We start from the raw sequence: 132440 nt of genomic DNA on the forward strand, positions 1-132440 counted from the left end.
GAGGAGGAAGACACAAGTTGGAGAGGAAGATATGAAAGCCATGGCATGGCTCGCGACGGGGCCCGGGGGCGCACGGCGGGGCCGGCTCCGCCGGGGCGGCGGCCGCGGAGATGCTCCGGAAGGGCCCCGGGATGGCCCGGTGGTCTCCGGCTCGGAGATGCTCTGCAGCGGTCCTGTCCCGGAATGTTCTGCACCGGTCCGAGGATGCTCCGGAATGCTCTGTAGCACCTCGAGGATGCTCGGTACCGGTCTGAGGATGCTCTGTAGCACCTCGAGGATGATCGGTACCGGTCTGAAGATGCTCCGGGATGCTCTGTACCGTCTCGGGGATGCTCCACACCAACACGGGGATGTTCGGCGCCGGCTCGAGGATGTTCCGGGATGCTCTGTAGCGGCTCGGGGATGCTGCACGCCGTGAGGGCTCCGCCCCGGGGTTGCTCCGCTCCCCGCCGCCCCGGTGATGCCTCCCCGCTTAAGTCGGCAGACGCTTCGGTCGGGAACAGTGTAGGGTGGATGCGGCGGGTCCAGGTGCGGGTCGGGGGTGCGCGGGGGCGGTGCGGGCAGCCCGGGAGCCGCACGCCCCCCGGTGCCGCTCTTATAGACACGGCCGCCCCGCCCCCGCCGCCCCCGGTAAACACCGCCGCGCCGGGTCTGTCAATGGAGGGCCCCGCCCCCCGCCGCCCATTGGCCGCGGGGCGGGGGGGCAGATCCCGCTCAGCCAATGGGCGCCCGCCGAGAGGGGTTGCTGGAGAGAATGGCAGCGCGGCACGCCCCGGTACCCCCGGTACCGCCCGGCTACCCGGCACGCCCCGGTACCCCGGTACTCCCCCGCTAGACACGGCACGCCCTGCTACCCCCTGGTAACCCGGCACACCGGTCCCCCGATACCGCCCCCACGGCAACCCGGCAGCTCCCCGTACCCCGACCCGAGCAGCACGGAATCCCCGGTGACACCCGGTACCTTCAGACAAGCATCCCGTTACGCCGGTACCTCTCTGTGCCCTCAGGCACCCACCCGAGGATGCTCCAGCTCCTGCCAGTAACCCGCTGCTCCCCTGCTCTAGGTACCCCGATGTCCCCGGTGACCCTGACATCCGCACCCTCGGGAGCACCCACACCCCTCGCGGTTCGCCGGGAGCCTGTGCGCGGGTGTGGCCGGCCGGAACACCGAGTATCACCCCGGAATGCTGTGCTTGAACCCTGCTATGCTGGCCCACCGGGCTCCCGGGACACCCACTGCTCCCGGTCGTCCGGGCAGAACCTCGGCCCGGAACAGTCCCCGGGCCGCTCACTAGGGCTTGCACCGCTCGGCGCCACGCGTTGTGGGAACACCAACGCCTTCGTGAACACGTCCCCGCCGCCCATTCCAGCGGTGTCTCCCCGTGGGTCGGCCCCCGGCGGTGACGGGAGCGCCGGGCGGGGAACGCGCAGCGCACGAGGCGGACACGCGGCTCCCCGGTGCCGCGGGTGGGGCCACGCCCCTCCCGGTCAGGTCCCGCCCACTCCACTGGGCGGCACCAATGGGGCAGCGGCGGCGGCGCTGTTGCCCCGGAGACCGCGGGCTGCCCGCCGGGGGTCGCGCCCATTGGCTGTCGCTGCCGCGCGCGGGCCCGCCGGGGGCCGCGCCCATTGGCTGCGCCGCCGCCGCCAGTTGCTGTGGTGACCGGGGAGCGCGCGGGGCCGCGCCCGACCCGCCCGGGCACCGCCACTGACCGGGCACTGCCACTCACCGGGCACTGCCACTCACCGGGCACCGCCCCTCACCGGGCACTGCCACTGACAGGGCACCGCCACTCACCGGGCACCGCCACTCACCGAGCACCGCCCCTCACCGGGCACCGCCACTAACAGGGCACCGCCACTCACCGGGCACTGCCACTGACAGGGCACGGCCGCTCACCGGGCACTGCCGCTCACCGAGCACCGCGAGCTATCCCCGTCCTGAGGTCTGAGCGGGAACTGTGGCCTGTCCCGACCCTGCCGGCTGCCCCGACATTGCGGCCAGCCGGGACACCGGGGCCTGCCCTCCCGCCGGCCCGTCCCGCAGCCCCGGGCGCTGCCCACGCCGTCCCGGAGCCGCGCTGCGCGGGGAGCACCGCACAGTTCTCCACCGCGGCTTTGCGGACGGCGGACGGCGCCTCCGCGAGCCGTTCCCGCTCGCTATAGCCGGAGGTCCTGCCCGGCACGGGTCATCCGCACGGCCCTGGCCCGGGGCACCTGCTCGGCCGCTCCCACACACCTCCGGTCCTCCTGCCACCGCGCCGGCAGGACCGGCTGGGTGCGCATTAGCACGGAATGCCCGTGCCGTCGAGCACGTCGTGCCGTCTGCGGGGCCGGAGGCGGCTGCCCATCCCCGTTGGTCCCGTGCACCGGGCCCGCCTCTACCCGGGCTCCCCGCGACAGCCGTTCCTCTGCTCCCTCCCGGCCCCGGCCGCCCCTCAGGCAATCTGGGGCCAGTCCCATCGGGCTGCTCGGGCTGCCGCAGCTGCTTCCAGTCCCGGACACGCCGACCCCGCCCGATGGATCCCGTGCCGGTGATCCTGTCCCGGTGCGGTGCCGGGGCGGAGCCGGCAGGGGGCGTCCCTTCCGCCCGTTCCCGTGAGCCCGGCCCCGCCCGGCCCCGGCCCAGCCGCTGTGGCTCCGGTGACGGGGATACGGGGCATCCCCAGAGGCCTCAGCGAAGCGGCGTTCCCGGAGGGCGATGGGGCCCGGGTGTCCCCGGAGGGCAGAGGGTGGTGAGGATCACTGGGATGTAGGGGTGTCCCAGCAGGCACAGCAGCTGCCAAATGGACAAAAGAGCGAGCCCGGTCAGGTTCCCCGTAGACCAGCAGCGTTATCACCCCTGCAACAGCCTACTAAATCCATTCCTCCATACTGTCCCTGGCTCCAGCTGGCTGCTGGAGCACCACTCTGCTTCGCAGAGCCATTCCTGTGTGGAGTGGCACCAGGCACGGTGACAGATTCCTCCGTGCTGCCAGTGCAAGCAGCAGTGCCTGAGGGTGAGGTCAGGCTTGGTGCAAGGGGACATTTCCCAGCTCTGAGGAATCAGCAGTGACTGTATTTCTCCCTGTGCAGAGGATGAAGGCAGTGGTGCAGACCTGCTGTCAGAACCAGCTGGACACAGTGAGGGCAGAAGTCCAGGAAATAGAAAAAACAATGGAAAATAATCTGGGAAGCTAGTTGCTCACATCACTGTGAAATGAGTCTATACAGTCATGTTACCTTTGCTTTCCATCCTCGGCTAAAGACACTGTGTTGATCTTATAAATGTCAAACAATTCCATTCCTGAAAATGAATCCCATTTGCTCTGTGGGGATGATCTTCCCACCAGCCTGCCAGGAGGGAGAGAGCCCTGTGACACACGGCAACCTGTGCTCAGGGGGGGTCTGCTCATGGGATCATTCCTTCCTGGTGTATCCCAGCTCCTGCTCCCCGGTGCACACAGGGTTTATTTTTCATGAAAATCTCACCCTGTTGGGTAAACATTTACCCCGCAGAGCAGCAGTGGTGTGGGTGCCAAGGGGAGCTGGATCTCCTGCACCAGGGTCTGGGTTTTAGCTGGAAGACAGGTATGGCTGTAGCTATGGAGGCTGAAGCTGAAGGAGGAGAAAAGCCTGGAACATGTCAGGAGAGAGGAGGCGAGTGGCTGCGTGATAGATTAGTGGAACTTCATTTTTTTTTCTGTTTAAAAAAAAAAAAGAAAATGATAAAAAGGGGAATTAATTAGCCTCAGCAGCTGGTGGGGCTGGGGTTACTGAGGGTGGATGGGAGAAAAGTTAAAAATAGCAGGAAGGCCCAAGTGGAAAGTTTCTGTAACATCACAAGTCAGGCATTTGGTGCTTACCCGCCCTGACAGGCGGGAGCCTGTGCCAGAGCCCTCTCCACCATCCTCAGCCCTTTCCCACTGACCTCCCTGCAACTTTTCACACGACATCACCAGCCCTTCGTTTTGCTAATTAACCCTTTGCTTCCAGACACTGGACTTGCATCTTGAAAGAGCAAATTCAGCCACAAGTTGCTCATCCTGGGAATGTGAGGGTGCAGAGGAGCACAGTGCTTGTGCTGGCCCTCCTTGGGTCCCTGCATGTCGCTGGCAGCGTGTGGAGCTCAGAAGAGCTGTAACCCCCTTGTATCCATTCCCATCTGCATTTCAGCTTCCCCTCCTTAAAAATCCTCCTGTTTCCAGAGGCCCTGGGTGGATTTTGCCAGTAGGTCTGAGCCCTATGCTGGGACACTCTGGATGCACAGTTTGTCCTCAGCTGAGACGGAGATGGATGAGGCAGCTCTGAGCAAGCCCAGCTTGCTGCACTTGTCCCTGCTGCGAGAAAGCAGATGTACCTGGCTGCTCCAACAGGCTTTCTCTGCTTCTGTTTGTCTTTCAGGATTGACAATAAGAGCAGCTGAATTCATTCCTTCTCCCTCTCAGAGGTCCAGGAGCTGTATCTGGCTCTGCTGCTTTGGGAAGGCTGGCAAGAGCTGAGCCTGCCATACAGAGAGTGGTCTGAGGGTGGTGGAGCAGGGCTTGGGCTGGAACTGATTTTGGTGGTTGGTCAGTGACTGTGGCAGACCATGAGGTGTGAGAAAATACTGTGGGATTGACTGGGGGTCAGGTTTGGCTCTGGTTTACACTGAACAGGAGTTGGGCACTGCCCTCACCTGGTTTAAAAGTGTTCCCCTCTTCCCCTAGGTGCTTGCATGGTCCTGGGTTCCAGAACAAGCATCTGGGCTGACCCCACTGAAAGCCAGTGCAGGACCTGGGGACATAGAGAGGGTGGCACAGCTGACACAAGGCAAGCTTACACAAGGCCACATTGTGGCCCCTGATGACAGGACTGCCATGCAGGGAATGGGAACCTCTGAGCACAGTCCATCACCCTGCTCCTGCTTCTGCTCCTCCTCATACCCAAACAGCCAAAGCAGTGGCTTATTCCCCTCTGTGCTTTGCCACTCCTAACTCTCCTCTCGCTCAGGTTCGTGCTGGGTACCGAGGTGGTCCTCAGCACTCCCACCAAGGAGGGACATTCGTCTGATGCCAGCCCAGTGCCTGGAGCAGCCAGGCTTGGATGAGGTGCCAAGCTGACTCCATTGCCTTCAGCCCTTCTTCCTCCCAGTCCTGCTCAGGACCTTGGGCATTTGCAGATGTGGTCTGATGGCACAATAAAGGTGTTACTGTCATTCCTGCCCTCCCCACCGCTGTGCTCTGGTCATGAGGGATGTCCTGGGACCAGCCCTGGTGCCATGAGGCTCTGCCAGCATATCCCAGTGTGGGTGGACTGGTGACCTAGTGTAGGGTCAGAACAGTGCCTGCACTGGGACACTTTGGGACAGTGCTGCCAGTGTCTGGGATCTACAGACAGGTTCAAATAAAAACAGCTCTTGCTACTGCCCGTGCCAGGAGACCCCCAGCCATCATTGCATCTTGGAGACAGAGCTGCAGAGCTGGGGGCTTCTAAGTCCTGAAAAATCTTCCCCTGGGCAGGGCAGGACCGGACCGGACTCGGCTCGCTCCTTCCTTGGCGGAACTGAGCCTGGGGTGGCGAGACCAGGGCCGGGAACCGGGTTGCCGCAGCTCCGCACAGGACCGGAGCGTGGTGGAGCCCTCCCCGCGGAGGCGCATCCCGCAGCATCCCGCTGTAACCCTTGCTCGCCATGACCGAGGCACGGGTGCCGGGGGAATTCGCCGTTCCCCGGCACCGCAAGCCCCGAGGGGACCTCGGGGACCGGGACAGGGCGGCTGGGCCGGACCGAGGCCAGCGCGGGCGGGGGTGTGTCCGGCGGGGGAGGGATCGGAGCGGCGAGGGGCTCCACCTCCCGGGGTTTAAAGCCCGGGGCGGACTGCGGTGCGGGTGTCCCGGGAAAGTTGTGTCCGTGTTGCCATCGGCTGGGAGCGGGAGCGGCTCCAGGAGCGGCAGCGGCGCGGTCGGGGGCTGCCGGGTGCGGGTGCCCCTGGGGGCGACACCCACTCCCCCGCCCACCCCACGGCCCCCCTGCCCTCGGCGCTGGTGATGACCCTGAACACGCAGCCCGGCGGCAGGAGCCCGCTGCGGCGGAGGGCCAGCACGCCGCTCCCGCGGCCGGGTGGCTCTGGGGCCACTTCGCGGAGTGAGCCCTATCACCCCCAGCTCGGCCACACCGCCTCCGAGCCGGGCGGCAGAGCCCCCCGCGGCAGCTGGTGCCCCGACTCCTCGGGCTCCCCAAGGCTCAGGGAGCCCCGGTACCGAGTGGTGCTGCTGGGTGACCCCGGCGTGGGGAAGACCAGCCTGGTCAACCTCTTCGCCGGCGTCCCGGAGAGGGATCTGCTGGACCAGCACGGAGGTGGGTGTCTGGTGGGGGGATCTGCTGCAGGGTCACCTGCGGGGCATCCCGTGTCGCCATGATGGGACAAACCCATGTGCGAGGCGGAGAGGAGCCCGGCACCCTGCTGGGAAGTGCGGCACTGACCGAGCTCTCCCGGTGTCCCGCAGGGGCCGCGTACGAGCGCAGGCTGACCGTGGATGGCGAGGAGACCACGCTGCTGGTGCTGGACACCTGGGAGTCAGAGCAGCGGGTACGGCGGGCTGGGTGCTGGAGACAGCTGGGTGAGCCGGGATGTGCCCGGGGGACACTGTGTGGGCACAAGTGCTGTCTTGGGGCCTCTGAGCGCTTTGAAGGGCAGCCTGGGATCCCCCTGTCCATGCCTGGGACTCACCACCTTGGAGCACAGGATACACACTAGGCAAGACAGGCTGGGGTCACATCCCTGCACAGCTCTGTGCCCCCTCTCCTGGGGCATGGGGGGCTGCCCCCCGTGTTCTCACTGGTGTGGATTCTTATATGATAACCCATTTCAAAATGCTTGGAAATGTTTTGGGAACGGGGCTGAAGGATCCAACTGGGTAAATCCATGAGTTGGTATTGCCAGCCAGAACACTTTAACGGACAGAACGGTGCTCCCAAGAGCCTGGCATAGGGCATTCCTCATGCCCAGAACATGAGGTATCTCCTGGGCAGAAATACCAGTGCTGCTGTCACTGCCTCCCTCCAAACGCCTCCCTCCTTCCCTTCCTGCCAGGGCCCTGCATTCCTGTAGGTGCCACCAGGCAGTGAGTCCCGGGAGCAGGGACAGAGTCAGTGCCCAAGCTGTGCACAGGGGTGCAGCACCCACACGGACTGAGCTGTTTGGCACTTAACTGCAGTTCCCAGAGGTGCCCCAGCACTGTGACATCCCGACAGTGGCCCATTTTTTTTCCACTATGGCTTGTTCCCACACTGCCCAGCAGTGCCAGGATCATGCAGGGTGCAGCACCCACCACACTGTCCCAGGGCATTCCCAGGGGATTCAGCCTCACCTCCCCCTACCAAGCTGAGCCCACGGCCTCAGTTTGTTGTTGATAGAGAGAAAACTCCCAAACACTCCCGGCAAAACCAAGAGCTTTTAATCTGCATTTAATTAACAGGGTAACACCTGTTCACCACAGTGTGGGGGCTGGTGGGGTGCGCTGACAGGTCCCATCAGTGCCAGGGTGCTCTGCTGTCCCCTGGAAGTGGTCATGGCCACAGATTGGTGACATCTTGTTCTCCACGTGGTGACAGGGTGAGGAGAGCCAGTGCCGTAGCCACTGCCTGCAGATAGGGAATGCCTACATCATCGTTTACTCTGTCACTGACCGGGACAGCTTCGAGAGCGCCTCAGAGCTGCGCATCCAGCTGCGCCGCGCGCGCCAGGCCGAGGACATCCCCATCATCCTGGTGGGGAACAAAACCGACCTGGTGCGGTGCCGTGAGGTGTCCGAGGAAGGTGAGTATGGGGTGAAGGTTCTGGCTGGTGGAGAACCCTGAGGGGGCTCCATGCCCAGCTGCTTCCCCCACATCTGTCCCCTTGTCCCTGGACGTGCAGCTGCTGTTGTGCATGTGGCAGTGCCCGTCCCACAGCACCTGAGGTGCCAGCAGGGCCATGCCCTCTCCCTGCCCTTCCCTTGCAGAGGGCCAGGCGTGCGCTGCTGTCTTCGACTGCAAGTTCATTGAGACGTCGGCGGCTCTGCAGCACAACGTGGCCGAGCTCTTTGAGGGGGTGGTGCGGCAGATCCGCCTGCGCCAAGGGGGCAAAAAGCCCCACCTGCACCCCCCGCCTGGCCAGAAGCACAAGGAGAGCCTCGCCAGCAGAGCACGGCACTTCCTCGACAGGCTGGTGGCCAGGAACAGCAGCAAAGTGGCCCTCAAAGTCCGCTCCAAGTCCTGCCATGACCTGTCTGTGCTCTGAGAGCCACGGTCCTGTCCCTCCGCACACGCCAGCTGGGACTCTGCTCTCCTCCAGCAGTGTGGCCAGTGGCTCTGTGAAGAGCTCAGACGGGGCTGGAGTGATGCTGAGGATGTGGAGCTGTTTTCACTGGTGCTGAGGGATGCGAAGGTGCTCTGGATCCGGCCACTCCCCGCCAGGAGAGGGGATAAGTGGGATCAGGTCCATGGAGTGGAGGACGGGATGGGTACCTGCACTTGGAGTGGTGAGATTTTGGATCACAGCTGCTCCTGCAGAGCTGGAGGTGAGGGGTGGCTGTGCCCCAGAGCAGGGCTGGAGGCTATCAGCAGTGTGGCAGGTCCCACTCGCAGTGCTGTCCTTCGCATGGCAGCAGGGACTGGCCAGGGCACCGTGGCATTGTCCTCCTTGGACAGCCTGGAGCCTGGCTGGGAAGAGGGGGCAGGGGAGCACCAGCAGCACCACCTGGCACCCTGACCCTGCTGTGCCAGGGCTTTGTGCCATGTCTCACTGGCACCAGTGTTTCTGTGCTCTCTCTGTACTGGTGTGTTGGGGAAACCCTTGATCTGCAGAATAAACCACATCAGGGAGGTGCTGTTCTCTGCTGGGTCCCTGCCCTGGGGAGCCACATCCCAGAGCCACGGGGTCAGATTGAAGCTCTGTCCTTTGCCTGTGCCAGGGCTGAGGATCTGCTCCCTGCTCTGGGCAGGCCTTGGCTGGCTCCTCCGTTAGCTGGAGCATCTTGGGACAGGGAGAGCCTCTGTCCAGGGTTTCCTTTGGCCACTCTTGGTGGAGGTCCCAGTTCTTCACCCAGTGATCCAGCATCATCCCCTGTGAAGCCCCCTGCATCTCCCAGCTCTGGAAAAGTCTGTGGGAAGGGCTGAGCTCTGCTGAGCTGCAGGTTTAAAGCCCCTGAGCACCGTGGGAGCTGCAGCCTGGGCAGGGAGCTGGGTGCTTGGTGGCTCCTGGTGCCCCAGGAAGGGTCAGGAAGCTGGAGCCGAGCAGAATGGCACAGCCAGGAAGGGACGTGCTTGGCTGCAGCAAGCAGGGAATGACCCTGGGCACGCAGGGAGACCATGCCAGAGCTGTGTGGGCTTTGCCTGTTGTTTTTAGGCTGTGCTGCCATCCAGCAGCTGGGATACCATGGGGGAACCTGCTCAGCATCCCGGGCCCGATGCCAGGGAGGATCAGCAGTGCCCTCCTCCTCCTCGGGTCGGGAGTTTCCACTCGCTCTGTGGCCAGACTGTGGGGAACCACTGGCTGTGGCTGGCAAAATGGGACACTGGGATGGGCCAGCACCCTGTCCCTGTGGGAAACTAGTCTCTCCAGAGGTGCAAATCCCAAGTTTTGCCCTCAGAAATGGGGAGGTGGGTGCTTATATTTTTTCCCCGTGCTGCTTAGCCCATGGCATTGCTGCTGCTCTGCTCTGGAGCTCCCAGCTCGGCGGTTCCCGGTCCTGCTGGAGGCGATGCTGTGGTTCACACAGCGTCAGCCACACCGGGGTTGGGGGCTGCACCCGAGGGACAGGGGCTCCTGGCTGCTGCCGGCCCCTCCCGCAGCTGCAGCTGGTGTTTCCCTGTGGCAGCAGGCGGGGGAGGGGGCCACGGGATGGAAAGTTGGCAGCCAGCAGAGAGGGGAGTGGAAAGAATGAGCTCAAACCCAGAAAAATGCGGCCGTGCTGGAGGATGGGAGGAGTGGGAGGAGAGGCCAAGGGGGGCCACGGTGAGGCGCTGGGAAACGGAGAGAGGGTGGAAGGAGGGAGGATGGAAGGAGGAGGTGCTGGCAGGGGCCCAGGGACTGCCTGTGGCCCCCATCTGGGCCCGTCCTGGGGAAGGTGGTGCCAGGTCTCGGTGGTACCAGCTGCTCCAGCGAGTGCTCTCGGGGCTATCCCAGTGCCATCAGCCTCTGGGTGGCCCCTGTCTCCAGCGCTATCCCTGGGTGGCCATTGCTCCCAATGCCATCCATCCCTGGGTGGCCACCAGCCCCAGTACAGTCTCCCCCATCCCATGGCCATCAGGGCCACCGTGGGACAGCAGCCCCCGACTCCCCCATCCCGCTCTGCACAGCGACGCTGCCCTTTGAGAGGATTCCCAGGCCAGGCTGGGATTCAGAAAGGGGCAGTGCCGTGCCAGGCCGTGCCAGGGTGGGATGCAGGGGTGTGGGCACTGCCCTGTGCTGCCCATCCCGCTCCGCTCTGGGAACAGCGGTGGCAGGGAGAGGGCAGCACCCCGGGCAGGAGGCCAAGCCCGCAGAGAGGGGCTCCCAGGAGGCCTTCCCATCTGCCCTCCGCCTGAAACGCGGAGCTATGAATCACCCCGTGCCTGAAATAGACTGCTTTTATTTAAAATATAAAATTTAAAAGACATTTAAAAAAAAAAATTAAAGGCTTGTGTTTTAATCCCTGCTGTGCTCCCGTCTCCTGCCCGTGGCTCAGATCTAAACTGGGGGCAGCACCATTTCACTGCGCTCAAATCTTCACCAATTTCTGCTCCTCAGCAGACTGTCATCCTGGTGAGGAGGAGGAGAAGGCTTGGTGGCACAGCCGAGCTGCCAGCGGCTTGGAGCATTTGTGAGGAAAACACACATTTCGGCCAATTTTCCAGCAGAGCCTGGCCCCGGCCCAGCGCGTGGGGAGAATTTGCTGCCATTTATAGGGCGTTTCACAGAAGGGCTGTTTGCTCAGGGGCGGGCTGGGAGCGCTCAGGGGCATCCCCAAGAACAGGGGTGCAGATCCTTGGAAAACGCGAAGGGCAGGAAAACACAGGGCAGCGCAGGAGCCCCGGACCCACCTCGCTCGGGACACCCGAGCTGCCAGCTCGTGCTCCCGGGGGGCTGCAGGAAACCGGGAGCCTTTCCCTCCTCGGGCGTTGCCCTGCCCGTCCCACAGAGAGGGCCGGGCCCAGAGCGGGCCGGGGCGGCGGCGCGGGGCTCTGCCCTTCTCCTGGCACCGGGGCCGCCGGGGCGGGGCCGGCTTCAGCGCCGCTACGCGTGACGCACTTCCGGCCGGTAAGGGGACGTGTCGGTGCGGACCGCGGTGGGAGCAGCCGCCATGGAGGAGCCCGCGGCGCACAACGGCAGCGCCGCCGGCGCCGCGCCCGGGGCCGGGACCCCCGCCCGCCCGCCCGCCACCCCCGAGGGCATGGCGCTGGCCTACGGCAGCCTCGTCCTCATGGCGCTGCTGCCCATCTTCTTCGGGGCGCTGCGCTCCGTCAGCTGCGCCAAGAGCAAGGTACCCCCGCGGCTCGGGGCAGCCCGGCCTTCAGGCCTCGCTCCTCCCCAAGGGTCCCCTCCGGGCGCCCCGTTCACGGGAGGACCGGCAGCTGCATGGCCCCGGCCCCGGTCCTGGGCCTGGAGGCGCAGGGAGCCCCGGGGAGAGAGTTGGCTTCCCCCGGGGCTTCTGCAGCCACTCCCCACCGCCCCGATAAATTCAAGTGCTGCAAAACACAAGCGTCCCTTGTCCCTCCTCAAGAGGAGCTGTGCTGGGGGGACTGTGTGTGGCTGTGCCCCGCGGCACTGGGGCTGCTCCGGGCGTGCTCTCCTGCCTGCACACCCTGTTCTGTCCCGGTACTCCTCTCGCCGTTCTCTGCATTTCATAGCAGGGACTTAAATCCCAACAGCTGGGCTGCTGCAGTTCGGGAGGAAGGACTGGTTTACACAGTCTGATCTATTACTATTTTTAAAATCTCCTTGTGTGCCCTTAAACCTCATATCAGGGGCTTCAGGTGATCTTGGGGGGCTTCTGGCAGCCCAGGCAGTGGGGGGCTGTGAGCAAAGCCCAGCCGTGGGTCAGGGTGGGGGTTCTCATCCCTCACTCTGCAGGGAGCAGCAGGAATTTGGGCACCTTTGCACTGCTGGGCACAGCATGACAACTGCCATGCCTGGGATAAGCTGCACGAGGGCTTTTGAGGTGCCCTCGATCCGTGCTGGCCGCAGGTGTTTGCCTGAGTGAGATTAGATCTCTGAGCAGCAGCCAGCTGGGCAGGGAACAGGCAGAAAACAGGCAGAAAACAGCCCTCTGCCTCCTCTGAAAGCTGAAGGTCTCCTGTGGGAAATGGCTTGAAAGAGGCTGGTTGAGGTGGTGCAAAGATGTCTTGGAAGGGGTTTATAAATCTGGGGCTTCTGAGCACGAGAAGCGTCCCAAGAGCAAGGTGAGGGATGAGAAGGTGGCTGGAGAGACGCCTCGTGCGCGGGGTGATCACAGATGGTGGCACAGATGGGGCTGGCTGGGCGTGAGCGGTGAGGGAGCCCAGCTCCCCTCTGGGCAGGGGAGGACGGAACAGTGCCAGCACAGGATTTTTTCCTTCTCCAGGAGGAGAAAAGCAGTAAAATTTGGCTGCCCTGGGAAGGACAAGTGCAAGGTTTGTGTTTTCCAGCACAGGCTCTGCCTCTGACACAGCCTCACCTCTGGATATAGCAGGGGTCAGTTTTGTCCCTCCCAGAATTGCTCTGGAGTGCTGTGTGTTGTGTCTGTTCAGCCCCTGCTCAGGGGTGAAGCCAGGGCAGGGGCTGATCCATTCCTGTTGTGTCCTTCTGTCCCCAGAACTCCTCGGAGATGCCAGAGACCATTACCAGCCGAGACGCTGCTCGCTTTCCCATTGTTGCCAGTTGCACCCTCCTGGGGCTCTACCTCTTCTTTAAAGTAAGTGAGTGGCACTGGAGCTGGGGCAGGACATCCTCCTGCCTGGCAGGAGCTCCCATAACGGGGTGACTCTGTTTTGGCCCTTGGTGTTGGGACAGAAGGTGTGTAAGGCTGCACGCTTTGGTGTCACCGTGCAGGAGGACGTCAGTTCTTGCCTGAATTGTCACAGCTTGGGGGAAATCAGAGCCTGTTTGTGCACAGGTTGTGTCTGGAGAGCTGCCGAGGAGCAAATAGCCCTGAGCTCTTCCTGCCTCCGTGGGCCAACCTGACAGGGCACAGGCTGGAGCCAGAGGGTGCCAGGGTCTCTGAGGGGCAAATGCTGCTGGCTCTGTGTTGTGTTCCATGCTGTGCTCCTGGAGCCATTTCAGCTGCGGGCCTGGGAGAGCCCCTGTGTGATCAGGTGAAGATTTTTAGACATTCAGAGCCCACAGGTAGAGTCAGATGACCTGAGAGATGGATGGGAGCTCTCAGCAGCTCGTGTTTTTGGTGATGTGGAGAAGATGTCTTGGCCTCAAGCACCTTGAGGTGCCCATGCAGGTCTGGCACATGGCTGAGCACTCAGAGGGGTCTGGGGAGCTGCAGCACAGAGTGGTCCTGTGGGCATGGCAGCTTCCAAGCTGTGCTGTTTTGGGATCCCTGCAAGGTGCCAAGGTGCTCCTGGCTGACCAGGAGGTGAGGGTTAAGGTGCAGAAGGTTAATGGTACAGTTCAGTCCCTTCTGTGTCAGTGGCTGTGTGCCATGTGCTCACCTAGTCCAGCATCCCCCTTCCAGGAGGGCACAGAGGGCCCCAGGATCCTTCCACACTGGTTTGCAGGGGTGTGATTCAGTAGGGGAGCCTGTGACTTGGAGGGCAGGAGTTTTAATAATGCCCTGTTTAATTAGGGCATGGGATGCTGCTGCTCCCCTGGGCTTGGGCAGCCCCTGGGAGCGGTGCCTCTCTCCCTGCTCTGCAGGGGAAGCTCTGGCCTCCTTTCTGCAGCACTGGAGCTATTTTTTGACCTGAGCAGCTCACAGATGTGCTACAGCTCACGGGCCCATTGTGCTTGTTCTTTGAGCACATGGCTATTTCCAACATATTCTCCCTCAGCATGCAGGAATTTGGGTTATTCTAACTATTCTTCTTATTTCCCTGGAGCACTGACACAGCAGCTGCCAACAGGAGCATGAGGATGGGGAGGATGCTGTGGTTTCTAACCCCTCTGCGGTTTTGTCTTGCAGATATTCTCTCAAGAGTACATCAATCTTCTGCTTTCCATGTATTTCTTTGTGCTGGGGATCCTGGCCCTGTCCCACACTATCAGGTACAGCACAAGGATGGGTGTGACTGGGGCAGGGCCTAAAGCTTCAGTTCATTTTATTGGAAGATTTTTAGAGCACCACTGCCCTGCAGCAGAGCCAGGTCTTTAGGGTATTTGCCCAACCTTTTAGGGAGTTGTCCCTTGGTGGTGGGAACCAAAGCCCAGGGGGTCCTGGGAAGCCATACACCAGTACTGGGACAAGGCCAGCTCACCCTAAGGAGCTTCTCTGGCTCAGAATCACAGAATCAGAATATCTTGAGTTGCAAGGGAACCACAAGAATTGAGTCCAAACTCTGACCTTCCACAGGACAACTCCAAAAATCCCACTGTGTTCCTGAGAGTGTTTTCCAAACAGTTCTTGAAATCTGGCAGGCTCAGGGCCATGACCACTTCCCTGGGGAGTCTGTAACAGTGCCCAGCCACCCTCTGGGTGAAGAGCCTTTTCTTTATATCCAGTTTATACCCCTCTTGGCACAGTTCTTCCTGCCCTTCAGAGGGAAGAGCTCAGCAGCACCCTTACTGGGATGGGTGACACAGGCAGCTGGAGCTCATGGTAATGTCCCTCCTCTCGTGCCCATGCGTGGCACGAGGTGTTGAAAGCTCAGACTGTTTCAGTAACTGAAAAAGTTGAACTGGTTTCCTGTTTCGTGAGCTCTGCGGCGTTGGGGACCAGATGCTTTCCCTTGACTGCTGCTGGGCACGGGTTTGCTCTGCTCCTGGCTCTGCAGCACAGCCAGTCAGTGGTGGCCCAGCCACTGCTGGGTACCCACAGGGTTGCTGGGGGGCATAGGGCATTTGCTGGGGTCTGGGTTGGGTCCTCTTCTCTTGTGGATGATGCTCTGTTTTCTTGCCCTGGAGTATCTGGGGGACTGTCACGTACAGCCAGATCAGATTTCTGTGCAGGATGAGTTGCTGTGGCTCCTGCCAGTCCCTGATGGAGCAGATGGCATTTCCCGCTCTTGGGAGGGGGTGTGGGGCCCCCTCAAACGCAGAGGTGCTGGGCAGCACATCCTGTGGGGTTTCTGTCCAACTGCCCTTCTCTACACCTCTCGTTTCAGCCCCATGATGAACGGATTCTTCCCTGCAAATTTCCCCAACAAACAGTACCAGCTCCTCTTCACCCAGGGCTCCGGGGAGAGCAAGGAGGGTACGTTGGCTTTCCTGTCTTTCAGGGGAGCCTGAATGTTTTCTGCCTTTAGTGTTCGTTTTTTTCCCTTTTTTTGGTGTTATTACTCTCCCATTGAAACAACCTTCTCAAAGACTTGCCTCTTGCTCCCTGCTGAGCTTCCATAGCCACTGTGAGCCCCATGTGTCCCTGCAGAGCTGGGCTGGCACTCTGCCTTTGTGCTGCCTCTGGCAGGGAGACCCCAGAAACACCTCCCAGAGTGCTGTGGGGATGGAGCTATGGCTGTTGTTAAATGCACAGCCTTTATTTAAGCCCCTTGGAAAGCATAGGCCTGGCTGGTTTGTGCTGCCTTATCGGGGCCAGATCTTTGCACTGCAGAAAGATGCTTTGATAAGTATCCTGCCCTGTAGTAGCTTTCCTGGTAAGGGAGTATCTCTGGTGATACCACCAGGAGTTAACTGGCACAGGAAGAGGGAGAAGATTTGTCTCTCCCTGCCTTAGGCAGTGCCTGAATCCAATTTCCTTATTGACAGCGGGACCGTGGATGCTGTCCATGTGCAGAGTCTGGCTGAAGGAGAAGGTCTGAGCTTTGCAGAGCCCACTGCTCATTCCCAGGTGGTTTGCACGTGTGTACCACGGGTACAGTCCCCTCATTTGGGACATGGGCACTGAGCTCTGGGGCTCCCCAGCTGTGGAATCACTCATATCAGCCCTGTGTGGGAAGGGGAGCTGCCCGGCCTGCCCCAAGTCTGACTTCTCTATTTTCTTGCAGAAATAGTGAATTATGAGTTTGACACCAAGGATCTTGTGTGCCTGGCCTTGAGCAGTGTTGTGGGGGTCTGGTACCTGCTGAGGAAGGTAAGTGAGGCACAGCTGGGGACTGGGCTGGATCAGACACGGACTCATTTCCATGCAGGGTGGGGGTTCCATGTACAGCAGGACCCAGATCTCCTTTTCCTGTCCTTCTCAGCACTGGATTGCCAACAATCTCTTCGGGCTGGCATTCTCCCTCAACGGTGTGGAGCTGCTGCACCTGAACAACGTCAGCACTGGCTGCATCTTGCTTGGGGGCCTCTTCATCTATGATGTGTTCTGGGTAAGCAGGAGCATTCTGCAGGCCATTGGTGGAAGCGTGTGCCTGGCATTCTGCCTTTCTGGAGGCACCACACTGGCTGGACACACACTTGAAGTCAGAATTTTCGGTTTCTCAGCCCAGAGGGGTGTGGCAGGGTTGATGACAGAATCCACAGTGGCAGAATGTGGCTCATCAAGTGTGTTTTCTTTTATTCTCTCACTCAGAGAGCCCAGGGCTGGCAGGGACCTCATCAGAGCTATTGTGGGGTACTCAGTGTGTGTCATATCTGGTCCTGTATTCCCCACTATGGTCTTCCCAAGGCCTGACAGCTGTTGGGTGGGCTGGAGGCTGCTCTGGGGCACACTGAGCCTGCTTGTATGAGCTGTGCCTTGGCTCTGTCATCTGCTGGTTTCGTTAGTGTCCTTCTGTTCTCTTGCACAGAGCACCAGACCCTGGAATGCCTCCAGTCCCTTTTCCTCAGCCGGTGCTGCACCCTAACTTATTCATTTTGAGGTTTTTCTTGTTTCTTTCAATATTTGAGCTGCTTTTGTAGAGGAAAGGGGGGCGGGGAAGGCAGGAATGCAGTCGTGTGCTCTGCTCCATGCATGGAAGAATATTTCTCCTTGTAATGTCTGTATTCTCCAGTCCTTCCTGCTGCCTCCACCTTCTGAATCACCATGTTTCCAAATGTCTGAGAGCCTTGTATACATTGAGGTCTGTCCAGCAGCTCTGCAGCTGCCTGTGTAATCCCTCCATATTTACGCCTGGCTACTGTGGGTTGTTTTGTACTTGGCCGGTGGTGCCCCTGTTTCCCAGGCTCGTTAACAGTCTGGGCTCTGTGGTTTTTTAGCCTGTGGGCCACTTCCTCTGCAGCTCTCCTCTGGAGGGGACTCAGCCTTCTGCCTTAGCACACCTGGTGCCCCAGGCCCTGCTTAGTGTGCGAGTGTCTTCCAGTGCTTTGGGGACACTGAGTGCACCCCTCTGCTCTGCACTTGCTGTCTGTCTCCCACCTTGGCTTCCCCATGGATCAGAGTATTGCTGGAGACTTAGGGAAGGGCTGCCTTGAAGTGGAGGCCCTGGTACTGTGCCCCTCTGCAGGAACTGGTCACTTGGATCTTGGTGTGGATTCAGTCACAGTGAGATCCCAGGAGGGTTTCAAGGAGGAAGGAGATCTCAGGGGGTTGATACTGTTGCCCCTACATAGTTTTGGAAGGGCATGTGATACTTTTCCCTGTCCCAATGTCGAGTCCTGTCGCTCCATAGCAATGCTCAGAACTTGCTGCATCTTCCAGGAGTTAATCTGATGCTTTAAGATTCCCCTTTAATCCAAAGCTCCAGGATCTTGCTCACCAGTGCTAACCAGCACCTGTTTTTTGTGCCTGCTGGACTGGAAGCTTAGAGATGGCAAGGTGCAGAGATCAGAGTGGCTGCCCTCAGTGTTTACAGTCCACCCCCCAAATGCTGCCAGCATTTACAGCTGATAGGGCCGTGCAAGTAAATGACCTCAGAGCAAACTGCAGCTGATCTGACACTTGCCCCTGTCCCCGCTGGAAGCTCCTGCCCTCCAATTGGATGTAACATGGAGCTGACTGATTAAAGCTGAACTGAGGAGGTGCAGTGCTGGGTGGTGGGCAGCAGCTCTGCCATGTGAGCTGTCCCCATGCTGCTCTGAGAGCAGGACAGCCGTGAAGCAGCCACCTGCCCCAGTGCCACCCTGTGCCTCCTCCCCCGGGCAGTGGGCTTGCTTGCAGGGCTCCTGTGCCCACATTTTGGCAGGCCAATGGCTGTTTTCTGCCACTGAGGCCACTCCTGGCCCTTGGGTGAGGCTGTAGCTGAGCATTGTGTGTGTTCCAGTGCAGCTGTGGTCACCTTGGGCTCCTTCTGTTCTAGGTCTTTGGCACCAACGTGATGGTGACAGTTGCCAAATCGTTTGAGGCCCCAATAAAACGTGAGTAGATCTTCCCTGTGTGCTGGGGTCCCTTTTGCTGCAAGCCCTGCTCCGTGCATCCTCCACCTCTGGAGATGGTTCAGGCTGGGATGTGTGCAGGAACATTTCCCTCCTCCCTGTCACTGGCCAGCCTCAAGCCAAGGCAGGTCTCTGGAAAGGGATGGTTTGCAGTGCCCTGGTCTCTCTGGGTCATTCTGCACCTTTGGAGTGTGCAATTTCACCTGCTTATAAAAACAGTCCATATCAAATAAACACCACCAAAAAAAAAACCCAAAAAAACCCAAAAACTACAGAGCCCCAAAACAACAGGAGGGCTGAACTGGTGCTGCTGTGGAGCATGCAGTAGTTTGGTCCCTGGTTTCTTGTTCTGGAATTGTCCCAGAAAGAACAGGGAAAGCTACAGGGAAGGAGGAGGCTGAGAGCAGGGACAGGTCTCTTGCCCTGCTCTGGTCCCTGTTTGCCAGGCTCTGTGGGGCTGGGGTCTGCTCAGTGGGACACTCCCCCTCACTGTGCCTCGCTCTGCTCCTCGCAGTGGTTTTCCCTCAGGACCTGCTGGAGAAGGGGCTGGACGCCGACAACTTCGCCATGCTGGGACTGGGAGACATTGTCATTCCGGGTGAGGACAGAGGAGGGAGGACGGGACTGGGGCCTCCTTTGAGGGGGCTGCGGGGAGCTGAGCAGGTGCCTGGCTCTGCCCTTGGCCGGGCGCAGCCCCGCGCGGGTCTCCCGGTGGGTTGGGAGCCTCCCCGCCGGTCCCGGTGCTGTCCCGGTGCCGCGTGCCACGAGAGGGCACTGTCACCCCGAGCACGGCGCCGGAGCACCGCGGGTCCTGCCCTGCCTCTTTGAGCCTGCCCTGCCCCTCCAGCCCCTCGCTGTCCCTTCCCTGCTCCTCTGGCCCCTCGCTGTCCCTCCTCTGCCACTTCCAGCCCCTCATTGTTTCCTTCTCCCTGCAGGGATCTTCATTGCCTTGCTGCTGCGGTTTGATATCAGGTGAGCAGGCGGCAGGGAAGGGTCTCTGGCAGGTTGGATCTTGCAGCATATTTGAGCTGCTTTTGTAGAGGAAAAAAGGGAAGGGGGAGCCAGGAGTGCAGTGGTGTGCTCCCTTCTGGAGCTGGCTGTAGAGACACACTAGGGGGTGTAAGGAAAAGCTCTTGGAAGAGGGGGCTGGCTCTGTGGGTACTTCCTGAGCACTGGGGGCGAGTGCTTGAGATCAAGCATAGGTAGGGCAGGCAGCACATAACAGCCACACAGAGCTTCACCAGCTCCCTGGAGCCAGGGAGTGGAGGGCAGTCCAAGGAGAGGAAGCAGTGACAGCGTGGGAAAGAGCCAGGGGTGCTGGCACCTGGGAAGTGCTCGCGTGGATGCAAATGGGTGCCTGGCAGTGCTGGCTGCCTCCAGGTTGCCACTGATGTTGGAGGAAGCAGCTCCTTCCCACGCAGGGAAGCTGCACCTACAGCTGGGCTGCAGCAGTTGCCCCACACTGAAAGGCTCTGGGGAACAGGGTGCTCTGTGACTGTGGTGGTGTGGCCCTGCTCCCACTGCTCTTGCACAGACCCTGTGGTCTGTGCCAGCTCTTCCAGGTGTTACCACCCACATCCTGCCTGCACCTGCTGGGAATCCCAGTTCCTGGCCTGTGATAAAATAGTAACTGCTGAGAGCCAGGGACAGGCTCCACCAAGACAATGGGACCTTCTCCCTGGGTCCTAGCCCTAATTCCTGCCTTCCCAGTTGCCATCCAGCAGCAGCAGCATCACTTGCCTTCTTCCCTTCTTCAGCCCCTCACCTGGGTAATACTGCCTTCAGTCCCACACTGCTCCCACAACACCAGGGGCTGCACAGGCAGAGCATCGCTCTGCACACTCCATTGTGGTGGGAGATGCCCAGGAAAACCAGGCCAATTCCATTTTGGCCACTGGCATTCCAGACCAGAGGTCATTGAGCTCTTCCCTTTCCCTACAGCCTGAAGAAGAACACGCACACGTATTTCTACACCAGCTTTGTGGCCTACATCTTTGGGCTGGGCCTCACCATATTCATCATGCACATCTTCAAGCATGCCCAGGTGAGCTCCACCCTGCTGCCTCCTGTGGATGCACATCCAAGTGGGTCAGGCCAGCTTGGCCATGAAGTTCCTGCATCCTGCCAGGAAAAAGTAGATTTATTTCTTCTCCTGGCTTTGATTTTCCAGTGCTTGTCTGTACCTTTCCCTTCCCAAAGCTCCTGTGCCCAGCTGGAGCAGAGGCCAGCTTGGGGCAAGGCTCCGTGTTTCCACCAGCAGCCCCTCAGCCAGGGGCCCTGTGTTTTTTGGCTCTTTAACCAAGCTGCCCTGAGCACCCACTGGCTGTGCTGCAGGGGGCTCTGGGAGCCCATACACTGTGGCCTGCACAGGGGCTCTCAGTGTGTTCATGGCCTACTGGGGCCTCACAGCGAGGATTTTCACAGAATCCCAGAACGGTTTGGGAAGGGACCTCAGAGACCATCTTGTTTCAACTCCCCTGCCATGGGCAGAGACCCCAACCACTAGACCAGTCTGCTCCACGCCCTGTTCCAACCTGGCCTTGAACACTTCCAGGGATTGAACATCCACAGCTTCTCTGGGCAGCTTGTGCCAGGATCTCACCACCCTCACAGGAAGGAATTTCCTCCTAATACCCAATCTAGCTTCATGCTGGTGCAGCTCTAACTTAGCTTGAAGCTGCTCTTTGGGGTATTTACTCCTGTGTAGCCATGTGACAGATACCATGGGTGCAGAGGGGACAAGGCCATGAGCTCACCTTGCACTCTTCCCTCGGGGTGATTTGTGGTTTGGTTTAACAGTTGTTTTCCTTCCCCACAGCCTGCGCTGCTGTACCTGGTCCCTGCCTGCATTGGATTCCCGCTTCTGGTGGCCTTGGCAAAGGGAGAAGTAACCGAAATGTTCAGGTGAGCCTCAGCTGGCCGTGGAGCTGTTTTGCCGGCGGCGCTGGAGCACACGAAGCGTGCAGATGTTCCCACGCCTGGGCACAGCTGGAGGGACGGGTTCATGTGGGCATGCTCTGGGTGTGCGCCGGCACGTGCGTGGGTGGAGGGAGCGGGGCTGTGTCTGTACATGCCGGGCCTGGCTCCCTCCGCCTCCCGGGAGCTGGGTGGGAGCCGTGCTGTGGTACCAGCAGGCAGCACCTGGTATTGCTTTACGCCCCAGTGACAGACTCTTCCCATGCTCTGGCAGGCAGGGGAGGGTGGGACTGCACACCTGGTGTGGAGGTACTTGGTCATTGTGTCCCAGGGCCTGTGGGTGGGGAGAAATGGAGCCAGAGCCGGCTGTGAGAGCAGCCAAGGCTGGCTCGAGCACATCCCAACCTCCCCACTTGGGCAGAGTCTCCTGGTTTGTAGTAGTCTCCCTGCCCCAGAGATTCTGTGTACAGAGGAAGGGGGACTGGGCTGTTGTGCTCAGCTGTTCTCTGAGCCTGTCCAGGCTGTCAGTGGGCAGCTCTGGCCTCCTGCTTGAGAGCTGTTTCTCTGTCATGCTCGAGACCTGCTGGTGGCTCAGCGCAGTAATGAGGTTTGACGCAGAGGAGGGAAGGGAAGGGAACATCTTAAAGCAGGGCAGTGTACCCTCCAGCCTCCCCAGTGCCCCAGCCCGGAGAGTGTTCCTGAGCTCCCAGCCTCCTCAGAGGGAAACCGGGCGCAACGGGAAGCCAGCTGTCCTCCCTCCTCCCTCCCCTCCCCTGGGAGATGCAGGTATGCATGTTCCCAGCGGCTCTCAGCTGGGCCATCCCCAGCCCTGCCGCACCTGCCCCTCCTTTGATGTTTGCTTCTGACAATCGCTGCTGCAGGCACTGAGTGTCCTGGGATCGTCCTTCCTGTGCACCTGGGATCCTGCAGCCGCTTTCCCCAGTGCTGTGACTCACCAGCTGACAGCAGCAGCAGCTCCTGCCAGGAAACTGGGGAGAGATGAGCTGTGAGGCTGGGCCCACTGGGCAGCAAGGAGCACAGGCAGCCTGGCAGCCAGGGGCTGGTGTCCTCCCAGGGCAGTAGCACAAGCAGCAAAATGTTGCCAGGGCAAGAGCAGGATGCTGGAGGGTTGCAAACTTGATGGCCCCAGGGGGCCAGACCTCCCTTGAAGTTGCAGGCAGAGGAAGTGGGATTCGGAGGGACCAATGCCTGGAGGGCAGTGGCTCCCACCGCAGGAATCCCACCAGGTGTAGGTCGCTCTGCTGTGGTGCTTTGGTGTACCCTGATCCTCCCTGGAGCTGTCAGTTCCTGTGGTCTCTGCCTGCACATGGTGTCTCACAGCAGTGAGGGTCTGCAGGCAGGGTGGGAGTGAGCAGATCTGTGCTGCAGGCCCAGGGAAGGGGTGCTGGTGGAGCAGAGGTCGGTGACATTGGAATCAGCCCCGTGGCACTCAGCCTTGCCAGACCTCCCTAGGCTAGGCAGAAAGCTCCCTCAGCAATGGGAACCCATCCTGCTCCCCACATCTGCTGTGGGCACGCTGTCCTCAAGTGGCAGGCCAGGGTCTGCTGTGTCCCTCTGTCACCTGCCCAGCCCCTGGGCTGCTCCACTGCCACCCCCCCACTGCCCAGGCTTGCTCTCCCTGGGTTCTGGCTGCCTGGCTCTGCTAATGCCAGTGGGAGCTGCCTCATCCCTGAGTTTCAGTGCTCACTTTTCCATGCTGCAGCCCTGTCCTGGAGTCTGCAGGCAAGGAGAGGCCAGCGGGTGCAAGCAGGTGAAGGGGGATGCTAGGCTTCCTGCACAGGGCGCTGCGTTCTCGGTGCTCTCACTCCAAAACTCTTCTGCTTTTTCTCTTTCTCCCCCCCTCCTTTCTGTCCTTTTCTTTCCCTTCCTGCTTCCTCTCTCTCCTGCAGCTATGAATCCTCTGCTGAAATCTTGCCTCACACACCAAGACTTACCCACTTCCCCACGGTGTCTGGCTCGCCGGCCAGCCTGGCTGATTCCATGCAGCAGAAACTGTCCTGTCCCCGCCGACGCCGGCAGCAGAGCCCTAGTGCCATGTAGCCACTGCCACCGGGGGCCCTTGTCTGTCGCTCTGGCCAGGTAGGGGCAGGTCCTGGCTCTCCCTGGCCCAAGCTCTTCCTGTTCCCAGCTCTCCTCACTCTGTGGGCAGAGGCTGCAGCTGTTGCTGTGCTCCTGTGGGCCGGCTTCTCTCCCATTCTGAGAGAGAAGACTGGGAAGGGCAAGAAGATTTGACAACCTTGTCCTTTCTGCTTGGAGCAGCATTCCCATTTCCTTAGCCAGAGCCCTGGGGCCACTGCTGGAGGGGGTTTGCAGCCAGAGGAGTGAGACCCTGGGAGGGAACACTGCTGTTGGTCTTGCTGCAGTTCCCCTGTTAACCGGCCCCACTGGCACCAGTGCTCAGCCAAGGAAAGCATGTGCTATCCAGGATATCCAATAGTGCTCTTGGGAACGAGGACAGATCCCCAGGCACAGAGCTGACCCCTGGCTGGGTCCACCCTACCCTTGGAGATATCTGGGCATCCCTCATCTCCCTGCCTGGGCTCTGCCCCATGGGGCTTGCTGTGCTGGAGCCCACCTTGTCCTCAGCAGCAGCAGGGCAGAAGGCAAGGCCACAGGCTGGGCTGTCCCCACGTGGCACAGGGCTCTGTCCCCAGGGAGAAGCTGGCCCCACTCATGTCCTTCTTGTCCCCAGCTACGAGGAGAGCTCAACCCCCAAGGAGGCAGCAGGGGCTTCCAAAGAAGAGCCAACAGAAGCCTCCAAGAAGGAGAAGTGACCTTGCCCGTGGGCTGTGCCCGGCGCTGCTGGGCTGGGGCCCTTCAAGACCCTTTGCAAGTGACAGATGACGAAACAATTGTGCAAGAGCATCATGTTGTGTGTGTCGGAGCAGCCACCCAGGTGGGGTATCGATGTATGCCGGTTTTTAAATTTTGTATTGTGCATTTGCTTTCTCTCATATTAAACCATATTGAAGGAAGGAGTGCTGGTGTGGCCATGCCCCTGCTCAGCCGCCCAGCCAGAACTGGGATTGGCATCAGCTCACCCGCCTTCTCCCACTGGAGCTGGTGGCTATTGTCTGGCTGTTTCCAAGTGACCAAGTGACCGTCCCCTTCCCCCTCCCACTTCTCTGGCACTGAGCCTTCCCCCAGCCTGGCCCCTGCTCTGTAGTACCCAGATTTAGGGCTGGAGTCACTGAGCCCTGTGTGGGTTTGAGCAGGGATCTTGCCCTAGAGAAGGGTGACTGATCAGGGATTGGGATGCAGGAACCCCACAGGATGGGAATGTGCTCTGCCTCAGCTGCTGGGGTGCTCAGTGAGCTACCCTGTGTGGGTTTGAGCTGGGATCTTGCCCTAGAGAAGGGTGGCTGATCAGGGATTGGGATGCAGGACAGGAACCCCACAGGATGGGAATATGCTCTGCCTCAGCTGCTGGGGTGCTCAGTGAGCTGAGGCTAACGCCCCATGGCCTAGGGAAGCAGGAGTGGGAGGGCTAGGAGTGGGTAACCTCAAACCCAGCCCTGAAGCAGGGTGAGGACAGTATGGATTGTCCCCCTTCCTTGCAGGGAGCCGGGCACAATCCTGCACCCTTTAGGGCTGGGATGGGCAGAGAATGCTGGTGCAGGCATGGGGACTGGAGGGGCTGCAGGCAGGGGCAGCTCCAGCTTCCACAGCTCCAGCTTCCACAGCCACCGCAGCTTCCACTGGGACCAGCTGCCCTGTGTCCTGCAGCACTGGCAGTGTCCTCCCTACCCCTCCTGGAGGCCCACATGTGGAGGATCCTGCATCCCTTCGGCCATGCCCACTGCCAGAATAAATAGAAAGTGTTTGCTGGCTTGGCAGCTCCTCCACAAAAGCCGTATTGAACCATTATTCCCTGCGCCGGCTGCGAGCACTAAAAGTGGCGCCTCGTGTTCTGCCATCTAATGACCCTTCGCAGGCTCCTACAGATGTTTTCTATGACTTACAGCTCCTTTTCCAACAGCCCTGTCCGCAAAAACAAGAGGGGCCACTTTAATTCCAATTAAATACCTCCAGCTAAGCAAACAGTGTGCAGCAGGGTCTGGGTACAGCGCGGCCGCCAGGCCCAGCCCACCGAGTCACTGAGTCTAGACTCCAGATGTGATTTCACCAGCCTCCAGTGTTCCGTGGAGAAGGACTTCAGCTCTGCCGTGGGGTGCAGGACCCTACCCTGAGTCAGGACCCCACTCCCCAGCCTGGTGTATCCCTTGCTGCGGGGCTGGCACCGCATCCTGGGAAGCTCTGTATCCTCCCTAGCTTCGGGTGGTAGGAGCTGCATCCCCATACAGCCTCCAGAGGCCCAGGAGTGCAGGAGCAAGCTGGGGGCTGCACAGGGGGTACCCCCATGCCAGCATCACCCTCCTGCCTCCCTGCTGCCCTGCAGGGCTCCGAGCAGCTCCTGCCGGCTGTAGGTGTGGTGGAAGCGTGGCCGGGAGCTTTCCCAGGGCCGCAGGGAGCGGAAGGCCTGGGAAGGGGAGAGCAGGGTCACCCCTCACCCTGCCTGGCCGATAAGCCGGGGCCGGCCAGGAGGAAGGAAGTGTGCTGGGTCCTGCGAGGAGCCGCCAGTGGAGCCGGCGCTGCAGCGCTCCTCGGCTCGCTCGCCTGCTGCACCTGGGCCTGTGGCACCTCCGGTCCCGGCGGGGCTGAGGCCACACGGCTCCGCTGTGTCTGGGCCGCTGCTGGGCCACTTTCCCCTCTCCGCAGGGTCCCTCCGGCTCGGTGGGGGCTGCGGAAACATGGATGTGCCGACTCCGGCAGGAAACCTCTGTCCACTTAACTGCGCCCAGCGAGGGCAGGGGCCAAAGCTGCCTGTTCTGCTGCCAGCAGATGTGGGGTTTGGGATGATCCTCACCCACCCACTCACCCATGGCATCTCATGGCAGTGGTGTAGATGTCTGTTGACCAGGGGAGCTCAAGGGCACACGCCCTTTGTGCCAAGCTCCCACCGGGAATTGCGGTGGTGTGGGATGGGCTGAGCTGGTGGCGCACAGGGTGCAAACACCAGGCAAGAGGAGGGTGGTTTCATGTTTGAGGAGTGCTGGTGTGAGGGGGGGAAACACCAGGGCTGCTCATCTTTAGGACCCTGTGGAGCCTCTTCAGCACAGCAGGGTTGCAGCTGGGTGATGATGGGTGATGGGTGCTGCAGCCGTACCTCATGCTCTACCACACAGGGTGGGGGGTGCTTTGCTGTGATGGTGGGTGCTGGTGATGAGCACTGGGGTCCCATGGAGTGCTGGGTGCTGGTGGTGGGAGCTGGGGTCCCGTGTGATGATGGGTACTGACAGTGGCGCCCGGCCGGCGGCTGCGAGCAGGGAGAGGAAGCAGCCCAAGGCAGCCCCAGCCCCGGTCGGCCGGCGAGGAGGGGCAGGAAGCTGGAATAAATCCCAGGAAGGGCTGCCTGGCTCCAGCTGGTCTGGGCTGCAGCGGATGGAAGCTGGGAACGGGAAGGGAGAAGGCGGGAGGGGAATGCGCAGGGGCTTTCTCAGGCCTCGGCCCCGCTCCAGCTGTGCCGGCGGCCCCGGCACATCTGCAAGCCTGGCTCAGCAGTGTCGTGCGGACACAGGGGGGTGGAAGCTCTGTATGGCCTCAGGGGTGACCTGCGGATGGCACCGGGAGAGGGGATCTGGATGGAGCCCAACCCCAGCCAGTTTGGGGGTCCTGCTCACTGGTGGGGGCCCAGCCTGACCTGTGGTGTCCGTGCTGCCTTCCAGCCCTGCATGCCAGAGTGCAGAGCTGGGTGCTGCCGCTCCTGGGGTGCCGGCTGTACCCCATTCCCCCATCACAGGCAGCCCCTCTGCCTCTCGACGGCCTGGTGCGGCCGTGCCCTGTGTGGTCCCGGCGGGGCGGGGGCTTTGATGTGCTCGGCTGCCGGGCAACCCCTGCTCCGCGCAAAGCAGCCGCCCCCCGGCTGCCCCCCCGGCCGGGCTGAGCCCCGCCAGCACCATATGGCCGAGGCTGCTGTTACCGCGCCGTGAGCCCCGTTCCCAGAATTGAGATGGAAATGAAGCTCTGTGTTCTGCCGGACAACACCGCTGCGCCGCCGGCTCGCCGTGCCAGGCCAGGACCCCGCGGCCAGCTGTGGCCAAGGCGGTGTCCCCGTGCCACGCTGGCAGCCCTGACCCCAGCACCCCATCCCCGGCACCCCAGCATGCAGAGGGATGGGGTGAGGGTGTCCTGCTCTCGGGGGCATCCGGTGGGCTGGGGCAGCTGGAGCGGCTGTGCCAGGGCGGCCGTGCCGTGTGTGCCATGGCACGCACCACGGACACGACATCCATCCACGACATCCGTCCACGTCCCCACGCGCTCGGGGTGGCCGGTGGCAGGGCTGGCAGGGCGCGGGGTCCGGCTTGTCCTGGCATTGTTGGCGGCGCAGCTGGCGGTGGCGGCGGCCGGCCGGCGGCCCTGAAAGACATTCCTGTGCACAATGTCCCCGGCCTCCCGCCGCGGCCCGGCCACTGCCGCCAGATGGGGGCTAATTAGCAGCTTTGAGAGCCGCGGTGGGAACCGGGCAGCACCGGGCCCTCCGCCGAGCCCTGAATGGAGGGGGCGACCCCAGCGCCGTGCCCACCCTGGGAACCGCCACCGCACCAGGCTGGGGGACACAGGGAGGAGGGACAGAGGGAGGGACAGGGGGATCCAGCTCCCCCCAGCCAGGCTGGCAAGGTTGGAGTTCATGCATGCTCTGCAGGATTGCTGCCCTCCCCAGAAGAGGAAGAAGAGGGGAGGCCTTCAGCTCCCTAAATGCCTGGGGATGTGCGGCAGGGTCTGTCCCCCCAGCCCAACCCCATAAAAGGCTGGGAGAGCTGTGCTGGCACTTGTGCACACGTGTTGGTGTGCAAGGCAGGGTGTGTGTGCATGAGCATGTACACGTGTGTGTGTGTACCTGTATGTGCTCCATCCGTGTGTGCCTCTGTTGTGTGTGTGTCCTTGTGGTTGTGTTTGGTCTCCACAGGTTTGTGTGTGCGTGTGAATGCTCCTGTGCACATTTTTGGGTATGTCCCACACACACTGTATGTGCAAGCACGTCTGTGTCCACGCCTGTGTGTTTGCACACGCACCCCGCCCTGCGTGTCTGTGTCTGTACACACACCCGGGAGTGTCCGGGGCTGCAGCTTTCCCTGCCTCCCTCCCTTCTCACAGCATTTCGTGCTGCTCGGGGTGTGCCGGGGTCTCGCTCGGGGGCCCTCCCCGGGCGCTGCCTGCCCTCCCCGCAGGTGCGGAGTAATTAGCAGCAACGCTAATTACAGCCCGGACCAGAAACCCTTCGGGGCAAGGACCGGCTGCCTCGCACAGTGGCGGGACCTCCACGGGTTTCCCCCCGCGGCAGGACCGTGCTCGCAGCCCCCTCCCCGCGCCGCCCCACGCACCCAGCGCTCGACCCCTCTGCCCGTCCCTCGGGGGGACCCGAACCTGGCGCCCCCCGCCCCGGCCGCCGCCACCGAGCAGCTCTGCGGGAGTTTGGGCCCCGGGAGAGGTGGGGGGAACGGAGAACTCTGAACTTGGGGCGGGGGGCGCGGAGCTGTCCCCTGTGGGGATGCCCCTGGTCCTGTGCCACCGTGGGACCCCGGCGCCCCGTGTGAGTGCAGATGTTTCCCGGGGGTTCCTGTGATTCCTGGTTCCCGGTGGCCCCGTATCCACGAGAGGATGCCAGTGTCTCCGTGGGGTGTCCCGGTGGGGGTCGCGCTGTCTCCGTGGGGGTCCCGGTGCCCCCCGTAGGGGCTGCAGGTGTGTGTCCCCGCCCCGCCCCCGTCGCCATGGGCACCGCCCGCCCGGCGCCGCGCTGACAGCGCGCGGGGTTTTATGAATGGGTGACGTCACGACCCTGGCGTCTCACGGTCTGAGCCGCCGCGGAGACGGGGGGGCGCGGGGAGTGCGGGGGGGCCCGAGCGCCCGGAGGGGCACCGGGGGCCTGGAGGGGACAAGGGGCGAGCGGGGCTGAGGGGAGCCCGACACCGGGAACCCGCGGGGCAAGCACCCGCGTTAACTGCGGGCAGGGCGGGCGCTCCGCACCGCTGTAGCCTCCGCACCGCCGGCGTCCCTGCCCCGCAGCCCCAGCCCGTCACGGCGCTCTCTCCGCCATTGCCCCTTTAAGACGCTGCCCTTTGGGGCGCATGAATGGAGTGGGCGGGGTTGCTCCATCTTTTTCTGCACTGCCATTGGTCAAGGATCCCCCGTGGCCCCGCCCACCCATCGGCGGTGCTCTATAAGTGGCGCGGCGGGGCGCGGGCTCCTTGTCCGCCCGCCGCGCCCCGTCCCGCCCGCCGCGCTCGTAGCCTCTCGCCATGAAGGTCGCCGCTGTCGCTTCTTCGCCGCTGCCCGCGGGTGCCGGCGGCCCGCTGAAAGCCGTGCGGCCCGGGGAGGCTGCCCGCTGTGGTCCAGGCCCGGGGGTGTCCCCGGTGGCGGCGGAGCAGGCGGCCGCCGCGCTGCTGTACGATATGAAGGGCTGCTACTCGCGGCTCCGGGCGCTGGTGCCGACGCTGCCGCGGCACCGGCGGGTCTCCAAGGTGGAGCTGCTGCAGCACGTTATCGACTACATCTGGGACCTGCAGCTGGAGCTGCAGTGCGGGCCCCCCCGCCCCGCCGCCGCTGGGGACTCCCCCGAGGTGAGTGCGGACCCACGGCACCGGCTCGGACCCGCGCTCCTGGCGGGCAGCACCGGTGTTCGAACCTTGCAATCTCCTTCCCCCGATCCGCGCCCTCTCCTTCCCGGGGGTGTCCCTTCCTCCTGCCCCCTTTCCGTCTCCGGCACCCTCTGGCAAGTACTGACCGGCCGCTTCGTGTCCCTTTCCCGCAGGCTCCGTGCATTCCCGCTGCCGATCGGATCCTCTGCCGCTGAGACCGCTCTGGACCTTCCACGGACATCATCCCCGGGATCCCGGTCCCACCACGGACATCGTCCCCGGGACCCCGTCCCCGAGCACCGCGGCTCACCTGCATCCCTGGCTCCCCGGCGGGGCTGCCCTGGGGGTGCCCCCGCAGCCTGGGCAGGGGTGCTGTGGGCCGGATCCTTCCTTCTCAGATTGCTGAGAGCATTCCCCGTATTGTATATTACAATGATGCTGGAGAATATTGTTCTACAATAGCTGGAGTTTTGTTATTAAACAAGCCCTGATGACCACACGTGCGTTTTCTTCCCGCTCCTCACACCCCCTCCCCTGGGTTTTGGGTGTATTTTGCTCTGGGATTTGTGCCCCATTTAATGGGGAGCAACTTGTGCAGACCGCTGTGGGCTGGGTGGATGTGTTGGGGATACAGGGTCTGGCACCCTGTGGTGGTGCTGAGGAAGGGATTTCTCACGGGCTGGTCCCAGTTCCCTGTGTCCCAGCATTGCCCCCACAAGCCTCTCCCAGTGGTTTCCAAGGGTTTTCACTCCCTGGGCTCAGACGTGGGGTGTTGAGGGTCAGACCCAGGAGGAAAGATTGTTCACACTGTGTCTTCCGTGGTGGGATAATGCAGCAGCACTGGGATGCATCTTCCCGTGATTAGGCACCTTGGTGGGATGGTGACACAGAGGGGACAGTGCTGTGAGCCAGCTGTGGGCTTCTGTGCCCGGATGGGAGTGTGGTTTCCCCATGCCCCTGGACAGTGGTGTGTGTTCACAGCCTGGAATTCCCTTCACTCCCCTGCCCAGCTGCACCACCTGCACCCAGCAGCCTTTCCGAGGCTCCCACGGTTGTTGCTGTGTCAGGGCTGGGGGATTGCAGGGGTGATGATGCAGGGATTCATCCCTGTGCAGGGGAGAGCAGATACAAATCCTGGCTGCTTCTCTCCGTGGCCCTGCCCCTGTGGTTCCTGCTCTTCCTGCTGCAACCCCTGCCTGTGGGGACAGACAACCGCTCGGGACAAGGAAATTGCATCAGGGCTTGTGCAACCCTGAGGGCTGGGGGTGCCCCGGGCAGCTGCCCTTACCTGAGCTTCCCTGTGACTCACAAACACCCCAAAGATCTCTCAGCCTCCTGTTCCAGATCTGTTCAGACCTCCCTGTGGCCTGGCAGGGGACAATTGGGGTGCCTGGAGGGGCTCTTGCTGCTCTGGTGGGACCCTTTAGGCGCTCCCCCCTCCCCAGGGCCCTGCAGCCAGGGGATTTGGGGCTGGAAGGCCTTGAGCAGCAGTGTGTGCACGTATGAGGCTCTGCACACCTTCTGTGTGTGTTTGTGTGCTCACAGCCGTGTGTCCATGCGCCCACTCGTGCTTCCCAGCCCAGCAGATCCCCCGGCAGGGCCTGGGCAGGGGACAGGTGACTTGGGCTGTCAGGACACTGCCTCGCCTGTCCCCCCCTGTCCTGGTTGTGACACAGCAGCAGGGGACACGGAGCGGGGCCGGGGCCTCTGGGTCTCTGTGGATGACCTTGTCCACCCTCGGATGTGTCCCCTCCATCACCCCCCAGGTCCCTTCATGGTCCCCACCGGTGTCTCCTCCACCGCCCGCCTCCCTCCCAGCCCCGAGCGCGGCGCGGACGGGGCGGTGGGTCCCTCTCCCGGTGCCCGCTCGCACTGCACGGCTCGGGCCGCCCTCCTGGAGTAGCCTGGAAGATCCCGGGACAGGGAGAACCGGGACTGGGGGCTCTGCTCGGGCCGGGGCCAGCGCGGGAGGCGCTGGGGCTCTTCCCGTGCCGCGTTCCCCGGTGCCGTCCTTACCTGTTCACTCCCCTGGAGCAGGGGGACAGGGCTCCGTGTGTGTCAGTGTGTGTCCCCACGTCCCTGCCTGACCCCTGTCCAAGCCCTGTGTGCCCCACGACCGAGCCCTCGCGATGCAGCCCTGGCCTCACCCCCTCCCCAGGGGACGCGGGGTGGCACCACCGGGTACCTGGCACAGGAGGGCTGGCAAGGGGCTGCGGGGCCAGCCCGGGCTTGCAGCGGGGCTGGCGGGGCTCGGCCGCCCGCACGTGTCGGGATGCCGGATGCGGCAGCTCCAGGATACACCGGAGAGCCCGAGGCAGCGCCCAGCCCGCGGGCACCTGCGCCCCAACCGGTCCCTCGATGTTTTCCTGGGACCTGATTCATCCCGGAAGGGATTAGGGACGGGGGAAATGGGTGACGCTGTGGTATGACCAGGACCCGGGATGGACACTGGCGTCAGAGCTGGTCCCTGCTGTTCACTGCCACGTACAGTCCCCGGGACAGGGACACGGAGGAGCTGGGACCATGGCAGGACCTGCGGCCCCCGCGGTGTGGGGCACTGCACCCACCCGGCACGGTGAGTGCTGGTGCAGGGCAGGGGCACCCTGGGACAGAGGGGTTGTGCTGGGCATTGGGCTGGGGGTCAGGGTCAGCTCTGGCCTCTGGGGCACTGCTGGGGACACTGGCCACCCCTGCAGCCATGGCTGGTGGCACTGGGCATCCCAGGCCAGTGGGCAGCTGCTTTCAAGGCCTCCATAAGGTGCATTATGTGGGCTGTGTCCCTGTGGTGAGGCTGCCCGTGGGCTCTGTGTGCCCCTGTGGTGCTGAGATGAGGCCCTGGCCCTCCTAGAGGTACCTCTGGGTCTGCCAGGCTGGATCCAGGAGGGCAGCTGGACCCCTGTCATCCATAGCCCACGGCACTGGAGGGGCTCACCCTGGCTGGGGGACGATCCTGCTGATGGTGGCTCCTTCCCCTCAGCTGGGTTTTTCAGAAGGGATTGCACAGTTCTGCTCTTGCTCTGACTGTCCCAGCTTTTCCATCACTTCCTTGGGGGTTGCTTCCCCAGCCCGAACGCCCTGATCCTCACTGAAATGTACACAGGGTTCCCAGGGCCCTTCCCAAAGTGGGAACAGCCGCTGCCCCCCGGTGCAAATGGGTTGAGCCCTGTTTGCCCTGGTGCAGGCCCCCGCCCCAGGACCTGCTCGCTGTGTCCCTGTCCCCACTCCTCATCGCCCCCAGGCAGAGCACAGCTGAAGCTCTCTGTGGCCTTGGCCAGCCGGGTCTCTGTGTGTCCCCCCATGTCCTGTGTCCCTGTGGGGAGCCCCAGCTGGTGTCCCTGGCTGTGTGCACCCCCAGGGTGGGGGCTGGCAGGGCTGGTGTGGGACCCTGCATTGCCCTGCTCCCACGATGGGGTTTCCCCTTTGAGTCACGCGTTGGGCAAGGCTGGGCTTTCGGTGGCCGGAGCACTGTGGTGTCCCCATGTGTGCTGATGTCACCCGGGGCTCTGTGTCCCGATATAAGTCCTGGCTGTGCTGGTGCACAGGGAGGGGGTCTCTACACCTGCTGTCTGTCCCTAGACATGTCCTCTGCTCCAGCCCCCAGGTCCCAGCACCAGCCCCGAGGCACTGTATGGCTCTGCCTCTTGCTCCTGCTGCCCATCTGTGTCTCTGCCACCACCACCAATCCTGGCATCAAGGTCTGGCTGACCCAGAGGACACTGGAGTTTGGTGAGTCTGTGCTCCTGAGCAGGCAGGGGTGGGGGGGACCCGTGGGGGATGATGCCCAGACTGCTAAGGAGGGCGAATGAGGGGAACCAGGGGGTTCCCCCAGGAACGATGGCAAGTCTGCCGGGAATGGAGGATGGAAGCACCATCCTGGTCCTGGCTGCTCACTCTGCTGACACCCCAGGTACCCCAGCCCCTTCCTTGGTGTCACCCCAAATTCCCACTTTGCCCCAGGCCGGCGCTTTGGGCTGGAGCTGCTCCAGTCGATGCTGCAGAAGGAGCACGAGCTGAACCTGACGGGTTCCTACAACACCCCGCTCCTGGGAACTCTCACCTACGCTGTGCCACGGTAGGAGCCACCTGTGGGGTCCCTGTCCATGTCCCTGTCCCCATCCCTGTCTGCACCACAGCCATAAGCACACTTGATTGTGTTGTGCAGGATCCACATCCACGAACTGCAGATGAATGAATCCACGCTGGACTTTGCTGAGGACGTGGGGGTGAGGCTGACGGTGCAGCGCGCCCGAGTCCAGCTCAGCGCCGACTGGGCGGCCCAGCTGGGCGCCGTGTGAGTCCTCGTGGGGACAGGGACAGGACTCAGGGTGGCCCTATGTCCCCGCTGTCCCTGTGCTCACCCGCTGTGTCCCCAGCCAGGACAGCGGCTCCGTGGAGCTCCGCATGCAGGACGTGGCCGTGGCCGCGGTGCTGGGGGTGAGCGAGGATGGCAGCGGCCACCCCACGGTTTGGAGCGCCGGCTGTGACACCCACGGCACCCACCTGCACATGGAGTTTCACCGTGGATACAGGTGATTCCAAGCCCCCTGCTCTGTCCTGTCCCTGGCATGCAAGGACTACTGGTGCCCCAGCCAGGGAGGTGGGCTGGGGAGGCTGGGTGGGTGCCATGAGGTGGTCTGAGCACCCCACTCTGCCCTGCAGCTGGCTCTACAACCTGCTGGCCCCTCTGCTCCAGAGAACCCTGCGGCAGCAGCTGAACAAGCAGGTGGGTGCTCGGCCCCTGTGCCCTGAGGTGTCGGTGTCCCCGTTCCCCCCCAACTCAGTGAGAGGCTTGGAGACCCTCATCCCTGGGCTCGCTGACACCCTGCTCTGCTTCCAGCTCTGCCTCGTGCTCCGCAGGGGCATTGACAGGCTGGACGCTGCCCTGAAGCACATGAAAGGTGGGTGAGGGGACCCCAGGACTGGGGACGGGCAGGGTGGTCCGGGGGGGCTGTGGACAGGACTGGTGCCCAGCAGGGTCTGCAGGACCCCACTGTGGGGCTGGGTCCTGCCAGAGCCAGGCTGTGGGAGGGGGCTGGTGGTCTGACTCCTCCCGTCCACCTCCATGTCCCTGCAGTGTCCACCCAGCTGGACACCATTGCTGCCATCGACCACTCCCTGCTGGGACCGCCAGCCTTCACAGAGGAGTATGGGGACGTTGCCCTCAAGGTAATGTCATCCTGGGAATCCCTGGGCCAGATGTGGGAACAGGGAAGCCTGGCTGATCCTCACATCCATCTGTGTGTCTGTGCAGGGAGAGATCTTCAGGGTGGGCACGTACCAGCAGAGACCCTCAGCACTGCCTGTGGTGCTGCCTGTGGCACTACCCATGGCACTGCCTGTGGCTTTGCCCATGCCCCTGCCCACGACACCGCCCATGGCACACGAGCCCGTGCTGCTCTTGGCTGTCACCGAGTTCGTCGCCAGCTCGGCCGCCTTCACCTACTTCACGGCCGGGGCCCTGCGCAGGAACATCTCCAGTGACATGGTAGGGGTGCCTGGAGAGCAGAGCTGTCCCCACTGGGGTGTCCCCAGGCCCAGCCCTGCTCAGCCCCAGCGCCCTGATCCCTCCCTGCCTTCCAGCTCCCCCGGCGGTTCCCGCTCCAGCTGAGGACCAAGAGCATGGAGGTGTTCTCCCCTCAGGTGAGTGGGATGGGACACAGGGAGAAAGGGACACAGGTGGGACATGGAGTAGGACAGGATGCAGGTGGGATGGGGCATGGGACACAAGATGGGATTGCAGGAGGAACAGAAGATGTAATGGGATGCAGGAGGGATGGGAAAGGGATGGGACATGTGAGGGATGGAATGCAGGAGGAAAAGGTTGCAGGTGGGATGGAACATGGGATGACACAGAGGTCAAATGGGATGCACGAGGGACAGAACAGGGAATGGGGTGCAGTGGAAATGGGAGGGGTTGCAGGCAGTATGGGATGCAGAGAGAAGGGAGCACCCCAGGACAAGGACGTGGGCAGGGCAGTGGTGGGCACACGGGACCTGGGCAGTGGTGGGGGCATGGCCAGCATGGCTCTGTGCCACCCCTGCCCTGTCCCTCCCAGCTTCAGGAGCGCTATCCAGACCAGCCCATGGAGCTGCACCTCTGGGCCCGCCAGCAGCCCCTGCTCTCCTGCCATCCTGATGCCCTGCACGGGACCCTCTTCAGCTCTGCCGAGGCCTTCGTGGTGCTGCCCAATGCCACCCGTGTCCCTGCCTTCCTGCTGAACATCGTGAGTGGCTGCTGCTGCCATGGCTCAGGGAGCCAGGGGACCCCAAAGGAGCTGGCTGGGCCTGGTGTGCCTGTGCTCCTGGTTGGGGCCATGCTGGGTGGCACTGGGGGATACTGGGGCCATGCTGGGTGGCACTGGGGGATACTGGGGCCAGCTGGATGGTGCTGGGTTGCAGGCACTGCCCTGGTCTCTCCAGTGTCTCTTCCTGCTGCAGGATGCCAACGTGACGGGGAAGCCGACAATCAGCAGGAACAGACTCGGGGGCACAGTGAGACTGACAGGGTTAGTGGCCGACCCTGAGCTGGGTCTGAGCTCCCCCAGGACATACCTGGAGGGCTTCTCCAGTCCCCACCTCTGTCCATTTGCCTCCCTGAGTCCCGAATTGCCTGCTCAGACCCCATCCTGCCCCAGTTCATACCTGTGCCAGCTGCCCTGGCAGGAGCTCAGCTGGACCCTCTCTGCTGGGGTCCTGGTCCCACCACGGAGCTCAGCCTGTCCCTACCCTGGGATGGGACAGTTCCCATCCCTGTACCTGGCTCTGACCCTGATCTTGTCCTACAGGCTCCATATAACTCAAGTGGCATCAAACGTGGGCCCAGTGGAGGTGAGTGGCTGTGCCAGGGAATCCAAGGGGAGCCTCGGATTCCACATCACCTTGGGGGGAATCTGGGGTGCTGTGGACCTCATGCATGGCAAGCCTGGCTGAGCCCTGCCTGCAGCATGGACCCTTCTGCCTGTGCTGAGCCGGGCTCAGAGCCTGCCTGTCCCACAGGTGAAGCGTCTGGAGACCCTGCTGAAGTTCGGGCTGTGGCTTTTCGGGGTTCCCCGGGCAAACAGTAAGTGCTGTCCCCGTCCTGTTCCCATCCCACAGCTGCACCAGGGCCATCCCCTGCTATGACTTTGTCTCCCCACAGAGTGGCTCCAGGCTGGCATCCCCCTGCCCCTCCCGCATGGCCTCAGCCTGCTCAGACCCCGGCTCTCACTGCAGCAGGTCGGTGCCACCACTGTCCCCTTACCCCAGGGTCCCCCATGTCCCCCATATCCCTCTCTCACTCTGACTCCCTCCAGGGCTTCGTGCTCATCGCCACGGACCTGCAGTACGAGCCATGAGAGCACCTGCCTCGTGGGAACCCGCCAGCCCTGTCCCCATCACCATCCCGTTGCCACCGTGCCCCCGTGGCTGCCAAAGCGCCCAACCGCGGGAGCCACCGAGCCCATCCTCGGCAGGGATTAAAGGGGAGCGTAGCTCAGCCCGGTGTGCTCTGGGGTGTCTCGGGGAGCCCCCTCACCCTATCTCCAGGCAGGGTTCCATTCCCGACTCCACGACGGGGCATGGCTGTATCCTCTGCTGCGAGGGGCTCCGGCCGTGCCGTGGTGGGGTCCGTCCCCTCTGGGGGGCTCCGGGCGGCTGGGGACGGGGCTGGTGGCCCTCGGGGACTCTGGGGTTCCCTGCAATCCTCACGGCTCTCGTGGTCATGGTGGTCCCTGTGCAGCTCCTCCCGCTGCCCACGGGATGGTGCTCGTGTCCGTGTCCGGGCTCCCACCGCGTCCCGCCGGCCCACGGAGCCCGCCCGGGCCCCGCCGCTGCCCCGCTCCGGGGGTCCCCCGGAAAGGACAGGGGAGGGGGGCTGGGGAAGGCTGAGCTGGGCGCGTCCTGCCGTGAGAGGGATGTGGGGTGGGTGGCTCGGCGTCCCCCATGCTTGTGACATCCCAGAAAAGGCGGAGTGTTTGTGTGGTCCAAACCGCGCCGGAATGAGCCCCGCACAAAGGGAAGGTGCTCCTTTGAAGGGTAGGCCTGGGAATGCGGGGGGCTGTGGGTCCCAGCGAGGTTGAGTCCCCTGCCCTCCTCCTCCCAACGTGACAACGGGTGCTGAGCCCATGTCCCCAAAACCAGCACTCTCAGCCCAGCTGAGCCTGCCCTGGGCTCTCCTGTCCCCATCACCCCTTAGAGCCACCCCACCCCACCACCATCCCTCTGGACCACAGCAAACTGCCCTTGGATCACCCCAACCCTTCCCTGGGCAAGGAGAGGACCTCATTCCCATCCATCCATCCATCCATCCATCCATCCATCCATCCCTCCCTCCCACTGAAGCCAACTCCTTTGGGCCCAAAGTCTCCCAAATTCCCAACGATTGCAAAGACCACAGCACCAGCAGCAGCTCGAATGACAAATTTATTTGTGGATTCACCTCCACCTGCAAACCGAAGCGTTCAATGGGCTAATGCTAATCCTCGTGCTCCCCATGCGGGACCTGAGTGGCTCCGACATGAGGAGCGCGAGTCCGTGCTCAGTGGCCAAGTGAGCTCCCCTGGAACCTCCGGTTCTCCCCTCACCTCCATCCCAGCTTGGCCTCTGCAGGGAGCACGGTCCCACACATAAATACGGACAGACAAGATAACAAAAATAGCATTAATAGTATTCACAAATGAATTAAAAACTACTCGTATATGTACAGCAGAGCGCGGGCAGTATGTACACGGACAAGCTGAGCCAGCTGTGTCTGCCCGCGGTGGGCTCCGAAGGATGAGGGCGTCTATTCTGGAAGCTAATTTCAGCTCGAAGGCCAGAGGTTCCCTGCTCCAGCAGCAGAAGGAGCAGCGTGGGAATGAGGGGGAGGGAAGCCAGACACCTCAGTCACTGCATGCAGCCATCACAGCCACGCTTGGGCACAGGGATCTGCCTGCACTACGGGACTGGGAACATGGGGAACAGCAGTGGAGAGGCCAACAGCTCCTATTGTCCCCAAAGAGGCTCCCCAGAGGTGGAGATGGCTTTCAGCCAGTGTCAGCCCTCACTTCCATCTCCCCTGGGCTTGCTTCCCTGCTAATCTCATGAATCAGCTGCTCCCTGGGCTTTGCCACCCCTGTGAAGGTGCTTCCCCTGACCCTTCCAATCCCCAGCTCTGGATTCCTGGACACCACAGCCCCAGCTCTCTGCAAAGCCCTTTGTGCCAGGGACAAGCAATTTCCCCCTCTCCTGTCTCCTTCCTTTACCAGCCCAGAGGAACAGGCTGGGAAGGGATGAGCACTGTCCCACAGCCATCTACATTTGGAGTGAGGAGGAGGAAGAGGACAAAGAACCCCTCAAACCATGCACAGCCCTGGGCCTGGCACACCGTCCTCATCTGGGACAGGCCACAGCTCCCAGCAACTGAGTATGTGGGGAGAAAGGAATTCTGACCAAGGGCAGAGCCCCCCACCTCCGGCCTCTGCCTCCTCCTCTTGCTCCCCCTGCCACAGGGATGAGCTCTGACTGGAGAAGCAAGGACAGGATAGGGATGCTGCAGGGAAGCTCCATCCTGCTGGGTAGCCTGCCTCTTCCTGGTGCTTGAGCGTGCCAGAGATGGGGGCACGGAGCCTGACCCTTGCTCTGGCTGGGGAACTTTATATTAGTGACACATCTACACACACGCACGCACTCACACATGCAAAAATAAGTCTGTTTATTCTCTTCCAAATTATTTGGAGAACCCTGCAGGGCTGGGACACCTTCTAGCCTGTGCCCCCCCCCAGCTGCCTGGATCTCCCCAGCGCTGGGAGCTGGTGGCTGAAGTGCTGCATTGGCCTCAGCGCCTTTAAAACACAACGGAACAGTAAATAAGACAGGCTACAATAAAAGGAGCTGGCGGCACGAGGGAGAAAACTCCCTGGAGCAGGTGCTCGGCCGGGATGGAGGGGCTGGCCCGGTGCCGGTGCTCGGGAGCGGAGTGTAGTGGATGTGGCGGTGAAGGCGCAGCCGTCCTGGCCACGGGGGCTCGGCGGCGGCTCACTTGCGGCTCAGCAGGGATCCCAGCAGAAGCACTCCGGCCACCGTCGCCCCGGTCAGGAGCCATTTGTTGAAGGTCTCCTGTCCTTTTCTCACCTCGGCAGCAGCATCGTTCCCATAGAGGTCCACAAAGCGCTCCTGTGGAAAGAGGAGAGCGGTGAGCACAGGGGTGTGAGGGGAGCAGAGGGAAGGGCTGGCAGGAAAGCGGTGGTGGGGACCGAGCAGATGACAGATGCCTTGTGCTTCCTCACTCTGAATCATGCACACAGGGCAAGGGGAGAAGCACAGTCATGAGAGAAGAGGATGCCAGAAAGGATTTGTGAGGAGAACACCACGCGGGCAGGGCAGGGGATGCATCACGTGCTCTTGGCTCTCTAAAATTAGCATCCAAGTGTGATAGAAATCATTGCAGTGGGAACCCGCTGGGCTCCATTCCCTGGCCGAGGCCCGTGGAAGCAGCAGCAGCGCTGGTGCCCACGGCTGCGGGAGCCCACACCGTGCATCCCCCCAGTGATTTTGTGTCCACAGTGGAGCCTCCCACCTCCCACTCCCACATCCTGGCCCTTGCAGGTTACTCCACAACACGAGCTGGATTTCACGAATCCCTACAGCGAAGGCAGACATTGGGTCGCCAAGCTACTGCCTTCCCACGGCTTCAGGAGAGCAGGCCAAGCACGAGGCTTGGCCAGGAATGCAGTCACTCCGGCCTGGCTCGTCCGAGCTGGCTGCCTCCAGCAGCAGCAGGAGCTGGGGAGACCTCAGCCCATGGTAAGGAGAGCTGTTGGGGTCTCTGTGCCACACACAGCAGGGCAGGAGGGGTCCCTGGGCAGGCAGCAGGGAAACACGTGGCCCAGGATCTCTCAGGTTTATCAGGGCTGAGCAGGAGGCTCAGAGCTGGACGGAGAGGAAGCTGTGAGCTCCAGGCTCAGGGATCACCAGAAGCTCAGCGTCAGCAGGGGCTCGATGCTGTCGCACCTTGAGCCCATCTTCCCAGCAAGATCCCCTGTTTCCTGGTAAGTGAGTGCAGTTCCAGTAACCAGCTGCTCTGGGAAAGCAGAGATAAGCCCGGCTGACGCTGTCACGCCTCGCCGGCCTCTGCGCAGGCAGGGGGAGCATTCCTGCCTGCCGGCTCTGCCAGCACTCTGCCTCCCACGCTGCCCACAGCAGCACTGCGGGGGTTTGGTGCCCAGCTCATGGCTGCCATCCAGGTGCCTCTCTTCCATGGAACATGGTGCCAAGTCTCCCAGCTCACACCAAACAGCCCCAGGATGGTCACAGCTTGTGGGGTATCTCCTCAGACCAAGCTCAGACACAGTTTTTCAAAGGAGGGTGTGCAGCAGACCTGCCTGCTTACTCCCAGGGAGCTGGGCTGTGTCCCTCTCCATGGCCACAGGGCTCCCCACCACAGGGGATGAGGTCCTTGATAAGCTGTGCACCTCAGTACCTGCCTCTGCCAACAAAGCTCTTCTCCATCTCCCACCAAACACCTCTCCCAGCTGCCTTCCACACCCCATGACCATGAGGAGGTACTCACAAACCCAAATGCAGAGCATTGGGACACAGGGACTTTGCTAACTCACCCTGGAGTATGTCACTGCTGCCACCTCACTCAGGAGTCCTCTTCAGGGATATGACAGTCATCCCCATGACTCCCACCACCTACACAGAGTGGCAGAATGCAGCTCACTTCCCACCATGCCTGCCAGCTGTCATGGGATCTGTGGAGGCGTTGTACTGTGTCCTGGCCCTGCAGGAATGGGCAGCATGGAGCTCACAGGCAGATGTTGTCCCGGGAAAAAGGTGAGGGCTGCTGGCTGCTGCCAGTCCACTCATCTAGGGAACAGCGAGTGATGTGCTGAAGGAGAGGCACAGGAGCAGAGCCCAAACCAAGAAGGAGATATTTTAAATTCTGGCACAGGAAATCCCTCTGCTGATAGGTGGTGATGAGTATGGAGCTGTGACAGGGCATGGCAGTGGCAGCAAACTGAGAGCAGGCTGGCAGGGATGGAGGGCACAGGGAACTGAGGTAGAAGGCACCTGTCCAAAAAACACCACCCCTACAACATTTGTGTCTGGGGAGATTTAGGTTGGATGTTAGAAAAAGGTTCTTCACCAGGAGGCTGTTGGGCCCAGCTCCCCAGGGCAGTGGTCATGGCACTAAGCCTGAACCAGAGTTCAAGGAGTGTTTGGACCACACTCTCAGGAACATGGTGGGCTTGCTGGGCTGTCCTGTGCAGGGCCAGGAGTTGGACTTGATGATTCTTGTGGGTCCCTTCCAACTCAGCATATGTTTTGATCTCTCAGTGCCAGGGCCCTCGCTCCAGGGATGGTTCTTTCCTCGGACACACATCCCAGCCACTTGCTCACAGCACCCGAGGCTGCAGCATGCTCAGCTGCAGGAAGGCAGCTGCATCCTTGTGATGTATTCCCCAGAAGATCTGCTTTCCTCAGGGACTCAGCAGGACCTGCCCCACTGAGAGTCCCACACATCTCCACAGGCTCCTCCTGACCCACGGCAGGGATGTCCCCACTGTGCTTCAGTGCTGGACAGGGCCACACATCCACCCAGCCTCTCCGTGGGGCAGGCACCAGGAGAGGCCCCCCCAGCAGGGCAGGGAGCCAAGGAGGGCTGGCAGCCGGTTCTCCATGCTGCTTTTTCCATGGCATGTGCTGCCTTTGGGGAAAGGCAGTTCCAAGAAGCCCTTGCTTCCAAGAAAAGGAAGTGTTTGCTGAAGGAGAGATAAATAGCGCACAGTGAACGCAGAGCTATCGGGTGCTACAGGCAGAGAGGAGCACAGCCAGAGCCTGGCACAGGCAGGGAGAGGACTTGAGCCCCTCTCCTTCCCTTGGGAAGGGAGCAGCAGCTGCTGGAGCCACAGCTGGGGTCCGTAGGGGACCCGAGGAGAGTTCCTTGCCCTTCCCTGGGGAAACCACCCTAGGAGATGTGATAGCTTAGCCTCTGCACAACTTTGATCCCAGATGTGTCCCCTGGGAACCAGATCCCAGACCAGAGGGAGTGGGAAAACAGGCAGGAACGTCCTCCCTGCCCATGCTGGGGGCGGGTTGAAGGTTAGGGAAAGGCAGCTTGCTCTGTTCCCACACCATCCCGGGTCTCGGCTGCTCTGCACCTGAAGCCCAGCACTCCCAGGACTGATCCTGACCTCTCTGGCCTGGTGTTTGGATCTCAGGCTTGCCCAGACACGTCCAGATATTTCTGGTCTCCCCCAGTCACCTTTATCTGAGAGGAAATATTTGGAATTCCTGAGCTGATCACAAGGACTGTGGTAGCAACAGCACGTCAGTGTTTCAATGTCTCAATCCGTGGGCCTCTTCCAGAGAGGACACACTGTTCCATCAGAACTCCCGTCACATCCCCTTCCCCACCCCACATCCGAAAGGAGGATGCTCCAGAGCAGGCAATGAGGAAGCAGAGATCTTATTCCTCTGCAAGAGGCAATCCCCTGCCTTTGCCTCTCCTCCCCAGAGCTGGAGAAGGAATCCACATTTTCTTGTTGGAGCCTAAAACATCACTTGCTGGAGGAGTCGGGGCAGGGCATGCTTCCCTCCTGCTGCACATGCTGCTTGCAGGAGGTAGAGACCCTGGAGTCAGGCCCCACCACCCCCCAGAGCTGGGGCAGGGAGGTTCTGCAGTGCCAAAAGTTCTCTTGACACTCACAGAGCCCCAAACTGCAACCCAGCACTGTGGGGGATGCAGCAACCATTTAAACACTGCCCAGTGCACACACACAACCCTGTGGCAAAAAGGCAAGAGAGCAGGTCTGACCTGAAGTGCTCTGTCTCAGGGGGAGAGCAGACTAAAGAAGCACGACTTCTGGCTGAGACACTACTCACATCCTAGCCTGGAAAGGGGAACACCTCAAGTTTGAGGCTCTCATTTGTTCGGTTGGTTTCATTCACCAGTGCTGCTCGCGCGGGAGGGAGAACAGTTGCTGGATCCCATTCAGGGTGAGCAGAGCAGAGCAGGTTCCTCTTTCAAGATAAGCCCCAGCACTTGGGGAAAGAGGATTCGGTGACACTGAGCCATGAGGGCAGGTGAAGGAAGCAGATGTGGGCAATAAACTCCCATCTGGCCTCTGGTGAGGCAGGAGAGCAGAGGTCTCTAGCAGTTTGGGGCTCAAAGCTTGCCCTGCACAAGGGGGTGAGGGGCATGGAGGTCACTGAGATACCAGGACAAAGCTCTGAAAACCAGCAGAGAAGAGCCAGGCCCTACTGGGAGTATCCAGGTGAACTTGGTCAAACTTTGACATGGAGACTTGGACTCCAGCAGGAGCTTTGCAGCTTCCCCACGGCTCCGACACCCAGCCAGCCCAGGGAGACAGAGACCCCCCAGCACCCACCTCAGCATGCACAACAGCCTTTCCAACCCCCAGGACCCTGATGTGATTTACCAAAAATGATCTGGTTCCCCAGAAGCTCCTGTGGGATAAGCCAGCATTGTTCCCAGATGGATCAGCAGAGCTATGGGGAGGTTAAGTGCCTTTCCCAGAGCTGTGAGCGAGCCAGCAGCATGAGCCACAGCATCTGACTCCCAACCCAGGCATTCTCATCACGAGGCAATGTTTCCCTTGAAAACAAGGCTGTTTCTGTTTTACCTTCACCGTAAGTACAGCTGTGTTCCTGCTCAGAGGTCTAACAGCAACCACCGGCCGGGAGCAGAGTCATCTGGATGACCAGACATTTGTTAATGAGATGCTGGGAACAGTTTTGTGCTGAGCAGCAAGACAAGGAGGGAAAAAGAAAGGCAGCAGCTCAGCACAGACCACAACAAAGCCCTGCATCGACAGCAACCTGCTCCCAGAGCCCCTTTGGGCTGCCAGCTCACCACATGGGGCTGGCATATGCGAACCTGGAGGTGAAACACAGGGGAGAAAAGGCAGCTGAGGGCTTTAAGAATATAAGAAAACATAAGTATTCCCAAAGGCTGCCACGGGGATCCTGTAAACACGGCTCTGTGGGTCCCTTTGTGATATGAATGGAAGAGACATCCCAGAGGTTCTCCCTCTGCCCTGCTTCCCCTGATGCTGTATCCACATGTGACCCCCACCACTCCCAGCCCTGAAAGGAGGGCAGAAGGGACAGAGTGTGACTGCAGAGGTCGCAGGACTGCCTGCAGTGCTGGGCAGTGGAGGTCAAGGTGAGCATCTGACCCAGGAGCATGGCAAGGACACCTGCCATCCAAGGCAGGTCTGACCTTCCCCAAAGAAACACACATCCTAGAATGGTTAGAAGGGACCTTAAAGATCATCTAATTGCAATCCCCGTTCCATGGGTACAGAAGATCTGCAGCTTCACCCCACTGGTCCCCACCAGCAACCCCAGGCAGGCTCAGAATGGGGTGAGGAAGGGGATCTGGGACACAGAGAGAGGAAGGGGCTCTGGGGACAGCAGCTGCAGGTGCAAATACTCCAGAGACTCAGCTCTAACTGTTATGCAAATGGTGACCTCCAGCGAAGCAGCTGCTGATCTCCATGACAATGGCAGGGAATGCCACCCACCCACTGCCCCTCCTGCCTTTCCTGCCCTTGAAGCTGGTGCTGGGGTGTTGTGGACCCTGGGGTGCTGGCCCTCCCCAAATCCCGGGGCATTCATTGAAACCTGCGACTGGGAAGGAGGCAGCCATAAATTTAAAAGAGTCAATTAAATAAGAACACCCCCTCTTCTTTCTCTTCTCACTCGGGCTTTGCTGTGGGACTGTAGCTTGGGGGTCCAGCAGGGAAGCTGTCCCTTGGGCCAAAGCCCAACAGACCTGCAGGGCTCCAGCCTAGCCCAGGCCAGAGCCAGCTCTTTTCTAACCAGAAACAAACCCTCACTAGCACATTCCAGCCCTAATCCTTGCCGCTGCAGCCTTCTGTCAAACTGGTTTCATCACCGGCTCCAGGGAACCTGCAATAACCCCACACCATTCAGCACAATTTCAGCGTTTTCCAAATACATGAAAGAGGCTACGGTGACAGCTGTAACCCCCGTCCCTGCCCCGGGAGACTGCTGTGCACAGCACGAGATGGAGAGCAGGGAATTGCGCTCTCCGTTCCAGAAATCTGCTGAAACATTCATGTGTATTAAAGCCGGAGACGATGTGAATGACTAATCCATTTGCATCCATCTTTCATCAGTGTTCCTCCCAGAGCTAACCAGGCTGAGGGCTCCCGAAGGTGCCACAGCCCTGGCCAGCACCGGGCTGCTCGGCAGGGCCAGCGAGGATGGCAGGAGACACGGCTCTGGTACAAAGGCACAGCGAAGAACACATTGGCTGAGCCGGATCCACTCAAGAGATTAGCACCTGCTGGGAATGGGATTGTTTTCCAAAGGGCATTAAGTGGAATAGTCCGAGGAAAGACGGTCTCTCTGATGCTTCTCCCCACCGGACAGATGGTGTCTGAGCCCCGCAGCAGAGCAGCCTTTGTGCGAGGGGCACGCTCGGGGGGCAGGGAAGGCTCCTGCTCTCATGTCCCGGTTATCTGGGGCCGGGGAGCAGAGGGCTGTGGCCAGCTCGCTGTGCCGGACAGCACCTCAGCAGGGTCACTGGCACCCAGGGAACAGAGCTCAATTTTCACCTTGTCATTGCTCTTCCTGGACGTCAGAGCTCCTGTGCAATCGTGCCCTTGTGTAACCGTGGGGAAACCTGTGCCGGGGAGATGTGCCATGCTCACGTGTGCCCGGCTGCCGAGCCACGTTCCCTCCTACCAGGGGAGGAGTGGGCAATGCTGACGGCTCTTTCTGGTCCTCACCCGCACCGTGAGCCTCACCAAGCCCACTCCACAGGGAATGTTGGCGTTACCAGGGCTCAAGGGAGCCAGGCTGAGTGCAGGGATGGTTCCCAGAACAGAGAGATCCTGGGGAAGAGCTGCCAGGTTCTCCTGCCTCAGCCACTCACCCACCAGCATCCTGGAGGAGAGACAGCCAAGCTTTACCACTTCCCACTTCAGCCCCGGCACCTCACGAGGCTGCTGTAATTCTTACATGCCACTTGAATGAAAAAGGGGAAAGGGTGGAGGTGCAGGAAGAGGAGGAAGATGTGCTCATTCTGTTTTCACTTCCTGTTAGTTCCATGAAATCTCAAATTATTCAAGCCACAAAGTCCCTTTTAGCAAAATCCTTGCTGACTTGAGGGCAGGAAGCACAGTAGGCAGCTGATGCAGCAAACGCGAGAGAGAGCAGTGCAGCATGAGAAGGAGACTTTGTGCTCTGCCCTGGGCTCCTCCATGCATGTTGTTGCATGAAATAATCACTGGCTGGTGCACTGGAAGCTTCTAAATGAGGTCAGTTGCTCTATTAAAAGACATTAGCTCTCCAGCAAGTTTAATACACTGGTGAGCCATACAAGTATAGAATGAAGGCACTTGCAACACTCCATGATGGCTGATTTACAGGTAGCAACACCTCATTTTCTCCATATATAAGTCATATGTCACCCAGGCACTACCACACACACACCCAGCACCCACATCCCAGCCCAAATCCTGAGCCAGCTCACCACAAGTCACACACACACAGAGTAATGCCACGTACTGCCACCAGACGTGCTCCCTGAACAACACAGGCACTGTCTCCAGTCTTCCACAGCTTCCATGGTGGCACAAACCAGAGAGATGGGCAAATGGGACTGGAACTGTTCAGAGAAGCAATGCAGCCAGCTGTCCTGCTCCACCTGATCATGGCACCAGCTGCATTCAAACCAAACCAGCTCCATTCCAGAGAGATGGGCAAATGGAGAAGCAGAGAAGCAATGCAGCCAGCTGTCCTGCTCCACCTGATCATGGCACCAGCTGCATTCAAACCAAACCAGCTCCATGCTAGCCTAAACCTCTTCTCTGAGCTTCACAAAGAGCCCTTCATCCTCCAGCAGAGATGAAAACCCTTCCATGCCCCTTCAGGAGGCAGCCAGTTCCAGCATCTCCCTTTCAAATCCTCCCCCAGGAGCCAGGTCACTGCATGGCTCTGCCCATAGGCCCCTTGCACAGTCCCAGGGTGAACAGCTCCAGCTCCTGCTCCAAGCCCTGCCTGCTGCCAGCTTGTCACGTTTTGGAGTATTTGATTTCACTCTTCAGAGCACCTGTCTGGCAGTGGTACAGGCAGGGAGAACCTGCCTGCTCTTTGTTCTTGGCCAGGCAGAGCACAGAGCAGGACACCTGCCTCGGTTTCCCTGTGAGCTCAGGTGCAGGGCTGCGAGCTGGGGGACTCTGGGTCCATCCTGGATCAGGAACAGGGGGCTGAAAGGCTGAGCCCAGCCCTACTCCCACCGGAGGATCCTCATCTCCAGGGCTCATCTCCCCAAGCAGGATACTGATGCCAGCAGCCAGCTACTAATTGGATCTACTTAAATCAGCAGCTACGTCTGCAGACGCAGCTGAAACACAAGCTTGAGCAGGAAGGAGGATAATGCAATAAATTCAAACAGCTCTCCCCAAGGGAATCACACAACCCCCTGAAACTTCCCTCTTTGCAGATAGAGCCCATTACCCTTCCCTGGGCCTGCTGTGCCAGTGCAGAGGCAAGCAGCAGTCGAAAAAGTAACCAGCCCAAAGCCCCCTGAAACACCAAGCTCCCCCAGCTTCCTGCTCCCAGCAGCAGAGGGAAGGCAGACCAGTTACAGCACAACATTCAAACAGTCCCTGTGGCCACGGGAGCCTCTCTGGTTAACGCTCCGAATCCCGCTCCTCCCTCCCTCCCTCGCTACCCTGGAGGCAGGCAGCAGCGCTGAGTGCACTGGGTTTCCCATTAAAGAGATCCTGGGAGACAGCACTGGGCTGGTACACGTGAGCACGTGTCCGAGAGAAGACACGGGCGGCTGGAGAGATGCTGGCTGCACGGAGCTGCAGCGGGCGTTCCCGCCTGCAGGCAGTCCTTCCCAGCACTGCTCAACCCTCCGATTCTTTTTTTTGCTAACTAAATTAAAGATGAGGATAAAATAAGCAAAATACCTAAAAATAAAAAATAAACCGAGCATTTCTACAGCACAACTAGGTCACAGCTCCCCAGCATGCGAGTTGTGGCAGCCACGGCTCAGCCCCTTGAGCCTCCTGGGTTCAAAACTGACATCTCTCTTAAAAGGCTGCTCCCGAAACCCACACCTGCTCCCCGGTGAGCCCAGCTGGAGCCATCTGCTAACGGCTCTGCCTCCCAGCAGCCCTCGGCACCCTCGTTCCGCTGGGCTGTTCTGCTGTGGCAGAGAGTAACCCTTCTCCCCGCCTGACCACGATGGGTACCAGCCCGTGCCCTGAGCCTGCCCCACTGCCCCCCTCCATGGGTGCACTGTGGGAGAAGCTCTCCCACGCCTCTGGAATGCATGTTCCCTAACTTGAGCTCTTGGCATCTCAAGAATGATTAGGAGTAGGACTTCAGAGAGATCTTGCACCAAGAACCCCTCCTGCACATCCTTTCAGGTGAGGAGCAGGGAGGAGGATGTCTCCCTGTCCAAGGTCAGGGCAATAAAGCAAGGAATGCCCTGGCACTGAGGGACTCTGCTTCCCTTTCATGTCTCCACTCTATGCGTTAATCTTTAGTGGCTCAGAACAATAGTGTTTAAGGGCAACATCCCTCCCTTGCGGGAGGGTGGAGCAGGAGAGCAGAGGGTGGAGGACAGTGGCTGCTCTCCTGCCACCGCAAGGCAGAGCCACCCTCAGTGAATACCTTCGCTCTGAATCAGCAGGTAGGTCAACATCCCGGCTGCTCTGGGGTCCCCAGAGGGGACACAGCAGCTGCCCCCAGCCCCCTTTTGCTCCCACAGCCACCATTAATCCCTCGCCTCTCAGTTCAGCAGGTCTGCAACACTTCTACAACTGATATCCATCCCTTCCCTTCCCCCAGCTCCTCCTGGGAATACTCTGGCTTTACAGCTAGTGGGGAAAGAGCTGCTAGAGAAATACTCCTTGTAATGTCAAGATGGGACTGTGCTTACATCCATCAGCTTCTTGGTAAAAACCAGAGGAAACCAAACCTTCTCAGCTTCAGCAAAGGTCTCAGAGCACCACACCACCATTCAGCTGCACCCAGTGTGTGCTGCAGGCATGTTGCTGCTCCTGGGGGGAAACCATGTACACAACCATACCAGAGCTCCACGGAAATCAGGCACAGCAGCCCAGACACACACAGAAAGCTGCAGCTTCCACTGGGGAAAAGAGAGCTCCCACCCACCCTTTCTGCTGTGCTGGGACACCCCACTGCTGCTGAAGCAGAGAGAGACCCCGGGCAGCGCTCCAGGGACACGGCTCCAGCGTCAGAGAGGAGCAGGATGAGCAGGCGGAATGACATTACTGAGAGCAGCTGTGAACACAGAGCAGCAAGAAACAGTTTGTTAATTATTTCACAGGTCTTTTTTTAAATGACACTCAGCTCTTCGGATTAAAGAGCCTCGGAGTGCTTTACGAATCAGAGTTGCCAGTGGCTCCCCTGGGAGTGAAGGAAATGCTATCCCTTTCGCTCAAAGACCCCGGGGTTAAGTGGGCTGCTCTGAGCCACAGCCAGCCACGGGCAGGAGTTTGGCTTTCCAGGCGCCTGCTGTAATCACAGATCTAAGGAACGTAATCAAACTGCACCACACACCGAGAGGCAGCAAGGAAAACAGGCAGGGCCCCAAAGAAGGAGAACCAGTAAAGGGGGTAAAGAGCAAAGCTCTGAAATCAGCCTCTGCATTGCTCTTGGTCTAGCGGCAGGAATGCTGCTGTGGGCCGGGCAGGAAGCTGCAGTGGAAGTCATTCCAATGGCATTTCCTGGAGAGCACTGCAGAAAAGCCTCCCAGGTCGAAGGCTGGCTGAGGAGCTGCCAGCAGGGATCTGCACACTGAGCCCAGATCTCCAGCTGTCAGTGGGGATACAGCTACCTGGGCTGGTTGGTCCAGGCAGGACAGCCTGAGTCAGGACACTGCTGGCACCTCCCACAGCCAGGGAGGAATACCCAGGACTGTGAAGGGACCTGGGGAACCCCACTGGCAGGAGGACAGTAATTTTTTCACCCCACGCAGGTGATGACAATGGGGCCATCGTCTCAGCTGCAAGGGATCAAGGCTGTAAAATAATTACCGAGGACAAAGTGCAAAGCAACAGTACAGCTGAGCACCACAGACCAGGTTGCTCAAAGCCCCATCCAACCTTACTGTGAACACTTCCAGAGATGGGGCAGCCACAGCTTCTCTGGGCAACCTGTGCCAGTGTCTCATAAACCTCACAGGGCAGAGAACCTTCCTAATAGCCAATCTAACTCTGCCTTCCCTCAGGGGGGAGGAATTCCCCCTTGTCCTATCACTCCATGCCCTTGTCCAAAGTCCCCCTCCACCTCTGCTGGAGCCTCTTTAAGCACTAGCAGGGAGCCCTCTCTTCTCCTGGCTGAACAACCCCAATTCTCTCAGACTCAGATGAAGCCACAGGATTCATCTTCAAGACAGCAAAGCACAGCCTTGGCTATGCTCAGTCATTTCCAGTGAGTCAGTTCTGCTGCACGTTGACCACCACGTGGAACGAATGGCTGTGATCTCAAACAGGATTAGAAGTGCCAGGGTATCCCCAAAACCCAACCTGTAACACTCAGAAGGGCAGAACTCTGGCGAACCGCACACTCCCAGGAAATGTGGTAGTGGCAGGGACAGCTTGTGCAGCATACCTGGGACACAAGGCCAAAAAGCATTTTCCAAGAGCCGAGAATCAAAGTCTAACTCTCGACCTGAAACCACTGAGGAGCCTGGAGCCAGAGCACAGGACGAAATCCCAGCTGTGCACTGTCATATGACACAGGCTGAGTCATTTCCTATCATTCAGAAAAAAAATTTAAAAGATAAAAATGAGCTTGCTATATTGACATGTTCAAAGGGTTTTCCCCAAAGAGAATCACAAGCTTTTAGTCCTCTGCAGGGTGACACAACACATGTCCTAGCACACCAAGTCCTGTGTAGCAGGGTCAAGTGAGAACCCAGGAAGCACTGAGCCATCGCAGGACGTAGCTCATTCTCCATCAGCCTAGTACAGTTTGTTGGGATTCACATATCACTGGCTGGTGCTAAAGATGCTACTTGTTTCAGTTCTAGCCTGATGCAGCCCCTTTATGTGGGTCCTGACCATATGCCCCACAAACCTCCTGACTCTATATCCACAGATCTAACTCCAAGCTCATCCAGAAAACCCTCCTTAAATCCCATTCTGAATGTGGATTTAGCCTTGAAGGAAAAGCTGTCATGCACTGGAGGGTCACAGCCAGGCAGGAACTACTGCTCACTTTCCTTTCTCAAACAGATTAGGCACGGTCAGTACATCTCTGCCTGCCAGGCTCTCTCCCGTTCACCCTGCACTTCCCCCTCCTTCCTTCCCACTCACCAGATTTCTCCCTCCACAACTCCCAATCCCCGCTGGCACCACCATTTCAACTTCACAGCTAGTGGGACCTGGTCCTGGTCAAAGCAACTGGCCCAGGAAAGCCTCCTTTTTGGATGGGATGGCTTGCCAAGGCAGCAGCTCTCTTCTAGCTGGTTATTAAATGTTCCCCTTGGGTTGCTCTTGTTTGCTTGTTTTCCCAGTACCAGATTGCACAGCAGAGGGCAAACCAAGGCAGAGCCAGTAAATGTGACAAAACACTTCTATGTTAACGTTATGGAGCAAGATTTACTATTTCCCCTTGCCTCAAAACTTGATTTCTCAAGAGAACTGCTACAGCCCAGCACACAGCAGCCTCCAATGGCACCTGCACCCCGTGGCCCTCCTCTGCTGCCTTTGTTCCACTGGTGGGGAATGGAACAGAGCTTCCTACACAAATGGGCTGTGCAGCTCTTATTATGGAGCCATGCTCCTTCCCTCTTTTAGAGGGGCTTTCCAGGAAGAGAAGTGCTGCAGTCCTCCAAAACACAAACCACCTGGGCCCTGCCAAGCAGGCCTGCCAGAACTTGCATCTCTCTCACCAGGACCTGCCTGCTGCACCTCTCGGGAGTGCTTTGTTTGAATGGGACATGCTGTAACAGCTCCAATGCAACAAACAGACTCCCTGTGCAAACAGGGCGGCAGGAGAGGGATGGCTCCATCACAGCCAGGGCAGGGTGGCACTCCTCTTGCAGGGAGAGCTGGCAGAAGGCCAGAGGCTTTCTCCCCGCAGCTGGAATCGCGAGAGCGAAGGAAAGCAAAGCATCCCCATGCATACCCTACACATGAGGCACTCAGGAGCTCTTATGGCCTCTGTCCCTTGGTGTGGAGTGGCATGGCTTCCTACAGGAAGGAACATGATGAAAGCTGAGAGTGGAAGAAAGCTACAGCCAAGATGTCAAATGAGCACTCAGGGTTTGCAACAGGCTGGCAGCAGCAACACTGCCCAGCGCTGGTTTTTTCGTGGCTGGTGGTGTGGACTCCCCACACTCTGGCCTTCACCACCCTGCCTGGCTTCCATTCAGTTCCCAGCACAGCCCAGGCAGCGGCACAGCCTGGGCAGGGAAGTTAAAAGCCTGGTTCAAGGTTAGAACAAGAGAGCAAGGCGGTCCCCTGAGTGGGAAACGGCGTTTTTCAAAGAGAGAGCTGGTGGGCGGGTCAGATAGAGAGGAGTCCTGACCCTTCCGCAATCTGTTGAACAAATATTTGTTCCAAACAATTAATTTAGAGACAGACACAAAAAAATTGAAGAGGCTGAATCGTGATGGTTGGGGGTGGGGAACAGAGGGAGGAGGTGTTTGATTCCCCACAAGCAGGGACCAGTGATTTTCCACCAGTGATTTAATCTAAATCCCCCAGAGAGTTCATTTACAAAAAATCAGATTGCATTATCGCCTAGGTCTCCAGGATACAGCCCAATCCGTCACTAACAGCAACAGCCACACTAGCTTGGAAACCTCAGTTTGATCACTTAATTCCAAAACTAATCTGTGGCTCTAAAAGCCAAAAGCATAGGGAGGGGGAAGGAAGTCTGTATTTGGCCAAGGTTATCTGCAGGATGAGAGAGCTAATGGGCCACATAGAGCCAGATGAAATGGCCAGCAGATCCCAGGCCATTAATCGAAACCAAGCTCCTCTCCTTGCCTGAGCAGCCCCACCCAGGCAGTGCCCCAGGGCGGTCACATTCCTGGAATTCTTTCACCCTTCCTGAACCAGCTCCCTCCCCTTGGGTGCAGCAGCTCCCCTTCTTCTCCAGGGTCCCCAGCATTGCTGGGCAGGCACGGGGAGCTGGGGAGAACCTCTTCTCTGCAAGGAGGGTGCAGAGCACAACGTTGGGCTCAAAGGCTCCTCTCCCCTTCCCAAAATGCTGGGCTCTGCCAATGTACCGCGAGCTGAAGGGGGCTGAGAGGCCTCAGCTCCCAGCAAGGAGGCAACTCCCCGCTGTTTAGATGCCAATGCCTGACAGCATGAACTCTTTCCAGTGGGAACCGGTAAAGGTTACACCAGCAGGGAATCACTAAGATGCAGAAGCCAAATGAAAACTCAGACATCTGTAGGTCATATACCTCCCGCCGGCAGTCCCAGGCTGCACCGCACAGCCGGACCCGGCATTTCAAGAATGCTTCCTGAAGAAATGCTTATTCATGTTAATACCTCACCACTGAGAGCTCCCAGGGTTTGCTGCTGGGGCAGCTGGGAGCACTGCTCCCTGCCAAGGGAAAAGCAGCTGCGGGCTTAGCAGCTCCCCAGCACAGAGACTGCCTCCACCTCAGCTCTGGCTCCCACCACACCAGCTCAGACAGTCCCAGAAGCCCACCCACCCACCAGGATCTGCTGTGGGATTCACTTCACCACGAGCAAGGCAAAAGCTGTTTCCAGAATGAAGAAGTAGCTGCTACCTCGGCAAACCACCAGCCAGCCCACCACAACACTGCCTTGGAGAGGAGGAAGCTCCACTCCCTGCTATTAATGACACCGGGAACATGCCCCAGAGCCAGGGCTCTGCTGGAAGAACAAGATTGGATGACATTAGATTTCCAAAGGCTCTTAGAAAAACAGGTCTTTTACATAACATCCAGGGAGGAGAAAAAGCAGGGATGGAGAAAGACATATCTGAGCACAAACTGTGTCAACACGGTGGGCTGCCCTCTTGGGACATTGTTAAGAGCACAGAAGGCAAGACCACACAGCCCTTTATCCTCCCTGCAAGGGGTAGGACAAGCTCTAGCACAAACATTGCAGGGAGCTGTGCTCTGGTTTGACCAGCCCCACTGCCAGCCTGGAGCGAGGGAGGGCACGGGCAGCCACCCCCAGCACAGAGACGTGTTCTTACCCATCCGCCATTCTCCTGGATCCAGGGATCTAAGTGGTCGGTCAAGTACGTGGTCATCCAAGACACGATGCGTTTCACCAATACCCGCATCTCCTTAACAACGCTCTCCACGCACAGGGCTCCTCCGAAGGAGAAGAAAGCCACGATGCGGCCCCAGTTCACTCCATCGCGGAACAGTTCGTTCACTACCTGCTCAAAGCTCTGATACGCTGTGCTGGGAGTGATGTGGAGCTGGGAAGTGAGGTCGCTGAACGCCCGCCGGTACCTCAGCTCAAACTCATCCCCCGCCTCTCTCAGCGCCTGCCTCACGTCGGCTGCTCGACGGATCTCGTGGACTTCGAGGCTGCTCTGGTGCACGGTGGCTCCGTTCACTATGTGGCTGGTGGCCGCGTGCCAGGAGGGGCTCCCGTTGAGGACCCCGTCCATCTCGTCCTCCTCCCCTGCAAAGTCAGTCCTGTTCTCATCCTCCTCCTCCAGCTGACTCCAGCTGTAGCCTTTCTGTGAGAGCTTGTAGGAAACAAAGTCAATCACTAACTCCCGGTTACTGCTGTACATTTTCACACCTGGGACGCCCTCAATGAGTCCATGGTCCGGAGCACAAGCAGATCAGCACTTAGCAGGTTCCGACTCTGCTCCTCTTCCTCGCCACCGATGGAAGCATCTGACCTTAGCACAGAGGAGGAGAAAGGCACCGAAACGGTTATTGCCACAGCTCTTAGATGCACCCGCGCCATTACCACCGATAGCTTATCGTTATACTGAGATCACCCCGCAGCTCTACGCCGAGGCTCAGGGCCACCAGATTGAAGCTGCACGGAAAACCGACCACAACACCCCCTCCCCCGGAAAGCAGCCTCGAGCCGCGGGGACCCCCAGGCTCGCTCCGAGCAGACCCCAGATCTCACCGGGTGCGGGTTGCGCCTGGCAGGCCGGCTGCGGGCCGGGGCGGAGGCGGTTCTTGTTCTGCTGGAGCTTCGGGTCGGCCCGGAACGCGACAGCACCGCCCCCGCCTCGCCCCGCCCGTTAAAGGACCCGGCGCCCCCGCCCCCTCCGCCGGCGTTACCCAACGGCTGCAGCGGGCGGGCAGCGCTACCCCAGGATCACGGCAGCCCCGGGGGGGCCCGCTTTGACGGTAACCGCAGCCCCCGCCTCACCGAAGCCCCTCGCTCCCCGCGGGCGGAGAGGATAAACCGCTGAAACCGGCGAGCGCTCGTCACCGCGGGAGCCGCCGCACGGCCCTGCGTCCTTACGGGAGCGATTCCAGTCACGGTTAGCGGCGCGCTGCCGCTGGGGCCGGGACGGTGACACGCCGGGCAGCGGCAGGCGGGAGGGCCGCAGGGGGTAGCCGGTCCTCCCGGCCACCGGACTGCCCCCGCACCACCGGACCGCTTCCCCCAGACCCCCGAGCCACCCCCCCGTCACCGGATCGCCCCCCCCAGGTCCCCGGACGGCCCCACCGGTCGCCGTACCTGGGGGGCGGGGCCGCGCACGAGGGCCGACACGGCGCCCGCGCAGCCGGACTGCCAGCCAATCAGCGGCCAGGAGGGGCGGGGCCCGGCTTCGGCCTCTCCCTTTGGCTGAGTCGCGCGTCACTCAAGGTTTACCCTACCCCGCCCCTCACCTCAGCGCCCGACTGAGGGTCCGCGTCCTTCCCGGCTCTGCCGCGCGGGCCCGGCTGGCAGCGACGCCGGAGGTCGCCGGGAGCCCCGCCGGGCCTCGGCCCGCTCAGCAGTCCCGGGATTCCTTCCACATCGCCCGCCGAGCGGCCGGGGGGGTGCGGTAGAGTGGGAGGGGGCAGCAAGGGGGCGGTGCGCATGCGCACGGCGCCTCGAGGCTGGGCGAGGAGCGTCGGTTGGACTGCGCGGGGGCACGGTGCGCACGCGCCGTGTCGGCTGGGTCGGTGCGCAGGCGCGAAGGTGCCGGGCGGAGCGCGGGGCTCTGGCGCCCCCTGCCGGCCGCGGCGGGGTCAGCTCGGGCCTCCGCTCTCACCGCGCCCTGCCGGCATACCTCTGCCGCTGACACGCCCGCAAACCCCTCACAGCCGTCCGGGACTAACGTGGGGTGTTTTGTGTCTCCACAATGCTCAGGGAGCCGTGGCGGTTCTGTGAGGGGAGATTTATGCGGGTAGTGCCGCAACAGTGAAAGCGACTGTGGCAGCCGGGGCCTGCCCCGCCGTTAACAACTGGCTACCCATCTCTCTGCAAGGCTGCGGGGAAGATTATGCAGCACTTGGGGTCGATAACGCCGCTAAGCAAAGGGCACTTTCTCCTCACAGCATCGAGAAACCTAGCCGGTCTTACCAGGCGGTGGAAGCCGCCTTCCCCGAGCCAAGCAGTCAGAAGGGCTGAATTGCTGAATTGAGGAGCAGCCGGTGGAAGCCGGCCAGCGGACACTGATACAGCCACAGTACCACAGCCGGCTCCGGTAGGCTCCTGCCCGGCCGCACCGGCTGACACTGACTCCGGGGACCCGCCCACCAGCCGCTGATAGGCCGCCCAGAATGACACTCAAAGCACTGCCTTTTCTGATTGGTCTATTGTGTCCCGCTGTGCTTATGGGAGTTGTGGTTCGGTTCTCGCCTGGTCATTGTGGCGCTGTGCGAGCACGTACTACATTTCCCGTCAGGCCATGCCGGGAGAGGGCAACTGCGCTGCTCGGGGTCTGCTTATCCGGGTCCTCAAGAAGTCCAGCCAATCAGCGCGCCTCAAAGGGCGTGTGCCAGGCGCTGATTGGTGGGTTCGGACTGCCGAGCCCTGTTTGAAATCCGTTAACGGCGGCGGCAGAGGCGCCGCGCGGGGTGGCGGCGGCGGCGCTGCTGAGGTGAGTGCGGGGGTCCCGGCCGGACGCCCCCGGCCTCGCCTTCCTTTCCCCGACCGGCAACCCTTCCCCGTATCTGGTCGTTCGCTCCGGCCTTGGCGACGCGGCTGTTCCCTGGGCCTACTCCGAGCCCAGGTATTGGTAACGGGGCCGAGGGCTCGGCTGGGGAGCGGAGGCGGAAGGCGGCTCCGGCCGCTCAGCCCGTGGTCGGAGCCGCTATCGCGGCGCCTGGCGGGCGGGCTCGTAACGGAGCCCCGGGGGTTGAGTGCGAACCCCTCGTTCCCCGGGGAAGCCGGGCCCGGAGCCCCCGGCCGGCCGCGGAGGAGCCGCCGTGGAGGGGGGGTCCCGCTCCCCGGGGGGATCGCGGTACCGGAGCGCCTTACGGTGGGGTGGGTGCCTCGGCAGTGAAATAAAGTTCTAAGTCTTTAAACAATCACGAAATCCGATGAAACAGTGTATTTCACGACAGGAAGCTCTGTAACTTCTTCTCGGTCCAAATCCCGCTTCCCAGGAAAAGGAGGGAAGCAAACCAGGCAAAACCTGGCCCAAGTAACAGAAAAAACATCGGGGGACTATTTTTATGCGGGGCTTTTTTTAAGCTAGAGGACCTTCAACTTAATGTAACAATTAGTTGAGGCTCTGCTAGCTAAAAATAATTTTATTTTCCTTGAACATCTATTCTTAGAATGTCCCATCTTCATGTCTTCTAAAACCTGTGGGATCTTTTTTAGGGAGCCGGAGATGTCAGGGCTTATTTTTGGGATGGGGGCGGGTCTGGGCCGTTAGCAGAGCAAAGGCTGTGCCAGCACTTTGCCCCTGCTTTGCTGCCGCTCGGGGTGGTCTGCGGAGCTTTCTGCAGGCTCAGCTCTCAGCTGGGGACAGTTAAAGGCTTTGTGTCCCAGTTTGGGCATTAAATGGTGGAACAGCAGCGTTTTGGGGGATGGTGAATCCGTTGTTGATTCTGTGCTGCAGAAAAGCCCGGTGAACTTTGAGTCAGGGGAATGAGAGAGGAGGGAGAAGCTGTAGATCCAGAGTGTGTTGGAAGTGTTCACTTGACCCTGCTCAGGGAAAAGCAAGGATGAAGGGTGACTTTCTGAGGCTGTCAGTGTCATGCAGAGGGAGTTCAGGTGATGGCTTTGTGGTGGGATGGTTCTCACCAGGCTGTTGTGACAGGACTGTAGCTTCAGAGATGCTCTAACTTACATGTTAACCCCTTTCTAATGCTCCAACTTACATGTTAACCCCTGAAAAGCATCCAGGACCTTTGGATTATTATCCCACTAAAAAGAACAGAAGCTGCCAGGCTGAGTTAAAGCTGCCTGGTTACTGCAGCATCCTGTGTTTAAGTGGCAGCTGGTGTTGAAGCCCAGCAGCAGGCCCTGGAATTGCTGGAGCACATTCCCATGCAGCTGCCTCAGCCTTGGGGAAGCTTCTCTTGCTTGTTCCTGGTTGCCTGTCTTGGGTTCCTGAGGCATGTGGATCAGCTGGCTTTGTGTTTATCTGCTGGTGTAACTTAGAATAGCCTCTTGTGTGTCTGTTGTTGTTTACTTTGCTTTCTGATCCTGGTAGGATTTGCCATAAGTAACATTTGTAACTTGTGAAGCACCAGTGGTGTGTTGTGATAAGGCATCATCTCCAGTTCACCAGGGCCTTATCCACATTGCAAGGTGTCAAGAAAGAGCAGATGTCTCTGCCTTCCTCAGGATCCAGACTGGTTTGGGTTGGAAGGGACCTTAAAGCTCATCTTGTTCCAACTCCCCATCACCCTTCTGGCAGAGACACCTTCCACTGGACCAGCCCTGTCCAACCTGGCCTTCAACACTTCCAGGGACTGGGCAGCCACAGCTTCTCTGGGCAGCCCTTGCCAGAGCCTTACCACCCTTACAGGGAAGATTTTCTGCCTAATATCCAATCTAAATCTCTCCTCTTTTAGTTTGAAGCCATTCCCACTTGTCCTATCACAACCTTTCTTTGTCCCTATCCTGTCATTGTTGCTCTCCCACACTGCTCCATTCTCTCTTCCTCTGACCTTGATTTCTCATCTTGGAATGCTGCATTCTATCTCCAACACCATGGCCTGAATGGCTGGAAGCTTATTTGTCCAGGCAAATTGTGCTGTTGGCACAAAATTCCCAACTACATTAAGGCAAAGACACTGAACACATCTGTGATGGAATTGTGTCAGTATTTTAAAGCTAATTTGGATTAGAGCGAGGTGTGAAGTTATTCCAAAATACCTATTGCACTTGCTGTTGGATCAGTCTTATTCTGGGATAGGAATGCTTGTTCCAATTTAGTGTAATCCTTTTTCAAAGCTAACTAATCTAAACCATGCCAAGGCACTCTTCTGGAACGTGCCAAAGTGTAGTTACTCAAAAGAAGCCTGATGTCCAGAGGAGCCCACTGCCTCTTCCTCCCTGTGCACACGGCTGTGCTGCTCTGGAGGCACGTTTAGGTCAGCGGGAGAGCAGACCCAGAAAGCAAATAAAGGTTTTAATTAAGTAGTCACTTTCTAGAAGGAATTTGGGGTCTTTTTGCAGGAGAGAAGATCAGATCCTCCTTTCCTGCCTCGGCAGCTCTGCAGAGCAGGTGAAAGCTGATCCTGCAGAACGGGGCGAGGGTTCCCCGGCTGGCTCGCTGCAGACACCCGTGTCGACACAGGAGGTGATGGATGTGGGGGAGAGCAGGGTCATGCTTTAAATCCACGCCGAGCTGTGTAGGATTACAGCGTGCCTGTAATCACGCCTGGGAAATGCACACAGCGCCTGCTAATTAGGGAACGTCCCTATTAATGAGGAAAAATTTCTACGCCTCCCTTCCGGTGGATGAATGCTGCGGTGGAGAGAGAATTTTGGATTGAGATAAATGTGGCTGTGCTGTCGGAATCACGACCGGGTGTTTTTAAAATGCCTGCAGGGAGTGGGCAGCGGGTGTTGGGCTGTGCTTGGCAGAGCCTGTTGGGATTGCAGATGCCTCTTGGTGGGCACAGGGGTGATAAATCACCGGAGCATTCCTGGCTGATCCCTGTCCCAGCCCGAGTGGGTGGGCGGAGGAGCAGAGTGCCTCTCAGTGAGCTGCTTCACCATCAGTCCTGTTCCAGGCAGGACGTGGAGGATATGTAGGGATTTGAGAAGCAAATGCCATGAGTTCATCTGACTGAAATGGACTTTCTGGAGTTCAGTCACAATAACTTCTATCTTCCTGTTGTCTCTTTCATGAAACTGAGGCAGTGATACAATCCTTTCCTTTTCCTGACTATTCTCTTCTGTCTGGGATAGAGGGGGGAGAAGGGGTCGATGATGAGGGTGGTGACACTATGGAGTATGGGCTCTACTCAGTAAAAAGCTGCAAACTGCAGCAACGTAGCAGTGGGCACAAGTAGCTGTGAAACATGATGCCCAGAGCTCTGACTCTGACTGGAGAGGGTGAGGGGAGAATGCAGATGACGCATTTGATTTTTAAAAAAGTCTAAAGTGTTGACAGAAATTCTATCTTGATTAAGGGCAGTAGGAAAGCATTTGATTCCAGCCGTGTCTCGAGCTCAGTTACAGTTGGTTTTGGCTCTAATTCTTCTGTTTGCCTTCTTTGGGCCCTACCTTGACATCTTCCCAGCCATGTAGCTGGTGCTTCTCTAATGACATTCTTGCCTTTAACTATCACAGCTCTGCTCTGGGGAGCTGGAGGCTTCTCAGTGCACCCATCCTCGGGGACCAGTGGTTGAGACCAGCATGGTACCCCCTAAACCTGCTTTGCTTTACTCTTGACCATTTTCTTATTTATTGAGGAACACCATCTGGGTTTTGAACCATGTGTGGTCTGCCTAGACAGATGGTTTAGGGCTGAGGCTCTGTGGGTTAGGAATATACTGCTTTGGAATTGCTTGGATTCATAAAAGCAAAGTTCAGGTGATTTCCTTGGGGAGTGTTTTATAATATCCTCGTGGGCTTTGCGTCACATCTGTTCAAGGCATCACAAAAGCACCTTTGCAAGAAGGTTTTGTATAATTTCAGGGTTTATAACTTTGTCACTGGCTTTATTCCTGTTCTGTTGAGTTTAATATCACCTGTTGACACAGGGACTCCTCTTGCTGTCAGTGCTTCATTAATTAACTGCAGGGACTGTTTGACATGGGTCACAGTGCTCAGTTTGTTTTTAGCCTGGCCAGCCTTGGGCTAGTGCTAAGGAATGCAAGAGGGCCTGACACTGCCCTCCTTCTGACTGTTTGCCCAGTTACAGTGTTCTGCAGAACCCTCTTCCTGCTTTGAAAATCAATTATATAGAAGTGCACCTTTATGCCACTAGTTCTTTTTTGTAGCCCTTCAGGGAAAGAGGCTGTGCATTGCAGTGCTCTGGAGTGAATCTCATCAGATTTGTAAATCTTGTGAGGGTAAGAACTCTTCTTTGTGTGTGGTGAGGGAAGGAAGTGGAAATCAGTCACTCTCTGGAAAAGCTTTATACTTTACTCCTTAAAAAATACAATACTGGCACCTGCAAGTACAAAAAAAAATCCCATCAAAACTTGATCTTTCGGATAGTTTTGAACCTGCAAATGTCAACAGTGGTGAAATATCCTTAGCTTTGCAGATCAGCAGTAGAATAAAACTCTGCATTGCTCATGAGGAGTTCTGCCCAAAGGTGTGAAGTGCAAGAAGGGGGGATGTTCCAAAGGCTGTCCCAATGCCTGTCCCTAGAAACTCTGCAGAGGAAGAGAGGTGGGGGATGATTCCACTGATTCCCTGTTGTTGTCTAAAGGGCTGTGGCAGTGCAGACAGAGGACTCTTGGGGACAGTGTGACTGTGAAGATGTCTAAGCCAGAATCCCGTTATTCTTTTGATGTCCCAAACATCTGCATCGATTTTGCAACTCTGAATGAGGATGATGTGCACAATGCAGACTCCTGGTTTGGTAAGTTGCTTCCAACTCCTTGAGGTGTTTCCTCGTTGGATGACACCTTGGTGTGATCCTTGTTTTGGGCCTGGCTTCTGTGCCAATTAATCATGGTGTTAACTGCATAATTCATCATGCATGACGTTTCTTGTGTTGTTTTTTTGTATTTAAATGTTGTCATCTGTAACTTGCCTTTCTTAACCTCATAATGATATTCTGGGGTATTGTTAACAATTCCTGACAATGTGTATGGTGAAAATCTTTCTCTCCTTACAGATGAAAAAGCCAATCTGGAGAATGTGCCTCCTGCAGAAAATCTGGCAAACGTCTCACACTGCAGCCCTGGTTCTTCAAAGCCTGATGTTTTTCTGCCTTCTGTCCCTTCACAAGAAGTAGCAATGAGTAAGCTGGCATGGTGTGGCAGGGAGGGAATAAATTTTACCTGCTTTTCACTGACAAAATAGAAAGGCCTCTGTCTGCCTTTTGTGGGGCCATCTTCATAAACTCTTATCTGCAAGGTCTTTTTTTAAAATGTGTTTTTACTTGTTGTTGTTCTGTATATGTGTGTATAGATGAGCTGACCCTTGCCCCTTTCTCAGGTGAAAGCAATGGTGAAGCAGAATGTGCCCAGGGCAACACGGTCCCTCAGAATATCGTTGGGTCCCTGGCAACCTGGAGAGCTGCTGCCCCTGCAGAGGCCCCTCAGAGGTGAAATATTTGTGTTCAGTTTGTGCAATGATTGATGATGGTGTAACTAAGCAGGTCCTTGCTCTCAGGATCTGCAGTTCTAAGCTGTTCTTGGGGCATCCTGTGGGGCTGGAGTTCTCCAACATGGAGATGGTGCACTGGGACATCTGATCTGCTGGCTAGGCTGGAGGGGCAGTCTCTAGGGTGGAAATGTAATGCAGTGTCTCACATACTTGTCAAATGAGACTCGGCAGCACCAGGAGCTTCTGGAATGTGAGGATATCTGAAACTGAGATGGCTTATAAAGTTTCTTTGTTTATATCTGCCTGACTTGGGCAGAACTCATTCTTGATATGAATGCAAGCTCTGCGTGCTCATAAATAGCAAAGAATATTTAGTTTATGCATTGTTAAATTTTAATAAATCATGCTGTGTTTGGATTGTTGTGTTAAACACAATTTGTGTGGTAGAGTTAGGGGATGCACTGGCATGAATGTGTTATCCAGGTCAGGTGTGTCCTCAGATCTATGGGAAAACTGACTTCTGCTTTATGTTCTACTCTAGACCAGGCAGGAGACTTGCTACAAAGCAGGGGAAGACCCAGCAGCGCAAGCAGCCAGGCAGAATCAAAGCAGAGAGAATTGCTAATGCCCTGGATAATAAGGAAGATGTTCCACCCTTGAAGAAAATGAGACTGTATGTCATCCAAGTCCTTCTGTTTAGGGTTGGGAAAAGGGACACAACTATTTCTTTGGAAAGGGTTTCTGCCTGTCTGAGACAGTCCTTACAGGAAGGTTAGGGGGTAGTGGCTGGAATTGGTTGCTGATACTGGTTTCATGAACAAGAAATGGCTGTAAATGCTGAAGGAATTGCTCTGTTTGCAGGTGAAGATGTGAATTAAATAAGCATGGGCTTCTTCACCTTCTTACTCAGTGTCTGTCAGCTTTAAATTTGTCTGAACTTATCCGTCCAGAAGTCATCAGGCAATCATTAGCTATGAAAGAGTCACAGCTAAAATATTTCTCAAATTAACTTAACCACTAAAGTATCATATGGTGATAAGCTTGAGGTCAGGAAATTGAAGTGTGATCTTTGAAACACTGCTGTATCTCAGTGATCTACAGTGTACCTCCCTTCTCCAGAAAAGTTCCAAAAACTCAGTAATTCATCTTCCCTTCTGCAGCCTTAGAGTACCAGAGAAAGCTGGATGGTCTGTACCTGGGCCTGGGGTGAGGTAAGGCCAGCCTGGCATACCTTAGACCTCACCAGGTGTTGGGATCTTATGCATGGTGGTGAGAGCTGCAGGTGGTAATTTATTTAGAACACAGTTCTAAATAAACAACTAACAACTTTTTCTCCTAGTTCTGGTAGCAGAGAGAAGGCAACAGAAGTATCCACAAAGAAAGAGCCCCTGCAGGATCCTGACCTCTCTCCAGGGAGAGGGAAAAGCAAACAGACCATGCCCTCCACGCCAACAATGTTGAAGTACGTGGCTTTCTTGTGACTTGTGTGCTAATCACAGTTGATTTAGGTGACAGTCCTGGCTGAGTGTTTTCAGCTTCAACTTAGCATGTGATGGTATCACATTTAGTAAACACTGGGTCAAGGCAACAATATTAGGATGAAATGTACTTCACCAACTGAACCTCTGCACTGGAAAGCTTTTGCTTTTCTTTTGAGGAAAAAGTTGTTCTTCCTAATGGATCAAGAATGCACACAGCTAACAGGTCTGCAGAATAGCAGCTAGCTGTGAGATTTCTTGAACAAACAAAACCCAAGCAGATCTCTTCTAAAGATGTTTTTATAACTGGTGATGCTCCTGCAGTGAGGCTGGAGATAAGCCACAAACATCATGCTAATAACCAGGGAAGCAGAAAGGTATATCTTAGTTTTTAATGTGCTTATGCAGGAGGACCAAACCTTCTAGCAAGCCAAAGAGTACAGAGGAGCAGGAGCTGGAAAAGATGCAGCAGTTGCAGCAGGAGGTTATGGAGCTGCGGAAGAAGAACGAGGAGTCTCTGAAAGCAGCTATTGCTGGAGCAGGTGGGCTCTGCCTGAACTGCTGAGTGAGGCTGCATTGGGCTCAGCTGGAGAGTGCTGCACAGAGCTGTGCAAGTACCTTTGAAAACAAGCATTTCATACTTTGCAATAAATATTAGGAGCCATTTAATGTAGATCAGCCCCTAAACTGCCTGGAAACAGGTGGGTTTGGGTTATGTCATGTTTTGAAATGTTAAAGATGAGTTCTCTAAAAATTTACCTAGTTGTTAGAAATTGGTTTTTTTTTTTTATTTCCACAAATCGTACCCCACAGCAAAAGTCTTCCAGTCCTTACATGTCCTTTTTCTCTAGGACAACCCATAAAGAAACCTGTTGGTCAAGTAACAAAGCCAATTAATTTCCACTTCTGCACGGAGGATAGGATTAAACAGAATGCAGAAAACCAGCCTGGGAATGAGTACAAGGAGCTGGATTTTGCAGCAGTCCTGAGGAAGCATCCTCCTTCTCCGGTGAGAGCCAGAGTATTGCCAGCACTCAGCTCACTGATTCTTGCCATCACCTCCCTGCTGCTTGTGCAATGCTTGGGCTGATACCCACAGAGAGGTTACCACAGGAGGCAGGTGCTGTGCAAATGTGACTGCAGACTTCCTGTGTGTCTGTGTTGCCACAAGACTCCAAAGAAACCTTGTGGAAAAAGAGCCCTTTAAGAGCCCTTCAGATCGTCCAGTCTTTCCACTTTGTGCTTTAATCTGCTCGATACAGTTTCCCAATATAACTTGTGCATTTTCAGACTGTTGACTCTTGTGCTTAATGTGAGGTGTTATCTTCTTTGCAGTGAGAGGAAGGGACAGATACTGTGTGTCAGTGGGGAAGGGAAATGTCATCAAAACCTCCTGGCCATACTGACTGTGGTTTTCTGTCTCCAGGTGCGAATGCCAAAGGGACACACTGTCCCCAAACCTTTCAATCTGTCCCAGGGAAACAAAAGAAAACTTGAAGAAGCCACAACAGAATATGTGTCCTTTGCTGAGCAGGTAGAAGCATTCCAAAAACGCACACCCCCTCGTTACCATTTGAGGAGCAGGAAATCTGAGGAAGGTGAGTTGTCCTGGCCGTGTCCACAGACATTGATGGTAGAGCAAGAGATGCTTTGACTACTCTGAGCAAATGGCCTGTGTCTGTTGCCTTGCCATTAACTGCTGGTCTCTGTGACTTGAAATTGTAGGCTCAGTTTCAAGAAAGCCGATGAAGGCTCGGCCCACAAACCCCAAAACACCAGTGCTGAGAACAAAGCAGCGCTTGAGACCTGTCACCTGCAAAACTGCTGCAGAGTTAGAAGCAGAGGAAGTAGAGAAAATTCAACAGTAAGTAAGGGCTTACTCTAGTCCTCCAGGGGATGATTGTACCACTCTGGAAGTATTTTTCAGGTACCAAAATGTCACTTTTCTGGAATACCCTTTTTGTGTGAAAGAATGAGTAGCATACACCATTGAGATTCCTTTAGGTTCTTTATAATTCTTTAGCTCTGATTGTAGGGGAGTGAAATATAAACAATTAATTTTGAAGAACGTGCTCTTAGGATAGCTGATCTTGGGTTGAGTACAGCTTATGATGAGTAAAGCAAACCCAATATAGCAATGCAGCCTGCACACACTTCCAAACTTGCCTGTAGGCAAAGGTTTGGATTTCTAGGAAAACAATCCACAAGATTTTCCTTATTAATCTTGCTGTTTTGAAGGCAAAGGAAGAATTGCTAACTACTACTAGAGCTGCACACTAACATACAATGTACAACTGGTGACTGTCTCCATTATTCCTGCATAGGTACAAATTCAAAGCACGAGAAGTCAATCACAAAATCTTTGAGGGTGGGCCACTCCTGCCCAAGAAACCCCCTCTGAAGAAGCTCACTCAACCCATCGGCTTTCAGCTGGAAATAGAAAAAAGGATTCAGGAGCGTGAGAGTAAGAAGCAGCAGGAGGAAGAGCGCTTCGAATTCCATTCCAGGCCATGTCCCACAAAAATCCTGGAGGATGTTGTGGTAAGAAGTTTAATATCACCCAGGCTTAGGAATTGGTTGCAATGAGCTTCAAAATGTTTGTAGCTATGTTGCATTATGTGTTTAATGATCTCAGTAAACAGTGTCTGTCATTAGGTAAGAACCTCAGTAGGTACATCCTGTGCTGTCAGGTTGTTTCTCTGAGGCGTTTTCTTGGCACTTGGCCTTGGGTAACTCCTTACTGGCTTTTCTGAACAGGGTGTTCCAGAGAAGAAAGCACTTCCTGTTACAGTCCCCAAGTCTCCAGCCTTCACCTTGAGAAGCAGGACCCGTGTGTCTGGCAGAGAGGAGGAAAAGGTAACAGTTGTGACAAGGCTGGAGCCAGGCCCAGTTCTCACTGTGGTGCCTGCTGTGCCTCTGGATGTGGGTGGGATGCTCTGGGGCTGGAAGCTCCTTCCTTCCCTCCTGTGAGCAGTTCCTCCAGTGGTTACCTTTGTCTGTGCTCTTCACTTGAAACAATCTGGTTATTGCTACTCATTTTACAGGAACTGAATTCTCATTAAAAATGAAATAATTTCAATGCTAGGGCACTGATGAGGGTTTCTGAGGTGTTGCTGCTATAAATGAGGAAGGTGAACTGCTTATGTTTCTCATTTTTTCCTATTCTGTCACTAAGGCAGATATTACACGTGACCTTTCTTCTCCCTGAGGTGGGGAGCACGATTCTGAAAGCTTCACATACTTCTTCCTTTCCTCCTTGTCAAGAGGATCTTAATTACACTCTGATTTATTCAAATCATTTGAGTACTAGAATTGACTGTGGTTTCAAAAAAAGGAAGAATTGGGCCTGTGGTTCAGGATGCCAGTAAATTGGTGCTTCTTGGATTCCTAATTTTTGCAGTGTCCACTGTTTGATAAGGGGCACAGCAGGGTCATACAAAGGAGCTCAATCAAAGCTCTTTGTGGCTTTGCTTGGCAGGATTTGCAGCCTATACAAAAGTAAAAAATCAGCTCCTAATGCTAATATCCTTTTAGGAAAAAGAGGATGTGGCTGTGATCAAAGCTAATCCTATGCCACATTATGGAGTGCCCTTCAAACCCAAAATGCCAGAGCAGAGGCACGTGGAAGTTTGCCCCTTCTCTTTCGATGCCCGGGACAGAGAGCGACAAATACAAAAAGAGAAAAAAATAGAAGAACTACAGAAGGAAGAGGTAAGAATTAAAAGCTACCTCGGATTCCACTCCTTCAGTAAAAAGAGTGTGATAGGATTTGCTGTTGTCTATTAAACTTCCAAGGAAAGGACAAGAAATATTTTGAGTTGTTTATTTCAGGTGCCAAAGTTCAAAGCGCTGCCTCTGCCTTACTTTGACGAAGTTAAACTGCCAGAGAAGAAGGTCAAAACCCCAACTCAGCCTGAACCATTCCATCTGCAGGTGGATGAACGGGGAGCTGCCAAGCTCCAGAGCTGGAAACAGCAGGTAGGATGAAAAGGGTAATGGGAATGACCAGACTTAAATCAGCTGGTGGAGTTGTGGTTGACTAGAGAAACTGTCCTCCTTGAAGTGAATCAGTAGCTGAGTTGGAGCAAGGAATTTTTCTGTACTTGGCATGAGACTTATGCTATTGGGTTAAGGATTGGTCAATGGTTTGTTTTTATTTTTCTCACTTAATGGTAAATTATGGGATTTACCACAATTGTATGAACAGCTGTGGGGCATTTTCTAAGCAGCAGCTCTGTGCAGCTGAATCTCTTTGCTGGCTATTGACAAAAAAATAATGCACTGCTTTTCTCATGTGAAGTCTGCAGTGGACACCTGAAACTTTCTTCAGGCTATCTTTTGGCAAAGCAACTATCGTGCAACAAGTGACACCAATTTTTTGCTTTAATATAGTTTTCTATGGAAATTTTTTGACTGAGTCAGCATGGGTTTTCTAGCATAGGGAGTGCTGGAGTCTGGGTCAGGGGGGAGATGGTCTCTTTCTGCCTGGCACTTGACATGCTCTCTTCTCTTGCAGCTTGAAGAAGACTTGAAAAGGCAGAAAGAGGCAGCATGTTTTAAAGCTCGCCCCAACACAGTGATGTACCAGGAGCCTTTTGTGCCCAAAAAGGAACATAGGATACTCTCAGGTAGAGTTGCAAGTACTGCTACATGGGCTTGGCTGACAGCTCAGAACTGAGGCAATTAAGTGGTGTTTTTCTGGCTGTTGCCTCTTCTTCATCAGCACAGCCAATAGAGCCTTGCATTTAATCAACTAATTGCCTAACAGCTTGTGTCCCCTGGGAGCAGGGGGATTTCCTCTCCACCCCCTTGTTCTGCTCCAGCATGGCAGCTGTATTTAGAAGCTCTGCTGCAATTGGCAGATGATTGATGTGTGCCAGCTCAGGATAAGGGTACTGAGAATGTGAGGAGCTCCCTGCAGAGACAGCTGGCATTTCTGCAGTGCTGTCACTCTTTCCCTCCCGTTTCTAGTGAGATGAAGGCATTTACTGCTTGGGTAGGCTGAGATTTGTAGAGCATAAAACCAGCCAAAAGCTTGTTTGTACTAACAATTGTGTGCTTGCTCCCTCCCATGAGAACACCCATGACGGGGTGACGTCTGCATTAACACTGCTCACGTCTGGGAGTAAAGTTTTCTCTTTTCCTGAAGCCTGGAGGTATCTCCTAACCACCCTTGCCAAGGGGAAGCTCTCCAAAGGGAGGCTTCCGTTGACTTTAGTGCTGCTCTTCTTTACCTGACTGTCTTTGAACCAATGTTATCTCCTCTATTTCTAAACTTAGAGAGCCTTTCTGGTTCTGTAGTTCCTGAAAGCTTTGAGCTGGCAACAGAAAGAAGAGCAAAAGAACGGCAAGAATTTGAAAAGCGATTGGCAGACGCAGAAGCCTTAAGGGAGAGGTATGAGGAGAAGATCAGGCAGGAACAAGAGGAGCGTGAAAAGGAAGAAGTTGCTAAGCTAAGACAAGAAATGGTAAGTGAGCTGTTTCTGAGCAAGGGCTATAAAGTAACCCAAAGGAATGTGGGATTATCCTTATGGAGCTAATGTCACAGTTGAGCTGTGCTAAAACTGCCTTTTCAAGGTTCCCATTTGCAAATTGATGACTCACTAACTTCACAACTGCTTTTAAAAAACCAAACCTACAAAACCATGCAAACAAAGAAGGCAGCTGTGTTGAGATGGATGAGTTTTGGAGCTGCACATGTGTAGTTATCAAAGCAGAATGATCTTAGTAAAACTCACAACCCTAATGTGTGCTGTGCATTTTCCCACTATCTTGCTCCAGTGCCCAGGGTAGAGTGTGGTGGTCTCAGGCAGATGCCTGCCTTCACCTCATCTACAGCTCACCTGCAAATTTCAGCTTCATCATAACTGCAACCATTTGCTTTGTTTTGCCCTTGCTTATATTTATTTTTCCACAGGTTCACAAGGCAAACCCAATACGCAAATACCGCAGCCTAGAGGTGAAGTCCAGTCACCAACCACTGACTGTGCCAAAGTCTCCCAACTTCTCAGACAGATTCCGATGCTGATGAGCATCCACGTGACAACTGCTGGGAGATCCCATCCCTCTCCATTCCCTTGGCAGGAGAGAGGGAGCAATTGTTTTTCCATGACTGCTCAGTTTGAACTCCTATGCTTGGTTTCATTGTTGTACTGAGTAGTTAAACTCCACCTGAGCCCGTGGCATTTCAGCAGTGCCTCCTGGCCTTGCTGTGTATCCAGACCCCATCTTCTCTAGAGACTAAACCAAGTTTTGATCTTGCATACAGATATTGTGTACCTAACTAAATAAAAATTCCTAATCTGCTCGCTGTCTCTGGCTAGTGGGCTGAAGCCCTTTCCTGCAGAAGAGTTTTTGATAAAGACTGGCCACACAGATGTGTGCATCTGGCAGAGCTGTCTTGTGTTTTTACACTAAGTGCTATTTTCAAGTGTCTATTTTTTAGCATTTTAGTCTACATTTAGCTTGAATTGTGTTAAGTGAGGTTCCTTCAAGCCAGTGTAGCGCGGGTCTGGCCTTCTTTGTTGATGTTTAGATGACCACAAATATAAATCTTGCCCACGCTTAAAAGTAGTTCTTTGTGTATATTAGAGTATTAAACCATCTTGATGTTTTATACCTGAAGTCCTGTTTGGGGAACCATTTATCTGGCAAGTGGCTTGCTGTGAGCTGCTGCCCCAGCTGCTGCCAGTGCAGGTCTCTTGGCTACAGAGCCATCAGCATCTCTGGCTAGTTTGGGCAGCAAGCAGAGCTAAACATAGCTCGAGTGCTCAAATGTGCTGGAGGACAAAACTGCTGGCATTATGAAGAGTGGACACATCTAGATTAAAGTTTTAACAATTATTTCTTACTTAGTATTGTGCTCTGATTTCTTACCTTTATATTTTCCTGAAATACCTGCTCACACCCATGAGCAGGGCTACTTGTGTTACTTAGTAGAGAGGGGGGAAAAGGGAAATTTAGAATTAATTTGTCCTAACTGGACAAACTTTCTTGTTTGTTGGTTATGGAAAACATTTGCTTTCATTTCTTCTGAACTGGGATGCTGTCGAAGTATTTCCAGTGTGTGTAGCTTTTGTTCAGATTTTTGGGTGAAAAAGAGAGTTCAAACTAGATGTTAGAGTCTACCTAAGGGGGTGCTTAGAGATGCTGTCTCATTCTTGCCAAAGTGCATCAAGCAATTGCTATTTTACTCCTAGACTGAAAGAAGTAACAGAGGAAGAAAGTCCTTAGAGACCTAAATTCCAAGATGAACATTTATTAGACCCAAGGGATGATGTTTCTGCAGGAATTCTCCTAAAAAGTGTGATGCTCAAGAGATGTCATTGCAGAACAGCTGGGGTCTCTATGGGAGTGTTTCCAAGAGCACCAGCCTCAAACTTCAGTGCTGGGATTAAAAGAGGAAAAGCCACCCACACTGAAATACAAAGAATCTTCAAAAAAATTAATGTTTTTATGCAGTTAGTGACTGAGGAGCTGGAGAGTGAGAGGCTTGGGGGAAGTAGGTTGGTACTGAAGGATGAATGACCCAGTGGCAGTGTGGGTTCTTGGAAATGGTGAGCTCAGACACGGCTCCATTTTGCTCAAGTTTCAGCTTGTCCTTCCCTTCTCTTGAGGATCTTTGTGTAGCTGTGGCAGAGGTTGACCCAAAAGCTTGATCTAATCACCCAGTCTGCCTTCAGCCACATTTTTCTGACTTTGCTGATAGCCCTGTGTCACTAAGCTGAGAGTTACAGGACAGCCAGAAAAAAACTGCTGTCACTGCTGCTGTGACAATTTGCACAGCAAATGTGGCTGGAGCACAAGGAACATGTCAGCATCCTCTTCTTGAAAATGAAAATCCATGAGGATCTGACCTGTCTGCCTTAACCCCATTTCTGTCATGGTGGGGCTGTTCCCTGTGACCTGCTACTGGCTGGGGACATCACAGAGCCTCAGATGTTTTTTCCTCGAGTGCCAGCTCTGGAGAAGGCAGCGTGTGGGCAGCAGAAGGAGCAAATATTTATGATGAGTCAGGGGAAGCTGGAATGATGATGAGCTGCTGAAGAATGTGAAGGCAAGCAGGATCATGAGGCCGTGGAACTGGAGCAGCCACTGATCCCTGAAGGATGGAGCAGCTGGATTTCCCTGATGGCCCTACATGGCCTCTTCTGCCTTGAGGAAGGGGTTGTGTGCCTGACAGCTTGGCAGTATTTTTTCCCCAATGGTATCATTTGGGTCTAAGAAAAGACATTACATCTTCCCCCCAGACATGGCCTCTTGTATTCCCCATGCACTGCAAACAGGGGCCGGAGCCTCAGGCAGCTGTGCCTCCAAGGGTCTGGGGTGTTTGGATGAGCTTGGAGTCACCCACCAGGTTCTCACGGGCTGGGGTGTGGGACCTGTTCTCTTAGTTAGGAGGGAAGTGCTGACATGGTGGGAAAACTGCTCTAGTGTACAAAGTATAAAAATCATGTCCTGAAGGAGCTGGATGTTGGAGAGGATGGGATTTGGCCAAGGCTTCAGCAGGAAAAGGGTGGCAGGTGATTTTTCTGCTGGGGAGAACAAATTTATAGGATGGGATCAACAGACTGGAATTTAACTAAGTGCTGTTGCAGCACCTCCCTTTAGAGTCAGGGTAGGTTAAGAAACTGATGTAAAATCTATATTCTCTGTGTGGATTTTACAAACAAAATTTTTGTATTCCAGTACTCAAAGTTCATCACCCTTATGTGCATGCCTTGAGAGCAAGGATTGGGAGGAGGAGAGTGGAGATCTGGGCACAAAATCTTCCTCTGCTCTTCTAGTTGGGCTGTACTCAATTTGTCATCAAAATAATTTGCTGAACACAGACTAGGGCTGGAACTTAAAGGCAGACAATATTTTCCTGGACTTTCATGTTGATTGCAAGATCAAATTATCTGGTGAATAAATTCTTAAGAAAAGGCTTGATGATGCTTCTCCCTTCTGCCTCCACTGGGAAACCTTTGCAGCTGCTTGTGTGACCTGGCCTGAACCTGGCAAGAACTCCTGGATCTGGGCAGGTCCTGCTGCTGCTGCTGATGGCCACATCGCTCTGGATGCTCTTTTGATGAGGCTGGGATTTTTCCTTGTTTTTCCCATCATCTTGCTGACACCTGTCATGACACCATGGCAGCTCGTGGTGGAAGCCCTGGTTCTGATGGAAGCAGTTAAGCCAGACAGCCTGGCTGGTTTGTGTTTCAGCAGCATGGCTGGGATTCAGGTGGGGATGTTGTTCAGCCTTCCCTGCTGCTCGATTTAGCTGAGGTGTAGGGTTTCCCGGGAATGGGCCGGCTTTGGCCCCGCGGAGCCTCCCTTCCCAGGGTAAACGTAAAGGTTAAAGTGTGCTGCCGCAGTTGTGACAACGGCGTCGCCAGGGAACGGCGTGCTTGAGGCGCTGCCAGATAGCCCCAGGACAGGCTGTTTCCCAGCGGCAGCCAATGTAGGCTCTGGCTTAAGTTCCTGAATGGGAAGGGAGAAAAAAAAAAGCCCAAGCCCAGGCTGAGAAGCCTGGGTGGTGGCTGGTTTGCAGAGCCCCAGGGCACTGTGCTGCTCCTTGGGCGTGTGGTTTTGGACCAAGGCATCTGAAATCCTGGAGTGGAACAGATACTGCCCTTCAATTCCACAATTCCTTCTTCCCAAAGGTCTGATTTCAGCCTATTTCTCTCTGCCCACAAATGAATTTTATATGTGCTAGTGCCAAGCCATGGTCCCCCACTGCCTGTGGAAGCCATGGCTCCCCAGTACCCGCACCCAGGGCTTTGCTTCCTCGCCTTGTGCCAGGGATTTGTGCCCAGACCAACCTTGCTCCCAGGGAGCGTGGAAGATTGCAAGCATCCTGGGAAGGCTGGCTGGTGTCCAGTTGCTTGCTCCTGCTCTCCTTGGAGAATTTTATCCCAGTGTCCATCACACCAAGAGCTCCAAGGGGGCTGTGGGGCACGGCTCTGGCTCATGGGCTCCTGCCTCGTGCTTGGGCATGGATGTGCTCCTTCCACCTCGGGTTTGCCAGGAGGGTGCAGAGCCAAAGGCTGGCGGAGTGGTGGCAGTATGTGCCTGAAGTGACACTGGTGGCCTCCAGGTGCCTGGCAGCCCTCAGCTGGAGGAGAGAGGCAATTCCAAACTGTATGTTGGCGATGACAGTCGATGGGCAGAGGCCCCACTGGCCAGGCACAGCATCTGGCCAGTCATTGCTGGCTGTGGCCCTGCAGAGGCCAAGGTGGGGGACTCCCACTCATCACAGGAGTGGTGGCTGTGCCAGGGCTGGGTAGCGTGTGTGTCATTGTCACCAAGAACTGTGGCTGCTGGTGATGCTCCAACCTCTGCTTGTACCCAACTGCATCAACACGTCAGTGAGCTGGAGCTGTGTGCCTGCTCCTGCATTATGCCTGCTCGTGCTCATCACATTCCAAGCCCTGCCATGGATTTCAGGAAAGGAGCTGGCCTGGTTGAAACCACAAATCCCAGCTGTGAAGGCTGGAGGAGGACAGCTCCATATCTGCTCAGGAGTCTCCAGCTGTGTCCCACTGAGCAAGTGTTGCTCTTGCATTGAGGTGTTGATGGTGGTTGCCTCAGGCCAGGGCAGGGACAGGTGGGACAGCAGCACCTCAAGGACAGAGGAACAGCTGTGCTCCCATCCTGGCTTTTCTCAGTTTCAATGCCACACGTGAACCACTGGCAAAGTCTGACCCCAGGCCATGGTACACAGATGCTGGTGGCTCACGGGAGCTGGGATTTGCCAATGAGCAAAGAGCAGCAGCACTGCCTGAGCAGTGTTGGTCCTCCTGAGAGGTGCTGCAGGCAAAGTGAGCACTGCTCTTGGAGGTCAGCTGCTGCTTGTTGGTTGACTCAGCTCCATCATGGATGGCACTGGCCAGGGCAGCCTCCCCACCTCCTTTGCTGCTGCAGCCTCCAGCCCTGCCACAGGTAAGGTTTAAACTAAGGAGAAAGCAAAGCAAGGTTTAAGCAGCCAGGTTTGGTGTCTGGCAGGACCTGAGCTTGGTGTGGCTGTGGGAGGCAGGACCAGGCTGGCAGCTGGCAGGGGCTGAGGCTGGAGGAGCTCAGGGTAACCTCAGCCTCCCCGGGGGCACCTGGCCAGCCTGGGCCTGGGGAGAGTCACACTCCTCCAGCAAATGCCAGGATTCAGCCCCACGCAGTGCCTGAGGTGCAGCACCCCAGAAAGAGCTGGCAATGCCTGTGCAGCACCCATACACAGCACAACCCCTCTGGAGCCTCTGTTTTTTTCCCTGATTCTCAAAACACTTGATTTTGCAGAAAGTCTTTCAGCTGGTTCCCAGGGAAGGCTGCAGCCAGTGGCCAGTGCCCAGTTCCCAGCTGCTGTCACCTTCATCAAGGCCCAGTGTCAGTGCCCCGAGGTGCCACATCATACCCACAGAGCACAGGGTCCTTTGGAGCTGCCCTCCCAAAGGGCCAGTGCCAGTGGGCAGAGCTGGCCACAGCTCACCAGCCCAGGGACCAGCACCATCACCAGCTGCTCCTGGCCACCATCCCCATGGGTTGGCCAGTGGCCACCTTGTGTCACATGTGGGCACCTTGGAGGGCCTTAGCCTTAGCCTGTACCCTGTCCAGCTCACCCAGGCCACCCCCAGGGGACGGTTTTGGGGTGCCACTGTGTCCAATGCCAGCCCTCCCTGTGGTGCTGTGCTGGAGCAGGAGGCAAGTCTGTCCCTGCCCCTTGTCTGCGTGTCCCCAGCCCACGGGGGACAGGCCAGAGTGGCGTGTCCTTTGAACGGGCTCCAGCAGTAACAGGTGCTGGGAAAGGCGAAGTGGGCCGGCTCCCGCTGCTGTAAAGGATCCTCCTCTGCCCGGCTAATCCGGCTCCGTTACAGCCGCGGTAAAGAGGCTGCTCCCCGCGGCGCCGCCACAGTGCGGATGCTGCCCCCCTGACCGCCCGCTGCACAGGACCCAGGTAACGGGGCCGGGGGGTCTCCACGGCTGCTGACTTGGGGCGTGGTGGTGGGGGGTCCTGCGGACAGTGGAGCCCCCAGCCCTGACAGGCACACCTCCATGCCCACGGGCTTCCTGCGCTGAGCTGTGGGATGTGGGAACGCTCTCCAGGGACTGCTCTGCTACACCTCCTGTCCCAGCAGACCAGCAAGCAACTTCCCTGTTACTGGGATGGTCGCTGCTGGGTTTATTCTGGGGCTGGGCTGTCCTGGCTCTGTCTCTGGCTGCACAGGGTGTTTTGGGACAGGGTGAGGAAAGATGACCGGGCACAGGAGGGCAATGGAGCCCAGGGCAGAACAGCGCAGGGGATTTGGGGATCAGGTGCAGGGCTGAAGGCCAATGCAGGTACAGGCACCAACAGGTCCCCTTGGTGGAGCTGGTTACCCCTGGGCAGGGGGCGAGCAGCACTGGCGGCTGCTGGGTGAGGGGGTCTGGGTGCCCCTGAGCAGACGGGGTTTGCCAGCATGGCTGGAGCTCCTGTGTGCTTCGGGGACAGCAATGGTGGGGCCGTGCCGGCAATGCTCACCTCTCCTGATCCCCACTGCCAGCCCGGGGCCAGAGCCGCTGTCTCCTGCCCTGCCACGGTGGGACGTGGCCTTAAATTGTCACCCCGGCCGCGCCGCGCTGGCTGTTTGCACGCCGGGGGCCCCGGTGACAGGTGCCGGGGTCAGGCCATCGATCAGTCACCGCGGGGCAGATATCGGGGCACAATGGGACGGTGCCGGCGCTGGTGGCCACGTGGGGTCCCTGGCTCGGTGCCACCAGCCCGGGAGCCGCGGGCTGGGCGGCGGGGGCACAGCTCATCCCTGCAGCAGCTCATCCCGGCAGCAGCAGAGCCGCTGCCCGGGTCCTGCCTTCCCCTCGTGTCCGGCCAGCCCTCAGCTGCCGCTTTCTCTCCCGCAGGAGCCCCGCCGAACCGGGAGCACCGCAGGGCAGCCGCCTCTGCCGGGAGTGTCCCATGGAGCAGGGGGGAAGCGCGGGCGGTGCCGACACCGGGGGGACCGGAGGCACGGCCCCCCCAGAAAGCGAGGGCAGCGCAGCACCCGCAGCCCCCCAGGCTGCCCAGCCCCAGGGGGGGACAGCGCCAGCCGCCACCGTGGCACAGGACACAGGCACGGATGAGCCTGGGCAGGAGAAGGCTGGAGGAGGAACGACAGAGCCGGGGCAGGAGACAGCCCTGGCTGCTCCAGAGCTCCAGGATGGACGGGAAGCAGCTCCAGGAGAGGAGGCTTCGGCTGTGCAGCGTGATGGAGGACTGGCAGCATCTGATGGAGGGCAGACAGCATCCCCCGAGGAGAAGGTGACAGCTGCCATTGAGGCCCAGGGTGTAGGGAAGGATGAGAAAGAGAGGCCTGGGAAGAAGAAAGATCCAGCTGCAGGGGAGGTCAAAGGAGGAAAGGCTTCAGATACTGCAAAGGCTGAGGATGGAGGGAAGGATGAGCCCGTGGAGGGGAATGGCCTGGCTGTAACTGAGGCACAGGATGGAGGAAAGGACAAGCCCAAGAAGGAGGAAGCACCTGGTGGGTCACAGGCTGAGAGTGGTGGAAAAGCAGAGTCCACTGAGGAGAAGGCTCTGGCTGCAGCAAACTCCAAAGGAAGGAAGGCAAAACCTGTGGAGGAGACAGCCTTGGCTGCAGGTCAGGCTCAGGATGGAGGCAAAGGAGAGCCTGCAAAGGAGAAAATCACAGTGGTTGCAAAACAGGAGGTCCCAGCCACTGCTAAAGCTCTGGATGAAGGGAAGCAAGATGCAAAGGCAGAGCAAGCCCCAGCTGATACCAAGCCTGCAAAGGAGAAAACCACAGCTGCTGCAAAGGAGAAGGCCCCAAATGCTGCAAAGGCTCAGAATGGGAAGAATAAGGTAGTAACGGCAGAAAAAGCCCCAGCAGTTAAAAAGGCTCCAGATGGAGGCAAAGAGGAGCCCACAAAGGAAAAGCCTCCAGCTTCAGTGAAGGAGAAAGCCATAATTCCTGCAAAGGAGAAAGCCCCAGATGCTGCTAAGGCTCAAGATGGAGAGAAGGCAGCAGCAAAGGCAGAGAAAACAACAGCTGAAAAAATGGCTCAAGGTGGAGGAAAAAAAGAGCCTGAAAAGGAGAAGTCCCCAGCAGCTGTGAAGGTGCAGGATGGAGGGAAGAAAACTGCAAAGGTGGAAAACTCCACAGTTGCATCAAAGGCTGGGGATGAAGGGAAAGAGTCTAAAAAGGAGAAGATCCCGGCTACTGCAAAGGCTCAGGATGGAGGGAAGAAAGCTGCAGAGGTGGAGCCTCCCACACCTGGAGCAGAGGCTGGGGACGGGGCTGTGGAGCCCACGGAGGCAGCGGCCATGGCTGCTGTGAATGCTCAGGGTGAAGGGGAGGAAGTGTCCAAGGGGACAGAGGGACAGCCACCAACGATCCCTGAGCCCCCGCGCCCGGCTCTGCTGCAGAGCCTGAGCTGCCCGGCTGCCTGCCACAGGTACCCACACCCTGCTGGGCTGGGGGGATCCCCCTCGCTGCTCCAGGGAGCCCTGGGTCTCTGGGTGCTGGGCTCGGGAGCTGCTGCCTGGGCTCTGCTCACCTCCCACTCCTGCTTCCAGGGAGGAGCAGCCCTGGGCAGAGGTGGCAGAGATGGAGACAATAGAAGAGGAGACCACGATGGTGGAGTTAAAAGAGGGTCTGACAGAGCCTGGCTCTGGCCCACCAGCCTTGGGGGACCTGCAGCCCCTGGAGCCCCCCGGCACCCCTCTGGAGAGGACATTGCCCAGTGCCACAGGGCAGCCCCCGGATCCTGCTGGGGTGGCAGAGCAGCCTGGACCTGGGTTGCAACCATCTTTGACAGAGGCAAAGCCACCCCCCAGCCCCTACCTCACCCCTGATTTTGGGAAGGAGGACCCTTTTGAGATTTTGGGTAAGGCCATGAGGTACCTGCCTTTTCCTTTTCCCCCGGACGCTCTGTGGAGTGACAGCCTGGGAACCCCTGGCCCTGCCTGCTGCCCACACTGCCCTCCGTGCTGCCAGCTCCTGTCCTTGGCTTGTCACCTGCCTGGTGGCCTCCGAGCTCCCCTTTCACTGTAAACAGGGCTAAATACGTCGCGTCCCCTCCTGGCCTGCTCTGGCCACACTGACTGTGAGGAAGAGGAGCCTGGAGAGTGACAGTGACTGCCTGGCAGGGGACAGCATGTCCTCATATCCTGCACCACTGTCCTTTTGGGGATGGCAGGGCTTGGGGGCAGCGGGTGCTTGTGGGGATCCTTGTGAGGCTGGGTCCTGCTCTGGCCTGGGAAAGGGTGGCTCAGGAATGTGTGCACGGGGTGCCCTGTGAGCGGGATCTGTCCTGGGAGGGTGAGCAGGAGGTGGTGGCATGGAGGGGGATTGGCCTGGAGAGGGTGACAGACAATGACATGGCCTGGAAAGGGTGAATGTGACATGTGGGTTGATGGGAGTGGCTGTCATCCAGTAAGGTGGGTGCCATGGAACAGAGTGCCATGGAGCAGGGTTGGTGCCATGCAGCAGGGCATTGCTGCGGGCAGTAGCGAGGGACCCTTCAGGGGTTGCTGCATTATCCAGTGCATCCCCAGCACACAGCCCAGCACTCGGTACCTGGCCACATCCTGCACCCACAGCCTTGGCTGGGTGCCTGTCTTCACACCAGGGCAGCTCGGGGTACCCAGAGCGGGGTCCCCTGGACAGCAGATTCCCTTCTCACCTCACCCTTTGTCTTTGGCAGACGATGTCCCTCCGCCGCCAGCGCCCTTCGCTCACCGCACCGTCACCCTGCGCTCCGCCAGTGTCAGCCCCCAGTTCAGCCTCAGCTCCAAGGACATCCTGGGGGGGTAAGGAGGGGGCCCAGTGCTTCTCCTGGCACTGTCCCAAGCTGCCCTCCAGCCTTGGACAGTGGCCTTGCGTTGGTGGGACTCCTCTGGTCATGATGGGTGGGTGCCTCGGGCAGAGCAGCAGCCCAGCGCGGTGTGAGGGTCCCCAGCAGCCTGGGTGGCTGATGGTGAGGGCACTTCTCCCTCTCTCCCTTCCTCCTTCCCTCCACAGGGGCAAGTTTGGTGAAGTTCACACGTGCACAGAGAAGGAGACGGGGCTCAAGCTGGCAGCCAAAGTGATCCGGAAGCAGGGAGCAAAGGACAAGGTCTGAACGACGCCGGGCAGGTGGTGGCAGTGTTACACTCCGTGTGCCCCTGGTGTGGGGACACAGCCTGTCCCAGTGGCACAGCCAGGGCTGACACCCCACTCTGGGGCTCCTTCTGCAGGAGATGGTGCTGCTGGAGATAGATGTGATGAACCAGCTGAACCACCACAATCTCATCCAGCTCTACGATGCCATCGAAACGCCGCGGGAGATCATCCTCTTCATGGAATTGTGAGTGCCTGTGCCTACCTTGGGGCTGTCCAACCCCAAAATGCTACATCCCACTCTGGCTCTGCTCAGCACCCCCGTGGTGGAGCTGGGCCAGAGCCCTCAAGAGGGCAAGGAGCTCTACTGGAGGATGGCTTGGGGCAGGGAGTCCCCCCAAAGTGACCCCATGTCCATCCCCATGCAGCGTGGAGGGTGGTGAGCTCTTTGAGCGGATCATCGACGACGACTACCACCTGACAGAGGTGGACTGCATGGTGTTTGTCCGGCAGATCTGCGAGGGCATCCGCTTCATGCACCACATGGGCGTGCTCCACCTCGACCTCAAGGTGCGTGGCTGGGGGTGACAGTGGCAGGGGTGACAGGAGGACACTGGCCAGCTGTGGCAGGGATGCCTATGGGTCAGCATTGCTCTGCTGTGGGTCAGCTGCAGGACCCACGGGCTGCTGGATCTGTGCAGTGGGGATGTCCTGTCTTGGTGGTGGGGCAATGGTCACCCTGTCCCCACAGCCTGAGAACATCCTCTGTGTCGCTGCCACTGGGCACATGGTGAAGATCATCGACTTTGGGCTGGCTCGAAGGTGAGGTTTTCTTTCAGCTCTGTCTCTCCTCCCTGTTCCCCTTCCACCCTTCATCTCCATGAGCCTTTGTGTACCAGGACCTGCTCTAGGCCATTATTTTGGCCATGGCGCTCCCTGACTAGCTGGGGACGGCAGCATCTGCTGAGAGAGGGGCAGTGGTTTGGGGGAGCAGCCTGTCCCCCTTCTGCTGACTTGCACCCCTCCTCGGCTGCAGGTACAATCCCAATGAGAAGCTGAAAGTGAACTTTGGCACCCCTGAATTCCTCTCCCCTGAGGTGGTCAACTACGAGCAGGTCTCCTACACCACAGACATGTGGAGCATGGGCGTCATCACCTACATGCTGTAAGTCAGGGCTGGGCAGGGGCTGCCCGTGCCATCTGGGGAGCTGTGGTGCTGGGGCACAGCTCCCCTGGGTGCAGAGCTGTCCCCAGGCACCTGGCTGCTCGGTGGCAGGTGGGGGGTCCTGGATGGGGAGATGGCTGTGTGGGGCTGGGGGTAGGAAGAAGCTCAGTGTGGCTGCAGGCAGGACGGTGGCAGCACATCCCTGGAACATTCCTGGCCAGACTGGTTCTGTTCCAGGGGGTCTGGGAGGTGCTGAAGCCTGAGAGCACCTGACTCCTCACCTCTCTGCACCCCCAGGCTCAGCGGCCTCTCCCCCTTCTTGGGTGACGATGACACCGAAACACTCAACAACGTCCTGGCTGCCAACTGGTACTTCGATGAGGAGACCTTTGAGAGTGTCTCCAATGAGGCCAAGGATTTTGTCTCCAACCTCATCATCAAGGATAAGAGGTGTGAGGCTGGCAGTGGCCATGGGCTCCTGGGATGGGCATCCCCAGAGCTGGCCCAGGTACCACATGCTGCCTCTTCACCAGGGCCAGCAGCATCCCCTGGGTCCAGGACTGAATTAACCCCATGGGGCTCTGCCCCACTCTGATTGTCCCCAACAGAGCCCTGTATCACTGCAGGGACACCTGTCACAAGCAGGATGTGCTGGACCTCTCAGAGTCCTGCCCAGTCCCCGGGCACATCCTCCCATCTGGTTCTTTCCTGCAGGGTTATGGGGTTTTGGGGCTCTGGAGTGGCTGCAGAGGGGGTGGTTGGGGGTGAGGGGCTTGGCAGGGTTGATGTGGGCTCGTCTTTCCCCCAGTGCCCGGATGAGTGCTGACCAGTGCCTGCAGCATCCCTGGCTCAATAACCTGGCAGAAAAGGCCAAACGCTCCAACCGGCGCCTCAAGTCCCAAGTGCTGCTCAAGAAATATGTCATGAGGCGGCGCTGGAAGGTGCGGGGTCCAGCAAGGGCGTGAGGGTCACAGCTTCTGAGGGGGCTGGGAGGGGGCTGCCAGGCTCTGCCTGTCCTGGTGGATGGCATCTGGAGCAAGGAGAATGGCTCCATCTCACTGTGCTGCTGGCAGCTGGGACACAGGGCTGGGGACCCTTGAGCGTGGACGCCCCTGAGGTAACACCCCATCAAGCTCAGGTCCCTTTGTCATGGTTACTCCTGAGCCGATCCCAAGAGCAGGTTTTAGGGGCAGGAGTAGTGTCAGACCCCAGAGTGGAGTCTGGCTCAACCTTCAATGGCACAGCCTTGCCAGAGGATGAGAACCTTTCCTCTTCCCTTTCACAGAAAAATTTCATCGGAGTGTGCGCTGCCAACCGCTTCAGGAAGATCACCAGCTCAGGGTCCCTGACAGCGCTGGGCATCTGAGCTGGGCTCCCAGGGAAGCCGAGGCCAGAAAGGAACCACTTGAGAGGGACCCCCACCCGTCTGGAGCAGCTGTGTCAAGCTGGTCCCACTGTGGCCAGGACCACATCACTGCTCAGTCTCAGACCGTGAGGCTGCTCCGGAGTGAAGGTTTCTGATCTCAGCTCTGGCCCTGCCCTGGCTGCATGATGACCTGCAGCATCTCTGCTCTGCTCAGGCTTCCTTCTCGTGCCCTCGGGGGAGGAGCAAGGCCATTCCGGTGTGATCCCGCTGCCTCGGCCACCTGGTGCTTGCTGCTTTTGGACTCCAATGTGCCCCTCTCTGCCTGTAAATGCCGCATCCCTGCCTGCCTTCACTGCCGCTGGCCCCTGCACTGCCCGACCTCCCTTCCCAGCTCTGTGGCTCGGCGATGATGCTGGAGGGCACCGCGGACCCTCACCCCCGTGCTTTGGCACCGGAGCCGGGGCTCAAGCACCTCCTCCTGGCCAGCTGGGCACGTGGGAGCGGAGCTGGCCCCGAGCTGCTGCTCGCACAGGAAGGGAGGAAGCAGCAAGCGCGCTTCCAGCGGCCTCCCCAGCTGGGAGCCAACGAGGAAAGAAGGAGGCTTTGTGTTCTTCCTGCCCTCCCTGCCCTTCGGTTCTGCCAGCGGGGGGAAAAACACAACCTCTGCTTCACCCGTCGCGGCAGATCGCGATGAGCGAGGCGGGCTAATGCAGAGCAGCTGGTGCTCGCTCCCCGCTCCGGCCGGCACCGCTCACCCGACCACCAAGGCAGCGGAACTGCTCCCCCGCGCCGTGCGGGGGCTCCGCGGGACCGGCCGGGACTGGGGACCGGGGCGCTGCCCCAGCTCCCGCGCCTTGTCCCCATCCCTGTCCTCTCTGCCTGCACGCCTTGGGCCTCCCCGGTGCTGCCAGAGGATGGGCATCCCCTGGGGTTTGCAGCATCCAGCCTTGCAGGAGGGGATGGGAGTTGGCAAGCAGTCCCCCAGCTTTGGCGTTTGCCATGGCTAAGCTCCCCCAAGCCAAGGCTGTGTGTTTGCTCTGGAGCTGCCTCTGCCCTCTGTGCCTGCTGGAAAAAACATTGGAGAGAGATATGGGGAATCATTGCTGCTCACCCCACACTGCTGCAGCAGGGGAGGGGGCTTCAGGCTTGTCCCCATGGGGCAGGAGCCACGGCTGGTGGGACCCTGCCTCAGATTGGAGCCCTCCACAGCGCTCACCTTCTTGTAAATAAATGTACAGGTCTGCCACAGCCCACATCTGCCACACTGGGGCTGGGGGGGCCCTACTCCCACCTGTGGGGCCTGACAGTCGCAGGATGAGTGAGATGGGGATGGGAGGCAGAATCTCATCTCTGGTAGAGGGAATGGGTCCAGGCTGTGCCGTGGACAGGGACCACCTGGTACGTCCTGGGCAGGGCTGTGCAGGCATAGTGCCAAGATTTCTGGTCTACACACCCAACAGCTCTGAGCACCCCAGGGGATGGGGGGAGGGAAAACGACTGGATGGATGGGTGGATGGATGGATCAGCTGTCAGTCAGACGTGTCCTCACATCTTCAGCATCTGCCCCTGTCGGGTGGGATGCCCAGGCAAGGGCGGGTGGGAACTGGTGCTCCTTTGCCCAGGGGAGCTGTGGCTGGCCCTGAAGTGGTTAAGGCTGCCAGAGCCCGGACTCCGGCCGCAGGCGTCCCTCCCAGCCGCTTCCTGCCGGCAGCCTTTGACCGGTTCCTGTCGGTGACCACCCCGCAGGCCTGGACGCCAGCGCAGCCCCATCTGGTTTGAGTTACGCTCCACGGCGGTGACGTCTCCTTCCTGCCTGGCCCCAGGAGCCGCGAGTCGCCCGCTCCCGGCCCTGGCCCCGGACGGCCACAGGGGCCTGCTGTGGGGTGGCCAAAGGGCTTCCAAATGGACCGTCAGCCCTGGATATTCCTGGCACCCTGAGGTGCTGTAGGGGATCAGCTCCTGAGCACTGCCCTGTGCGTGCCCATCTGCAGCAGGGGGATGCACAGACACCAGCACATCCCAGGGTGTGGGACCCCTACTCCACAGCCCAGTTTGGTTTCTCCAGTCCTCTCCTTCCTACCCTGGGACCCTACAGAGACACACACTGGGGCTGGGTGAATGGGGCCACAGGGCTGACACCCATGGAAGTAGCTGTGATCCCATCCTGTGCTCCCAGCTGACAGCTCATGAGCCCCTGAAGCTGCTTGGAGTGGTCAGGTCCCACTGGGGCCGAATGCTCCTGGTCCAACCCAGGCCACGACAGCCAGGTCTATCCATTATGTGTGGGGTCCTCACCACCCCACAGGTGCAGGCTGGATGTGCACACGTGTGTGCTCAGCATCCATCCCCGGAGCCTGGAGCAGCACATTCCCCATGCACCCTGTCCCTGCGGCACCCACCCTGCCTGCACAAACAAGGATCCCCGCAGGCGGTGCAGGGAGGCAAGGGGAGCGGGCAGACCTCCGGCGCTGGCAGCACCGCCGGCAGCAGGTTCGCCCCTGACCGGGTGCAGCAAATCCCGGCCACGGCACGGCCCAGGATGGGAGCGGGCGGGTGATCAGGCCACCCACAGCGAGCCGGGAGCGAGCCAGGGAGGAGGCAGAGCTGGGAGAACAGCGGCTCCGTGACCGGCAGCCGGGGTGAGAGCGGGAAAGGGGAGCACGGGGAGAGCGCATGGCTCCGATCTGCGCTCCCGGGCAGTGCAGGACAGCAGTGCCCATCCCTGCTGCAGCTTGGGGGACAGTGGGATGCTCCCAGCACAGGGACCCCATCTCGGGCACAGCATGGGGCCGGGGCCGTGCGTTCCCAGCCGCGGCGGGCGATGGGCCCGGCCACGCTGCGTGGGAACCAGACGGCCCCGGGCACGGCTGCGGCGCTCGCTTCCTCCCGCGCCCCCGGGGACCGTGCGAAGGAGGGGGCTGAGGTCAGCCGCGCTCGCCGCCGGCCGCTCCGGAGACGCCAGCATGATGTAGGCGCTCAAATATTGTTTTCCACTGGGTAGGGGAAAAAAAGGGAGTAAAGAGAGGCCCAGCAGGGCTGAGTGGCGGTCCCCGATGATGAAGGGCGGCCCCCCTGCCCTGCCCGGGGCTGGGACACAGCCATGGCCCAGCAGCAGCCGTCTGGGGGCTGATAAGGGAACTGACGTGGCCGCGGTGCTCCCGGTCCCCGAGTGACGGCAGTGTTCCTCCGTGCCAGCACGGCCCCCGCAGAGACCCCCGAGACTGGCCAAACTGGAGTCCCCCTGGCCTTGGGGAGCTGGGGGGACTTTGACACAAATTTGGTTCTCACATCAGCATGGAGAGCCCCTGCCAGCCCTGTGTCTATCCTGGGGCTGGCTGTGCCATGGCGTCTGGGTGTTGCTGCTCCTGGGGAGCTCCCTCGCCCAGCCTGGGGTTGGCAGGATGGGGGGTGCAAGCACAGCCCCCACTTTTCCAGCATCACTCTGGACCCATTCCAGTGCTCAGAGCTGCTGACTCAGGTGTCCCAGTGCTGTGTGGGAAGGAGCCAGTGGCCAGGTCCCATCCTGAGGCTGTGTGGGACCCTGCCCACTCCAGTGTCCCTCAGTTGGGCCAGTTGGGGCACATCCCTGTGCCCAGCCCAGTGTGAACAGCGGTGACTCAGCTGGTGCCTCTTCACTGGCAGCCACCCTGCGTGATTCAGGTCGGAGGAATCCACTTTCCTGGCTGTTCCCATCGGAGCTGCAGCCCCTGGCACAGCCCATCTTTGGGGCTGCCCTGGTCTCAGAGTCTGCAGGGACTAGTTGGAATTCCAGCCAAGCACTGACACAGCCACAAGCAAGGACAGAGAGGGGAGGGAGCCCTGTCCCCCCACAGTAGAGCCTCCACGCTGTGCCACAACCTCTGGATCTCTCTGGGGCAACATGGGTCCATTTACAGGGCCACACACTGAGGCTGGTGCCACCTGTGCCACATGTGACATCCTGTGAAAAAACAGGAACCTGGAGGGGTCCCAGGCCCAGGGAGGTGACAGTGGGGCTCCGCTGGGGGATAACTTCTGCTGCAGCACCTCCCCCTGATCCCCAGGGACAAAGTTCCCTTGTACTACCATGGGATGGCACTTAGGGGCTCCTGGCCCCACACTGTGGCCAGACCTTGTCCCCAACATCTCCCTGGGATGCAGGACCTGGGTGTAGGTGCCCTGACCCAGGCCATGCCCCATCCCCACATGCCCTCACCATCCAGTCAGTGATCACTGACGGAGGGACTGGTGGGGATGGTGGCTGTGCCAGGTGGCCTTGGGCACGTGTGTCCCCTAGCCAGCACCTGAGCTGGGGCTGAGGGTCCCCAGCTTGCCCCTGCCCACTGCCCACCTCGAATGGGGCACAGAGACCACAGAGGCAGCGTTGGGGAATGTGCTTTATTAGGCGCTGGGTTGTCCCGGGGTGGGGAGTCCCTCACTCGAAGAAGAACATGCCGGGTGTCCGGTAGAGGCAGGGGGGCAGCCCCAGGGGGTACCCGTTACCCCCCTGCAGTGGGATCGTGGTCCCCGGCCCCCACGGCTCCTTCTGCTCACCTGCCCGTGGCCCCATGGCCCCGAAGGCTGGCTGGCGGGGGGCGCTGGGGGCCGGGGGGGCTGCAGCCAGGAGATGCTCCAGTGCTGTGCCGCAGGGCCGCTCCTTCACGCAGAAGCTCAGCGCCTGCACCCGGCACTGATAGCTGCTGCCCAGTGCCTCGGGGCCCGGCCGGCTGAAGGAGCCGAACACGGGCAGGTGGGGCTGCGTGTAGCCCTCTCCCTCCAGGAAGCAGGATGGGGAGGGCTTGCCCGTGCCCAGGAGGTTTCCAGGGAATGCTGGTGCCACCTGCCCGAACGGCTGACACGGCCCCAACGCAGGGGCAGCCAGCTCCTTGCCCTCCAGCTGCTCTGGGGGGGTGTCTGGGGTGGCCGGCGAGTCCTGCGGGGGGTCCCTGTGCTGGGTGGGCAGCAGGGCGGGCAGCAGGGCAGGGTGCTGGTGCTGGGCCGGGCGCTCGCTGGGCAGTGGGTACTGACCTGGCCGGGGCAGCTGCAGCGCCGCCGGGAGCCCCCCGAAGGCAGTCTCCTTGGGCGGGCGACTCTCGGGGGGTGTGAGGAACGACCCCTTGGGCTGTGCCACGTCCGGCAGGTACAGGCAGGGCTGCCTGGCCTTGGGCGGCTGACGCCGGGCCCAGGGCTCAGCACACCCCGGCACGCCGGCACCCTCGGAGAGAGCGGCAGGACTTGGCAGGCGTCCGGTGGCCGACGAGCTGAAGCCCCCCTCTGCCTTCCCCTCCTCCGGCAGCGGGGCGGCGGGCAGCCCTTGTGCCTGCTGTCGGGGGGTCTTCCTGAGCCCCTCGTCTCCCTCAGTGCCTGGTGCATCCCGGACACCCTTCTTCCTGGTGAAGCGCCGGCGGCGCCGCAAGAAGCTGCCGTTCTCAAACATGTTGTAGCAGTCGGGGTCGAGGGTCCAGTAGTTGCCCTTTCCCGGCTTCTTGTCGTCACGGGGCACCTTGACGAAGCACTCGTTGAGGGAGAGGTTGTGGCGGATGCTGTTCTGCCAGCCCTGCTTGTTCTCCCGGTAGAAGGTGAAGCGGCCCATGATGTAGCGGTAGATGCCGCTGAGGGTGATGCGCTGCTCGGGCGCGCTCTGGATGGCCATGGTGATGAGGGCGATGTAGCTGTAGGGTGGCTTGGTGGCCTCAGCGCTGGGGAAGGCTCCGCCGGCCGGCTCAGGGGCCGGTGGGCTGCGCAGCGCCGCGTCGCCGACGGGGAGGTCCGGCTGCATCCTCCCTGCCGGCCCCGCCGCTCCAGCGCTGCCGCTGATCCCGCTCCGCTCTGCCGCTCGGCCCCGGCACGGCCCGTTAAAACCCGCCGGCCGGCGAGGGGGCGGCGGGCCCCTCCTCTGAGGGGCCGCCCAGGGCGGAGCAGGACTCTGCCGTCCAGCACTGGTCCCTGTGGACAGACAGACGGATGCGCCGCCAAGACCTGCGGCTAGCAGCCAGTGGCCCCGGGGTTGGCACGGCTGCGGCCTCCCCGGGGCAGAGGCGGGCACAGCCCCCCGCTCCCCCAGCCCCCTTTCCCACGGAAGGCTCCCACGACCTGGTTCTCATCCTGCCCTGATCACGGTGAGCAGCCGGGCTCTGGCTGGGGCTGGAGCGAGGCTGAGTGAGGGATGATGGCAGGGCTGAGGTGCTGCCTGCCCTCAGATCTGCCCATCTGCCCCCTGCCCACCCCAGTGCCTCAGCCCCTGCCCCCAGCCTGGCCTTGTGCTGGATCCTGTGCCAGGTCTCTCCATTGTGCCAGGTCCCTGCATTGTTCCCAAAACTCTGGGCTCAGCACAGGCCCCGGGAGCTCCATCACCTTGTTCATGGGTGTAAACTGAGACACAGGCAGTGACTGCCTTTGGGACAGTCTTCTGTGTTGCCAGGTCATTAGAGCAGCTAACAGGCACCTTGCTGCTGCCTTCATCCCTGCCAAGGGGCTGGGACAAGGGGCAGGACAGGTCTGGAGCCAGTGCTGGGACAGAGGGTTGTCCCACACTGTGGCTGGGGCTGAGCTAGCTTTGCTCACATGAGGCTGTGTCTGGACTCAGCTTCCCCAGCCACTCGTGCTCCACTCAGACCAGCACCAGCCCCCCACCCCAGAGCCAGCCCCCAGCACCCATAGGAAAACACAACCTTTATTTTGAAGGTTTGCAACAGCAAGTCCTGACAGCACAAGGTGCAAGGACAGAGCCAGGTCTGCCCTGGCTTGCTGAATAGGCACGCAACAAACCCCACCTGGGGGACTCCTGGGGAATAAATACAGCAATCACAGGGGCAGCAGCACCTGCCCACCCAGCTAACATCTGTCCTTGTCTGGTCCCACACACTGAGCACTCTGCCTCAGGAAATGCAGCTGGAATGGAGCCACAGGGCTCAGAGCCTCCCACTCTGAGACCTTATGGCAACTGGGCTCTCCTCTCCCACCCAGTTCAGGGCTGGCAGAGCTGTTTGAGGACATGGAGAACGTGGCTGGAGGTGCCAGGGGCACAGGGCTGGGGGGAATTGCAGAGCAGCGTCGGCCTCAAGCGCTGGGCATGATGGAAGAGCTCCCGAGCGAACACCGGCTCCACCTGCGGAGGCACAGAACGACAGAGGATGGGCACAGGTCCACGTCCTCACCTTGGTCCCTGTGCCTGGCTCAGGGGTCACCAGCCCCAGTGGGACTCACGTGAGCCATGATGAGCTTCTGGAAGGGGTGCCCAGCTCTGGTGGGGTATTCCTCCCCGAAGCACAGGTAGATCTGGTACTGAGGCAGGAGCTGCCCGTTGCTCAGGTACTCCCGCACCTCTGCAAGACACCAGCGCTGTCAGGGGACACAGGGTCCTCACAGCCCCCGTCAGCCACACCAGGGCAGGACCTGCCCCTCTCCCTCAGGGGAGCAGAGTCCCACAGGGACTTACGCTGTATGTACTGCTGTGTGTCCAGCAGCTTGTAAGTCCTCTCCCTCTCCAGCTTGTTGGGCCAGTTCTTGTGCGGGGCCAGTGGCCCGTTCCAGTACACCCTGCCCTGGCACTGGCGCTTCATGAAGACCCCCTCAGGTGCTACCCACAGCAGCACCCCGCGCTCCAGGTGGGGCAAGAGGCGCTCCAGCACGTTGGCCATGCAGGCCACGCGGCCGTGGCCGCTGAGCACCTGCGGTGGGGGGAATCTTATCTGCTCCATGCACGAGGGGCCGTAGAGGCGCTCGCTGTCGGCCGGCACGGCGCTGGTGGTGATGCGGCAGCCCTCGGCCGTGCGGGTGGTCACCTCCTTCACCAGCACGTCGCAGTAGTACAGGCGGATGTGGAGCCAGCAGTCTGGGGCAAAGGGAGGGTCAGTTCATGGGCAGTCTGGGCTGGTGGGCCACCCAGGGCATTGCCTGCAGCATGGCTCCTACCTGAATTGTTGACATCCTCCACAGGGAGGTAGGACTGGGGTCCGGGAAGAAGCTGGCCATGGGTTGGGTTCCAGCCATAGAAGACTCCCCTCACAAGGCACCCTGGAGCAGGGCAGAGATGAGGTGGTAAAAGGACATGGACAGTACCCCAAGGGCTCCCAGGGACTCTCCTGGCCCAAGCCCCTGGGCCCACACTTCCCACTGTGTTTGCTCATTATTGGGCCTCATCATATCCCCTAAGTGTATGGCTTTGCTGGGGTAGCGTGGGAGTCCTCAGCCCCTACCTCAATCCCCACAGGTGTTGCATGCATGAGCGACAGGAGAGCAGGATCCTGGCAGAAGTGTGCACTCCCTGTCCCCAGCCCCATCCCACCGAGAGGGACCCTCCTCACCTCGCTCGGTTGGGTGGCCAGAGATCCGGGGCTGTGGAGACACTTGGGCATTCTCCAGCACGTCCTTCTGGCTTTCCTCCTTCTTCGGACTCCCTGCAGTGCTGCCCTGGGGGTAGGAGCAGCTTTGGTGAGGGCTGAGCTGGCAGTGGGGGCTCCTGAGCCAGCTCCTTCCTCTACCATGGACCCCATAAGCCAGCAGATCCCCTGCCTGGGTCTGGCAGTGCGGGGCACAGGGGACCCTCTCTGAAGCCCCGTGGGACAAATGCAGGCAGTGTGCAAGCGGGGGAGCAGCTGATGGGTGAGGGGGGGATTTGAGGGTCCCACCTTCTCCCCTGCCTGGATGGCACAGGGCAGGCTCACCTGCTGGTCCTCACCGCCTGGGGACTGTGTGTCACTGTTCTCTGCAGAGAGCAAGAAAGAACCGGTGAACCCCTGGCAAACGGCAGGAACAGCCCCAGGGAAGACAGCTGGCTGTCCGGGACACCCAGAGAGGAAAAGGAGCGGGGAGGAAGGGTAATATCTGTGGGGCACGGGGCTTGTACAGGCATGGTTCAAGTACCAACCCCACATCTGGCACAGGAGGAGGGACGGCAGGGACGTACCTGCATCACAGGCTCTGTCAGTCACGATCTGGTACACCTTGTAAGGCTCGGAGATGTCCAGCTGGCTCCGCTCGGGCACCTCCTGGAAGTCGGTGCTCTTGTTGAGGGCGCAGCGCAGCCGCGTCTTCCAGGTGGAGGGGTCGGCCTTGTCCGTCCCTTCGTGGTACTTCCCCTTGTAGATGGCCCAAGCCTGAGGGACAGAGGGTGCCCTCTGCTGTGGGGGGTGCCACAACCCGACCCCCGGCTGGGTTGTCCAAGGGGGTCCACCAGGGTGTGAGTCCACCGGGGTGGACGGGCAGTGGGGAGCCGGGGCTGTGTCCTGGGGGACTGCGGGGAGCCGGGTGCTGCGGGGTGCAGGGGAGCACACCGGCAGCCCCGGCAGCGTGCACGGAGCCGGGCGGTGTGTGCCAGGGGTGTGCATGGAGCCAAATCCTAGCGCTGCGCACAGTCAGGTAATGGAGAGCCCTGGAGGTGCGCATGGAGCTCGGCTGCACAGAGCTGGGTGAGCGGTGCCGGGGTGCGCACGGGGCTGGGCAGTGCGGAGCCCCGGCAATGGGGAGCCCCGGGCAGTGGGGAGCCCCGGCAATGGGGAGCCCCGGGAGTGCACACGGAGCCCGGGGGCCATTCCCAGGGCCGGGTGGGGACCGCGGGGAGCCCGGGGTACCTTGAAGAGCGCAGCATCCTCCTGCTGCCGGTAATCCTGCTTGGCCGCGTGCTTCCAGGGGATGCGGAAGAGCGTTCGCTGCCGGTTCTCCCAGCGCAGCCCCGGGTACCGGCCGCTGTCGATCTGCGCGATCAGCCACTCCTTCAGCCGCATGGGCGCCCCCGGCTCCGCCATCACGGCCCGGCGGCGAAACCGAAAGCGGCTCCGGCTTTCACTTTCCCTTTCCTGGCGCACGCTGCAGGTTCTGGCTGCCCCAAGGCAGGGGGGGACGGTTCTTAAATTTTTTACTCTGCTCCACTTTTCCCCGCGCAGCAGCGTCAGACATCCGTGTTCAGGAAAAAATGATGTCGTAATTGACGGTTGCAGCAATGGGAAGAGCTGGAGCTGGTGCCTACGGGAGGGACCCCCAAAAAAGACATCCCCGAAGTTTCAGATCCTCACAATGTGTGCAGCCATGTACACCAGTGGTGATTTTAGCCTCTTCCCGTTGTTCACTGCATCCTGCGGAGGCTCTGGGTGATTGACCCCCACCCCGGGAAGTGCCCTTTGTTAGGCAAAGGGTGAGCGCCCATTCCCGGCTCTTGCCTGGGGCTGCAGCCTTTTCCTGCCGTTCGGAACACTATGTGCAGCTCGCACTGCTGATTTACATACCGAGATACCTGCACTAGGTGTATTTCTCAACACACGCACCCTGCACTCGCGGGAGAGGGGCAGGCACATTGCATCCACGGGAGAGAGGACAAGGCACCAGAAGGCACACGGAACTCTCCTGCACCCCTACCAAATGCTTCCCCTAAAACTGTCAGGTCTCCCACATGCTCCCCGAAGGGGACAAAGGACTCTACTCCCTTTACTTCTTGCGTTGGGGATCCAGCTGGACACGTCCCAGCTCCAGGGACTGCGTCCTCCCATGGGACCGGCTGCTCACTCCATGGGTGTGGAGAGCTGCAGGGAGCTGTGGGAACAGCACAGGGTTTCCAGGGTGGTGTGAACAGTCACTTGTCCCTATCTCTCAAATCTCTGCTCTAATGCTCACGTCTGCCTTGTGGAGCTCTGGATGCTGAGTCGAACGGGAAAGGGTGGGAAGGACGGATGAGCTGTGCCAAGGGCTGCCGGGACCGGGGTGGGACACATCCTGCACCAGCTCCCCATTGGCCCCCAGCGGGGCACGGGCTGAGTCACTGGCCACCCTGAGGTGACACTGGTGTTGGTTCCTCTATCACTGCTGCAGAGTTTCATGTCGCTGTGCAGGGAAGCCCTGCTCCTCTGCCCGGCTGCTGTCCCCCAAGTCTCCTTTTGCAGTCACCCAGGTCTCCTTTCCCGCTCTGAGTCAGAGAAAGTCACCTCTGGCCGAGAGGAGAAGCAAAGTTCCTGAGAGCTACTGGGGCTGCAAAGTCTCCAAATGAATAATCAGTGGCAGAGAGCCCAGTCCTGGGCTTTCCCAGAGGATGTGAGGACAGGGCACAGCCACGTGGCACAGAGGGCACATGGGGCCACATGGGGTGTACGAGCGAGCCCCACTGGCAGGGGTTTTCTCTCCTTATTGAGCCTGACCGCGATCCCTTTGTTGCAAAGTGAAGCCCAGGCACCACCTGTGCCCTCCATTTGAGCGAGCTGTGGGGCCACGTTCTGGGAAAAGGGCCTGAGAACTGACGGACAGAAAATCCACATCTCCCCTTTCTGCCTTGGGAAGCAGTGCTGTGGCAGGGAGTCACTGCACAGCCTCCCAGTGGCTTCACTGATTACATCCAAGGCCGGGAGATAATCGCAGCCGCCGGCTCGTTTGTCAGCCCCAGCCCGCCGGGATGAGTTTTATCGGCCGGCGGGGATTTCATGTGGTGTGGCAGCCGCCTGCTGACGCAGGACCCGGGGGATCCAATTACCCGGGCATCAGCGAGGACGCTCAGGAGCCACATTCCCCACTGTATTCCTCACCGAGCTTCTCCCTTCCTGGAGAAGGCGAAGCTGCTTAACCCTTAAACTTTTCATGCCGAAATGAGCTTCAAAAGGCAGTCAAACATTAACTCGTAGCTAACCCTGCCCTTGCCCGGGTTTTTCCAAGCTGTGTAAACCAGATCTGCCAAAATAAACAAATTCTGCTGTGCTGTGAGCTGAGCTGGAGGGCCCTGTGGGGTTTACAGTGGGAACAAGGGAATCTCTGGGTGCAAACACCTTGGCATAAGGTGTCCCAGTGTGAGAGGGTGCAGCTGTTCATAGTGCACACATCCATCCCAGATGTGTGATCCTGGGCTGCAGGGCTTCCACCCTGCTGGGTGCTGAGGAGGCCAAAGGGTGCTGGAGAGCCTGGCCTGGGGCCGAGGGGGTAGGTAGAGGAGCCTGGAAGGAACTGGAAGGAGAGTGGGATCCCATGGTGCAGGAGCAGTGAAGGATGATGCACCCCTGGTTATTCAGTTTGGTCAGTATCTGCCCAGAGAGGATGGAGCTCCCAGTCTGCCTGGGTCACCCCAAGGCAGCACCCAGCTCAGCAGGCAGATGCTGGCAGCAGGAAGGAACCTTGGTCTTGAAGCTTTGTCTCCTGGGGGATCCCTTCTCCCTAGAAGAGGGGGGCAGGGATGAGGGGGACCCCAGAAACATGCTCTGAGTCCCAACAGGGACAATGCTGATGACGCAGCTGGGCATCCTCAGAATTTTTCCCACCTGGGACTCTGCTCCAGGAAATGTGTAAATGGGACAGGTCTGGGGCTTGTGATACACAGCTGGTGTCAGGCTCCCAGTACTCCCAGCAGCTGGAGGAGCCTGAAGACTCCTGGACCTTGTGCTCCTGGATCCAGTGAGTGGAGAGGCTACAGTGAAACAGGCTCCAGGTGAGCTCCCACCTGCTGCTCCTGGAGCAGAGCTTGTCCCCAGAGAGCCCTGCCCTGGCACTCACATTTCTGGCCTCCATTGTCACCTTCCCACAAGGCAGCAGGGTGAGCCCTGTCCTGGCATGCCAGTGTCCCCAGCCCACTCCAGAGAGTGGCCAGCAGCAGCTCCAGATTGGTCCCATGCTGGGACCTTCCCCCTTGGCATCCCTATTTCAACCTGGCCATCACAGGAGAGTCAGACCACAGAGAAGGGTATTTATTACTGGGGAACATATAAAGTCTTTAAGCAAAATGGCTTAAGGCTCTGCTCTAGTGAGGTCTGGCCAGGTTAAATGCTTGGTTCCCACCTGTTACAGATTGTGCCCTGGGGTAGGTGGGAATGGGGTGCAGTGGATTTCTAAAGCTACAGTGCTTGCTCAGGGCTTGTGCTTGGCCAGTCCGGAGCTGGACCCTTGCCTGGAAGCCTGTGTTGGTGGCATTACCTGCTGGCACACTAGTGTGTCCCTGCTCTGCAGCCACCTGGGTGCTGGGAGCTTGTGCTGCTGGTGGGAAAACTGCTCTGAGGGGAGCACCAGCTCTCCTGTGCACCCTGAGGCCATGCAGTGGGTACCCAAGTGCTAAAGCTGCTGCTGGCAACACCTGGATACTGGCCTGTGGCAGAAGAGACCCCCTGTGTTCTGCCCCAAGCAGGAGCCTGCAGTGACCCAGGGACAGAGATCTGTGTCCCCAGCACAGATCGGATGTGAAGAAGATGAGCCCAGCATGTGCTGCAAAGCTCAACAGCGTCCGTGAAACCTGCCCAGAGAGAAGGTGGCACATTCCCACCCCAGAAGAGAAGAAGGAGCTGGGCTTTGTGTAGGTCCTGCCCAGTGCTCCCTGTCCCACTGTACTGAATCTCCTTCATCTCTCCCAGGCTGTTGGGTGATGCTCTCTGCTCTCCCTTGGCTTGGGTCACTTCAGACAAGCCGGGATGCAGGAGAACGTCCTCTTCACCCGCAGCAGGAAGGGACTTGTGCTTCTCATGTCTCTGGCTCTTGGGACCAGTCCTTGCACAGCTCCCTCTGTCCTGGATGTTCCTTCTCTCCCTACTGGCAGCAAGGCCTTTATTTCTTCCTCGTCATTGAAAGGGGACATCCCATACTTCTGCTTCAGGTGCCTGCGGACCTGCGGAAGGAGCGAGAAGTAAAATATAGTGCTGGTTTACCAGGGCAGGTACAAGCCTGCCAGCAAGGGGAGCAGGGAAAAAACCGAGTCCCCTCAGGACTTGTCCTTGCTCTGAGGCCCACAGCAGCCTCAGCCATGGAGCAGGTCATAGGTGGCAGAGGTGTGTCCCACCTTGCGGGCTGCGCTGCCGCTGAACTCCGACAGCTGCTGCCTGAAGCCGGGATTGGGGTTGGCCACGGGCCGGATGGTCCTGATGGCATCCAGCACCTCCTGGCAGCTCAGCTCTGTGACAACCATGACATAGGCAACGACCACGGTGGTACTGCGGGAGATGCCAGCGAGGCTGGCAAGGGAAAGTGCCGAAGGGCTGGCGTTAGTGACACATCCTGACCTCATGCTTGCCTCTTCCTCCACCCCTGTGCCTCAGATATTTCAGTCCTTCTTCTCCAAGGACTTGCTCTCCCGGAGGCCTGAGACCTTCCAAGGTCCTGGCCATCAGTGCCTATAAATACCCACTCCTCTACAGGGAATGGGAGCAGCAGCCACTGCCTGGCTGCCTGCCCCAAACCCTGCTCATCCCGCACACTCAGCTGCAGCAAAAAGCTGCCCCGGCTCCAGGACTGCCTGGATCCTGCTGGGTTTGAGTCACAAGCTACAGCCAAGGGTGGATCCTGGGTGGGTCCATTGGCACAGAGCCCTCTGGCACAGGCTGGCTTTGATCAGGGGTTGCAGCTGAAGTGAGGGGCTGGGGGCTGTATCTGCTGAGCTGGGGGGACACAGCAGCAGGCACAGGGGAAGCAGCATTACCAGTGGACGAGGCAGTTCCCTCCATGCAGGCGACACTGATGGATAAAACTGATGCATTCCTTGAAGTGCCTCTTGCTAGCAGGAAAAATAAACCAGACAGAATAAGAACTTCAGGGGTGGAACAGCATTTTTAGCTGCAGGCAGAACAGCCCTGTATGAGTTGTTTTAGGGGATCTGCCAGCCACTGCTGAGACCTGAACATCTCAGTGCTGTTTATTCCCAAGGAAAGGTGGATTTGCCAGCTCATTCTGTGCTGAGGACACAGAAGGGGACACTGTGCTGGGGATGCACGGGGCTGCCCTGTGACTTGTGTGACTCATGCTGGGGCAATGGGACGCTGGCTGCTCGAATCTCCAGCCATGACTGTGCCCTTGGCTGGCTCCATACCCTTTGTGTGCTCTCCCCTCTCCAGATACTTCCTGGGAGGATGCTTGCTGCCTCTCTCCATGGGTGCTGCCGAGTGGCTGTCCCTCACCTCACCCCAGGGCTCATGCCCTCACAGCAGTCACTGAAGTGGGATGCTGTTGGGGTCCAGGGGCAGTCCCCTGCACCATGGCATCACATCTCCAGCCTGTGGATCATGGTGCTTGAGGAGCTGGAGGGAGCTGGAGCACATGGAGGGCTTGAGAAGCTGTGAGCCCTCACGTCTGGTCACCCTCCCACCTCTCTGCACGTCCCCACCATGCCCAGGGTACTCACATGTTGGCTTCAGGGGTGTCGGGCAGGGGAATGCGGAGGTAGGTAATGTCCTGGAAGAGAGAATAGGAAGAGGAGAAGCTCAGGCACTGCAGCCAGGGTGTCATACATGGTCAGAGCAGGGCCGGCAGCACCTTTGCTCCTCACCCACAGCTCCCTACAGGGTTTTGCTTCCCCCACACAGCATCCCCCCTGCATGGGGATGGGGCCACAGTCTCCCTGGGGTGAAGGGCAGAGCAAGGGAACACCAGCAGCTCGTGGGAGAGGATGGGAAAAAAGAGGAGTCTGGAGAGCTGGAAATTGTTTCCCGTCAGTGTTCAAGGTCGGGTTATAGTCACAAGACAGCCAATTTCCCATGCCGGGGGGCCGCCCAGCCCCTCTGGGATCAGTGACCAGGAGAGGTGCCATGGGATTCTCAGAGGGGGAAGGAAGATGCAGCATGGAAGGAGCTACAGGAATCTACAGGGTGACATCTGGTGCAGGACCCTACCTTCAGCAAGGGCTGGGGGGATTCATGGATTGAAACAATGTGGGTGATCTTGTTCCTGCTTAGCTGCTCCAGGTCTTTGGCATCTAAAGGATAAAACCAGACATCAAAACGTATTCATTTCTTATCCTTCTCTTCCCACAGTGCTCCCACCCTGCTTCTACAGCCAGCCAGCACAGAGCCTTGCTCCAGCAGATCAACTGCATCCCACCCACACATGCAGCAGTGCAGACATGGGCAAACATGGAAACCTGGAATGCCAATCCCATGATCCCAAACCAGAGGCCTCTCCCTGATCCCTTCTCCTTGCTGCTCATGCTGTTGAACCATTCACACTTGCACAGAAACACTCTGGGTCAGCAGGCAGTGTCCCTCCTGCCTGTACTTGTCCCCACTTCGGGAGGAGACGTGCCCTGCGCACACCTCCTTGAGCAGATACACACACACAGCACTGGGACTTGCTGCAGCCTGAGAGAACTGCTTTATCTTGTGAATATGGAAGTGGAGCTGCAGCAATTTATATCAACTCTGATTTTCTGTAGAAACACCTGAGCAGTGACTTGCTGCTCTCTGGTCTGTTCTCTCTGCAGCTGCATGGACAGAAATGAGGTATCCTTGGCTGTTGGGGGCAATGCCCTGCCTCTCACCAATGTTTCAGCATTCTGGATGTGATCCTGGCCTCTAGTCCAGCACAGCAGTTGCTGCACAGGGAGGGGAGCGTGCTTGTCTTGCTGAGCAGCTTCCAAGTGTCTCCCTTTCATGCCACAACCAGCAGATGCAGCAAGCGCGGCCAGAGAGGAGGGGAAGCATTTCCCCATCTCATTCTTTTGGGTTTCTAAACTTTCACGTGCTGTAAAACCTTGGCTCAGGGATCCAGCCCAGGAAATGCTAATGGCATGATGTGAATTTTAATAAGAGCGAGTCTCAAGGGAGATGCTCTCAAGGGCAGGGAAGCTGCTCTCTGTGTGGAGAGGGAGATAGGGACTCCCACACCTGCCACCTTCCCATCCGCCTCAGCAGGCAGTGACAGCAACTGGTGACACTGGAAGCAAGGGTCTGGAAAAGCTTCCAGTTGGAGGAGATGCCTCTGTGAGCTTAATGTTGCAGGCCTAGAATCTTGTCACCCTGGATTGCTTGGCAGAGTGATGAGGAGTGCTTGGATGGCATCAGGCCTAGGCCCCACAGCAGAGGATGCTCACAGGAACCCCCCTGATGAACCTGGCAGCTGGGTGCCCTTGTCCCTCTGTTCCCAGCAAGCCACAGCCCCCCCCAGCCCAACCCAAAGTGCTCCATGGGGCAAAGGCAGAACAGGGCTGCCACTCCAGTGACATTTCCTTAGCAATTCACACCAGTGGTTTTAAGCTTGTGCAGCACTTGCTGCAGGAATCAAGCTGGCAAAGGAGCCATCAGGGAGGTAGGAGTACAGGCTCGTTTGTCATGGCAGATGCCAACACTTGGTCATTAACTGTCCCCTGACAATGAAAATTCCTTAAAATAGTGACTTGGTGTGAGAAGGGGTGATTCAGCCTCTGGGAAATTCCCTCCTGAGGATGGGCAGCCCCCTCTGACCTCTTCTACAGCAGCAAAACTGGGGAGCATTACCCTGAAGTGCCCCTGTCCTGCTCCCTTGCACCCGTGTGGCACCACCAGCTCCTCTGCTCCTGGCACAGGATCCATATTTCCTCCTTGGCTCCTTTCCCCCATGCATCCCAAGAACTCATGGCAGCTTTTAAATAAGGAAACCATGCAAAAGCAGGGGTCTCTGCCTTGCCTTTCCCACAGTGTCTTCACTCCCACTACTGCCAACCCAAACAGCAGAGCAGGCCGTGGGTGCAGGCAGAGCAGTGGGCACAGGCAGGGTGGTGGGTGCAGGCAGGATGTCAGGCAGCATTTGCAGGCAGGGAGGCACCAGCTCAAGCAAGCCCCAGTCCCCAGCTGGAGAACATCTCTGCAGCAGTGGGGTTCCACTCACCAACGAAGTTCCCAAGGTAGAGGCCAGGAAGGATCTGTGGGACACAAGGGGAAGTGGCAGTGTGAGCAGTGACTCTGTGCTGTGGACCCACACTGGGAAGCACTGACCTTGGTTGGAGGGGCCAAAGTTCTGGCACTGGCATGACCATGGCCAGCCCCAGGGCAGGAATGGTGCTGGGGCAGCTGGACCTGTGTGTTCCCAGGGCTGTCACTGCCCTGGCACCCAGCATGTGGGGCTGGATGTAGTCCTGGCACTGCCCTCTCATGGGTGCTGGGAGCCAGACACAGCTTTTTTATTGTTCCTGTTGTTTATCATCAATTAGTCCTCTGTTGGGGTTTATTACCTGAGCTCAGCAAGTTGCACACACCTTTGTACAGCCTTGGACTATACCCATGACCTCTGGAAGCCCTGCTGTTCCAGGGATGGGAAAGCAACAGGCACAGAGAAGCTTGTAGGGGATGTAGCTGTCCCCCTCCCAGCCCTGAGTTCTGCTCCCCTTACTCTGCACTGCAGGAAGCCCATTTCTCACAGCTCAGGCACAGATTGCTCTGGACACCATGCTTTCAGCTCATTTCCCCTGGGAAATTCCACTTCTCATGATGAAAAGATAATTACTTGACAAGGCCTCTGTTAACAGCACTGCAGATGCAGAAGCAGGACACCTTGCAAACCTTGTCAGCCAAAGCTATTTTGCATTCCCCCTCACTCCCAGCCTGGTCAGTGAGTTCAATCCTGTATCCAGGCAGTTCTCTGCCAGTTTCTCCCTGCAGCAATATTTGGTGCTCAGGGCAGGTGGAGGTGATTTTCACCAGCACAGCTGGACTTACACTTGTCTCACTGCTCACATTTGGAAACGTTTCTCTCAATTGAACAGCTTAAAGAAGGGGTTTTTTTTGTGTGTGATTCCTGTGATTTTAGATCAATTTCCTATTGACAGGGTGCCTTTAACTCACAGCTGCAGCACTGAGAGGAGCGGGTGGGAGAGCGCCAGTTAGCAAGGGCAGCTCCCAAGGGCAGGACACTGAACCATGAATAAACAGCATGTGCCTGTCCCCAGCACCCTGCTGACCCGCTCCTCAGAGGAGAAAACGGGGCAGCACATAAATAAAATAGCGCCCATCCCCTCTGCCCTGTGATGCCGAGCCCCATGCACAGCCCAGCCCCGCTGAGCAGGGGGTGTGGGACCACCAGGCTGGGAGTCATACAGAGCTCACAGCGTGTGCTTGGTGCTGGCTCCTTGGGATTAAAGGTGCTGGGAAAAGTTCCCCCCTTCCTTGAAGGAACTCGCTGTGACCCCTTCCCTCCACCCCCCGGGCAGCTGTCAGCTGTCCCAGCGCAGTGTCCCTTCTTGTTTCACCTCCGGTGTTGCTCTGCCGGCAGATAAACAAACAAACAGAGCCGAAGCCGGTGCCGGCAGGTGAAACGCCGCTAGGCACGGCAGGGGCAGCCGCCAGGTAAGGGTCTCCCACCTCCGGCACCGGACGAGCAGCCCGGGCATGGCCGAACCGCAGAGCAGCCGCCCCAGCGCTCCCCGTTACCTGGCTCATGCCGTTCCCCATGGCCGACGGCGGGCGCCGGGGGTGGGGACGGGGCGCGGGTGTCCTTGTCCCCAATGCTGCCGTCCTCCCCGTCGCCGGGCGCAGCTGCCGTCCCCGCTGCCTGGTCGGGTTTCCGTCATGAAGAGCTTGGCTCCCCCGGGATCGCTGCTCGTTCCCAGCGCGGCGAGGCCGGGCCGGTGGCTGTGCCGGGGCAGAGGGGACCGCGGCCGCCGTCCGCCGCGGCTCCTGCCGAGGCCGTTCCCCGGCTGCTCCGGCGCTGCCGCGCACCGGCTGCTGCCTGGCCGGGAGCAGACAAAGGAGGAGAAACTCCCCCCCTGCGCCGTGGCGTGGGAGCACGGGGCCGCGCTGGCTGCTGCCTGTCGCCGCTGCCCGCGGCCGCACAAGGCTGCACTGTTGGGAGAAGAACAAAACCTTTGTCCTGCTCCATCAAGGAAGGTCTGTGCGGCCACGCGGCCAAGCGCCCGGCAGGATGCCCACCCCTGCCCACGCCATGCCCACCGCTGCATGCGCCATACCTAACCCTGCCCTGCCCGCAGCGTGCCCACCCCTGCCTGCACCACACCCCTCCGTGCCCTGCCCGCGCCAAGCCCAGCCCTGCCCGTGCCCACCTGCAGCCGGGTGCCGCAGGATTCCTGCCCTGCCCGGAGGGCTGCAGGAGTCTCCTGGGAACTTCGCAGGGCCGCGGGATGGGCAGTGCCAGCGAGGAGCAGGGCTGAGGGGCTCCCCAGCACGGCCTGTGGCCGGCAGCCCGCAGGGAGGGTCAGGCCGGGGGTCGCCGGGCCGGGCCGGGCCGGGGGATCGGGCCGGGGCCGCGGCGGCCGTGTGGGGGGGCGGGTGCCGAGAGCGCCCCCTGGCGCGCAGCCGCGCGGTTGCCATGGGGACGGGCGCGGGCTCCGGCGCCCTCAGGGCCGGGCGGGGGTCGGGGGTCGCGGCCCGGCTCCGAGCGGGGCCCGGAGCGTTCCAGGTGGGCTCCTGGCGGGTTCTCGGCTCTGTATCCCAACTCCTGCACATCCCCGGGGCAGCATGTTAAACCCCATATGCTCTGTGTGCAGGTGAGGGCAAGGATAGCCCCCCCATCCCCAAGCCTCCCACCGCGTATGGGGAGTATGGCTGGTATCTGTGGGCAGGTTTGGATGCTACAGGCATAATAGAATTAATTAGGTTGGAAAACACTTCTGAGACCATGGAGTCCAACCTAGGACTGAACACCACCTTGTCAAGCAGACCAGGGCGCTGGGTGCCACTCCAGTCTTTCCTTAAACACCTCCAGGGATGGTGATTCCAGCACCTCCCTGGGCAGTTTGTACCCTCCAATGTATAAACACCACAGCCCTCCCAATGTATAAACACCACAGCCCTGTCCTCTCCCGGGCACTGTCCCCTGCAGCACAGTGGCTGAGCAGGATGTGATCCCGCCAAGAGCCTTAGCCCTCACCAGGGGTGGCATTTGACAGCCTGCTCTAGTGGAAGCTGCACTTGCCCGTGGAAATGGGGTGGAATGGGATGAGCTTTTAAGGTCCCTCCCAACCCAAACCAGTCTGTGACTATCTGGAGGGAGGTTAAGGGTGGTTTGTAGCACTGGGTTGACCAGCAGTGGTTCAGGAGGGCTGTGGCTGAGCTGCTGCAGGGTCACTGTGGGCAGCTGCCTGCCCTGGAGAGGGGGATGCTGGCTGCACAGGAAAGATACAGCAGGAATGGTGGGGCATGCACTGTAAGGCTTGCTCTGTCCTAGCCCCCAGCGTTCATGCCAAGAGACAGAAAATTGAAATTTATCCTCTTCCTCCACAAAGAAAAAGCAGTTCTCAGTGGTATTCATACTTATTTATTTTTCCTCTCAGAATATGTAGTGCAGTTGATCCCCAGAAGCTTCTCAAGGGCAATTAAAGCAAGTCATATTGTGGGAGCATTTGTTATGCTGAATCTTGTATTTCTCTTTCTACCCAGCTGAGTCAGAACAGCTGCTTAGCAAAGGATCTGAAGAGGTTTCAGAAACAGTTAGAAAGGGAAGCAGGAAAGCCTGAGGCAAGAAAATGTGCCTTTATTCTGAAGACCCTCAAAATGCCTTCAGAGTACTATTTGTTTGTGGAAGAATTTTGCAAGAACCCTGGCATCACTTGGGTTATGAAACTGGTAAGTGTGTGCTCCCAAGGAAAGTGAGAGATGAATGGATGCCTTCGTTCCTCAGAGGGAGAGGAAAATATGCAGGAAACCAGGAAACCCGCAGGAAGAATTGGGCAGAGCAAGGTAACATGGAGCAGCAGTGCTCCTGGCCAGGTTTCTGATCAACATGTAGCTCCAAAACACTGCTTCTTGTGTAAGAGTTTATTTCAGCAGCCAAAAGTCAGCTCAGTTTATTTGTAGAACCAAAGTTAACTCAGTGGTGAAGGTATAAAGTGCAGAGCTCTGTGTGGAGGAACAGACTGTGCTCCCAGGGGTACTGACTGTGGGGTTCTGGCTGAGTTCATGCTCTGAAATCTTTCAGTTCAGCTGCAGGTGTGCAAGAAGGTGGAGGTGTGTGCAGGACAGGTGGCTAATTGAGCTTCTGGTTAACGAGCATTATGGCAGCCCCCAAAGATGGAGCAGTGAAAACATCTGTTTGGATTTAGGGAAATCCCATTGTGTTAGATGTCAAGTCTGGTGTAAACTTACTGTATGGAATTCCATCCTGAGACTGAAGAGATTACAGGAGGCTCCTTTATCACAGAAGCCCAGAATTATTTGGTTTGGATTGGAGGGGATCTTAAAGTTCATGTCCTTCTCTCCCGCTGCCATGGGCAGAGACAACTTCCACTGGACCAGGTTGCTCAAAGTCCAGCTCAGTCTGGCCTTGAACACTTCCAGGAAGGGATATCCATTTCCAGTCTGGAGCACAAGCTGGGGTGGATTTGGTTGGCTCTGCCCTGCAGGTAGAGAAAGGCAGCCCTATGCTCTGAGTCATGTTTGTCCCCCCAAACCTGGAGCTGTGCTGAACACTGCAGCTTCCACTTCAGCCAGTGATCTGGGGATTAAGGAAAAATTGTGTTTCCCTTAGAAATTCTGACGATATAATGTGACACAGAGAAATGCCTTGCCTGTGCCAGAGGATTCAAGCCATTTAACAGCCTAAGTGTTGTGTGGTGCATAAATAAAAACACACCCCTGCGAGTGAGCAGTCCCTCTGTTTTGTGCAGCAGGTCTGGTGAGGAGGCCGGGACAGGAGGATTTGTCTTACCCTTGTGAAAAGTGACTGGGAGGTAATTATGCAAACTAACTCGTGAATTACAACCAGGAGGATAGCAGCTAGTGATTATCTAACTCTACAAATGGGAAGTGCTAATTGGCAACCAAACCCTTCTATTAAGCTGATTTTCTGCCCCACAACCTCAATTAACACGGTAAATAACCAGAACACAGTAAATAAGAATATATGAAAAACCTGTGATTACTGAAATTATACCAACAACTTAAATAGATTGTGGCCGACCTCAAAACTTGCAGGCAAGTAAAAATAAACTCCATGTTACTCCTTCTGTTGGTCTGTGTTCTGGAGCAGCCCCGTGTTGTGATGTCCTGGGTTGCCCACTCCCACACTCCAGAGGCAGCAGTAGGTCATGTCCAGTGCCACATCCTGGGGCTGGAGGAAGCTGGACCTGGGCAGCAGTGTGGGAGCTGTGCTCCTTGGGTGCCACTCCTCACCCTCTTCTATGCAATGTGCAGCCTAGGCTGTCTTCAGGATTTTTCTGCTCATTTGCCATAGTTCCCCACCACCTTTTTTGTCTTTCCTGTTTAATTAAGTTCTTCTGTAACATACACAAATTTAAAATGGGACTTAAAATTCCCAACAACATATGTTGCGTTACGTATATTTCTGGAAGCGTGTGACAGAGTTTGTTTATTTGGTGCTGTGGGAGTTCCCCATAGGCTGCCTGCTCTGCCTTTCCTCCAGAAATCCTCCAAACACAAACATGAGGGGGTTTTTGTTGAATCTCCCTGCCCCCATAACCTTAAATAAACATGCTTGCACACGAGCAGCTGATGAATCAGGTTATGCAGGTTTTCTGCAGTGAAGTTCTGGAAAACTGCAGGAAATGCTAACGTTAAAGCCACTAAGTCTGCTCTCCCATCTGTAGGTTGGCAAGTCACAAGGTGGGGAAATGTTCCTGAAAACGATAATTTATTGAAGAAGGTGAGATTGACTGTCTTTTCTTTGGGAATATCCAACAGGCATTTTGTTCTTTTGCTCTTTTCATCCTCTCCTTCTGCCAGTGCTTGGTCTGTTCTCCCATGCCGCCCTTCTGCCATATTCCTTCACTATTCTCCAGGGTAACAATAAAGATTTTTACAATTGATTTTTCCAAATGTATGGATACTTCCTTTGGGATCTGATTTTTTACACTTTGTGTGCATATTTATTTATAAACTTCCAATCTCAGGTACATCTAACATTAGGCAGCAACTGGATTTTATTATCATATATATATATAATATATATATAATATATACATTATTTATAATGTATTTATACTATACATTCTTTGGGTGATCCTGCACAGGGCCAGGACCTGGACTTAGATCCCTGTAGGTCTCTTTCAACTCAAGATTTTCTAAGATTCCAGCAGGGTAAGAAAAGGACTGTGCAGTTCTACTGCTTGGTATTAGATGCATCAGATGAACCTTGTCACTTCCAGCTCCTGCAAACACCTAGAGGACTTGGCTGCCCTGTCACTCTGCTGTCTCCCTGTCTCTCTCCAGTCCTTTTTCATTGGAAAACTGGTGTCATCAGATCACTGGAAATGTCAGTTTGACAAATCAGCTCAGAACAAAGCTGAAATGTCACTCCTGGTTTTACTGTTAGTGGTTGAATTTTGGCAGCCTTTCTTCTTCCTTGGGTTCGCAGAATGCAAGAACAGGGTGATTCACGGGAGAGAACTATTTGATTTTCAACGTGTCACACTTGCTGCTGTATTGAGTTTGATAGCTTTCATTTGATTAACACATCTTCCCAAAAGTTATGCCACTTCAATTTGATGGTTTAGGAGACAGAAAAATCCATCAGTTCTCTCTGTGAAAGTTCAACAGAGTTCACACTCACTCTAAATGATCAAAAGCCTTTCCAGACTGGGTGCAGAGAACCCTACCCTTGGGGGAGGGTGTGCCAAGGTTTGGAGACATGGTGGCATGGAGATCTTGTTCCAAGCCCCCTGCCATGGGCAGGGACATCTTCCACTAGAGCAGGTTGCTCCAAACCCCATCCAACCAGGCCCTGAGCACTTCCAAGGATTGGTGTTACCACTCACCTTTGAATGGTAACTGAGGTTCTTGTAAATAGATCCCTTGGGGTGAATGAGGGTGAAACAACACTGAATGACCAATGTACTTATATGAGTCAGGTTTGTTTTAAAACAACTTAAAAGAAAAGGAAGCATACAGCTGTTTTGATTATTTTCTATAAAAATATAAAAGTAAAACAACATGAAAACATAAGAGAAAAAAAAAAAAAGAACAATACAAGATAGGGGAGAGGAAAAATATCACTACCCATGTATCCAGTGATGAGATTTGATCATTGCAGTTTCAATGTCTGTGGTCTGCATGATGGTCAGAGCCTTCATCCATTAGGAGCCCACACAACAAAGACTTCCATGGGTTATATGCATTTGGTTTTAGGGGAAAGGCCTCGGTACCTCCCTTGGGGGGGAGTTTACACTGCCACATGAAGTTGTGCCTTATAGGGAGGGAGGAAATTGGCATGACAAAAAACATTAGCACACCTCTGCAGGATCTGCTTCTTATCTGCCTTTTCCCTTATCTGATGCAATAACACTTTGTTGAAGTGTGTTATCTGGGAAACAGTAGACTGCAGGACACAACCAATTTATCTAAGCAAACTTTGTTTTTTCACAAGGAGGTGTTCACAGCTTGTCTGAGCAACTTGTGCCAGTGACTCACCTTAAAGTACAGCACTAGCTCAGGGCAGTTGTTCTTTCCTTTTCCATTACTTTGTTGATTACTTCTGATTTTTACTATTTTTGGTCAGATAGCATCATGCAGTGTTGGATTTCAGCTCAGGTGGCTGAAAACTGGAAAAATAGTTAGGGACAGACAGGGAAAATAATTGTCTCTGGGGCACAGAGGACTGTCAGAGTGAGAATTGCATATTTGCTTATTCAGTGTCTGTCTTGGATCTTTATTTCAGCCCAGATGTTCATCTCACAAACGTGGCAGCACAAAAGCCTGCACCTGACTGCTCCTGGCCAGGGAGGGGGACATGCTGCCTGCAGGCTATTCCCTGCTGCTTGCTGTGGGATCTCTGGCAGGTGCAGGTGAGCTGACCTCACCCTGGCAGCTGCCACGTGTGCTGCAGCCACTTCACTGTGCTGCCTCTTCTCCTGACACACAGCCAGCTGATTTCCTTGGTAGCAGCTTTAGGCATGAGGCTGGGCCAGGCTTCTGCTTTCATGTCACTTTGTGCATCTATACTGTGGATGTTTTTTACTTTAAACTCAATAATGTTCTGGTTAATGCACTCCTGAGAGGTAGATGTAGCTGAGCCCTTGTCTTCTGAGACCTCAGAGGGACAGCAATGCTGGCATTGCTGCACACAGCTGTCTCTGTTAAGCTGCCTCTCTCAAGAGGTGTCAGTCAGCTGAGGGAGAGAGGGAGGATGGATGGAAGGAAAAAAATAGGTTGTTAGATTCCTCATGAATCTGAGAATGGTGTTTGAGCATAATAGAGGATGGTGTTGAACATCCCATTTTATGGGCTGCTCCCTTCTATAAATCTCTCTTGTCAGTAGGGAGAGTTTTTGCAGTCCCCTGATAGCAGAGAGGATGTTAATTGCTGCTGGGGAACTTCTGATGGAGACCTGGGGACTGTTTTCTCCTGTAGGTGCATATCAGTTAACCCTGGAGAATTTAACTGCTGAGTGTGGCTGGTGGCCCCAACCTTCTGGTCTCTGGTCTTTCACTCAGAATTCTTGCTGGGCTGTGGAGATTATGACTGGAAACAAATCACAGGGACTAAATGTGTGCTCATCTGTTGGGAATGACTTTGTGTAGTTGTTTGGACGTCTCAGAGCTGCAGGCGGGTGATCAAACTTGGTGCTCCACTCCCTAGTGTGGGGCAGGGCCAGTGGAGGTTCTCGTTGTGGATATGGACAAGCACTTTCATCCAGTGTTCAGAAGGGGATTAGCAGTGACAAATGCTACTTTGAGCTCCTGGGCTGTGACACCCCAAGCCATCAGGATCTGAAACCCTCAATGTGTTCTTGAGCAGACAAGGGATTCCAGTGTCAGGTCACTCCTGTACAGGGGTGTCTCGTGATGCTTTGACACCTTGCAGGTAGGGGTTTGCAGGCTGAGTGAGCTGGTGGGGTGCAGCAAGTGAAACGTACAGCTGTGTGAACTGGTTACATGAAGGAAGATGCCACCTGGAAGGATGTAGCTGCTTTCAATCAGAGTATCAGACTTCAGCTGGGTGCAGCACCATATAACTGTCGGATCTCTAGCCCTGTTGTGAAACCCTGCCAACTTGGCTATTTCTGGAAGATGTTCCCCTCCAAGTACCAGCAAATCACAAGTATCAGAGCACTTGCCAGAGATGGAGGGTTATGATCATCTCTCCTGCTTATGTGTCCCACAGCAATGCCCCATCAGCACTGATAAACTGCCCCCCAGAGTGGTTTGGCTGCCAGAAATGATCACCAGGTCCATGGTGCACTGACTGAGATGCAGGCCAGGAACTGAGGGTACTTAACAACAAAAAGTCTCTTTAAAACAGAATTTTACTCCGTTGGTTTTGTTTGTTTTTTAACACAGGTTTTCTCCCTAGTTAAGTGAAAAATATTTATCATGAAATTCAGCTGAAATTCTCAGAAATTTATCTGCCACATTCGCAACCCAAGTATTGCAACAGCAGGAACCTGAGAACGCAACTGATTTGTCATTACAAGAGCTGAGAGAAACAGAGACAGCAAATAGCACTACAAAGATGACAAGCAAAAATACGATTATTGTTCTTTCAGTCTTAGTCATGTAAAGAGCAAGCAGAAGCATAGGTAAGGTAATTTCCCTTAGATGTGACTTATGTTGATGGTGCTCTCCTATGAAATGTCTCTAATTTAACTCTTCCTTCTAACAAGATGTGGTCACTGCTATTACTTGTTACAGCACTGTGTCCTGTCAGCTTCAGCCCCGTATTTCACATGGTGCCACTGGGGACAGTTTTATTTCAAATGAACAAATAAATTAAGCTCATTTCTTGTCTGGGATAGCTCTAATGTGCACAATCTACTATGTTCACAGCCTCAAACAAAATTACTGCTAAGGCAGTCTGCAGGTAAAGGGTCCAAGTAACTTCAGTTAGTCAGGAAATAAATTAATTGGAATGAAAGTCCTTGATGTCATCACAGTGCTGCTGGGCTCTCAGAGAGATATCTGAACACTCTGCTGGGAACCTGTTCCCTGCAGACACCCACATCTGCAATTAAAAAGGGTTAATGCTCATTCTGTGAATCTTCCTCAGCACTTACTGCTTCAACATGACTTTTTTTTTTTTTTTACTTTTCTTTCTGGAAGCCAGAGGGATTTTTTTTTCTTTAGTATCATCAAGAACAGGAATAGAAACTTTGCAACAAGCTCAGAATGTTCTTTGGCTCGGCACATGGGAAAGAGATTTAGGGTTGGATTTCCTATTGCTTCACACTCACTCCTGCCTGCTAGCAGGGTAATGATTTTGTGGGCAGGCATTTTTCTTAATGAGCCATTGGCAAAACTGCCTGTTTCTCCCTAATTTACTGTTATATCTCCTCAGCTGCGTTCTGGAGGTAAACACTTCACCTTCCTGCACTGCCAGCTGCCAGCGAGACTCTGAACTTGAGTTCATCTTCTGAAAGACTCACTTTGCCTTGTGAACAGGGAGAGCAGGGGGGTGAAGATGTTTATCACTTTCTGAGGGGTTTTATTACACTGTTTGGGATGGATGGTCTGGTTTCATGATTTGCTTGGCAACTGATCATAATCCTCTAACCTTCATTGTGATTAAATGACAAATATCCAGAAGCAGAGCAAAGTAAGGAAGCAAGTTGCCCCTTCAGAGTGGGAAAACAAGGCAGCATGGAGCTGCCAAGGGACTGGAGCCCGTGTTGGAGCCAGGACTTGCACAAGAGCTCTCTGTCAGAGGTCCTTGTGCACTGTGCCTCCCACTCGTGCGGCTGCTGGAGCACTCTGTTCCCAGCAGCTGGTCTTGCAGCATTTTGTCATTGACTACACAACCCCAGATATTAATAGCAGAGAGATGTCCCCTGCTTTCAGCTGTTCAGCTGTGTCCCTGGTTGTCTGGGAGTTGATTCCTGCATGCAGCTGGGCTATTGTCATTGCTCAGGTACTTCAGTGCGTGAGGTTGATGCTGTAGGCTGACAGGGAAGGAGCAGCATGGTGGAGGCTTTGACCTGGTCTGGAATGACAGGCCTGTCAGCAGAGGGGCAGATCTGGGTGTTCTGTGAATGAGAACATCGTGGCAAGCACGCTTTTAGGTGCAGAATTCATCCTGTTCTGGCAGGTGTCCTGCTGGTCCTGAAGCTGCTGGCACAGGAGGGGAATGCACATCTTCACTGGGGGACAAGAATGGGTGTGTGAGCTCTTATGGAATTAGGAGACCAAAAAGACCAAATGTTTTCCAAAGATGACTCTGCAGTCACTGTGGTGACTGTTTATTGGGCACTTTCCTGAAGCTAGTTGTGTATTTTACTGCTGGGAAGCAGTACTTGGATTCTCCACACTTGGAGAAGCTGACACACTTTGTACCTTTTGCCATGCACAGCTCAGTGTGTCCAGCATCATCTCTGGCTGTGGAGTCTAACTAACAGCACATGAGTAGAACCTCACCTGAAAGATCACCTTGCCTCTACAGGCAGGAAGAGGAAGGTGCTGTGTAACTTGCCTGTTAATGCTTTCAATGTGGCTGCTGTCCTAGGAAGAAAGAAATGAAGCATCTTTTCAGGAATCTGGCTGCGCAGCAGAGTGTGGTGCTGATCCCAAGCTTGGGGTGGGAGACACCCTCATGGATGAAGTTCACTCTCCCCTTGTGTCAGGCAGCAGCAGCTCCCTCTTCTCTCTGGACACCACTGGCCCAGCACAAGGCACTGGCTCCTTTGCTTCTGAGAGTTTCCCAGTTTGGAAGCTGCAGTGGGCTGGAATGAGGTATTTTAGCTGACACAGGGATGCTTGCTGCTCAGCTGGCCCTCTGCACTGCAGAGCTTAGTTCTGTTCCATGTAAGAAAACAAAGGGGCTAAACACATTCTGCACAGCAAAACAAAGCTTTTAGGGCAGGCAAGCACCTGATCCTCCTCCTGCTACTACTATGGAAACATGTCAGAGCAGAAAACCTGTTGCCATGAGACTGTAAAAATAACCCTGCCATCACATTATGGAGACACGGACTGGCTGCAGCACATGGCTTATGTAAGAGCAGCTCCAGCACTGGGATGTGGCACTGTGAGCTGCCTCCTGCTCCCAGGAGACAGGCAGGCTTCTGAAAAAGCTGCAGGCAAGACAGTTCGGGTAGTAAGTCTGTTATTTTTAGTCTGTGTGTCTGAAATATAAGTCTGAAGTGGACAGAGACACTTTTAGGGTATGTAGCATCAGCAGGAGAATTTTAAAAGTAGGACCAAGCAATGGCAGCTGGGTTTTTTTGTTTTAAAGAAATCACACCTTGGTTTTAAGGGGTCAGATACAGGATATTTTTTTGAACTCTGTGTCATTTGAAGCGTGTTTAGAACTGGCCAGGGCAGGAGAAGGCCTTGCTAAGTTGGAAGGTGGTCAGGGAAATGGTGGTGCTGTGTTTGATGCTGTCATGGCTGGGAAAAAGGAATGACAGCAAGGGATCAGGTCCAGGAGCCAGGCCCAGCTCTGTTGCTCATGCAAGATTTGGCAGAACAGGTGAGCAACCTCAGGGCTGGAGAAAGGACAACAGCCATATTTACAGTTCTGAAACTCTGCCCAGAAATATCTCTACAGAAGGTCAAAAAATCAAGGGCTTGGCTGGACCCAGACACTTCCCTGTATGCAGAAAAAAAAAAAAATCAAACTCACTGTAGTCACGTACTAATTGTCACTAATTTTTTTGATCTTATGCTCTTGCTAAGTTAAGCACTTGGGGGAGCACATTCAGAGGGGGGAGTGCAGAAAACAGCAAATTTTAAAACCTTTGCAGAAACTACTACTGGTTACATCAATTGTCCTTTTACTACAAGACAAACTCAGTGACTGTTCCTGCTCAGCCCTCCTCAGGCTGCTTTTTAAAACATACCCAAGTTTTATCCCTTCATCCAGTCCTGAAAGCCTCATTTCTGCCATCTCCTGCCTTCCAACAGTGGAACATGTTTTCCCAGTGAGCCAGAAAGATGCTGCCTCCTCCTGCTCCTCCCTACACATCCTCAGAGATTCCTGACGTGCCTCAGATGTACAGCTTTGCTTTGTTTGAATGCACAACTCCTCTTCTGTGCCTCAGGCATGTGGAGGATTCCCAATCCCTCCTACTCCTGTTCCCAGCGTGACAAAGGAGCAGCTCTGAAGCCAAACCCCAGAAGTGTTCACATAAACCCCCAACAAGGAACATACACATGGAGCCAGGAATGTCCCGCTGCTCTGATTTTAATGATCCCACGTGCACCCCAGCGCTGTGTCCAGCACAGCTCTGCCACCCGAGGCCCAGCACAGAGCAGGAAAGGGTTTGTGGTCCAAAGAAACTGCAGAGTTGCAGCTGAGGAGCCAAACAATTCCCACCTCACCTGGGTGGGCTCTGGACACACCAACGTCCTGCAAATCCCAAGGACTGTGGGATGAAACATGAGCCCACAGTGACAGCAAACACGCTGTGACAATGGCACGGCCACCTCAGCCCTCCAGGATGCGGTTGATGAGCTTCATTTCCTCAGCAGACATGGGGTTCAGGTTAAACCCCTTCAGCTCAGGTTTACCTGAGAAAAACACATGGAAAACGTCAGGATTTTGTCACCAAAGAAGTAAAGCAGCTCATGGTAAACTCGAGAGGGGCTGTGGGGAGGGCAGGGGCAGCCCTGGAAGCTGAAGTGGGGTCACCCCAGCACAGGGTCACAGGGGGTTTAGGGTGCTGGGGGCTCCACAGAGACAGACAAGGCTGCTGGGGCAGGGAGGGAACTGCAAAACCAGTGGAAAACAGGCTGCAGGAACACATGGAACTGAGGAATCTCCTGATACACGAGTCTGCTGCCAGGCACTGAGCAGGTTCCAGTGGGAGAGTTTACCCTGAGCCTCATAGAGCCGGTTGACCTTCACCCGCAGCTCTTTCCGGAGCTTGTTTATCTCCTCGTCCAGCTCCTCCTGGTCTGGGATAAGAGGCACGAGTGAGGAGGACTGCGGTGGGCTCTGGGATGAAGGCTCTATTCCCCATCATTTTCCCACCCCATCCTGCCTCCCCCACCCCTGGGGCTGAGCAGCTTCCACGTGTGCTTCCCAGGGCACAGCAGGGGCCAGAATCAGCCTCTCGAGAGGCTCTGGGCACCTCAAAGAAGCCCGTTAATTGAGCCAACATCTTGTTAATTATGGTGCTTATTAAAACACTTAGAGCTACACGGAGCCCTCGGGTGTCCTCACCCTGCCGCAGCATCTCCCGGGTCTTCAACTTGGGCAGCTCGATGAACATGCCCCCGAAGCAGACCATGGCTTTCTCTGGGGAGAGAGGAAGGGAAGGGAAGGGAAGGGAAGGGAAGGGGCTGTCAGCGGAGCCGCTCCGCGGCCACGAGGTCACGGGGGGCGCAGCCAGCCCGGCCTCACCGTCGGGCTCCGGGTCCTTCTGCAGCGCCCGCAGGGCCTCGCGGTTGCGGTTCCGCTTCACGTCCAGGTCCACGATCTGCAACGGGAGCGAGAGAGGCGGGAGCGGCCGGGGCTCGGGGCTACCGGCGGCGGGACAGAGCGGGGCGGGGGGGCCCCGCCAGAGCTGGGTCGTACCTGCTGCCGTGCCGCCAGCACGTCCTCGGCCAGCTCCTCCACCTCGGCCAGGTAGCGCAGCACGAAGGCCGGGTCCCGGGCCATGGCGGGGCCGCCACCGGGGCTGCTCCGGGTCCGCCGCCGTTCGGCTCCGGGCCGCAGCCGCAGCCGCGCGGGCTGGTTCCGCGGCGGGAGGGGCCGGGCTCAGCGCGCCCTCTCGCGGCCGCCGCCGGGAGCGCCGCCCGGTTTGGGCACCCCGGGCTGCGGGGATTGCCCGGGCTGCGGGGACAGACCGGGGCTGCGGGGACTGACCGGGACAGTGGAGACTCCACCGGGACTGCGGGGACAGATCGGGGCTGCGGGGACTGACCGGGGCTGCGGGGATTGATCGGGGCTGCGAACACGCGTAGCGGGGGTCGCCTGAGTGGCCGTGGGCCGGGAGGGACGTGCCCGGTGCCAGCGTGGGATCTCGTCCGTAGTGCGGACTAACGATCCCGGGGCTGGCTCCGGGCTGCCCCTGCCCCCGGGACTCCGGTGCAGTGTGGCCGTGTGGCGCTGAGCCCCAGAGTGGGGGTCCTGGCCCCGCAGCCAGCCCCCAACCCACCCCGCTCAGCCCCGAGGGACAGGGGCTGAGAGCCCAGCCTCGCCTGGTCCCCTTGGTGTGAATTATTTATCACTTTTCACAGCCCGTCCCTTCGCCCCCAGCAGCACCGTCTGTCTCCTCTTCCTCGCTGCTTCCCAGCACGGTACCGCTGTTGGCAGCTGGGCCCTTGGAGCATCAGGTGACCTCTGTGTCATCCCAGAAAGCAATAAAGGGCACTCAAAGCGCGGGGCGATTAGCTCAGGTTTCCTTTCGTGCAGCTGGTGGCTCATCTGTAGCTCAGCGTCCAGGACCTGCCATCCCCGGGGACTGGAGCCAACTGTGGTCCCGGCAGCTTGACTCACCCTCAGCCAGCCCCGGTGCCCCCCAGTCTGTGTCAGGCACGGGCTGGTCCCAGGAAGGCTCTGGCAGGGAACCATATCCATCTGCTGCCCTGAACAACCCTGGCTGCAGGAAGGGAAATGTATTGCTTCTCAAAACGCTCTTAATCCCTTTCTTTCTGCACCACCCAGCCAAGAGCAAGAGGAGCTGGAAAAATGGGGTGTGGGAGATGAGGGAGACCCACCACTAATGATGAGGATGGGAATGTCCTCATCAGAGGCAGATCCTCACTTTGTGCACTCTGGGAAAGGGGCCCCAGCAGCCCACCCAGGGCTGGTGGGTAACAGGGGACACAGGTTCTCATGTCCCATGTCCCTGCTCTGCCCTCAAACAGCATCTCAAGGTTGTGAATGCAGCCCTGTCCCCAGCTGTCCTTCTCTGCCATCCTGGCTGTGCCACCCAGCTGCTGCTTGCCTGGTGATGGGGGGGGACCTCTGATCTGTTTTAGATCAGTGCTTTGAAGGGCGAGAGCCCCAAACCTGCCTGAAGCAGTGAACAGGGCCAGGGAGAGGAGCAGCCCCAGCACTTGGGGACCCTGGCACATGCACTTCATGAAACTCATTTGACAAGGAGCTCCCCAAAGGTGGTGACCCCAGTGCTGCAGCTCCTCTGGCTGCCAGAGATGAGGACCACAGGGGACAGGGATGGAGGGAGCGAGGCAGCAGCTGGCTGGTGGTCACCACGCTTCTGTGGGCAAATAATCCCTTAAGGGAGATTACCCAGATCGGAAGATTACTGCCCTAATCCCATAAGGTCATTTGTTTCAGTTATCTGAGATCTCTCTCTGTGGCAGCATGGAATGAAGTACTGCAGCTTCAGGAAGCAGTGGGAGCCAGTGCTGGGGCACACACAGGCACTCCACGCTGGGAAGGATCCACACTCAGGTTAGATTCCTTCCTGACATCAACCAGAAAATGTACTGGGATTGGGGCTGGATGCCAGTGCTGGGAAATGCTCATTTGTCAGTGGGAGCAGCTGGCTGGAGATCTGAAAAAGCAGGAAGGAGGGAGGGAGGGCTGTCAGAGTCTGGGCAGGAGGATTGGGGATGGGGATGGGGATGGGGATGGGATGAGATGTGGCATGGGAACAGGGAAGGGAGTAGGCTGACTGTCCTGGCAGTAATGGAAGGAAGCAGTGACTCTGAGGTTGCCAATGACAGTGCAATGAAGGCAGGGTTTTGCCAGGAATGTTGGGCTGCATGGAAGGGTGGGGGCTGCTCTCCCTGGGAAGGTGGGGCCCAGCTCAGCACAGGCATGGGGGAAGCACTGCTGAGGGATCTCCAAGCCATGGGCATCTGGAAAACATTGTCAGGGCAGTGAGAAGTGGCTGGTGCTGCACTCTGTGGCCTGTCCCCAGCCAAGCTCTGAGCCAGCCACAAATCATCACGGATTTCTCTTCCTGGAGCCAGCGCCAGGGGCAGACATTCTGCTTGGAAGCTGGACTCAGACTGGAACCAGAGGTCCATTTGGACCAGTTCCCCTGGGAACTGGGCAGTCAGAGGAAGCGGCCACCCGCCCGCTGCCGGGAGCTGCTTTGCTTTGCTGTGTGTTTTGTGGAAAGAGCAGGTTTGGCTTCATCATGTTCCTTTTTCTTCCTTGCAGCCCTTTTCTGTATGCAGCCAGAAACCCTCCCTGCCTGCTGGCAGCTGCACAGGAAGCTTCAGGGATGTTTATAAGGTTTTTTTCTCTCTTCTCCTTTCATGTGGCTGCTGGGGCCTGTTGTTAAGATAAATCAGACTTCAAACCACGGTCTCCATGTTCTCAGGCTGTGGATCTTTAACTGCTGCTTCAGAGGGGGTGTTTCAGGGTCAGGGGAGAAAGGTGGGTCTGTCTCTCCCTGATTTCCAAGTCCCTTCTCTCTGGCACTGTGCCCACTGTCATGGCAATGTTGTCTGTGCTTCATCACCCAGCCAAGACAGAGAGTCCCCAGGGACCAAGCCCAAAGAGGTCTGGAGTGGCCAAATGTTGATGGGGCTCTGGCCAGTGGACCCCATCCTTGGAATGGGCCCTGCCCTGCCTGTTGTTGATGAAAGGCTGCTTTCTTCAGGCTTTGGGATGCTGGGAGCATCCCCTCCCCCAGGCAGGCATTTGTGGAGGGGATCTGTCAGGAGCATCTCAAGGTGAGGTGTTTCATTATCGATGCTAATACATGCAGCACGGGGAGAGCCTTGCCTTGATGGCCACTCCCTTGTGCTGAGTAACATCTTCACCCCCTGGATTTCCTCCCAGGAATCCAGGCTTACTCCATCCCCGGGTTGTGCTGATCCCTCTGGCCACCCTGCAAGGCACGATTTGGAAGTTAGCTGTGTTTCCCGGGATCAAACACGCTCCCCTCTCAATGTGCAACGGGTGTGGTGACCACGGGCCAGGCTCCAGCCGGGTTCCTCCGCAGGCAGACGCAGCAGGCTGAGCCTCGGGGGCTGAGCCGCAGAGCCAGAGCCCGGCCCCGTGCGCTGGGGGCTGGGGCTGCCTGCAGGAGCAGCTGCCCGTGTGCAGTCACCCTCCCTGGAGACCCGCCACAAAGGAGAGAAAGCCCTTTCCCTCGCAGCCCTTTCCCTCGCAGCCCTTTCCCTCGCAGCCCTTTCCCTCGCAGCAGTGCCGGGGATGCCGGCACAGCGCTGCTCCTCGGGTGAGCACATGTCCCGGGTGCGGCCCCTGGCTCTGCCAGACACATTGTGTCCAAACTCCCGAGGGCAACAGGCTCAGGGGAGGTGCAGCGGCAGAGCATCAGGGCTCTTGAGCGCCCAGACTCCAGTGGCCTTGGTACTTCACTTCCAGGGACATTCCCAAAGCTGGGGGATATCATCGGTAACTCTTTCACGAGTTTCATTTCTGGAACAACAGAAGCCTCCTACCAAACCCCATTATTGGTCTTCTCAAAGAGGATACAACTTCTTTGAGCAGCCTTGTCTAGTGGAAGATGTCCCTGCCCTTGGCAAGGGGTTGGCACAAACTGATCTTCGAGGTCCCTTCTAACCCAGCCATCCTATGCTGATTCCATGCCTCTCCCTCCAAAGCAGGGCTCGGGTCCAGCCCAGCCGGTCCCTGCTGGGACCCTCCCTGTCTGCATCGGGCAGGGTTCTGGTGGTCTCAGCCCAAGGGGAGAAGAGGCACCCACACCTCCACCCACCGGGAGCTCGGCCCAAGCCTGGACTCATGGGCAGGGTCTTGCCCGGACTGAGCCTCGGGGCTGGGTGGCCGCGGGGCTCCCCAGGAGCTTCCCGGGAAGCTGCAGTACTCGGCGGGCTGGGAGGGGGTGGTCGGACAGCGCGGACGGGCTCCCGGCGCCGGGCGGGAGGGAGCCGGTGTCGCCGGGCGCGGGGCGAGGCCGGCGGGGGCGGGCGCTGCCGGGGCGGGCTCCATCCCTCCGGAAGTCTCTCCCGCTCCCTCCTTTCTCCTCCTTTCCCCCGACAACATGGCCGCGAAGTCGGACGGCGGCGGCGGCGGCCCGGCCGTGCTGCTGGAGAGCCCCGAGGGCGGCGGCGGGCGGCGGGAGGCGGGCGCGGAGCCCCCGGCGCGGCGGTACCGGCTGCGGGACGGCTGCTGGGTGTTCTGCGCGCTCCTCGTCTGCTTCGCGGACGGTGCCTCGGACCTGTGGCTGGCGGCCCATTACTACGTGCGGGGGCAGCGCTGGTGGTTCGGGCTGACGCTGCTGTTCGTGCTGCTGCCCTCGCTCGTGGTGCAGATGCTCAGCCTCAGGTGGTTCGTCTACGACTTCGCCGCCAGCACCAAGGACAGCGGCGGCGGCACCAAGGACAGCGGCCCCCGCGGCTGCTGCCGCCTCTGCGTCTGGCTGCTGCAGGGCCTGATCCACCTGCTGCAGCTGGGGCAGGTCTGGAGGTACGGGGGTACGCGGGGCGTGGGGGTGCCTGGGGGGTGAGGGCACAGCGGGGATGGGGCGGCTGCAGGGCCTGATTCAGCTGCTGCAGCTGGGGCAGGTCTGGCTGTATGGGAGGTATGGGAGTACAGGGGGCGTGGGGGTATCGGGGTGATGGGGTGCTGAGGGGATGGGGATGCTTCTGGACTTGACACACCTGCTGCAGCTGGGGCAGGTCTGGAGGTGCGAGGGTACCTGGGGGTGAGGGTACAGGGGGCTGGGATGGGGCTGCTGCAGGGCCGGATCTGTCTGCTAAAGCTCAGGCAGGCTGGAGGTACAGGGGGAGGGCGGCACGTGGGGGTCATGGAGCCAGGCGGGGCCTGGAGGGAGCGGCACAGTGCAGCAGGGACATGGGTGGGGATAACAGCATGGAGACTTCAGGAGGGGTTGGCAAGGCATGGGGAAATGGGTGGGGATGGAGAGGTGAAAGCAGGGGCCCAGGCAGCTGGAGGAGGGACAGGGATCAATGTCTCTGCAGCCCCAGAAAGATGGGTGGTGGAGAAGAGCTCCCAGCCATGGGCACAGGGGGGTGTGGGTAGGAGCTGTGGGTGTGGGTGAGGAGCCACAGCCCAGCTCAGTGCCACAGCCCTGCCATCCCCGCTGCCAGGTGCTGCTGGGCCTGCTGGGGACTTGCCTGGCCATGGCAGTGTGGTTCTGGGGGTGTGGAGTGATTGTGCTGGGCCCTGAACACCTCGAGGCTCCTGTCCTGATCTCACTGTATATGTGGGGTGGTGAGCAATGAGGTGCTGGTGGTTCCCAGCCTGTCCAGGCTCTGCTGCTGCCCCATCCCAGTCCTGGGGACAGGCTGGTGGTGTGAGCAGGGCGAGCAGCAGACAGACAGGCTGGGGGAGCTCAAGGCCCTCCATCCTCCTCTCTGCAGACCCCCCAGCTGCACAAGGTGATGTTTTCTTGGCACCTCTCTGCTGTGCCGCGGACCCAGCCCCACGCCCTTCCAGCTCCAGCCCCACGCGCTGGGGAGGAGCCGGGCGCTGGCACCGAGCGCCTCTCAAGGAGCCGGTGCCGGGAGGGCAGACAAAGGCAGTGCCCGGAACAATGCCTGGAGCCAGCAGCACTCCCTACTCGGGTTTCCATCCTGTTTCCCCTCCCGGGTGCTGTAGTAGAGGCTCTTTGCTCGTTCCCTGTTGGTGTCTGCATGTTCATTCCTCTGCTGCTCCTTCTGGGATGCTCCGGGTGTTTAACTTTGTTTGACAGTGCAGCGTGTGCCGTGCTCAGCACACCTGCCAGCACACCTGCCCTCCCCATCCCCCTGACAACGGGACCACTCTCAGGGTACTCTGGCTGTAGGGTGGGTGCAAACCTGCTTCGTGTGCGAGGGGAGCTGGTGAGGGAAAGGACAGGAGCTCTCTGGCCCTGCCTGCAGCTGGCGTGATCCTGACACACCTGATCCCAGCCCAGGCTGGAGCTGAGCTGCAGCCGGGGGCTTTGCTCCTGGGGGTGTCAGTCCTGCTCTTGGATCGGTTGTGCCATGGAGACTCCTAAGCCAATTAAAGCGGTAACTCTCAGCACTCACCCTCCAGGACATGCTGGTCTCAAGCAGCAGCTGAGGCTCTTTCTAATCTCTGGATTTGGGATTAGTTGGGGTGACCAGTTAAATGCAGTTTGTTAAACCCATTAGTGGGGTTGGATCCGGTGCAGGAGGATGAGGCAGTTAAAGAAGTGTTGGATAAATGCTGCAGGTGAAAGAAAGGATTTTCCCTGGTCAGAGCACTGTGTCCCTTGCCAAACATCTCCCCCTTCCTGATTTACCTGCCTCCTCCCTCACCTCTGCAGATGTCACCTCTACCAACCTCACTGCACAGTCCCGAGCCCCACCTGTGATAAAGACCCCCAATCCCCAAAAAGAAAGCTGCTTCCCACTGCAAAAGCAGCTCTCAGCACTGGCTCTGTGGTTATCCCTAATTAAATCTGTTGAAGTTATCTGTCATTGGTATGTTCATGGTGCACATGCACAAGCTCCATCACAGGTGGTCTCCGGAGATGCTGCCGGTGGCATGGCCATGTGCTCGTGTAAGCAGCAGCAGCAAGGGCCTGTCCCCAGCTGGTCCAACACCACCACTGTGCTTGTGGGTCATGCTTGGATGGTTTTGCAGCTCAGGAATTGTTATCCACTCACAAAGTCCCCAGTTCTTCACCAAAGCAGCTCTGCAGGGCAGGGATGATGCTCATGCCAGTGTGCCTCCTGCCCAGAAGTATGTCGGGGTCCCCTGCCACCTGCATGGGCTGGCAGCTGGCCAGGGTGTGCTGCATGTCCCATGGGGCTGGGGACAGCCCTATCAGTGCCTGTGTCTGTGTTAGCCCAGGGTCACACATGGTTTGGCTGCCTGGGGCCACTGGGGCCAAACCAACCATTCCCTCTCTTCCTGAAAGCCCTCATCAGCCTGTGTACCCCCATCCTCTGCTGGCTTGGGGACCCAATGCCACCCCTTGGTCCTGGTGCCAGTCTGGTAGCAGTCCAGGAGGGCAAGGTCATCCTGGGTGGGCTCATGAGGGGTGGCAGAGCTGTGATCTGCAGGTTTTCCCACCACTCTGCTCCCTAGATCATTGCTCTGTCTGTGTGGGGGCAGGAGCCCTCCCAGCCCTGGGAGCACCCAGCTTTGGGGTGTCAGCTTGTCCTGCTGCAGGACCCAGTGCTGGCAGTGCCCACCTGGCCCTGCTGCAAAGGACAAAGGGTTTTTAGGGCCAGACAGAGCCTTTCCCTGAGCACAAGTGCCCTCAGGTCCTCCCATCTGTCCCGAGTAGCCAGGGCATCTTGGGGTGTGGGGCTGGAGGGACACAGTGAGTGTGGTGACATGGGCACATGTGCAGCTCTCCCTGATGACCTGACTTGGTAGGATGTGTAAGGGATTAAAACGGCTGTAACAGAGAAGCAATTTTCTCCTTGTTTAAATACAGGATTAAGGGATGAGATCCCAAATTATCTTCTAGGAAAATCACACTTCCTATTGCTCACTCTGGGACCAGAGGGTCCCTCATCCTTTTCCATCTGAGGATGATGATTAGTAGATTTGTTTGTAACCAGAGCTGGGCTTTTCTCCTCATTCATTTTTTCCAACATTTGAGAGCTGGTCTCAGTAGTTGGGAGTTGGGGGCAAAGAGTGACACTGGTGACAAATCCAGCTGTAGTGGGGCTCTGACAAAACCAGTGCCCAACCAAGCCACCACCTTCCTGCTGCAGGGTTTTTGTTGGATCACTCTTTGCAATACAAAGGAGGGAGCAATTAGCCCTGAGAGCTCTCGCTGTCGGTTTCTGCCTCATCATCAGTTTTTTTGAAAATTAAATGATTTTTTTTTCAAGTGATTGATTCTGTGTTTCCCGTGCAGCTGCCGTGGCGCAGGGCTGGGGAGCGCCCGCCGTGCTGGCAGCGCCGGGATCGCTCGCTGGGCTGAAACACCACGGGATGATCAAATGCTGAACAAATAAGAATCAACATTTCATTCGGGCGAGTTGATGGGAGATAAAATCTCATTTTAATGAGACCTATGGAGCTGGCAGACAGAGGGATAATTGTGCCCTTGCTGAAAGCTGGGGAGGCCACGGGTCACTTGTTGAACAGTGCAGGACCCAGGGCTGGGGCTCTGTCGTGTGTGTGCGGGGGCTGCTCTGTGCCGTGGACAGTGGGATCACTGATGAGCCCAATTATCAAGACTAATTACAGGGACAGGATGAGGTCACCAGCTCCCAAGCCTGGTTCATGCATGGGCACCCTGGGGCAGCAGTGATGCCCTACAACAGCCAGGGCTTTATGTTGCTTCCCCTGTTGTTTCCCCCTATGCTGTGCTTCCCTCCCCTGGGCTGCCCACTGTCTTGCTCCCCACCAGAGAGGAGGGTCCTTCACCACGCCCTTCTGAGGGGCCGTGGCCCTGCTGGTGCCACAATGGCAGCGCTGGCCTGGTTGCCATGAGCAGGTGGCACTGGGATGCAGATCTGCACCAGGAGCCAGGAGCCAGGTGGCCACAGCCTCTCCCCACCCCAAGCAGTGAGGGGCAGGCTGCAGCAAAGGCTAAAATTAGGTGCTGCCCCGGAGGTGGAGGTTAAAACGTCACTTTGACACCAGCACAGAGAAGCCGGTGGGGGCTGGGAGTGGGGCTGGCAGGGCAGAGCAGAGAGCAGCAGGGTGTCCTGAGGGCTCGGTGGCCGCAGCTGATGGCCCTCACTGTGCTCTCAGGGCTGTGCAGCCCCAGGGGTGGGAGCACTCTGCTGTCCCTGCAGCGGGAGCAGGGCTGGCTCCTGCCTCCTGCTGCTGACGGATGAGCTGAAAGTGCTGTGATCAGGCTTTCTCCCATGCTCTGGGCTGATGGAGCTGTCTGGCAGCACATTCTGGAGCTGATGGAGAAGCTGTTGCTCTGCCAGAGGATTTTATTCTCTGGGAGGAATCTGTGGCCTGATGTCCTCCTGCTGCACCTGTTTTCCTCCTCACCCCGTTCCCTTCTCCTCCTCGCCAGCAGAGCCCTGGCCGTGGCGCAGGAAGGGCTGCCCGGGGAAGCCCTGCCTGGCCAGCCCTGCGTCCCCTCCCGTGGTGCCAGATCTGGCCCGGTGCCGTGGGGAGGGTCCCTGGTGGCGGTGACTCAGCCGGGCGTGCGTCGGTGCCACGCACACTCCACTGACCCCCAGCCGACGAGCAGATGGCCGGGGCCAGCGTGTGGCTGCACCCTCAGCCCTGCCAAGAGCCCAGGCAACACCGGCATGAGCGCCAGGAGCTTCCTGTGGGCAGCACGGCACAACCAGCTGGTTCCTCCATCCTGGCCGGGGCAGGAGGAAGCAGGGTGGGCTCTGCGCCAGCTGGGACCAAAATATCCCTTTTGAGAAGTAGCCGGATGTGGTGCTGGGTTGGGGTAGCCTGAATCCATGGGTGGCTGGAAATGAAGCTGTGGATGGGATCCCTGGCTGGGGGAAGCCAGACCCCTGCATGGGTGGTTAAGGATTGGGGTGATGGGTGGGTAGGCACTGTATGGCTCGGTGGACAGCGTGGTGATGGCCCAGGGCTCTGGGGTGCTGAGCTGTCTTTGCACAAGCTGCCCCTTCCCAAACTGGAGCCCTGGCCTGGGACAGGGATGTGTTGATCATTGCTGCTGCCCTGCAGCACCTGGCACCCCTGGCCTAGGGAGCATTCCATGGTCTCAAATGAGCAGGAGCAGGTTGGCAGTGGTCACAGGGCATTCCTGGTGTGGACAGAGTGGGGTGAGCTCACCTGGCAGCGTGGGCTCACCTCACCCTTCGCCTGCCTCGCACAGGTACCTCCGCACGCTGTACCTGGGGCTGCAGAGCCGGTGGCAGGCCGAGCACCGCCGCCGCCACTTCTACTGGCGGATGATGTTCGAGAGCGCGGACATCAGCATGCTGCGGCTGCTGGAGGCCTTCCTCAAGAGCGCGCCCCAGCTCGTGCTGCAGCTCAGCATCATGGTGCAGCAGAACTACATCGAGCCGCTGCAGGGTAAGGGACAGCGCTTGCAGGGGACAGGGTGAGGGGAGGGAGGTCCCTGATTTCCGTGGGCTCTCATGGCCGCTCCCTGCAGGACTCTCAGCCTCGGCCTCGCTGGTCTCGCTGGCCTGGATGATTGCATCCTACCAGAAGGTGCTGCGGGACTCGCGGGAGGACAAGATGCCCATGTCCTACAAGGGCGCCGTGGTGCAGATCCTCTGGCACCTCTTCACCATCGCCGCTCGTGCCATCGCCTTTGCCCTCTTCGCCTCCGTGTTCCAGCTCTACTTCGGCATCTTCATCGTCACCCACTGGTGCATCATGACCTTCTGGATCATCCAGGGCGAGACGGATTTCTGCATGTCCAAGTGGGAGGAGATCATCTACAACATGGTGGTGGGCATCATCTACATCTTCTGCTGGTTCAACGTCAAGGAGGGTCGGAGCCGCTACCGCATGTGCATCTACTACATCATCACGCTGTCAGAGAATGCCGCCCTCACCATCCTCTGGTTCCTGTACTACGACCGCAAGGTCACCTCCGACTTCAACGCCTTAATCCTCGTCTGCGTGGTTAGCTCCAGCTTCGCCCTCGGCATCTTCTTCATGTTCATCTACTACTGCCTCTTGCACCCCAACGGCCCCATCTTCAGCCACCGCTCCGTGGGCTGCATCTTCCGGCAGGAGCCGCCCCCGGTGCCGGGGTCGCCCGTGGAAGCCGTCACCAGCCCCCCGCGCTCGCTGCCGCGGACTACAGGGGGGGAGCGGGACGGGGCGCCGGGGGAGCGGGACAGCTGCGTGCCCGTCTTCCAGGTGAGACCCCGTGCCCCACCGGCGCCGGCCGCCCGCGCCCCGCGGACAGAGGGGCCCGTCATCCGCATTGACCTGCCCAGGAAGAAGTACCCGGCCTGGGATGCCCACTTCATCGACCGGCGCCTGCGGAAGACCATCCTGGCGCTGGAGTACGCGTCGCCCACCACCCCCCGGCTGCAGTACCGCACCCCCGGCGCCCCGCAGGAGGTGCTGGAGTACGAGACCACCGTGTAGGTTGCGGGGCGTGAGGCTGCGGCGGGAGCGCCGGTGCCACCCAGGCCACCCTGTGTCTCCACAGCTGTTTGCCTTCCCTTGGTTTGCCGGCGCTGCCGTGTCGCCATGCCAAGCATCTGGTGGGCGGTGGCCGGGGAGGTCTCTTGGTGCTATCCCCTCCCCGCGCTGCCTTCCCGCAGCCCAGACCCGTCCCACCCGACGGCGGCCGCCCCACGCCCTCCAGGGCTCGTCCTTGCCAAAATACCTCACCGGTGCCTGAGCCCAGGCGGTGGGTGCTGTGGCCCGTATCAGGGGTGCAGGATGGGGACCGGGGGCACCTGGGATGGGGCTGGCAGCTGCCGGGGGCACGGTGGGGCGCAGCGGGCAGCACACAGGAACACAGGTGCCTGTGCCACGGCAGAGCCATGGGGATGGAACATGGCTGCACTGGGGTGTGCATGGGGTTTGTGACCCCCAGGGAGCTGGGGCAGGGACAGCCGGGGTCCATCCAGTCACCCCCATGTCTCCCACTTCCCCCACACTCTGCCACACCAACCTGAAATGAGCCCCTTCATATCCATCCTCAGTCCCCCTGGCTCAGGGTTGAGCCATGTCCCCAACTCTATGGGGTCTCCAATATCCTGTGGGGCGTAGGCCCTGGCCTGGGGGGGCCCCTCGTGGGTGGGCACAAACCTTGCACCCCTGGTTTGGAGTTGGGTCCCCAGCTGTGGCCAGGATGGCTGCACCCCATCCTCCCCCCAACCCCACAGGAACTGCTTCATCTCATTGGGTTTGTTTTCACCTGAATGGTGACATTTTTTGTGACATTTTCTACCTCCGCTGGGGCCGGGGGTGGCAGGGCCTGGCTGGCACCACTGAGGGGTTTGTGCGGGGCCGCCGGCGTTCCCCGGATTCCCCAAAGTGGGATTCACCCCCAGCCGTTCTCCTCTCCTGGACTGGCATCCCTTTCCACCCGGGAGAATTTCCATTCTCTCCTTCATCAGCATCACCCCCTCCAGCTCCGCAGTATAAACCTGAGCTGGGACCCTCCCTCCCCTGACCTCACCCTGTGTGCCCCCTGCCTGTCCCCTGCCTGTCCCCAGTCCCTGCCCTGCCTGCCCCTGTCTGCTCCTGCCTCCCCGGAGGAGTGGGGCTGCTCGGGCTCTGGGTTTGAATGTGTCCCTGGTCCTGCCCAGATCCACCGGCCCCCACCGAGGGGCTGTGCTGAATGTACCCTGTGTCCCCCGGGGGGGGACTGTCCCGGGGGGCTGTGTGTGTGTGTGTGTGTGTGTTTGTGCACGGGCTGGCAGGGGTTTGCAGGGCAGGGGAGCTGTTGGACCCCCCAGCCTTGTGCTACCCCCCCTTGCCCCCCACGCCCACGGCCCCTGTGCCTTCCCTGCATCCCCTGTGCCCCTGCCATGGCTCCAGAGGGTTCCAGCCTCTGGCTGCCCCGAGCCACAGTGCCAAGCCCTGCCCGGGCCGGGGAGCATGGGCAGCACCGAGAGCCCCTCTGTGCCATGGGGCACCGTGTGAGGCACTAGGGATGGGAGGAGTGGGATGGGAGAGCTGCACCTGGGAACGGCTGGGACGTGGGGTCCCAGAGGGCCAGTGTGGGTGCCCGGCCCAGTGACACGGCCGGGGTTAGAGGGTGTGAGGTGGCAGTGGCATCACGTTGCTTTTGTTTCCCATTTCTTGCCAGCTGGGGTGACAGCAGGCTGGGCAGGCCATCGCTGGGTTCACTGGTGCTAACTGGTGCTAACTGGAAGCCTCGGAAACCCTTTAGGAGGAGGGTGCAGAGCATGGCTGGGGCTGGGCAGTGGGCTGGGCCCCTGCCACCTGCACGGCTCCTCCACTGCCGCCGCGGCAGCCCCGGTGGTGTGTGCTGGTCGTGCTGGGGCAGCCCCGGCGTGGGGCGGCTCTGGGGTGGGGTGTCTTTTCCTCAGGGAAGGTGGGGGCAGCAGCCAGGGGTGCCAGGCTCTCCGGGGGCTCACCGCTGCAGGCATCAAGCAGTGTCACCGCAGCCCCCGAGCGGTGCCCAGGTGGTGACAGCTCTTCCCTGGGTCCGGCTCACAGAGGGTCTGGGGATGGGCCATTTGGGGACTGTGTGCCAGCACGGGGCGGCTCCTCTGGGCTCCCCGTGCCCCTGCCCCTGTCCACCCCAGGGCAGAGACGCCATTTGGGCATGCCCTTCACGCCGGGGTTTGTGTGGGGACCTCAGGGCCACGCTGGTGGGTCAGAGGGACACTTTTCTATGCACTCAAGCCACGGTACCCTCAGCCCTGGGCTGCTCTGGGCACAGGAGTCTGGCCACGTGTGGGGTTCGGGGGGACCCCTCAGTCTCACTCCTGCCCCAGGCCACCCCCCTGCCCCCCCCCAGCCTGTGCCACAGCGGCAGCCAAACCCAGCGCCGGGTCCCCGTGACAGGGGACACGACCGGGGGCCAGGATGGGCACAGCTCCAGGGGTGCTCGAGCTCCCACTGGGGATGGCGGGGTTCTGGTCCCTGGGGGTGTCACCCAGGGGTGGCAGCAGGGCTGCTCCAGCTTCAGGGAGTGAGAGAAGTTCGTTCTGGCAGGGGCTGCCGCGGGGTCTCAGCCACATCCCCGAACCCCCCGGCGCTGGGACCCGGCGGCTGCTGTCACGTACTGTAAATACTCTGTGTGCCACCTTCTTCTCTGGGACCCTCGGCGCGGGCGGGGGCGAGCGGGAGGCCGGGGTCCGTCCCGAGACTTTTTTGTATACCACAAACTTTTTGTATATTTTTAATTTTGCTGCAACATGAGATATTAAATTCATTTCAATAAGCCCTGCCTGTGGGATCCTGTCCTTGTCGGCGCCTCCAGCTCACAGCTGGGGCTCCAAAGCAGGGCAGGATGGCTCCTCTCTGTCCCGGACTGCTCGAGGACATCATTAGCAGAGCAGGATGGCTGTAGCAGCGCTGCCTGCCTGGCGTCGGTGGCCCTGGCCGGTGCCAGTGTCCCTGGCGTGGTGGCCGGCAGGGAAGGGGTGCACAGGCAGGATGCAGCACCTCGGGGAGGAAGCTGCCGGACACGGCCACTGCCGGGCCAGCCTCCTCCCTGCCCCTGCCGGAGGCCCCGATCCCCCGGCCAGCCCCCAGACTCACGGTGGGTTTAGACCCCATGGGCAGCTGTAGGGACGGAGTTCTGGATCAGCTGTGTGGGCTCCTGCCAGTGCTGCTCCCAGTGCCAGGGCCGTTCCCAGTGCCAGGACCCCGTGTGAGCAGGAGAGGATGTGGGCAGCGAGGGCTGGGAGCCCCCAGGGCTGCCCCATGAGAACGGGGTTGATGTGGGGTCATAGAGAAGCAGGACCAGCCCCAGCCCCAGGAAAGAGCCCCGCAGTGAGGGGCAGGAGGGGCTGCTCCATAGCAGAGTCCCAGAGGCACCATCAGCACCTGCTTTGGTCCCAGCATCTGCTCCAGTCTCATCTCAGCCTACTTCAGCCCTAGTCTGCCCAAATCCCAGCCGCAGCCTCGGTATAAGTGTGAACCCCAGCCCCAGTCCCAGCACCAGCACCAGCACCAGTCCAAGTCCCTGCTCCAGTTCCATCTCGGCCAATTTCAGCCCCTGCTTCTGCCCAGGTAACAGCTCAGCCCCTATCCCAGTCCTGTCCCCGTCCCAGTCCTGTCCCAGTCCCAGTGCCAGCCCAGTCCCAGTGTCAGTGCCAGCCCTGGCCAGCCCAGCCCAGCCCAGTCCAGTCCCAGCACCCCCCAGGAGAGGCAGGAACTCACATCCCAGCTATCCTGGTGGAGTTTCCGACACAGGAAAGCGCCGCGGCGCCGAGCGGGGCAGAGGGGGCGGCCGCAGCACCGCGTCCTGCCATGGACAGCGAGGCCAAGAAGGGGAAGAAGGTGCGTGGGGCTGGGGCCGGGGTCTGGGGGGGTGCCAGGAGGGTGGGAGCGGGTGACATGCACAGGTTTGAGAGGCCCCGCACCCCTCCCACAGCACGGCGGGGCGAAGTGGAGCCACGCAATTAGTGCGAAGAGCCAGCAGAGACGCGCTCAGCTGTCGCCTCCCCTCGCCTCAGGTGCTGGGTGCCACGGACCCCGTGTGCGGGGGCCAGGGTTGGGTGCCCGGTGCTGACCCGTCCCCGTGCCCGTTCCCCTGCCAGGGTTTCGTGTCGCCCATCAAGCGGCTGGTTTTCCCGAAGGCTGCGCGGAGGGCAGCGCTCCGCAGCAGCGTCTATCGGCGCCCGCTGCACTCCGTGCCCCTCTACCCCCCCGACTACCTGATCGACCCCCAGATCCTGCTGCACGACTACGTGGAGAAGGAAGTGAAGGTAAAGGGATCCCCAAAAGTGCCCGGGGTCACTGCTTGCTTGGGGTGGGGCTGAGAGCCACACAGAGAGCGGCCAGAAGGGTCCAGGTCCCCTCCCTGCCCAGGCAAACACCCAGGGAGGAGGAGGGTGCGCGGCGGTGCAGGGAGGACCCCCTAAGTGCAGGGTCTCCCTGAACCCCAGGTAGATGTGCCCTGACCTTGGGGCCATGGGTCGGGGGGAGGGTGCATGCCCCGACCTCCCCAAGCTGCCCTGGGCTTTCCCCCCGCCCGCAGTTTTTAGGTCATCTGACATGGGTGACATCGTCCCTGAACCCCTCCAGCCGGGATGAGGTGCTGCAGCTGCTGGACACGGCCAGGGTAAGAGGGGTCCCCACTCCCCAGAGGGTGGGCACCGGGTACCCCCCACTCCCGGGTGCTCCACGCGCCCCCTGCACTCTGTCCCTGCAGCAGCTGAAGGAGCTGCCGCTGCAGACGACGCCAGAGCAGGACAGCATCCTCAGCCTCTCGGCGCGCTGCCTGCTGCTCACCTGGCGCGACAACGAGGAGCTGATCCTGCGAATCCCCACACACGAGATCGCGGCGGCCTCCTACTTGCGCGACGATGCCCTGCACCTCCTCATCCTCAAAACCGGTGCGGGGGTCCGACCGGGGGCCACCAGCCGAGGCACAGCCGGCCCCGAGTGGCTGTGAGGGGCTGGAGCACAGCGGGTGATGGGTGTCAGAGTCTAGCAGGACAGCAAAATCCCGCGTTGTCCCTGTCTTGGTGTGTCACATCCTCTCTTACACAGAGTCCCGGGGGGTCTCCCCACCCACTGGGGGCTCCCACATCCCCATCCCACATTCCCATCCCACACCCCCAACCCTCTGCACACCTCTGGGCTGGTGGGACAGGGAGGCCAGGGCAGGAGCTGGGGTCAGGGCAGGGTGAGCAGCGCAGCCCCTCGCCCTGACGCCCTGCCTGTCCCCGCTTCCCCAGGCCTGGGAGTGGACCCGGTCCCCGCCGGGGCGCACCCCGAGGCGGCCCCGGCCGGCTTGCCGGAGGCGTTTCCCGCAGAGAAGCGAGCGGGAGGCTCGTGGCCGGAGGGGCGGCTCGGGGGCCCGATGGAGCGGCGGCACACGATCTGCAGCCTGGACTGGCGGGCGGCGCGGGGCGGGCAGGAGGGCCGGCAGGGCGGCAGCCTGGAGCGGCGGCGGGGCGGCAGCTGGGAGCGGCGGCAGCGCGGGCGGCCCTCGGG

At 58.3% G+C, this 132440-nt stretch overlaps 13 protein-coding genes across 26 annotated transcripts in view; 8 read left to right on the forward strand and 5 right to left on the reverse strand.

Moving 5' to 3' along the window:
* The first annotated feature begins 5861 nt into the window (after positions 1-5861).
* REM1 (RRAD and GEM like GTPase 1) lies at positions 5862-8832 on the forward strand. The gene is made up of 4 exons (XM_041458250.1): positions 5862-6316; positions 6466-6548; positions 7574-7778; positions 7963-8832. The coding sequence occupies exons 1-4, from the start codon at positions 6007-6009 to the stop codon at positions 8238-8240; spliced, it is 876 nt and encodes a 291-aa protein (XP_041314184.1). The 5' UTR covers positions 5862-6006; the 3' UTR covers positions 8241-8832.
* A 2417-nt stretch (positions 8833-11249) lies between these two features.
* HM13 (histocompatibility minor 13) lies at positions 11250-24250 on the forward strand. 2 transcript variants are annotated; one of them, XM_041458248.1, is made up of 13 exons: positions 11250-11463; positions 12775-12873; positions 14092-14174; positions 15230-15318; positions 16070-16155; positions 16268-16393; positions 18263-18320; positions 18853-18936; positions 19274-19310; positions 20280-20382; positions 21157-21242; positions 23165-23354; positions 23968-24250. In XM_041458248.1, exons 1-12 carry the CDS (start codon positions 11284-11286, stop codon positions 23313-23315), a joined length of 1182 nt encoding a protein of 393 aa, XP_041314182.1. In that variant the 5' UTR covers positions 11250-11283; the 3' UTR covers positions 23316-23354; positions 23968-24250. The 2 variants fall into 2 exon arrangements, with proteins under 2 accessions (XP_041314182.1, XP_041314183.1); XM_041458249.1 differs by lacking the exon at positions 23165-23354.
* A 5260-nt stretch (positions 24251-29510) lies between these two features.
* ID1 (inhibitor of DNA binding 1, HLH protein) lies at positions 29511-30408 on the forward strand. The gene is made up of 2 exons (XM_041458251.1): positions 29511-29893; positions 30085-30408. The coding sequence occupies exons 1-2, from the start codon at positions 29573-29575 to the stop codon at positions 30124-30126; spliced, it is 363 nt and encodes a 120-aa protein (XP_041314185.1). The 5' UTR covers positions 29511-29572; the 3' UTR covers positions 30127-30408.
* A 3081-nt stretch (positions 30409-33489) lies between these two features.
* On the forward strand, positions 33490-37713 carry LOC121348621 (bactericidal permeability-increasing protein-like). The gene is made up of 15 exons (XM_041458352.1): positions 33490-33637; positions 33869-33983; positions 34074-34202; positions 34285-34440; positions 34571-34634; positions 34749-34809; positions 34986-35077; positions 35163-35396; positions 35492-35551; positions 35968-36135; positions 36350-36417; positions 36697-36739; positions 36908-36971; positions 37050-37126; positions 37204-37713. Exons 1-15 carry the CDS (start codon positions 33490-33492, stop codon positions 37243-37245), a joined length of 1521 nt encoding a protein of 506 aa, XP_041314286.1. The 3' UTR covers positions 37246-37713.
* Positions 37714-38298: 585 nt separating this feature from the next.
* BCL2L1 (BCL2 like 1) lies at positions 38299-56952 on the reverse strand. Of its 5 annotated transcripts, none has more exons than XM_041458315.1 (3): positions 56718-56952; positions 55097-55762; positions 38299-40042 (listed from the first exon to the last, which is right to left on the reverse strand). In XM_041458315.1, exons 2-3 carry the CDS (start codon positions 55649-55651, stop codon positions 39905-39907), a joined length of 693 nt encoding a protein of 230 aa, XP_041314249.1. In that variant the 5' UTR covers positions 55652-55762; positions 56718-56952; the 3' UTR covers positions 38299-39904. The 5 variants fall into 5 exon arrangements, with proteins under 5 accessions (XP_041314249.1, XP_041314250.1, XP_041314251.1 ...); XM_041458316.1 differs by having other exon boundaries at positions 55097-55757; positions 56718-56853; XM_041458317.1 differs by lacking the exon at positions 56718-56952 and adding an exon at positions 56566-56592.
* LOC121348592 lies at positions 56822-59955 on the reverse strand. The gene is made up of 3 exons (XM_041458295.1): positions 59943-59955; positions 57397-57675; positions 56822-57198 (listed from the first exon to the last, which is right to left on the reverse strand). Exons 1-3 carry the CDS (start codon positions 59953-59955, stop codon positions 56822-56824), a joined length of 669 nt encoding a protein of 222 aa, XP_041314229.1.
* TPX2 (TPX2 microtubule nucleation factor) lies at positions 57670-71838 on the forward strand. Of its 9 annotated transcripts, none has more exons than XR_005954378.1 (18): positions 57670-57916; positions 62666-62818; positions 63077-63202; positions 63400-63508; positions 64052-64183; positions 64671-64721; positions 64850-64972; positions 65397-65530; positions 65840-65997; positions 66415-66586; positions 66714-66852; positions 67313-67529; positions 67746-67844; positions 68523-68699; positions 68820-68966; positions 69505-69616; positions 70065-70144; positions 70269-70409. XR_005954378.1 is itself a non-coding variant. In XM_041458304.1 (18 exons), the coding sequence occupies exons 2-18, from the start codon at positions 62716-62718 to the stop codon at positions 71014-71016; spliced, it is 2298 nt and encodes a 765-aa protein (XP_041314238.1). In that variant the 5' UTR covers positions 57670-57916; positions 62666-62715; the 3' UTR covers positions 71017-71838. The 9 variants fall into 9 exon arrangements, 8 of the variants coding, with proteins under 8 accessions (XP_041314238.1, XP_041314240.1, XP_041314241.1 ...); XM_041458304.1 differs by lacking the exon at positions 70065-70144 and adding an exon at positions 70906-71838 and having other exon boundaries at positions 70269-70456; XM_041458306.1 differs by lacking the exon at positions 70065-70144 and adding an exon at positions 70906-71838 and having other exon boundaries at positions 70290-70456.
* Positions 71839-76776: 4938 nt separating this feature from the next.
* Positions 76777-84858, forward strand: MYLK2 (myosin light chain kinase 2). The gene is made up of 12 exons (XM_041458386.1): positions 76777-76914; positions 77856-79403; positions 79525-79835; positions 80655-80760; positions 80972-81065; positions 81187-81296; positions 81478-81619; positions 81801-81871; positions 82086-82214; positions 82512-82664; positions 83023-83155; positions 83500-84858. The coding sequence occupies exons 2-12, from the start codon at positions 77911-77913 to the stop codon at positions 83578-83580; spliced, it is 2823 nt and encodes a 940-aa protein (XP_041314320.1). The 5' UTR covers positions 76777-76914; positions 77856-77910; the 3' UTR covers positions 83581-84858.
* Positions 84859-87950: 3092 nt separating this feature from the next.
* Positions 87951-90105, reverse strand: FOXS1 (forkhead box S1). The gene has a single exon (XM_041458276.1). The coding sequence runs from the start codon at positions 89336-89338 to the stop codon at positions 87995-87997; it is 1344 nt and encodes a 447-aa protein (XP_041314210.1). The 5' UTR covers positions 89339-90105; the 3' UTR covers positions 87951-87994.
* Positions 90106-90216: 111 nt separating this feature from the next.
* DUSP15 (dual specificity phosphatase 15) lies at positions 90217-103526 on the reverse strand. The gene is made up of 16 exons (XM_041458296.1): positions 103250-103526; positions 102621-103031; positions 101083-101116; positions 99114-99196; positions 98627-98676; positions 97928-98002; positions 97292-97463; positions 96912-97120; positions 93132-93561; positions 92468-92657; positions 92190-92266; positions 91866-91971; positions 91474-91575; positions 90998-91393; positions 90766-90884; positions 90217-90667 (listed from the first exon to the last, which is right to left on the reverse strand). Exons 2-16 carry the CDS (start codon positions 102639-102641, stop codon positions 90527-90529), a joined length of 2205 nt encoding a protein of 734 aa, XP_041314230.1. The 5' UTR covers positions 102642-103031; positions 103250-103526; the 3' UTR covers positions 90217-90526.
* A 10728-nt stretch (positions 103527-114254) lies between these two features.
* PDRG1 (p53 and DNA damage regulated 1) lies at positions 114255-115770 on the reverse strand. Its single transcript, XM_041458277.1, has 5 exons — positions 115608-115770; positions 115434-115509; positions 115254-115328; positions 114905-114985; positions 114255-114598 (listed from the first exon to the last, which is right to left on the reverse strand). The coding sequence occupies exons 1-5, from the start codon at positions 115689-115691 to the stop codon at positions 114516-114518; spliced, it is 399 nt and encodes a 132-aa protein (XP_041314211.1). The 5' UTR covers positions 115692-115770; the 3' UTR covers positions 114255-114515.
* Positions 115771-119982: 4212 nt separating this feature from the next.
* XKR7 (XK related 7) lies at positions 119983-127168 on the forward strand. The gene is made up of 3 exons (XM_041458346.1): positions 119983-120407; positions 125698-125897; positions 125980-127168. Exons 1-3 carry the CDS (start codon positions 119983-119985, stop codon positions 126930-126932), a joined length of 1578 nt encoding a protein of 525 aa, XP_041314280.1. The 3' UTR covers positions 126933-127168.
* Positions 127169-130694: 3526 nt separating this feature from the next.
* The window catches only part of CCM2L (CCM2 like scaffold protein), a 3755-nt gene continuing 2009 nt past the window's right edge, over positions 130695-132440 (forward strand). The window contains 5 exon segments of the mRNA XM_041458389.1: positions 130695-130778; positions 131039-131206; positions 131479-131562; positions 131653-131836; positions 132182-132439. Coding sequence (XP_041314323.1) covers positions 130749-130778; positions 131039-131206; positions 131479-131562; positions 131653-131836; positions 132182-132439 — 724 coding nt within the window. The 5' untranslated portion in view covers positions 130695-130748.

Source organism: Pyrgilauda ruficollis, unplaced genomic scaffold (assembly GCF_017590135.1).
Source record: "Pyrgilauda ruficollis isolate IOZ18807 unplaced genomic scaffold, ASM1759013v1 scaffold127, whole genome shotgun sequence".
NCBI classification, from domain to species: domain Eukaryota; kingdom Metazoa; phylum Chordata; class Aves; order Passeriformes; family Passeridae; genus Pyrgilauda; species Pyrgilauda ruficollis.

Excerpts from the sequence above, each read along its gene's own strand:
- REM1 (XM_041458250.1), top strand. The coding sequence starts at position 6,007 with ATGACCCTGAACACGCAGCCCGGCGGCAGGAGCCCGCTGCGGCGGAGG. Across the intron at positions 6,317-6,465 it reads TCTGCTGGACCAGCACGGAG|GGGCCGCGTACGAGCGCAGG; the intron begins GTGGGTGTCTGG and ends GGTGTCCCGCAG. Across the intron at positions 7,779-7,962 it reads CCGTGAGGTGTCCGAGGAAG|AGGGCCAGGCGTGCGCTGCT; the intron begins GTGAGTATGGGG and ends CTTCCCTTGCAG.
- HM13 (XM_041458248.1), top strand. The coding sequence starts at position 11,284 with ATGGAGGAGCCCGCGGCGCACAACGGCAGCGCCGCCGGCGCCGCGCCC. Across the intron at positions 16,156-16,267 it reads TCTGGTACCTGCTGAGGAAG|CACTGGATTGCCAACAATCT; the intron begins GTAAGTGAGGCA and ends TGTCCTTCTCAG. Across the intron at positions 18,937-19,273 it reads GGGAGACATTGTCATTCCGG|GGATCTTCATTGCCTTGCTG; the intron begins GTGAGGACAGAG and ends TTCTCCCTGCAG.
- ID1 (XM_041458251.1), top strand. The coding sequence starts at position 29,573 with ATGAAGGTCGCCGCTGTCGCTTCTTCGCCGCTGCCCGCGGGTGCCGGC. Across the intron at positions 29,894-30,084 it reads CCGCTGGGGACTCCCCCGAG|GCTCCGTGCATTCCCGCTGC; the intron begins GTGAGTGCGGAC and ends CCTTTCCCGCAG.
- LOC121348621 (XM_041458352.1), top strand. The coding sequence starts at position 33,490 with ATGTCCTCTGCTCCAGCCCCCAGGTCCCAGCACCAGCCCCGAGGCACT. Across the intron at positions 35,397-35,491 it reads GGAACATCTCCAGTGACATG|CTCCCCCGGCGGTTCCCGCT; the intron begins GTAGGGGTGCCT and ends CCTGCCTTCCAG. Across the intron at positions 36,972-37,049 it reads CGGGGTTCCCCGGGCAAACA|AGTGGCTCCAGGCTGGCATC; the intron begins GTAAGTGCTGTC and ends GTCTCCCCACAG.
- BCL2L1 (XM_041458315.1), bottom strand. The coding sequence starts at position 55,651 with ATGTACAGCAGTAACCGGGAGTTAGTGATTGACTTTGTTTCCTACAAG. Across the intron at positions 40,043-55,096 it reads TCCAGGAGAATGGCGGATGG|GAGCGCTTTGTGGACCTCTA; the intron begins GTAAGAACACGT and ends CTCTTTCCACAG.
- LOC121348592 (XM_041458295.1), bottom strand. Across the intron at positions 57,199-57,396 it reads AAGGCGGCTTCCACCGCCTG|AACCGCCACGGCTCCCTGAG; the intron begins GTAAGACCGGCT and ends CTCCCCTCACAG.
- TPX2 (XM_041458304.1), top strand. The coding sequence starts at position 62,716 with ATGTCTAAGCCAGAATCCCGTTATTCTTTTGATGTCCCAAACATCTGC. Across the intron at positions 62,819-63,076 it reads CAATGCAGACTCCTGGTTTG|ATGAAAAAGCCAATCTGGAG; the intron begins GTAAGTTGCTTC and ends CTCTCCTTACAG. Across the intron at positions 67,845-68,522 it reads CTGGCAGAGAGGAGGAAAAG|GAAAAAGAGGATGTGGCTGT; the intron begins GTAACAGTTGTG and ends ATATCCTTTTAG.
- MYLK2 (XM_041458386.1), top strand. The coding sequence starts at position 77,911 with ATGGAGCAGGGGGGAAGCGCGGGCGGTGCCGACACCGGGGGGACCGGA. Across the intron at positions 81,297-81,477 it reads ATCATCCTCTTCATGGAATT|CGTGGAGGGTGGTGAGCTCT; the intron begins GTGAGTGCCTGT and ends ATCCCCATGCAG. Across the intron at positions 81,620-81,800 it reads TGCTCCACCTCGACCTCAAG|CCTGAGAACATCCTCTGTGT; the intron begins GTGCGTGGCTGG and ends CTGTCCCCACAG.
- FOXS1 (XM_041458276.1), bottom strand. The coding sequence starts at position 89,338 with ATGCAGCCGGACCTCCCCGTCGGCGACGCGGCGCTGCGCAGCCCACCG.
- DUSP15 (XM_041458296.1), bottom strand. The coding sequence starts at position 102,641 with ATGGGGAACGGCATGAGCCAG. Across the intron at positions 90,885-90,997 it reads CACACAGCAGTACATACAGC|AGGTGCGGGAGTACCTGAGC; the intron begins GTAAGTCCCTGT and ends GGTGTCTTGCAG. Across the intron at positions 90,668-90,765 it reads AGAAGCTCATCATGGCTCAC|GTGGAGCCGGTGTTCGCTCG; the intron begins GTGAGTCCCACT and ends GTGCCTCCGCAG.
- PDRG1 (XM_041458277.1), bottom strand. The coding sequence starts at position 115,691 with ATGGCCCGGGACCCGGCCTTCGTGCTGCGCTACCTGGCCGAGGTGGAG. Across the intron at positions 115,329-115,433 it reads GAAGGACCCGGAGCCCGACG|AGAAAGCCATGGTCTGCTTC; the intron begins GTGAGGCCGGGC and ends CTCTCTCCCCAG. Across the intron at positions 114,986-115,253 it reads CCGGGAGATGCTGCGGCAGG|ACCAGGAGGAGCTGGACGAG; the intron begins GTGAGGACACCC and ends CTCTTATCCCAG.
- XKR7 (XM_041458346.1), top strand. The coding sequence starts at position 119,983 with ATGGCCGCGAAGTCGGACGGCGGCGGCGGCGGCCCGGCCGTGCTGCTG. Across the intron at positions 120,408-125,697 it reads CAGCTGGGGCAGGTCTGGAG|GTACCTCCGCACGCTGTACC; the intron begins GTACGGGGGTAC and ends TGCCTCGCACAG. Across the intron at positions 125,898-125,979 it reads CTACATCGAGCCGCTGCAGG|GACTCTCAGCCTCGGCCTCG; the intron begins GTAAGGGACAGC and ends CGCTCCCTGCAG.